Raw genomic sequence first — 105,955 nt, 5'->3', positions numbered from 1 at the left:
AACTTCTAACCACAACCCTACTTACGTACATAAATCAACTAAAATAAAAATAAACTAAAATAAAATAAATTATAAGGTACTCTAGAGAGAGCTTTAATTCCGTGGGTATGTCTAATCATCAGTTTAAAAAATATCTCCCGTGTTTGCCAAATCGTGTTCTTTTCTTCTTCCCCAATAGGTACCATTACATTCCCAAAACATATCTCCAGTAATTGGATGCTTCTTTTTAATGAACCAATTAGGAACATACTTCTCTTTGGTCTCTTCTCTTCTTTTTCTGGCTTGTCTTTGTTTAACTTCAACACGATGTTTTTCGTCAGCAGCACGGTCATACAATCCATCTTCCATATCTCTTTGATCCGGTCTTAATCTTGTATCTGTAGGTGCAAGCCACTTCTTCAAATTATCATCAATACCATTCAATGTAAGAGCAAAAGCAGTCAAATTGAAAGGAACTTTTGGTCGAGGAGCAACTTGCCAGACTAAAAATTTCCCTCCAGAATATGGATCATTATTGGTGTTTGTACTAGCACCAGACTTGATAGCTGGATCATCCAACAATGACATTCTTCGTTCAGAAGCACGACCTTCAGTATGATGATCTTGGGTAATTCTCTTTGCAAAAATCTTTGAATTCCAATGTCCACCCATAGCCCATTTGGCAACCCCATTCTTATCCAATGCATGACCAGATAACTGATAAGCTGAAGATGCTCTCCAACCACGTTGTTTCATATCAACAATGATGGTATCACCTGTGGTGTGGTTCTCAACAATCATTTTACCATAGTTGTCAACAGTTGGATTACCAAGCATAATACCAACGACAGCAGTATTAACCTTCTTCCAACTGTACAATTCTTCATGCACCAATTCTCCCTTCTTGTTCACAACTCCATTATCTGGTCTAAGAACACAAAACATCTTACCCAAATGTTTAAAGTCAAATGATCTACCATAGAATTTGGAGTCAACAGCATTTTCACCATAGTAATCCCATTTTGCCGATTCAGCACGACAAGCACTTATAGGAGGATGATGACTGACTTGTTCAACAAGAATTCTATAATTGCCATCTGGTCTTGCATACTCAAATGTTTCTCCCAATAATGGATTGAATGGCTTAGCAATTCTGTCAATAGTGGAAGAATATTCAGTAGCTGCAAATGTGGCAACATAAATCATACGCAATGTGGAGTCATCGTATTGACAAGCAATATTCAACAAATTGTTGTATTCGATATCTTCAGTTAATCTTTGCAACAACGAAGTCGGTTCGTTAAATGAAACAGGTAATGTCATCTTGGTCATATCTTTACCAATCATCGATTTCAAAATTCCCCACAAACCAACTTTTGGTCTATTATCTTCATCCAAGGCCAATCTCTTTCTTGGTGGGTTTTCGTACCCAAGGAATGAACCTTCTTTAATAAGTAATTGATTTGCTTCACGTTGAGCAGGATTAAGTCCATCATCTTCAGGAAGAGCTTCTTCTTCTTCTTCTTTTGATTCATCAACTACTACTGTTTCCTTTGGTTCTCCTTCATCCACGGCTGTTTCTTGATCAGTAGCAGTATCCAATGGACCTATCTCTTCTGTTTCTTTGATTGTTGCTTCCTTTTCTTCTGGTTCGTTGGTAGCTTCTCGGTTCACTTCTTCATGAGCGGCTCCTAAGGCAGCTGCTATTCCACCAATTCCTGCTGCGCCAGCAACTTTAGTTGCTGATAAAACCTCGTCATTGGTAGCAGTCTTATTACCCAAACCTTCTTCTTGCTCGGTCGGAAGTTCACCACTTGGAATTATCTCTTGACCTTGGGAAACAATTTGTGTTGGTTGCTCTTCTAATTCAGTTTCTGCTTCCTCTTCTTCTTCAAATTCATCTGCATCAAAGAATTCATCGTCATCGTCAGACTCTTCTCCTAAAAATTGTTCAATAACATCTTCAGGAAGAGCACCAGGAATTTGAGGGAATTCTTCAACTTCCTTTAATCCGTTGTTGTGATTCTTGGCATCAATCAACTTTTCGTCAATCTCTTCAACTTGCTTATCATCTGGTTGTTGAGCTAACTCATCTTCAGGTGAAAGTCTTGTACCTGTTTCCTCCTCATGAAGTGTCATTCTTTGAGAAGGAACTGGTGACATTGTACCTCCAGTTTTATTTCCGGTACTGCCGACAGTAGAAAAATATTTTTTCAATTGCTTTCTTTGATCTTTCAATTGCGCCAATCTTGATTCTCTCTCAGTAATTTGATTTTCCAACTCACGTATGGAATTCTCCCATAACGCATTCACTTCCAATTGTCTATCCAAATTTTTCTTTAATTTGTCGTATCTAATATCAACGCTGGTGTTATACTTAAGAACTAATTCATGGATCGCCTTGATAGTGTTGCCTCCAACAACACAAACTTCGGCGTCTTTTGATCCAGCATCTTCTGAAGAGGAGCTGGCCTCTCTGAATTTCTCAAATAATTCCAATAATGATGACAATTCAACTTGTAATGCCCTTCTGGTGGTGGCAATCTGATCATCCAATTGACTAAGGTCAATACTGGATTCTGCATCACTCTCATAATCACCAGCATCATAATCTTCTAGCTCCAAGTCAAAGTTTTCATGATCTGGATCTTGGTCTTGGTCTTGATATCCAGAATGTTGTTCTTCCCCACTGAATCTATTTCTAGTGGATGGAACAGGCAGTTGTGGGTGTGGAGTTTCAATTCCAGTCAATGTAGATCCTTCATTAATTTCTTTCAAACTACTCTTGAAAGTAGAAGATCTCGATAAATCACTTACCGGTTCGTCAAAAGATTCGGTTGATGACTGACTAGCTGAGCGCTTGTGCTTCTTTCTACCGGGTATTCTAAGGTGACGTTTTTTCTTTTCCACCACAACAGCATCATTTTCATCCTGCAAATCAGCTGAACCATTATTGACGGGGCTCAATGGGGAGGACGTAGATGCCATTGTTGTTTGTGTTGGTGCAGCTGGTAGTTGACCAGTCTTCACAGCAGCAGCACGGTTTCTTTTCTTGATATTGTCCATCGAATAGTTATGGCATTCTGCAATGTCCACACCCATCTATTTGTTTCAATCGGATGGTTTTGCTTTAAGATGCCATCTTAAGCCATTCTTACTCATAAATTTCAAACTTTAATTTTTTCCGATGAATCCAATGCAAAGTTGGCATATCTAAGATTTAAAGGACCCACGGCATGAATTATTTCGTATCGATCTTGATTTGTATAGGTACGATTAGATCCCAATTTGGTCAAGCATAAAATATCTTAAATTTATAACCAGAAGGCAAAATTTGGTCCATTTGCCGCAAATATACTTTGTCGTCAGCCGCAATTTCCAGGTCTTTATAGCATTGTTAGTGGAAGCAACTGGATCCATGATTGTTTGATCTTTAGAAGCGGTTTTAATCAATTTTCTCAATGGATCATTCTTTGAATTGACCAAATCAATAGGTAATCTTCCATGTTTATCACGTTTGAATGGATCACCACCATGTTTCAAGATCCAATCCCACATAGCAAGATCGTCTTTCTTGATAAATTCATGCAACACAGTGTTGCCAGTCAGTGGTTCTGCTCCATTGATGTCTAATAATTCAGAGGCTCTTGGATTTAAAATTAATAATTTTTCTAAATTGTCAAAATCTCTATTGCTAAAATACTGTCGTAAATCTGTGGCAGCTTTTTCAACAAATTTTGCTCTTTCAAATTGCATCAACTGGGCAATGTTTGCATCTTTACAAACTTCCACGGGTTGTTTCTTGTCCAAATTGACAATTGTATCATTAATATTTGACAAAGAAAGCAAGTATTTAACCACATCCAATCTTGATGAAGAGGCAGCCAAATGTAATGGGGTATTTCCTTGAGTGTCCTGGGCATTGATATCCAATGAAAACTTGTCGGCATTATTAACGAGATATTGAATGGTTGACAATGATGCAACTTGAACGGCATAATGTAAAACTGTTTGTTTCAATTGGGTAATGTCTTGTGTTTGTAATGTAGCTTTGCAAGAAGATAATTCATCGATAATGGAATCAATCTTGTCGGTATCACCACCTCGCAAGGCGTCGAGTAGTTTCAATTTTAATAATGACGCACTCAACTGTGGAGATTCTGTCATGGTATCGTTAGACTAAATAGGAATGATCAAATGTGTTCTATCTCTAATGAAATTAATGATAATAATAATCTAGTGAATAAGTCCAAAGTTAGATTTATCTGTATATAAATTGAATGGATACGACAAAAGCAAGCAAGCAAGCAAGAAAGTAAAAAAAAAAAAAATTGCCAACTAAAATTGCGGTTTTATATAAATTTGGAATTACTGTTGATGTTGACAACCAACCAACGAAAAGACGAAAATCCTGCACACAGGAAAGAAAGATAGAGAAATAATATCTCTCTCTCGTAGCAATCCACCGCCACCCTACCGCCACTACCCCCACTGCCACTGCCACTGCCACTGTCACTACCACTACCACCACCGCACCCACTGACTCAAAGTGTACTCCACTTCTACTCCCCTCCCTCCCCCTGTCCCGCCGTCGTTGAAAAATTCCTCTAATTTGTTATAATACGTAAACGACAATTCATAGTCTTTTAGGATCAACTTGTAGTTCACACAACATTCCATTACATATCACCACTTGTACAGTCATTACCTACTATTGTTAGATTGGTATCATTCTATTTCTCCTTCGTTTATACTGATTGCAGCATGTGGCTGTTTTTTTGTTGTTTTTTTTTTGCAGTCCCTCTTCGGTATCAACGTGTCGTTACTCGTTTAATTGTCCCACAATCCGAGGAATCATTTTATTTCAATTTCTAATTTCTAATTTTAACATTTGGTCTGATCTGACCTGATCTGGTCGTCGTCATAGAAACGGCAGTAGTTGCTCAATAATGGCTTTTATTTATTTATTTATTTCTTTCTTTCTTTTTTGAAATTACATCGATAACGCTTGGTTCAAGGTGGTATCAACATTAGAGAATATGCACATCACATAATATTATCCTCTAATTCAATCACTGTGTTTTATCGAATGGTCTTTTGACCACTTCATCATCTTCTTCTTCCCATAAAATCAGTTAAATTCAACACTGCCTTTATTTTTGGTATTGGTTTTGTTTATACGGTGAACCTGTCATCGTAAACATTTCAATAGTTACACAAACCACTTGTCCCTCTCGTGTATATCATCTCTCTATATATATACGACAGTCGACTATTTAGCAATATCTTTAGTTTTTTGCCACTTGTTTTCTAAGAATAATTGCAATATACATTAGAACGAATAATAAATAAATAAATAAATAAATAAATAAATAAATTGATGAAAATAAATAACACATATATACACGAACTTTATTAGTGTTCATCTACCAAAAATTACTTTGGTTAAATAATCCAGGATCTGGTTTTTTGCTCTGTTCTTCTTCGTCATTAACTCCTACATGAAAATCAACATGGTTATAGAAAATACCATCATCCATGCTACTACCATCTTGTTTTGTTTCCAAAAATGGAAGCAACCCTAAGGACCCATCAGTCACAAACTCATTCATCAACATTTGACGATTCAAGTTAACTTTAAATGGATCAAAACTAAGTAATTCCTCTAATGATTCAGTATCTTCCATGAAATTAGTCGAGGTCTCTAGATCATTTGACCCATTATTCGAAGTGCTGCTTCGTGATGAATCATGTTGCATCGGCGTAGTTTGTCTTGGAAACTGTTGAGGAAATGGTGATTGTTGTTGACCCGATACAAACAGTCTATCATTACTATTGCTTGTATCAACACTATTATTGGCACTTCTAATTCTTGACAATCCGATATTATTGTTACTACTAGTTCCATTTGGTACTCTTTTAACAGCTGTTTTCGTAATTGGTATTTGTTGTTGTTGTTGTTGTTGTTGTTGTTGCTGTTGCTGTTGTGGGGGTGATTGCAGCAGTGGTAAACTAGATACCTTCTTCCTTCCATTATTCCCCATAAGATTGGCTTTACTTATGTTTACACCAAGGATACTTAAAATTGTCACCTCAAGAAGCTTCACTGCTCTCCTGTTAATCCCACCTGGCACTTCGTACTTACAATCCGTATTCAAATTATTTACAGTATCTAATAACAACTGTTTCAGATTTATAAATAAAGGTCCTCCTTTTATGTAGTCTAATGTCCCCTTTGCAACCAACAATGCCAATAATGATTGTTCACGAACTATGTGGATAGGAATAGGCAAAACATTAGATGATGTCGTAGCAGACAAGCACTTTAAAACCTCTAATATTTGTATCGATGACTGTTGTACTAAACTAATGCTCGAAACTATTGTAGCCACGTCTCCTTCGCCTTTAAAGAGCTGCTCTTTTTGAGACAAACCAACATTATGATGATTACCATACTTTGATAATATAGGTAAATAGATCAATATTTTGGCATGGTAGTATAAGAATATCAAAGTCAATTGTTGTTTACTATAACTCCTGCCATTATTTCCTTCAATACTTTTCGGATCCTTCAAGGATAACCCATTGATATCAATTTCAAATTTCAATTCAGGTGGTAATTCTCGTCTCCAACAATCCAACATCCTATCTCTGTGTAAGGCTTTCTTCTGGATATTGTTATTATCAAATCTTGAGTAAATTGAATCTACAATATTTGCTAAAACCTTGGAATACAACATGACGCTTAAAGCCAATTTTGAAACTTTACCCACAATTGACAACTTTGTATTGTTGACAATCAAAATATTGACATTATCGTCGATATTCCCATTATCATTGTCATTCTTCCCTGAGAATGGCATAGCACACTCAATTTCGTAATCCTTGAGTAATCTAGGAATACCCAAGTTCAATGCCCGAATAAACGTCGAGACAATAAATACACCAAAAACAAAATACGTCTTTCACCTTGCATGAAATTCTGAACATCTATATCACCAGCATTATTACCACTTTAAACCAAGAACTGCAGCTGGACATCTATGCAATCTCAATTGTTGGGCATGGCTAATACTCTTCCTCTTAGTTCGTAACAACTAACAATATCACCAGTGACTAACATATGCATGCCACGAAAGAATCTGCAAGGTCTGAATCGAACAGTATGTGTGATTAAACAATTTGGTCTGATAAACTCGTGGAATTAAATAATCATAGTGTTTCATCAAGGCAATAAACTTTGGTGGTGTTTGCGGACTTAAAGATCGTAAATAATTCTTCTTACTTGCAAGAAATGCTAAACTCAAAATCAAAATCATAATGGCTCCAAATTTTTCAATCAGTTCATATGACGATTCTCCTTCAAAATCACTATAATGACCTTGCTCTAAAATATGATTCAATTTCATATAATTCTTCAAGAATGAATTCTTGTCCAAAATTGGTAAAGCATTTCCCCATTCTTGAAAATAAACTGTAATGAGTTGGTCCATATCCAATCTAGATACTGGGAGATTTATCAACTCTTTTAAAAATACAATTGCCTCTGGTTCTGACAATTTAGTAATATCGTATCGATTCATTATCATCTTGTTCAATGTTTCTTCAAGTTCAGCAGGAAATGGAGACTCCATATTTGCATTTGTATTCTCTTTCAATGATGCCAAAGAATTAGCTGTAAGAATTGCTGGTTTTGAATCATATCCATATGCCTGACAAATACGTGCGAGTAATGTTGGAGTACATAATGTTTCTTCCGTGCTTCGTGGTATTGACATTGCAACTAAAGATGTGAGCATACTTTGTTTATTGCTCTCTTTTTCTAACTTCTGTTGTTGTTGTTGGAATAGTTTAGTCTTTTGCATTTGTGCAATTGCAGTAGCTGCTGCAAATGCTCCAGGCGCTGGACTCTGTTCTCTATTGGTTGAATTGGAAGACGCGAAATGTGACAGTTTTTTGTGACGGTGTTGTGAATTATATTCTTCAATACTAAGCAAACTATCATTATCATCGTTGTCGTCATTATAAGCATTATCCTCATCGTCACTCAACTTTAGTGACCCAGCAATGGACACTGGTACGTCTACCACGCTTCCAGCAACACCTCGGACATTATTAGATCCATACATTGAACCTGCGATCGAAACAGGTCTTTCGTGAACTGCATGCGGGTTTGAACATCCACAAGGACAGCTATCATCATCACCATTATGAACATGCAGATGAATACTATTCTGAATATCCAAAAGACTCAAGTTGGATGCCGTTATCTTGTTCAAATTTGTCAGTGTATCTTTATCTTTCTCCGTGTTTTTGTCTTCAGATAACGCTGAATTGTTGAGCATTACAAGCTGTTCATCTCTCATATCTAGTAATCCCACTAACTTCTTATTCTCTGCCTCTAATTGTCTAACACGTTCTTCTAGAGTCTCTGTATATGCCTTTGGGTATGATTTTCTTGTTAACCTGTCTGAAACAATACACTCTAAACCGACAGATTGACAAGTAGAACAAGGGTTCTTCCCATCACATTTGGTTTTTTTAGCTCGGCATCTATCACATGCTTGTGCTACTCTTTCGATTTTAGAGCCAGGAACTTTGATTGTTCTAGTATTTACTGTACCGTTTGTCGGATTCTTAGTGGTTGCTTTGGATTTCTTCTTTGACGGAGGAGATGGCGTGCTGAATGGCATGTTAAGACTCTCTTGATTCTGCATCATCAATAGTAAAACAATAAAAGAATGAACGAAGAAGAGGTAGAATGTAGTTGTGTCTGTGTTCTCTTTATTATGGTTTGAGATCTGGAGATTAGAACTTTTTTTTTTTCTTTCTGTTTGACTTCTGTGAGTGTGAGTGTCAGTGTCAGTGTCAGTGTGCGTGTGAGTAATTAATTAATTAGCGTCTCAGCATTTTCTCGTTTTAATTTTTTCCTCCGCCTGGGGGGAGAGCAGAAGGAGAAGAAGAAGGAGAAAATCACCTGAACCGGAGGATTGACTCATTTCAATTAATTAACACCACAAAGATAAATTATCCATGGGGTTGATTAATTCTATTTTATTTTTCACACGATGATTCACAAAGCACAATTTCATGTGGTTATTATCCAGTGGTTAAGCAGACAAAACTGACACTAAGTTAACCACGGACTTTCAAAGCAAGTATTAATAGATCAATATTTCCTATATTTCCCATCCAATTAGCTCCCGATATTGTGTAAATTTGTTCAAAGTGAAAAATTTCCTGCCACTATAGTGAACTATTCACAGAGATAGACTGTAGAATTAGAGCAAACTCCCTCCAAACATAATAAATAGATTCTCACACTTGAAGTTCTCTTCCAATACGGCACAGAGATACAAAGTTACAAATCACGGATAAATAATAACTGTATACTAGAATATATGATAAACTAAAACTCAAAACATGCTAAACTAATCTTTTATGTATTCTCTCTCTCTCTCTCTCTCTTCTTTTTTTAATCGATATACCCACCTTCTTTTGCAAGGGAATAGAAGATACTGTCTTTATTCTTCAACAAAGCCTCTGGTGAATCAAACTCAGCAACTCTTCCGTTGTCCAACACCAAAATCTTGTCACTGTCCATAATGGTATCAATTCTATGTGCAATGGTCAAAATGGTCTTGTCCTTGAACTCGCTTCGGATAGTCTCCTGGATGATCTTATCGGTCTGGAAATCCACCGCAGCGGTGGCTTCATCCAACACCAAGATCTTGCTTGTTTCATTCAACAATGCCCGTGGCCAAACACAACAACTGCTTTTGTCCAGACGACAAGTTCGACCCACCTTCTTCGATCTGTGCATCCAACCCCACTTTCTTTGGCAACTCGTCTTGGTTCTTGCTCTTCTTCTTCTCTTGCTCCAGGGGCTCGGTTTCCATCTTGGCAACGTGTTCCTTCAAGTGTGCCAACTCCAACACCTTCCACAACTTGTCATCACTGTACTCCCCAAATGGGTCCAAGTTCTCTCTGACAGATGCTCTAAACGTGTGTGCCTCTTGTGGGATAATGGTCAAATGGTGTCTAAGATCATACAATCCAATTTCACTAGTGTTGACCCCATCAATCTCAATGTGCCCTCCCGTGGCTTCGATTATTCTGAACAACGACAACGTCAATGATGACTTCCCAGCTCCGGTTCTGCCAACAATACCAACCTTCTCCTTAGACGCAATCGTCAACTCGATTTCTTTCAAAACCGGATCCAAGTGTTCACGATAGGCAGTACTGTACTTCTTGAACTTCACAACACCTTCTGCGGGCCATGATGCCTCTGGTCGCTTGTCTTCAATAACCATTGGTGCTTCAGACGGCAAGTCACAATACTCGATTATTCTTTCAATAGCAACACCACCCGATTGCATCTCGGCCCAGATTCTCACAAGGGAATTCAAAATATACGTAATACTCATGGAATATGTCATGACAAAACCCAAAATACTTGGAAGAATCGGATGCTTGCCACCTAAAGTAACCACTGCCAACAACGCAGTGAAAAACATGATACTGGATGAAATGGACTGCAACCTCATGGACAACCATCTGTTACAGTTTTGCTGCACCACACCAATCAAAGTCTTCTCGTCGATGAATTTCTTACTCTTGTGAACAAAACGTTCTCGCTGGTGAAACGCCTTGATGGTGTCAACCCCGTTGATGGACTCTTGGATGGTAGCCAACACCGGCGACTTTGCAATTGACTCCAATCTCTTCAACTCTCTGGTGGTTGGAACAAAACGGACCCTGAAGTAGTTGTAGACGAAAAGCAAAGCAACAATGATCAAAAACATTGGAGGCAAAAACGTCAAAATAACACCAAATGTAACTATACCATTGAGCAACGTGGTCACAAACGAAATAATCGTCCATGGGAGATTCATATCTATCTTCCCGATATCCTCGGTGAACCTGTTCAAGATACGCCCAATTGGCGTGGTATCAAAGAATGACATAGGTGATCTCAACACCGATTCAGCCATCTTGTTGTGGAAGTAAGCTGCTCCTTTCACAATACAGTAACTCCAGATAACAAGAGCACCCAAGTATGTCAAGAACCCGGAGAAAACACCAAGCCCTGCATATGTACCCAAGAACAATACAGGTTGCACAGTGTCATTGTGTTCACTGTTAAGCTGCGACCAATAACTCAACAAATACTTCTCGGCGGCTGACACCAAAACAACCGTCAATGTGGCGGCAATGTAGAACGAAAAGTACTTGTAGTCACATGCAACAATGTACTGCTTGAAAATATCCCATGGAACAGTCCCCTTTCTCGACACTTCCTCTTCTTGTCTGGTCTTTCGTGGCTCCCCGTTGGAGTCTTCGTCATCTTCATAGTTGTGGCCATAGGAGACGACACTAGCACGACGCAACACAGCACCTTCCACAACTCCTCTATTCTCTTCTCCCACGTATTCAACAATTTCATCAACCAAATCCCCAGTTTCCTTCACATCAACGGAGGACTCTTCTTCATTCTGAGTAGATGGCTTAGCATTACTAGACGGCACATCAGTAGTGGATGACCCTTCTTCTGTGGAAGAACTGTCGTCCTTCTTTCTTCCATATTCTTTGATCAACGTGGCTAAATCACCGTCACGACTCATCACAGCATCAAAGTCACCATGTTCCACTATCGAACCTCCGGACAATAAGTAGATGTCGCTGGCTTCGTGCAACACCGGCACCGAGTTTGTCGCCAAGATTCTGCACCTGTCACCAATGACACCCTCATTGCTCAACACTTTCCTGATGATGTTCTTCCCCACATGTGCATCAACAGCGGAAAGAATGTCATCCAAAAGATAGATATCAGCTCTGGCATAGACACTTCTGGCCAACGAAATACGTGCCTTTTGGCCCCCAGAAAGTGAAATACCCTTTTCCCCGACAACAGTCTTGTCGCCATCTGGAAGGTTCTTGAAATCAGACACCAACTCACATGCATCCACCGTTCTCCTGTAGAACTCAGGGTCGTACTTGTGTCCAAACAAAATATTCTCCTTGACAGTACCGTTCAAGATCCATGGGTTTTGTGGACAATAGGCAATGGATCCGAATGTCTCCACGCTTGGTGATGATCCGTTAGCTGCATTGTCTGAATATGAACCAACCTTAATAGGAACATCCCCCAAAATAGCTTTGATCAAAGTGGATTTACCGCTGCCGACTTTACCAACAACACAGGTCAACTTGCTCTTTTGCGCAAGGAAATTGATATCTTTCAATGCAACATTGCTTGATGGAGTGTCTTGAACTTCGCTTTCTTCATCTTTATACTCGGTTTTCTTCTCGTCGGACCAGATGAAAGTAGCATCTTTGACCATCACAGAATAAGAGGAATTGGCATTTGGCTCTGCTTCCCTCTTAACGTGTCCATGTTGATCGTCATCAAGCTCGTCTAAGGTCAAAAAATCACCAATTCTAGATAACGAAGTCGAAACCTCAATAAATTCAACGATAAAGCCTGGAATCAACAACATTGGTTCGGATAACAAGTCGAACAATGCCAAGGCTGGGAAAACAATATCAGGAGTCAATGGAGTCTTGTAGAAAATAGCAAATGCAGCATAAGTAGCACAACTGATAAAAAATGGAATACATGACCACAAGAACTGCGCCAATGCACTTACCACACCGATCTTCTTGATATTGTTCAATTCCCTGTCATTTCTAATATGGCCCAAACGTGCAAGCATCGGTTTTTCCCAGGAATAGAACTTGATACTTTTAGCCGAATTCAAAATTTCTGTAACAAAACTAGTTCTCTCATCCTTATCCTTCATAAGTTGAATATAATTCTTGGACATCGATGTGTTGACTAATGTGGCAATTGGTGCAACAATCACTGCTGTCACAACACCAGCCCATGTAGCATTTTCAAATAATTTGTATAAGGAAACCAAACAAACGGCTAACTTCAATGGTGATGCCAAATATTCTCCAAGTTGCCAACAAAACCAATAGATAATATCAATGTCCATTGTGATGTGGTTTATAATATCACCAGTAGGTTTGTTCTTTCTAGATTGTGGAGATAATCTCAATGCCTTCTCGTAGATCATAGTCGTCAACGAACTTTGGATCTCGTACCCAAGATCAAACTGAGTCTTGTACGCTTGATTGAAGGTAATGAAATTCGAAATGGAAGTGAGAAACATCACAGATGCCCAGAAGTAACCAATGATTATAGGAGGCTTTTCTTCACTATAGAAGTAAGATGTGAAGAATTGAATAAACTTTCGCAAAAGGAATGGCTGTGCAAAACTCAACCCTGTACCAACAATCGCTAAGGTGATGCTGACAACAAACTTGTCGGTGAATGCACTGGCAATAGAACGGAACATGTTTGGTTTTGGTTCCACCTTCTTTCTGGTGACAAAACCCCAGATCGTGGATAACCAGCCGGCTTTCTTGCTTTTCTTTAATTCGTGCTCCCAAGCACGGCTAACTTTTGCTTTGGTGTCATCACAAGTGATATCGCCCAAGATATCTGGCAAGTCGGACAACTTTACATCGTCTGTCGCATATATCTTATCAATAAGCGGCTGGAGGTAGTAGAACGTGAAGTACGAAAACAAATTGACAGTGTCCAAAAACTTCTCATTGGTAATCTCAAACCCTGGTTTGAAAAAGCCAACCTCGAGGATAAAAATGGCCAAGCTGTTGACAAGCCCTACTATTTCAATGAGGTACGCAGGTCCTGAGTTGGCATAGATCTTGTGCTTTGAATAAGAATCTTGGATAAATACCCCAAATGAGAAAACCGTGTTGATAAGCCAATACAATAACAACGACGCAATTGCAACTGGTGATCTTCTGAACTCGACCAATTCGACGACAAATGCTAACAGGACTGTGGCCAAACTACCAATGAAATACGAGTTCTTATTGAGTTGATATAACGATGCACATAAGACTATTTGGACCAAAACCAAAAATGTTTTGAATGTTTGCAACCCAGGAGTGGAAGTATAGATACGCGGGGATGTCTTTTTGGCAAAGACCAATCGGTAAAGCTGAATGAACATGAAAAGGGCAAAGAAACCGTTGATTATCTGTCCCACGAATTCAACAAACTGGGGGTTCAACGCATTACCATGAGGGGAATAAAGTGGGTTTGGAATACTTGACTTTCTGGACTCTGTTATAACCAAGTTGTGGTCACTGTCGAAGCCTAAGAAATCAAAGGCATGAAGTAATGACTGTGGTTTAAATGAGGACAATTGAATGGGGACAAACCCCAAGATAAAGTCATCATCTATGGATTCATTCATAGTTTAATTACCAAGTCTAGTGGAATTAAAATATGATGGAATATATATATATATATGTATATGTAGAAACAATCTATGAGACTGAAAATAAATTATACAAAGATATATATATATAAAAGGTAAATCAAAAGGGAATATTATAGGTTACTTATATTTCTTGAAAATTGCTGGCCATGAGAAAATAACAGTGAAAAATTTCAGACACAAAAAGAGAAAGGGGAAATAAAAAAATTTTCTTTCTATTTTTCACTCTTCTCATAATTAAATTAAACTAAAATAAATAAGAGAATGGAACAATGGCAATGATTTTGCGATAAAGTGTAAACTGATAACGAGATAATACAAACTAAACTACAAAGACCAAAATTGGCACAAGTTTCAACTATTAGGCTTTGGAATTTTGCTCCCCGCCTGCCTGGCTGGCTGGCTGATACCCCAGGACATACAATACTCTATTCGTATTTAATATCTGTCTGTTTTTGTCTTCTAGCTTTGTTTTCATTGGATTTTGAATACTTGTCCCAGTAATTAGGGAGTATTAGGTCCAGACATTTCTTCACCATACTTCTTCATAGGTAATTCTCCCTTTACTTGATAGTTGTTATTCGTGCCGTTTGATGCCGTGCGATCTTCCAAACAAAAAAGAAAAAACAACAACATGAGGAAAGGGGCGGTTGTAGAATAGCGTTCTTGTTAAGCCTTGACTACTTCTCCATTTGTTTGTTTTGCTCAATTATTACTCATTGACACTATTTTCGGTGGCTATCGCCGCTAAATCCGTTTCGGTTATGACTCTTAATTGAAAAAGATAAACATGCACGGGGATAATCACTGGGTGTTTTGACGATATTCTATACTAATTGAATTCATCAACGTACTTTTAAATGAAGGAGTTATGAATGATTGGAATGTAAAGTAGGGTAGATAAGTCAACTATTGTCAGAAATTCATTGTATTCATCAGAAAGTGAACGTTCTTGAATTGAAAAGGAGACTTTTGGGAACATCTAGAGAGCAGCAAACTTGATTTATCTTTTTGATGACTACTAGGAACCTCTTCATATTGTTATTTGAAAGAGCCCGTCTTGTTCAATGTAGCTTTTATGTAGTCTTTGAATCGGTTTGCCCTACAATCGTAGTTTCATAGTAGGTTCGGTCATTCTATCGCTATCTTTTCAATTTTTTAATGTACATAATAGGATGTTTTATCATTTGTAAGTTTATACACCTTTTGATGTTTACATTACTCATATCTTGTGGTATTATTATTAAGAATTTGTTAAATTTGTGGAGTAAAAATGCCATGTTCACTTTTACTAAAACATGTTCAATGATAATCACATGTTTTGTTGCTTTAGAACAATGAAATAGTTAATTCTCTCTCAATGCATGATTTAAAATACTTATAATTAGAAGCAGTCTATATGTTCTCAAAACAAAGTCTAGAATAATCCAATCAAAGTCACTGGTGTGAAGTAGTAAACCATTATCACTTATTTGCCGGACCACACGACCTGGTTCTCTTGACGCAAATGGAAGGAGCAAAAGAGAAAAATTGCGATTTGTGAGTACAGTACAATTGTTACGACTAGTGGATTAAACCATTGGAAGATCGATTACTAATTTCCTGTGAATGCCTGCTACTACTATCCTCGCACTTATTTAGATACATTGCATGATAGTTAATCAGAAGCTTATTATATGAAGATTGGTTTGTGTATCTTATCTTCTTTTAGTGTTCCAGTTAGATACGTATCTGTTGTTGATTAATTCAATTAGCCGATCATTGCAGTATCTTTTTATGAATGTTTTCATTGCAAGCATCGAGACAAGAGAATACGCATGAAGTAGATTGAGGCCATGGCTTATTAGTAGTGCACCGCACTTGTCAAACTAGTTTGTTATATACTGTGTTTGTGCAATGAATATCCTGAAGGTTATAGATAAATAATCGAAATGGTCAGCAAATGAGGAGAATATTTCTAATTGTTTTCACATTGAAATTGAGATCATAGACAGGTCATGATACGTTCAGAATAGGTATATCAGCATGACTAGATCAAGTATATCTCCCATTATAGTATTTAAGAAAAACTACACCAATGCAACCATCTATCACCAGTCGGGAGTACTAGGTCACATTGTAAATGCTAATTATCAGGTTAAATATGGCAAGATTATAAATTGCAAACGGAATGGGGGATTTTATTAACATCCGAATGACAATGGAAAAGGATATTCGATACAGAGATAGGACACCTAGGGGAATCAAAAATTATATGACAATGATTTATACCAGAGAGCTTTTTAGCTCAAAGTTTACTACCCTATTTTAATTATAGATGATTCTGAAGGTCATGTATCAACAAATTTTCACAGTCGAAAAGGCAGGACTGCAGTTGAATCTCAATTACATAAATCATAGACAATGTAATGACTTGAAGTGACACCCATGAAAAGTAGTGATCTATTGAACAAGCAGGAGTTTTTGAACTTGTTCAATATTCTTTCCCAATTCGAGATGCGTTTAGACAAGTGTCTCTACGTCGCATTTGGACAAATATTTAGAAAACTGCTTGAGCAAGTGACTCTAATCAAAAGTGAACTTGAATTTTTCATGTGGGCATCAGGAGCATTCAAAACTGAACCTAGAGAATAATATTTTACTTGTTGATGGAAGAGGGGATATTGGTATCAAACAAATATGCATAAATGTGATATTTCCTTCAGATTGGGAAGAAATAGAGAACAAGAGTCAATGATATTGAAGCACCGCAACAATGACAAGGAGAAATTACAAAAACAGTACCAAAAGTTGGAGAAGTCACCCCATTTAATTAATATTGAAGTTTAAACTATATTTTAAGCTACATGAGAAATTTAAGCTTTTACGAAACTGAATTTTCCAAGTTGCAATTTTCACACCATTCGTACATTAAAGTTCAAAGCAAGGAATTGGGTTGTTACTGTTTATATCGTTATGCTTTACATCATTTGAAGTGAATAACTTCAAGTAGAAAGTACATATTTTGCAACTATCTTCCTTATTTGAAAATCTTGTTAGCAAATGCAGAGTCAGTATTGATATTATTTACACAATTAGAACAACCCATTTCACTTTAGAAGTTTCAATTACTATTGTTCTTAATCCATAAATACATCACTATATTGAATAAAGTTCACTACTATGGATTCTGGGCTCTGGTGATCTTTCTACAACGACAGGAGTGTGCAATTAGATGGAATTGAGATTAGAATTGAGCAACAATATTGAACTAGAGCATTGAATGAAGTTAAACAGAATTGCATATTCTTATGATTAAATTTCACAGAATGTAGAATTACAAGTGCAATATAAACCTCAAAAAACTAAATAGTCAAACAGATGGACGGTTAAGATGATGATTTATGCTGCTGGAAGCATGTTTTCGTGGTCATTTTTGGAATACAATGTTGCCTAATATTCAGTTAGTATGTGGTATATTGAAACTGAAGCCACTTGCAACCTGTCCTTCCCTGAGAATACTATTTGCGCCCCTTTCAGACAGGGGTCTATTTAGCTTCAGAGGGTTCAAAATCGTTCTGCGTTCTATCTTGATTACAGACCGGATCTCAGTTTCGGTTTGCCCATGGAATCACGTGGTGATTGGTTTTGTGTCATTTCTAACTAAGCTTTTCTTTTGGTATGCCCCATACATTATTCTTTGGTATGCCAACGTCTTGTTTGGTATGCTTCTTGGGGAGCTTTATGTTATGCTCGGGTGGAGTTTTATGTTATGTTCGGCCGAAATTAGTTTGTTATTCTCGGCTCAATGTTTATTTGATATGCCCGGCTCCATGTTTATTTGATATGCTCGGGTAAAACTAATTTGATATGCTCGGGTGAGTATATTTTTGTTATGCCTGGTGGTCCCTATTTGTTATGCTCCGGTGAGTTTATATTGTTATGCTCGGCCGAAACTAATTTGATATGCCTCTTGGAACGTTGTTTGTTATGCTCGGCTGAATGTTATTTGTTATGCTTCTTCCAACATTTTATGGTATGCCCACTGAACCCTGTATGTTATGCTGGGCTGGATCATATATGATATGCCCGGTGATTGTATCTAGAGTTTTGTGATTCACCGACCCTGAATGCATCATCTTGTTGCAAGCTTTCCTAAAGCTCAATCATCAAGGGACCTGAGGCATGACCGGAACTATGTGTTGAAGGTCGGAAGTGCTTAGCATGTGTGGAAGCCAATGTTTGACAGAGGTGTCCACTTGATATCCTGGTAGTTGCTAAATCATTGTAGGAGTACCGCTCCTCAATCTGACTGACCAGGCAGTCATATTTGTAGGATAAGATCATGATTTCAAGGTGTCCATTTCCCTTTAATTATCAATGCATTATCAAGTCATCCACGGCTTCAATTGATGGATAGTAGGATAATAGATTGACTATAGCCAACATGTAGACTAATAGATAGAATACCAGGACTAAAGCGTGAAATAAAGACAAATATTCCACACATTAAATATGCCATTGGTGTACTTTATTAGCTGTATTTCAAGATCCACAACCTATAATACTAATGGAGTTGTCAGAACCTGTGATAGCAACAGTTGTAGCAGCTACACAAACTGTAGCAACGGCTCTGTGATTAGTAGTAGGCATAATAATTACCAAATCTATTTCTGTATAAGTTTACATGCAATACCATATGACAAAGCAGACATATATACAGCTATCCATTGTATGATTCTATTGTGTCTGCTTCCCTTTTGATAATCCACGTTCTACTATACTTCTAACTCACATGCAACGTACAATGCCAGTACTTCTTCATACATTATATCAAGCTTTACTTCATTATATTGGTGGTAACGGTACAACTAACGCTTTTAAACGCATCATATACCACAGAGATCACTATCAGTGTCATCTCATGGTCTTTGCAAGTAATTTGGGTATTGTCATTGTTGGTGTCTATTCGACTGTGAAATGTCGTTTGCACTCTTTGTCGCAAGTTCAATGCTGCGTGTCGCATCTACCGTGTCGCATAAATCATGTCGCATCAGTCATGTCGGATGTACCATGTCGCGTATCTTGTGTCGCATCTATCGTGTCGCATCAACCATGTCGCATCAACCATGTCGCTGTTACCTACGACATGTGTACACATGCGACACATATGACAGGCGACATTTTAAGGTTTATCCGGTGTAAGACATTTTTGACAGAAAAAAGTTTGACACTCAAGTAATGTCGGATCACACATTTTAGCTACCACGCGACATTGTGGAAAAGGAAAAGGAAAAGTAAAAGCGGAGATATCAGAAAGTCGCACGACAGTCGCTCTTTTTCCGTGTCGCAAAATTCTACAACTAATTGTACGTGTGGAAACTATTGCCAAACACAGCAAAGACATTTGTATAGGCATATGGAGACTGAATAAGACTTAGAATGCTGTTATTCAAATATGAGAGGTATTACGTAGAATACCGGAACACTGCTGACCCGGAAGTGGGAAAGTATCGGGTCATATTGTTGGAAAGGGTCTTACATATAGATCACAAAGCCTGGTTTCCCCTTCAAGATGCAGCATATTATTAAAGAAGAATAACATAAAAGCGCTCAACTAATGGGATAACAAAAAAAGAGTGGAGGCAGCTGCATAACAAAATGATCTTTGTGTTCTATCATATCAAACTCCTGGCATAGCAAAGTTATTTTTGTTATGCTGATTATTTCGATATGCTAGCTATTTTGATATGCTGATTATTTGATATGTTGACTAGTTTGATATGCTGACTAGTTTGATATGGAACTTTTATGTTATGTCATTAGTTTGTTATACTAACTATTTGATATGCTGATTATTTGATATGTTGACTAGTTTGATATGCTGATTATTTTGATACACTGACTATTTCGATATGCTAGCTATTTTGATATGTTGTTAATTTGTTATGTCGTTTATTTGTTATTCTCGTATTTTGATATGCTGATTTATTGTTATGATGATTTATTGTTATGTCAATTATTTGATATGGCATTTATTTGATATGGCACTTATTTGATATGGCATTTATTTGATATGGCACTTATTTGTTATGATATATATTTGATATGTGTTTTATTTGTTATGCTCGATATTTGTTATGCTTGTTGTTCATTTTTTTTGTTATGCTGCGAAACACTTTGATATGCACTAGTAAATTTATTTGTTATCCAGCTAGTTGACGTGTTTTCTGGTATGCTAGTTCTATTTATGGTATGATCGTATCTCATGCTGTTTCTATACTCTATTCCTCACTTCAGTTCGTGTTATATGAACATAATTTACATGTACACTAACTTGAAATCCAAACTGATGGGAAATTTTGATGGTGTTTTGCTGCAAATTTATACAGAAAATGCACAACAAATAGAAAACACATATATCTAGTGATCACAATGTAACATATATCAAAATGAACACGCACACATCCCAAAATACACGTTTTCACCTTGATTTCACGCTGTTTCCAGGCATCTGTGATCCTGTACTGTTAGCAGTAGACAACTCTGTGGTGCTACCAAAAGACAAATTCACCACATCGCACGACCACCGTGGAATTTCCTCTAAATGAACCAATTACAGATTAGCACCTGGTTACAGGTGTTGGTGGACAAAAGCAGACACAATGGACGTGTGTGTCTCTATTATGGTGTTGTAAGATGTTGTGTGTTGTCTAGTTGGAGTACTCACATGTGTGTTAGTGTCAATTGCAACACACAAGATCCTCTTAGTGGAGACCAACAATAGCAAATGCCAGCTCAGCAATTCGAAGTAGCTATTTATACTGCATCATTTTCCTTCACCAATCTCTTGTTTGAAATCAAATTCTGGGTAGTTTCTTGTGGTAGTTTCCTACACTTTTTTAGGTAATTTGCTCCTGTATTTTCGGCTGTTGCAAATGTTTTTTCTAAGGGTGTGGGATTGAAACACAGACACAGACGCAGGTATCAAACACAAAAAGGGGGTGAACCGACCATACATAAGGGAGTATTCTGAACACGTTAATAATGGAATTGAACAAGATAGGACAGTTTTCAATGACGTCTGGATGACTTTAATGTTGATTTTTCTTACATTTTCGGGTCGATTTGGGTAGTTTGGAACGGTGATTCTGGTGACTTGTTTTTGTAATCTTAGTGCTGGTTGTAAAAAATTTGACAGCAAGTCTAGCTGGGTTATGGTAATTGTAGATGAAGTAGATCTATGCATTTCTTGTCTGTGCTTGTGAACAATTAGCTTTTTTAAAGATAACGGATACAATCTGTAAATCGTTTTCTATTAATTTGCAGCAACAGAAGTATAAGTTGCATTCCTCATTGTGTCGAGTAATTGCTCTTCTAGGATATATTGTAGTTAATTCTCTGGTGGAAAACTTCATGATATCGCCAGAAAGTGGTAACTTCACTGCGATGCAAAAAGTGGCAACTCACTATGTTTCAAAAATCTGCAACCTTCACTATGCTTCCAGAAATGGAAAACTTCTCGATGTTGAAAAATTTGGAAACTTCAACTACATTTTCAATCAGCTTTGCTGTAAACTCAGAGCCGCTTTCGGGCGTAAGAGATAAAATTTCGCGGTGGCTAGTGCGACCTTTTTTCCCCATCACAAGCATCTTGTTACTACATTTTGATGTGGGAGAATCCTTGTTGCGAGGGGTTGGGCGGATAGTTGAATCCAGTCCACCCATTATTGCAAGTCAATAGAGCAATTGGGATGATATTCCCAATATTATAGGCGCTACTAAATCTTAATGTAAGTGCAGTCCATGGGTGAACTGAAACAGAAATGGCAATACGGTGAGCAAATTTAGAACGTCAATGCGGTAATGGGAATCAATTTTAACTACATTCTGAATGGGTATAGGGCAACTTTGGGTACCGTTCTATAGCAACATAGCCATGAAGTGTAGGCGAGAGTTTAAGTGAATCTGTGTGTACAAGACATTTATTATAGGTGTCTACGCAATTAATTTCTGGGTATAATACACCGACGCAAATACAATACATCTTGCTGAAACCTATAGAACAATACTGATTCTCCTTAGGTATGATACATATCACTTTCAGATGTTGATCAATTCTGGGTGCCTCATTCGTTCCTAATCGCGTTGATTACAATCATTATCTAATGGTACTAGCGGCCGGTGATTCATGTAGAACAGTACATTGCCTGACCTATTTCTAGCACATCTTTGTCGTGTTGGGGATACTTCTGTGTGAACATTTCATACTTCATTCTCTTACAGTTATAACCATCAATATCTTTGTACCAAGTAATATCAGCGGCAACAATTTGAAACCATAGTACTTTACTCGGCAATAGTGACCCTAGGGTAAAACTGTTTTCTTCAGGGAACAATTTCATCTTTTAAATGGAATGTCTGGGACAATGAACCTGTAGGAATTAGCAAAAGCTTCGCTTTAAAATTAAGGTGGATGACTAAAACTTTGGTCTACTCAGTCCATCACTTCTAATTCAAGCACTTGGTGAATATTCCTCTACATCAAATGGCCTCTGCATCACCTTTACTTAAGGTTAATCAAATTATGTCAAAATTGAATATGGTAGAAATTTATATCAAGGTCATATGCATTGAAACACAAAGGATTGAAGAACCAATGTAGGTCGGATAACTTCTTAGTCTATTCCTATTATGAGCAGTTGACTATATGTGCAACATAGATTATGAATGGTAAACTAGACTGCACATTTTCGTAGTACAGAAGACTTTAAGGAGAGTAGCTGATAGTAGAATACTAAGTTGAGAAGATTAAGGACTATTGCTACTAATTGTCCAGAGGCAGTTCTTCAATGCCTTAAAACGGTAGCAAGAGTAGCGGCTTACGCCCACTAGGAATAACTGACATACATTGATTAGAGACTTCATTGCCAGTCCACTCTATTCAGTAGCCCTTGTCTGACTATTTAGAAGTTGAAGCTACAAATATGAATAGACTAACGGCAGTAATGAGTAAGATATTGGTCGGATAAGCAGTAGAGATTAACCATAATTCATTCATGACTCAATAAGTAATTCCATTAGAACTGGTCGCCCTCGTGCTTAGTAGTCAAACTAACTAATAAAGATCCTAAATAGTGCTCACAAATTTGGAAATGAATGCTGATCACGAAGCATTACTGGTCACATTATCATTTCTGAAAGACCCCAATAATCATAGAATATTTAAGAGATCTTGCATTCGGCGGTTCAACTGAAGTTGATTAATACCATCGTGATTGACATTTGTCACGGATCAATACATGTCTAAATTGCTCTTTTAATAATAAATACAATCATACTGATTAGTACTCTAAGTTCAAGAAAATGGGCGTACATATTGTGCTGGTAACAGGTGTCTAGGTCCTCAGAACTTTAGCAGTAAGTGCTGCGAAACTGATAGAAATTCGGCCATTAAGTTGAGGGTGAATGCGCACGAAGCTTGGCCAAACCAACCTGAGAAAGATGAATAAGGTCATTCATTTTGTTCTGTTTGTGTTTCTGAGTTGCACTTTTGCAACGCGAGACGCATATATTTTGGCGGAGCAACTAATACTCGAGCGGTGATACTCCTCAGATTTTCGTGCTGGAGTTACATTTTTTCGCCGTACTTACAATCTGAGAAGCGCTCTTACTAGTCGGACTTTTTTCAAAACTTTTATTTATCATCTACAAATAAGGGTTTCAGCTCTCTGATCACACTCTGCAGAGTAGCCTGGACATATGGGTTTCTACATAAGTGCAGTACTATGAATCAACGTTATCAATACACAATCAGACCATTGTTACAATGAAGTCAGGAAATGAATTGGAACCAGCTAGACTTGCTGTCAAATTGTTTTACAACCAGCACTAAGATTACAAAAAGGAGTCATCAGAATCACCATTCCAATCTACCCAAATCGGCCTGAAATTGTGAGAAAAGTCACCGTTAATACCATCCAGACATCACTGAAAACCGTCCTATCTTGTTCAATACCATTATTAATGTGATCAGAAAACACCAATATGTATGGTCGGTTCACCCCCTTTTTGTGTTTGATACCTGCGTCTGTGTCTGTGTTTCAATCCCACACCCTTAGAAAAAACATTTGCAACAGCCGAAAATACAGGAGCAAATTACCTAAAAAAGTGTAGGAAACTACCACAAGAAACTACCCAGAATTTGATTTCAAACAAGAGATTGGTGAAGGAAAATGATGCAGTATAAATAGCTCCTTCCAATTGCTGAGCTGGCATTTGCTATTGTTGGTCTCCACTAAGAGGATCTTGTGTGTTGCAATTGACACTAACACACATGTGAGTACTCCAACTAGACAGCACACAACATTTTACAACACCATAATAGAGACACACACGTCCATTGTGTCTGCTTTTGTCCACCAACACCTGTAACCAGGTGCTAATCTGTAATTGGTTCATTTAGAGGAAATTCCGCGGTGGTCGTGCGATGTGGTGAATTTGTCTTTTGGTAGCACCACCGAGTTGTCTACTGCTAGGAGTACAGGATTACAGATGTCTGGAAACAGCGTGAAATGATAATGGAAACGTCTACGTTGAGCTTAGTGTGAGTTAATTTTGCTACGTGTTACATTGTAGTTACTAGATATGTGTGTGTTCTATTTGTTGTGCATTTTCTGTATAAATTTGCAGCAAAACACCATCAAAATTTCCCATCAGTTTGTGTTTTGAAAGTTTGTGCATTTGTAAATTACGTTCATATAACACGAACTGAAGTGAGGAATAGAGTATAGAAACAGCATGAGATACGATCATACCATAAATAGAACTAGCATACCAGAAAACACGTCAACTAGCTGGATAACAAATAAATTTACTAGTGCATATCAAAGTGTTTCGCAGCATAACAAAAAAAATGAACAACAAGCATAACAAATATCGAGCATAACAAATAAAACACATATCAAATATATATCATAACAAATAAGTGCCATATCAAATAAATGCCATATCAAATAAGTGCCATATCAAATAAGTGCCATATCAAATAAATGCCATATCAAATAATTGACATAACAATAAATCATCATAACAATAAATCAGCATATCAAAATACGAGAATAACAAATAAACGACATAACAAATTAACAACATATCAAAATAGCTAGCATATCGAAATAGTCAGTGTATCAAAATAATCAGCATATCAAACTAGTCAACATATCAAATAATCAGCATATCAAATAGTTAGTATAACAAACTAATGACATAACATAAAAGTTCCATATCAAACTAGTCAGCATATCAAACTAGTCAACATATCAAATAATCAGCATATCAAAATAGCTAGCATATCGAAATAATCAGCATAACAAAAATAACTTTGCTATGCCAGGAGTTTGATATGATAGAACACAAAGATCATTTTGTTATGCAGCTGCCTCCACTCTTTTTTTGTTATCCCATTAGTTGAGCGCTTTTATGTTATTCTTCTTTAATAATATGCTGCATCTTGAAGGGGAAACCAGGCTTTGTGATCTATATGTAAGACCCTTTCCAACAATATGACCCGATACTTTCCCACTTCCGGGTCAGCAGTGTTCCGGTATTCTACGTAATACCTCTCATATTTGAATAACAGCATTCTAAGTCTTATTCAGTCTCCATATGCCTATACAAATGTCTTTGCTGTGTTTGGCAATAGTTTCCACACGTACAATTAGTTGTAGAATTTTGCGACACGGAAAAAGAGCGACTGTCGTGCGACTTTCTGATATCTCCGCTTTTACTTTTCCTTTTCCTTTTCCACAATGTCGCGTGGTAGCTAAAATGTGTGATCCGACATTACTTGAGTGTCAAACTTTTTCTGTTAAAAATGTCTGATACCGGATAAACCTTAAAATGTCGCCTGTTATATGTGTCGCATGGATAAACATGTCGTAGATACCAGCGACATGGTTGATGCGACATGGTTGATGCGACACGCAGCATTGAACTTGCGACAAAGGGTGCAAACGACATTTCATAGTCGAATAGACACCAACAATGACAATACCCAAGTTACTTGCAAAGACCATGAGATGACACTGATAGTGATCTCTGTGGTATATGATGCGTTTAAAAGCGTTAGTTGTACCGTTACCACCAATATAATGAAGTAAAGCTTGATATAATGTATGAAGAAGTACTGGCATTGTACGTTGCATGTGAGTTAGAAGTATAGTAGAACGTGGATTATCAAAAGGGAAGCAGACACAATAGAATCATACAATGGATAGCTGTATATATGTCTGCTTTGTCATATGGTATTGCATGTAAACTTATACAGAAATAGATTTGGTAATTATTATGCCTACTACTAATCACAGAGCCGTTGCTACAGTTTGTGTAGCTGCTACAACTGTTGCTATCACAGGTTCTGACAACTCCATTAGTATTATAGGTTGTGGATCTTGAAATACAGCTAATAAAGTACACCAATGGCATATTTAATGTGTGGAATATTTGTCTTTATTTCACGCTTTAGTCCTGGTATTCTATCTATTAGTCTACATGTTGGCTATAGTCAATCTATTATCCTACTATCCATCAATTGAAGCCGTGGATGACTTGATAATGCATTGATAATTAAAGGGAAATGGACACCTTGAATTCATGATCTTATCCTATAAATATGACTGCCTGTTCACTCAGATCGAGGAGCTATACTCCTATAATGATTTAGCAACTACCAGGATATCAAGTGGACACCTCTGTCAAACATTGGCTTCCACACATGCTAAGCACTTCCGACCTTCAACACATAGTTCCGGTCATACCCCAAGTCCCTTGATGATTGAACTTTAGGAAAGCTTGCAACAAGATGACGCATTCAGGGTCGGTGAATCACAAAACTCTAGATACAATCACCGGGCATATCATATATGATCCAGCCCAGCATAACATACAGGGTTCAGTGGGCATACCATAAAATGTTGGAAGAAGCATAACAAATAACATTCAGCCGAGCATAACAAACAACGTTCCAAGAGGCATATCAAATTAGTTTCGGCCGAGCATAACAATATAAACTCACCGGAGCATAACAAATAGGGACCACCAGGCATAACAAAAATATACTCACCCGAGCATATCAAATTAGTTTTACCCGAGCATATCAAATAAACATGGAGCCGGGCATATCAAATAAACATTGAGCCGAGAATAACAAACTAATTTCGGCCGAACATAACATAAAACTCCACCCGAGCATAACATAAAGCTCCCCAAGAAGCATACCAAACAAGACGTTGGCATACCAAAGAATAATGTATGGGGCATACCAAAAGAAAAGCTTAGTTAGAAATGACACAAAACCAATCACCACGTGATTCCATGGGCAAACCGAAACTGAGATCCGGTCTGTAATCAAGATAGAACGCAGAACGATTTTGAACCCTCTGAAGCTGAATAGACCCCTGTCTGAAAGGGGCGCAAATAGTATTCTCAGGGAAGGACAGGTTGCAAGTGGCTTCAGTTTCAATATACCACATACTAACTGAATATCAGGCAATGTTCATTTCCGTCAATGGATGAGTTCTCAAGCAACATATCTAAGGCATAAGCACAGATGGCTTTGCATATTTTGAATAGATAAAAGAAGTTTCTGCACTCCCTAGTCAAATGTGGTAGTTATATCACGAAATGGTACTCCCAGTTTCTAAATGCTACATTCTTCCTGCCCCCATTGTATGATCCAAGCCATTGAAAAGTTTCTTCTTTGGTATCGAATGAGCTCCGGAAGCGTTTTAGTGTAGATACTGTATTGATAACACTATTCAATTGATGTTTGGTAATTGAAAAATAACTAGGTATCATCTAACAATAAATGCATGAAAGGTATATATTGAACAATTTACAAACACTACTTAAATAAGCCGCTCATTATGTTTGCTAGCATATTATTACCTTGCGCATTACCAATATTAAGGCCGAAATACAATCTTCCTAAGTATTCTACAGGTGCAAGAAGTTCATATTGCTTTAAGACAGTGTGGTATTGGTCGTACAATTTGCGGAATTTTTGAGCATTCGTAGCATGGTCTTTCTCTAATGTCAATACCAACAATTGCAAAAAATTCATCAATGGATACGTGTTATAATAATTGAATTCCAGTTGCAGGGAAATCGCGCTGCTATAGCTGGCAACAAAGAGCTGTTGTGACTCTTGGACAAATTTAATGTTCTGCAAATAGGCATAGTTGATAATAGCACGAGCCAAGAAGACACCTGGATCTACTTCTGGGTTAGCTTTGGAACACAGAACTAGGTAATCAACATACAATGGGACACTGCGGAATGTACCTAAAACCAAATGAATCTCAGCTACAGCAAAAACTTTGCTCTTTTCCTCGACGGTTTGTGCCTGCTTCACAGCTGTCTCGTCTGGCACACCCTTGTTGTTGCCATTACCATTGTTCAGTCCATCCAGCAACCATTGTAACAACTTCGAACCAAACAAGTGATGCAAATCAGGATCACCAAACTTACTACATTCTGAAGATTGCTTGGACCAACTGATACACACTTTGGACAAGTCTACCAAACTGGGGTCATCGTTAGGAATGCCAGAAACCAAATCAATGAGCCTGTTCTTGGCATCTCTGTCGCTGACCTCGACACCCTCTTCAGTATAAATCTGAACCAAATAGGTAATCAAATCAGATGCAGATGCGTACTCCTTGTTATTTACAAGAATTGTAGCTCCTTGGTACAACAAGTCTTTTGCTTCACTAAATTGTTTTGCTTTTACATATCTGTTCGTGATAGTACGCAACGTCTGATGTGCTTCATAAAATGACCCATTGTCAATTCTGCTTTGAAATCTCTGTATTGTTTTTGCAAGCTTGTCACTCATGGTATCTTTGAAAGTTGATAATTGAATATGTTGACGTTGGCTTATTGTTTTTTTTTTTTAAATTTTCTTTCGCTTTTTCTTTTTTTTTTTTTTTTTGAGCGTGCTGTTACAACTTGATGAACAAAATAAAAGGGAATGAAAATAAAATGATTGATCTACAAAACCCACATGCCTTGAGCACATCAAACTCATGAAAAGAACAAAGTTACCACTTGAAGCCACGAGATCAAAGAAGATTAAATTGGAATCTGTTGACGAAAATGCCACTCGCACTGTTAAAGCGCATATAAAGATTGAAATTGAGGGAAACCCGACAACGAACGAAATGCCTCCAAACATTTTCAAGAAAGCTGATCCCGGAGATGTTAATAGTGGCCCAAAAGGCTGGGTACAAATATACAATGAAGTTGTTTCAATGAGAAGTAAGTTTTTGGGCCCAGTTGACTTTCAAGGATGCGAGAGAATGCCGAATACTATAAATCCAGGTGTACAGACAAGGAACCCCAGGATATATCGATTCCAGTTGCTTATATCGTTGATGCTATCATCTCAAACCAAGGATGAGGTTAATTATGAGGCAATGAAAAGTTTGCATGAAGGGCTACTTAAATCGCATCCAGAGGGCTTGTGTATCGAGAGTCTACTGAAGCTAAGCGCGGCAGAAATAGATTCGTATATTAATAAAGTTGGATTCCACAACAGAAAGTCGCAATATATTAAGAAAACATGTGATATTTTATTGTCTCAGCACGGAGGCGATGTACCTAAGACAATATCAGAGATAGTTAAATTGCCTGGATTAGGACCAAAAATGGGATATTTGTTTTTGCAGAACGGCTGGGGCATCAATGATGGCATCGGAGTTGATGTTCATTTACACAGGCTAGCACAGATGTGGGGATGGGTGTCTCCGAAGGCAAATACCCCAGAGAAAGCAAGGATAGAGCTAGAGAAATGGTTACCGAAAGAGTATTGGGGCCAAATCAACCCATTGTTGGTAGGTTTTGGACAAGTTGTTTGTGTACCACGTTCCCCAAACTGTGACGTATGCACTTTAGGAAGAAAAGGTATATGCAAAAGTGCGAATAAGAAGCTATTAAAAGATTCAACAGTGAGCGATGAACGAAAACAAAAGTTGATGAAACAGAGGGCGGATCTCACAAAGTTGATCAACGAAGTTATATAGCGAGTCATGTATGTATTAGAGAGATATTCTGAAAAGCTCTAATAATAAATAAAACATAATGCCTTCTCATATATTCTTATTGATATACCCACCTTCTTTTGCAAGGGAATAGAAGATACTGTCTTTATTCTTCAACAAAGCCTCTGGTGAATCAAACTCAGCAACTCTTCCGTTGTCCAACACCAAAATCTTGTCACTGTCCATAATGGTATCAATTCTATGTGCAATGGTCAAAATGGTCTTGTCCTTGAACTCGCTTCGGATAGTCTCCTGGATGATCTTATCGGTCTGGAAATCCACCGCAGCGGTGGCTTCATCCAACACCAAGATCTTGCTTGTTTCATTCAACAATGCCCTGGCCAAACACAACAACTGCTTTTGTCCAGACGACAAGTTCGACCCACCTTCTTCGATCTGTGCATCCAACCCCACTTTCTTTGGCAACTCGTCTTGGTTCTTGCTCTTCTTCTTCTCTTGCTCCAGGGGCTCGGTTTCCATCTTGGCAACGTGTTCCTTCAAGTGTGCCAACTCCAACACCTTCCACAACTTGTCATCACTGTACTCCCCAAATGGGTCCAAGTTCTCTCTGACAGATGCTCTAAACGTGTGTGCCTCTTGTGGGATAATGGTCAAATGGTGTCTAAGATCATACAATCCAATTTCACTAGTGTTGACCCCATCAATCTCAATGTGCCCTCCCGTGGCTTCGATTATTCTGAACAACGACAACGTCAATGATGACTTCCCAGCTCCGGTTCTGCCAACAATACCAACCTTCTCCTTAGACGCAATCGTCAACTCGATTTCTTTCAAAACCGGATCCAAGTGTTCACGGTAGGCAGTACTGTACTTCTTGAACTTCACAACACCTTCTGCGGGCCATGATGCCTCTGGTCGCTTGTCTTCAATAACCATTGGTGCTTCAGACGGCAAGTCACAATACTCGATTATTCTTTCAATAGCAACACCACCCGATTGCATCTCGGCCCAGATTCTCACAAGGGAATTCAAAATATACGTAATACTCATGGAATATGTCATGACAAAACCCAAAATACTTGGAAGAATCGGATGCTTGCCACCTAAAGTAACCACTGCCAACAACGCAGTGAAAAACATGATACTGGATGAAATGGACTGCAACCTCATGGACAACCATCTGTTACAGTTTTGCTGCACCACACCAATCAAAGTCTTCTCGTCGATGAATTTCTTACTCTTGTGAACAAAACGTTCTCGCTGGTGAAACGCCTTGATGGTGTCAACCCCGTTGATGGACTCTTGGATGGTAGCCAACACCGGCGACTTTGCAATTGACTCCAATCTCTTCAACTCTCTGGTGGTTGGAACAAAACGGACCCTGAAGTAGTTGTAGACGAAAAGCAAAGCAACAATGATCAAAAACATTGGAGGCAAAAACGTCAAAATAACACCAAATGTAACTATACCATTGAGCAACGTGGTCACAAACGAAATAATCGTCCATGGGAGATTCATATCTATCTTCCCGATATCCTCGGTGAACCTGTTCAAGATACGCCCAATTGGCGTGGTATCAAAGAATGACATAGGTGATCTCAACACCGATTCAGCCATCTTGTTGTGGAAGTAAGCTGCTCCTTTCACAATACAGTAACTCCAGATAACAAGAGCACCCAAGTATGTCAAGAACCCGGAGAAAACACCAAGCCCTGCATATGTACCCAAGAACAATACAGGTTGCACAGTGTCATTGTGTTCACTGTTAAGCTGCGACCAATAACTCAACAAATACTTCTCGGCGGCTGACACCAAAACAACCGTCAATGTGGCGGCAATGTAGAACGAAAAGTACTTGTAGTCACATGCAACAATGTACTGCTTGAAAATATCCCATGGAACAGTCCCCTTTCTCGACACTTCCTCTTCTTGTCTGGTCTTTCGTGGCTCCCCGTTGGAGTCTTCGTCATCTTCATAGTTGTGGCCATAGGAGACGACACTAGCACGACGCAACACAGCACCTTCCACAACTCCTCTATTCTCTTCTCCCACGTATTCAACAATTTCATCAACCAAATCCCCAGTTTCCTTCACATCAACGGAGGACTCTTCTTCATTCTGAGTAGATGGCTTAGCATTACTAGACGGCACATCAGTAGTGGATGACCCTTCTTCTGTGGAAGAACTGTCGTCCTTCTTTCTTCCATATTCTTTGATCAACGTGGCTAAATCACCGTCACGACTCATCACAGCATCAAAGTCACCATGTTCCACTATCGAACCTCCGGACAATAAGTAGATGTCGCTGGCTTCGTGCAACACCGGCACCGAGTTTGTCGCCAAGATTCTGCACCTGTCACCAATGACACCCTCATTGCTCAACACTTTCCTGATGATGTTCTTCCCCACATGTGCATCAACAGCGGAAAGAATGTCATCCAAAAGATAGATATCAGCTCTGGCATAGACACTTCTGGCCAACGAAATACGTGCCTTTTGGCCCCCAGAAAGTGAAATACCCTTTTCCCCGACAACTGTCTTGTCGCCATCTGGAAGGTTCTTGAAATCAGACACCAACTCACATGCATCCACCGTTCTCCTGTAGAACTCAGAGTCGTACTTGTGTCCAAACAAAATATTCTCCTTGACAGTACCGTTCAAGATCCATGGGTTTTGTGGACAATAGGCAATGGATCCGAATGTCTCCACGCTTGGTGATGATCCGTTAGCTGCATTGTCTGAATATGAACCAACCTTAATAGGAACATCCCCCAAAATAGCTTTGATCAAAGTGGATTTACCGCTGCCGACTTTACCAACAACACAGGTCAACTTGCTCTTTTGCGCAAGGAAATTGATATCTTTCAATGCAACATTGCTTGATGGAGTGTCTTGAACTTCGCTTTCTTCATCTTTATACTCGGTTTTCTTCTCGTCGGACCAGATGAAAGTAGCATCCTTGACAATCACAGAATAAGAGGAATTGGCATTTGGCTCTGTGTCTCGTTTAACATATCCATGTTGATCGTCATCAAGCTCGTCTAAGGTCAACAAATCACCAATTCTAGATAATGACGTAGAGGCCTCGATAAATTGTACAATAAATCGTGGAATCAACAACATTGGTTCGGATAACAAGTCAAACAATACCAAAGCTGGGAAGACGATATCAGGAGTCAATGGAGTCTTGTAGAAAATAGCAAATGCAGCATAAGTAGCACAACTGATAAAAAATGGAATACATGACCACAAGAACTGCGCCAATGCACTTACCACACCGATCTTCTTGATATTGTTCAATTCCCTGTCATTTCTAATATGGCCCAAGCGTGCAAGCATCGGTTTCTCCCAGGAATAAAACTTGATACTTTTAGCTGAATTCAAAATCTCTGTAACAAAACTAGTTCTCTCATCCTTATCCTTCATAAGTTGAATATAATTCTTCCACATTGATGAGTTTACCAACGTCACCAAAGGAGCAATAATAATCGCTGTCACGACACCAGCCCATGTAGCATGTTCAAATAATTTGTATAAGGAAACCAAACAAACGGCTAACTTCAATGGTGATGCCAAATATTCTCCAAGCTGCCAACAAAACCAAAAGATAATATCAATGTCCATCGTGATGTGGTTGATAATATCACCCGTAGGTTTGTTCTTTCTAGATTGTGGAGATAATTTCAATGCCTTCTCGTAGATTATAGTCGTCAATGAACTTTGGATCTCGTACCCAAGATCAAACTGAGTCTTGAACGCTTGGTTGAATGTAATGAAATTCGCAATGGAAGTGAGAAACATCACAGATGCCCAGAAGTAACCAATGATTATAGGAGGCTTTTCTTCACTATAGAAGTAAGATGTGAAGAATTGAATAAACTTTCGCAAAAGGAATGGCTGTGCAAAACTCAACCCTGTACCAACAATCGCTAAGGTGATGCTGACAACAAACTTGTCGGTGAATGCACTGGCAATAGAACGGAACATGTTTGGTTTTGGTTCCACCTTCTTTCTGGTGACAAAACCCCAGATCGTGGATAACCAGCCGGCTTTCTTGCTTTTCTTTAATTCGTGCTCCCAAGCACGGCTAACTTTTGCTTTGGTGTCATCACAAGTGATATCGCCCAAGATATCTGGCAAGTCGGACAACTTTACATCGTCTGTCGCATATATCTTATCAATAAGCGGCTGGAGGTAGTAGAACGTGAAGTACGAAAACAAATTGACAGTGTCCAAAAACTTCTCATTGGTAATCTCAAACCCTGGTTTGAAAAAGCCAACCTCGAGGATAAAAATGGCCAAGCTGTTGACAAGCCCTACTATTTCAATGAGGTACGCAGGTCCTGAGTTGGCATAGATCTTGTGCTTTGAATAAGAATCTTGGATAAATACCCCAAATGAGAAAACCGTGTTGATAAGCCAATACAATAACAACGACGCAATTGCAACTGGTGATCTTCTGAACTCGACCAATTCGACGACAAATGCTAACAGGACTGTGGCCAAACTACCAATGAAATACGAGCTCTTATTGAGTTCATATAGCGATGCACATAAGACTATTTGGACCAAAACCAAAAATGTTTTGAATGTTTGCAACCCAGGAGTGGAAGTATAGATACGCGGGGATGTCTTTTTGGCAAAGACCAATCGGTAAAGCTGAATGAACATGAAAAGGGCAAAGAAACCGTTGATTATCTGTCCCACGAATTCAACAAACTGGGGGTTCAACGCATTACCATGAGGGGAATAAAGTGGGCTTGGAATACTTGACTTTCTGGACTCTGCTATAACCAAGTTGTGGTCACTGTCGAAGCCTAAGAAATCAAAGGCATGAAGTAATGACTGTGGTTTAAATGAGGACAATTGAATGGGGACAAACCCCAAGATAAAGTCATCATCTATGGATTCATTCATAGTTTAATTACCAAGTGTAGTGGAATTAAAATATGATACATTGAGCTACTAGAAATAGCATACTTGACAAAATAGAAGGAATATTCTTTTTATACAAATTTAAAATTCAAAGAAAATAGAGAACAAACGAAAAATTAGTACTCATTTACGAACTTCCCCCCTTGAAAAAATCTGCACACAACTACCCCGAATATCGCAGATTCAACTATAATGGTTCTGGATTGCCAATTATACTAAAAAAAGTTTCTTCAACAGGTCCATTGACGGGTTTAATGAACAGATAAGTCAATGATTACTTTAAATATGTAATTATTTTTAATGTATATCTCCACACATCAGCTCTATCCTTCTGTTTATTTTTTTATTCATTTTTTGATGTTCATATCAAGTCGTAGTAGTGTAGAATATTCAAAAGTTTTTCTTCTCGACCAAACTGTACCAGCAAACTTAGCCATACTTTTACTTGTGTATTTCTTGTAGCTCTAGTTATTACAGCCAGATACTGGTAAAAAAATAGGCGACTGAAAATATTGACGATTTGTAATATACACATCTAATTTGTTGATGACATTTGCGTGTCCGTATTTAATATTGAAATTTTTACTAAATTTTGCGTACAAATGTTATAAAAAATTCAAAAAGTTGATGGTGCCAACTGTAGACAGTTAACCTAATGTACAATTACATCAACCATGACACCTTCTTAAACTAGATTCAGAAAAATATTGTCATGTCTAAACATGGTACTTTTTTGGCACTCTGGTGAACATTCTCGTTGAGACGTATTCATTTTCATGCGGTTTGAAGAAATTATGTAAGGGGAATATAATTAATGCAGTATATCCCACTTTACAGAGAAAAACAACGCAATCTATAGATGTTTGGCAAAGGTAAGGCTAAATTTGATAGTTTTATTTGTTGTAGTATAAGTTTAGTTGCTTTTTAATACTAGATAATTTGCAGTGAAACAGAACCATGTCAAACTTCGATTCCCGTATCCCCTGACTGGCCCCGTAATTCTTGATTATTACAAAGTTGGATAAATAGTTATTTATATAAATTATTGTTCCACTATTGCTCAACCAAGTTGAAACTTGGAATACCGGGTAGTTGGTTGTTTGGTCTACTTTAATCAACTTAAGATTTGGGAAGAATTCTGGCCCTGCAAAATGGTACATATCACTTAAAATTAAAAATACTTGATTTAGATTCAACATATCCAACTCTAAATACTCCATTGATTCACGATTCATATAAAGTAGCTGACTTAGGACTTGATATACGTGTATGATTGATGGATTTAGTTTTAATGAAGTTCGAAAGTTGACGGAAACCAAAGTGTTGACAACTCGTAAGCTGGGTAGTGAATGTGTTAACAATTGAAATTTCAATACTTTTAGAGAAAATCTAGGAATGTCAAGACACTTTAGCTTCAGGTAAAATTGAACATTCCGGATTACCACTACTTTCAAGTAAATCAAAGTGACAGGAAAGTATTTTAGGTATTGAACCAAAAAGTTGATTGATTTTACCTTTATAGTGAGCTGGCTCAAGCTTTGAAATCTATCTAGATTCGTCAATGTTTCATTAATTGCTTTCCTGTTCAACAAAGTCGGAATAATTGTTATGTACAACATTTGTAATTTAGGACAAATTCTTTCATTCAGAAGTAAATAAGAAAGCTTTGACAATGGAATGGATAATGACTTATCTTTATAAACTCCAAAGTTTAAACGAAGGGGCTGTAGGGTGAATAGCATGAAATTGTAGGTGTAGTAAACATATTTGCACGTGTACAACATTGGTAGTATCAGTCGTAATTCAAAATCATTTGACTTGAATGTTTCGTACATTATTCTTGCCAAGACGGGAAAAGGTAGCAATAAAACTGAGGAAGTATCCTTCTTCAAAGGTATGATATTCAATTCACTCATTGTAGTTACGAGATTTATAATTGGCAGTTATATACTCAACTTAGAATTGCAAAAAAAAAAAAAATAAAATCAAAATAGAAAAAAAAGAGATCAACTTAGAACAAAAACGAAGTAACCATCAAAGCGCAAGTGGAGGATATATGCTATTATTGAAACTAGACTGACCACCACGATCGGAGACATTGCAGAATAAAGCCTGAAATATAAATGGAACCTAATGTTATTGGAACTTTCTGAAGCAAAGTAACTGCAGATCATTTGATACCATAAAATAGGGGTTCTCATAATTTATGTTTAGATGTGAATAAAAGACATTGATTACATAATACTACAGTTGAAGGAGAAAGAGAAAAAGAAACCGAAAAGGATAGAATCGGAAAAAAAAGAGAAGCGAGAGAAAAATAAGCAATGGAACCCAAAATCCTCCGGGGATTCACTGTAAAGAAAAAAAAAAAAAGGCCCAGACAAAAAACCTCCAATCAAATCAACCACAATCACCAGCAGCCATGAAATCAGCAATCAGATTATTGAAATACGTCCAATCAATTAAGTTTGTTGGAGGACCACACCCAGTTCCAAGTATGTCTTAATTTTTTTATGGAATTCGTAATAATGAGTGACTCAATTATACTAACTTGATATTGTACTAGAACCACACAGTGCCGGCCCACATCCAATGGCACCAAACGGATTGAGACCTAGTGGAAGTGCCTCGAATATCAAATTTCATAACAGTAATCCATTGGAACCTCAGAACGGAGAAGCTTTCTCCAGAAGCGAGTTGTCCGCCAGATTCAGATATAAACCATTAAAAGAAGAAGAAATCGAACAAGTTGCTAGTGGTGGTGCTGAACTCGTCTTTTAGGGTCTTTTGTGAGCAATCCAATGGAATGGAAAGAGGAAACAATATCTGGATTGTCCACACACAATCAAGAGAACCAAGCGATTATCCAGTTTCTTTCTGTATCACGCAGGTCTGTATGTAGTTAGGATATTTTCATTATTTATTCAGATGTCAAATATTGTCTTTATGGTCATTTAATGTAGAGTGTCGCTAAAACTAAGCTTCCTCCCCTCCTCTTGAAAGAAACTTTGATTAATTAAAAATTAAAGTTCCCACAAGGAACATAAATTGAACTATATTCCCACTTACAATTTCATCTAAATGAAAGGGATTACACTTGTACTTCATCAAATCATGTTATCCACTAAGTACTATTCCAGTGACTCGTAATAATGTGTCTATGCAGTTGATGAGACCTCGCAAAATTGCCTTAAGAAACCAGGCGGCAGCTCAAAACTGAGAAAAAAAAAGATGTCTAAAAAAAAAAAAAAAAAAAAAAACAAATTACATCTCCTGTTGGAACTGAAGTTGAAACAGACTATCAACTTATTCTTTTTTCTTTTCACGGAAGGACACCACTATTGTCAGCCATAGGTTAGATGAATAACGATAACATCGATCATAGTAATCCCATCAACAGAGGGAAGAGTCCACTAGATAACCTTGTTCATATTGCAAGCAATATGTCTCACGATTTCAACCAAAGTATTCAATTGCAGAACCAATCACCATCACCGATTCCACTGAACCAACGTCAATTCTCAAACTCAAATTCTCCGTCTACTCCAGCATCGTTTTCAGGAGCAACAACTTCGACCCAGAAATCTTCAAAAGTGAAGCGAATGGCATGTGTGGAATGTAGGCAACAAAAATCGCGATGCGATGCATATGAGAAACAGCCTAATCCGTGTAGTAGATGTGCCAAGAAGGGATTAAAATGTGATATTAAGTCTGACTATAAGAGAACTTATAAGAGAGCTCGTATTGCTCAAATTGAAAAAGAGTTTCAAGAACTAAAAAGAAGTCTCACAAATACTCAAGCAGCTGAGTTACTAGCCAAATTTCCATCATTAACTTCTTCAAAACCCCAACCAGCCGATCCGTCGTCTAACACAACAGAATTAAATGTTACAAGAGGTTTGGAACACACAGGTGTTAGTAGCAATTTAGATAGAACTCCGAATCCACCCTCTGCCAACCAGCTTCAACTTCACGAACACGCAAAAACGAACAACAACAACAACAACAACAATAGCAATCGTGATCTATTTCCAAAGCAACCACAACTTCCACAATTTCCACAACCTCAACAACAAACCCAACCATCTCCTTACCAGGCGTATTCGTATAACTCTTCGGAAACCAACCCTTCAATCCCAAATACTCCATCCATTTCGAGACCAGCATATCCTTATAGCAATGCGTCCAAGCAACAAGCAAGTCGAAGCAAAGTATCGATACTGGAAGAATTGTTAATATGTGAAGAAAAATCGATAGACAGCATCACACTCTCGCCAGAAACCATTCGAAGTCTTTATTTGGAATACGTGGACAGATATCATCCAATTATGCCAGTAGTTGATATATCAAAGGGACCGGAGCGTATTTTTAAATTGTGTCCTCCATTGTTCTGGGTGATAATGTTCGTGTCATTGAGACGTTTTGAAGGGGACTCTTCCAACACATTGCTTCTTGAACTATCCCCAATTGTGAAGGGAATATTAGCGGAAATTATGATTTCACCTATAACGAGATACAATCCGACAGAAGAGGATGAACCAATCTTGAATGTAAGTTCCGTGTACTCAGCTCAAGCGTTTCTATTGTATTCCTATTGGCCTCCAATCACATCGTCATTAAGTGCCGACTCTTCATACAACACTGTGGCTACAGCATTTTTCCAAGCAATCAGAATTGGTTTACATTCTCCAACGACGACAGGTTTTACTAGCGATAGAGGTACGGATCAAAAAACACCGCAGCAGCTAGCAATGATCCACGAGCAAGTCAAAACGTGGATAGTCTGTAATATAGCCTCACAAACTATTGCAACCGCGTTTGGATTCCCTGCCTGTACACAATTTGATTCGTCTATTTGGTTTTACAGCCAGCCAGGAAGCAATGTAACTATTCCTCGCAACTTATTATTTCTGATGGAAATAGCCCATTTCGAGGACCAAATGTCTAGGTCTTTAAATTCAAATCCTTCTGATCCATGTGGGTTAATAGATGCAAGTGAAAGACTCCCGCTTTTAAAATTATTGGGAAAACGATTAGACTCCTTGGAAATGACGTTGAAGAATGAAATGGTTGCTGAGAATGATCGAGATTTTAGAGTGTTTGAAATATTGTCTACTCGTGTGCATTTGCTTAGTTATTTTTTTATGGATTCATCCCGAATTGCGCCATTTGAGTTGCAAAGGGGATTGATAAAATTGTACAATGCCGCCATTGCTCTAGTAGACCACACAAGAGATTGTCAACTAAGAGATAAGAAGTTTGTGAAATATTTACCAGGTGTTTACTTGCTAAACCTATGGCAAGCAGGGTGCATCATTGGGAAGTTGATTCATTCTACGCTTAAGAAGTACATCGATGTTGGATCTGGGAAACAAAGCTATGAATCAGTTATAAATCTCACATTTAAGGCGTCGATATTAAAACATGACATGGCATATAGATCTAGTGGAATAACGAGGAATATGTGGCAACTTTTCCGAACACTTGATGCTAAGAAACAGAATCCCTTAAGTATTGAAATCAGAAATAGAATGTCTGCATCTGTCTTCTTTGATTGTCTAAATTTGTTACGTGATAAAGTTGGTATTACGAAGTTGAGCATGAAGACAGACCAAAGTATCACAGCAGAAGCGGGCCAGCAAGATGATGACGAAGAGGATGAGGTTGAAGAAGAGGAAGATGACGACAGAGATTCTGACAAACAGGCGATAGATGATAGTCCTGGTAATAATGAGAAGAGCAATGGCTCTCATGGGGAAGATGTGGAATCGAGTAATATAAGTCTGAAAACAACCCCTGGAAGCACAAATTCCAGTAGGATCCGTAAAGCCAGATCATTATCAAATAATGCTGATGCAGAATCCAAAGCTAGAAGAATAATCAGAACAATTCCATTGGATCCAGAACCAATTGCTATCGGCAGTTCCAAGAGAAGTTCTATATTTAAGGTCGTTAATTCGTCCGCTGATTCATCCCCAAGAGATGTGCCAGGTGGTTCGCTGAGTAGCATTGCGACCGCAACAACATTGGACAAATCTAATTTGGGATCAATGCATCCGATGGCCGGATCGCCTTCGTCACAATTACGCGACATGCAACAACAGAAATTTGCCCATGGTATTGTTCACGAACAGGCGTCACAAGTGGGGTCTATTCAATCTATAAATACTGCAGCCGAAACAAATTTACAGCAACAACAGCAACCGCAGCAACAACAAGCAAACGTCATTTTTAACGATTCACCTGTTCAAATAGGTTTAGAAAACTTGGATATGGAAAACCTTGACAACGATGTTCTTTGGAAAGACGTTGGAGATCTTATGAATGATTTTGGTTTTCATGCCTTTTAGTTGTGAGTGGATGTGCCTTCGTAGAATTGTATATTATATAGGTCGTGTGAATAGGTTTCAAAAATTTTTTTTTTTCTGTCTTCTTCTGTTTAGTGAAAAATTTTTTTTTCTATTGAATTTTTTTTTGTTCTCTCTGTGAATCATCATATACAAAGTAGTTGATATACACTAGACCATTAGATTAACATGTCATACGACGATATAGAAAACGCTGTCCCAGATATCGTCATTGGGAGCACCATAGAAGAACCAGAAGAAGTAGAAGAATATCAAGGTGAAAGTGATCTTGAATTACATGAACAAGACTACGAGGAAGCATCCCATGAAGAAGAACAAACAACCAAAGGCAAAAAGACCGTTGCATTTGCTGGCTTAGATGAAGACGAAGAAAACGCAGAAGAAATAGCCAGAAGAGAATTTGAAGAAGGTGGTGGTTTGCCAGAACAACCAGAAAACCCGGACTTTAGTCAAATGACTCCATTGTCTCCAGAAATTATTAACAGACAAGCTACTATTAATATTGGTACCATTGGTCATGTCGCCCACGGTAAGTCAACTGTGGTTAGAGCCATCTCTGGTGTCCAAACTGTTCGTTTCAAGGATGAATTGGAAAGAAATATTACCATCAAGTTAGGTTATGCCAACGCCAAGATCTACAAGTGTGACAATCCAGAGTGTCCTGAACCAGACTGTTACAGATCTTTCAAATCAGACAAAGAAATCAGACCTAAATGTCAACGTCCAGGCTGTACTGGTCGTTACCAATTGTTGAGACACGTTTCTTTTGTTGATTGTCCAGGGCACGATATTTTGATGAGTACTATGTTGTCTGGTGCCGCCGTTATGGACGCCGCCTTATTATTGATTGCTGGTAACGAAAGTTGTCCACAACCACAAACTTCAGAACATTTAGCTGCTATTGAAATTATGAAATTGAAACATGTCATTATTTTGCAAAACAAGGTCGATTTGATGAGAGAAGAATCTGCCTTGGAACATGAGAAATCCATTCTTCAATTCATCAGAGGTACTATTGCAGACAATGCTCCTATTGTCCCAATTTCTGCCCAATTGAAATACAACATCGATGCCGTTAACCAATTTATTGTCAATTATATCCCAGTTCCATTGAGAGACTTTTCCGCTTCCCCAAGATTGATTGTCATCAGATCTTTTGATGTCAACAAGCCAGGTTCCGATGTCGAAGACTTGAAAGGGGGTGTCGCCGGTGGTTCTATCTTGAATGGTGTCTTCAGAATCGGTGACGAAATTGAAATAAGACCAGGTATTGTCACTAAGGATGACCAAGGTAAGATCCAATGTAAACCAATTTTCTCCAATGTCGTATCCTTATTTGCTGAACACAATGACTTGAAATTCGCAGTTCCAGGTGGTTTAATTGGTGTGGGTACAAAAGTTGACCCAACTTTGTGTAGGGCTGATAGATTGGTTGGTCAAGTTGTTGGTGCCAAAGGAAATTTGCCATCTATTTACACTGATATTGAAATAAACTATTTCCTTTTGAGACGATTATTAGGGGTTAAAACCGAAGGACAAAAACAAGGTGCCAAGGTTCGTAAGTTGGAACAATCTGAAGTTTTGATGGTTAACATTGGTTCCACTGCTACTGGTGCTAGAGTTGTTGCCGTCAAGGCAGATATGGCTCGTTTACAATTGACTACTCCTGCCTGTACAGAGATTAACGAAAAGATTGCATTGTCTAGACGTATCGATAAACATTGGCGTTTGATTGGTTGGGCTACTATTAAGAAAGGTACAGCATTAGAACCTGTTGCCTAATCTTTTCTTCCTGCCCTCCAAGAATAAGCTAGAAGAACAAAGGAAAAGAGGCGGCTTATTATAAGTCAACCTCTTGTTGTCTGTTCCAAAATACACTGAGTGGTTTGAAACGAAAAAAAATAGTAAAAAAGAACACATGTAACATAATAAGATTTTTTTTTTTACTAATCTGTACCAGTAGTTGTTCCAATATATAGTACGTAATTAGTTGAATGAATTATACAAGATACAATTATAAATATAGTATTTAATTTTCTTCTAAAGATGTAAAATTCGAGGTTGCAGTTAAATTTTGGTTGTTTGACAAAGTTCCCAAAAACTTTGGAATGGAGTCCACCTCCATTAATCGATATACTTGAAGACGAACTTGAGACAACAAAGCAGCTATTTCTTTTAAATTTGTTTCTGCAGTCAGATGAGTATCCATATCTAGATCCACATTATCTTGTTGATTATTGACAATTGGGGTGATCACAGGGGAATTGTCGTCTTCGGTTGGAGTATCCAAATATTTTATAGACTCATCATCTCTTTCTGCACCCCCTTTAGGATTGTGAACTATCATCACCTGGGTAATTTTGGATCTTAGCTTGAAGTCGATATTGACAATGAGAGGCGACTCATCACTCAAATAGGTATTAAAGATCTGGTATGCAATGGAGATACAGGAGGCTACTAAATTTCTCATATGATTTTCAACACTGGAGTTTCTGATTGCCACCTTTTCCACTGAGGAGTTTTCAACCAATAAATTCAATTTCTTCCAAAGGCAATATTTCTTCTCAAACTGCATTAAATGGTTATATGCCTCCAAGTTTTCAATACAATATTCCTTGTTTAAATGTTTCCTAAATTGGAATCTCATTCCTGGATCATTAAGCACATCTTCTAAAGTCAACTTGGCATTATCTAAATTGGTGGCTTTATTTCTAGCATGAACCAACCTGTCTGGTAAATTCCTGTGCTTATTACCCGAATTATATTTCTCCCATTGTGATATTGAAAGGCCAAGTCTTGTTAGTTTGTAGTGCTTTTCTCTTGCAAATACGTTGTCACCGGAAGCAAGAACTTCTACAATCAAACCAGATTTCAAAAGCAAAGCAGCGATTTCGTAAGCATGCTTAGGATTCAAGATATCGGTACAATCCAAAATCCATTGACAAATTGCTTTCCCACTAATGCAATAGTCAGCAGTGATTGTTTTCCCAGATTTGTCTGTAAATTCTTTTTCCCGCAATAATCTAACACCAACGGACGACACATAGTATTGAATATGGGCTTCAGACTCGGGGTTTGTAAAATATCTATGATAGAATGAAGATATCACAACTGGTTCATTGTCTGAAGATTTCTCATCTATCTCGTTCTGCTTTTTCGAGGCTTCACTCTGGTAGTTTGCAAAACTGAAACCGCCTTGTGCCCACTTTTGCTTGTCACCCAATTGCTTAGAAAGATTTTTATTGAAACTTCCGTATTTATCCTTACTAATCAAACTTGTTTCTGGAAGAGGGTCGGGCTTGTTGGAAGCTGTCCAAATATTTGGTTTTGGCCCCATAAGCAAGTTGAATAACAAATGAAGAAAGTATTCAGAATACAATATTTTATCCGTAGATAAATCTCTTTCAAACTTGAACAACGACATGGTATTGAAATCTATTGCCGTTAAAATTTCAGGATAATCATCAGTAGCCATTCCCAATCGTTCACAAAAATCTTGCACTATTGCAAGTCCCTTTGGAGTCGGTTGTAGACTGACATTTGCCTTTGGATTGCTTCGAGTTCGGTCAGCTGGAGAATGCAAGAATTTAGCTTTGTAGAACTGTGATATCAAAGACTTGCTCATTTCTGGCTTGAAACTATACGATATTCTCGTTATTGTAGAAGACAACTCTATTGTCAATTTCAAGTCTTTCATAGATTCAATTGCAGAATCTATACTAAACGTATACGGATATTTCTTTGTCAAAATGCCATTGAACTTCAGTAAGGGTGATAAAAGGGAAACCACATTAGTGACATTTCGTTTCAAATTCAATGAAATGATAAGCAAAGAGAAAATATCTTTAAGATCTTTTTCAAAAACCCGGCCACTTTTGGTGCGATTGAATTTATGGTGTGTTGCTTCATGTAAAACAAAAGATGATGTAGATAACGGCTCGAGTTTTTCAGAAGATGATTGAGAAGATGAATCAGATGATCTGGTAGTCAAAGCTGTGGTGGCAACATAATCTATTTGTTCATCAACTGAAAATCCTCCTTCTTCCAAACTTTTTCTAGTATCTGTTTCTGTTTCTGCTGCTGTTGTTGTGATTGAAGATGTAGACATTATTATTAATTTCTATTGTCAAGTAATGATGCAGGATACCTAAAAGGTTAGATGAAAGTGTCAACAATAAAACAATAAAAAGACGAAGAAAAAAAGGACTCCATCAAAGATTCCGCCAAATAGTCGTTTTAGATATATATATATATATCATGGTAGGAAGTTAGTAATTCATTTTGGCTTTTTTTTTTCTAATTTATTATCTTTGCATGTTTCAACGTTGTTAGAACTTTGCTTATGAATATCATGTTAAAAAACGTTTCAAAATGCTCAATTGAGTAAACTGCGCGTGAAGTATTTTTTTTTTTTTTTCAAATTATTTACTGTGTTGCATTTCTCCAAACCTAAGCCAGTAATGTAGGTTATTTTTATATTTTATATGATAACCATACAAACTTGCTATTAAATAATGTGGATTGTTTCAAATATAGTACTACATTATGAGCAAATGCAACATAAAATATAGGTGCTTTACTTTATACCCTGAAATGTGCAAATGTCATTGATTTGGAATACATCAACACAGTGAAGAGTTTCTTATTCTATAACGTAATTTATATAACTGGAAAGGTATATATACAGTGGCATTTACCCTCTAGACGTATAAAACCATACATATATAAAACCAGGAACTTGTTTACTGAAAGTACATTGAATCTATTGAATGAGACAGCATCTTCATAATCTAATTAGCTTTCAAATGATAAATATTATTTTCTAAATACAATAATACCTATGAATGTATGAATATATTTGACTAATAACACTCACGAGTGGCAATATTCTGTAGGATTATCTTGAACTTCGTTTTAGGTAGATGTGAAATATTATTGACGACCCAGAGTCGTGCAAGAATCAAAACCTTAAGATAATTTTTTTTTTCTTCCTTCTTTCATTTTTGGTTTTTATTTTCTGTGGTTTTGATTTGTTTTGAAACACAGCTTTCTGTTGGAATTGATTTACATCTATTGTGAAGCAATGTCATTGCATACATCTCCTGAATCAGAAAATGAAAGTCCTATCAAAAAGAGAAAATTGAATTCGACAGAGTCACAGGCAACAATTAGTGGTGCTCCACAAGACGAAGACGAAGACCAAGGGGGAAGGGAACAGACTCCAGAAAGGATTTCTTTGAACAAGCAAAATTTGACAAGTGATCACACGATCTTAAAACCTAGTATACAAGACATAAATGTTGTGAAAAAAGAAGTGCTTAAACAGCTCAATGGACATTTTGTTAACCTAGCAGATGCACATTCTTTATTAGACAAGTACCAGGAAGTTTATACAATTTTTGAACGTACTATTAAAGATAGAGAGAGTCATTCTGTAATCTTAGTTGGTCCCAGATCTACTGGGAAAACATCTATTGTTAAATATGCACTAGCAAAGCTCAATCTGCAATTCAAGAACGAGTTTATTGCAATTAATTTAAACTCCTCAGTATATACAGATGACAATTACGCGTTGAGAGAAATTGCAAGACAATTGGACATAAAGGTAAAGGAAGACGATGAAGATGAAACCACCGATGCACAAGAAGGCCAAGAAGAAACAGAAGAAAGTGACAACAGAAAGAACGATGCAACAGTCTCTTCCGATACTGCTGCTGATGACAACGCCTTTTCACGTTTTGAGAAGAAATCTATCAATGAAACATTTGCCAACATTCTAAGTGTGTTGAATAGTGAACACGAAGGTGACGTGACCAAGATGCCGTTAATTTTTGTGATTGATGAGTTTGAGAAGTTTACAACCAGTACTAGGCAAACTCTTTTGTATAATTTGTTGGATTTGTCTCAGAATAGTGATACCCCAATATGTGTGATTGGTATAACCACAAAGATGACGACCAAAGAATCCTTGGAAAAGAGAGTAAACAGTCGATTCTCACAACGAGTAATCAGTATCCTCCAGGAAACTACATTGGATGGCTTCTGGAACAATGCCAAGAATGGACTTCTATTGAATAGTGCTGTCTGTAAAAGGTTGCAAGACCCTCGTTTTGGCGAACAGTGGAATTCGCATGTGGAAAACTTATATTCAAAGGAAGATAGCTTGCTAAAGAGGTTGGTAACTCGAAACTTCTATACCATTAAAGATTATAAGAGTTTTAACAATATTTGCAAGTTTCCCGTATCGATGTTGTCTCTCGACCAGCCTTTTTTAGTAGAAGAGAATTTCAAAGTCAATAGTATGAATCATGAAGAGATTCAAAATCAAATGGGTTCTTTATCAGACTTGGAAATGCTTTTGGTCATTGCTGCTGCTAGGTGGATAGAAAAGTTTGAAATACAGACCATCAACTTTAATTTAGCATACAAGGAATACCAAGACATGGTCAAAGAATACAACGTGGGCCAAGCATCAGTATCACTGGAGAACAGGACCACAAGTAATATTAGAGTCAATCAAAAGGTATGGTCCCAAAAGGTATTACTCAATAGCTGGGGTTCATTGTACAAGATTGGTGTGCTTTTGGACCCAAGAAATGATTCCGCAGAGAATAGAAACAAGACTTATAGTTACAATATCAACAAGAATTTGATTATAGAGGAGAACCAAATGCTTCTACTAGACATTACCCTTGATGAATTGAGCAGTTTCATTGATGACAAACATAATTTCAAGAAGTTTGTCAGATTATAATTTAAGTAGATACACATTATATATATATAGGTTAGTTACCCTAATATTAGCAATTGTCGGATGTTACAATCACTAGCAAAAAGTCCTCATATTTTTATTTTTTGCTTTTTCCGGAGATTATCACGTACCGAAAGAGTCGTAGGCGAGAGTTTGATGACAAATTTTGAATACTTACATTCTTTTTCTTCGTCTTTCTCTTGTTTAACCCCAGCATCCCGTATCGAATCCAACTGTTCATTGTGTTAAACATGTCTAACCAAGAAAACTTACCAGAATCAGTTCTCAATTTGCTTAATTCGAGTAGATTTATTCATTTAGCAACGTGTTTGGATAATAAACCTCATGTCTCGTTGATGAATTACACATTCTTCCACAAGGGCGACGACAACATTATAATCATTTCCACTCCAAGAAACACAACAAAGTATAAAAACATGGTTTCCAATCCAAATGTTTCTATTTTAATTCATGATTGGATTTCAGTTAAAGGGAATGCAGATACACTGCAAGACGAATCGTTGTCGCGCCGCAGAAGCAATTCCCTTTTTGAATTGCTTGCTAATTTCAATAAGAATGAATTGAGTAGAGTGTCTGTGATGCTTGATGGTCAAGCCAGAATCCTTGATGGGACCAAAGACTGTGCCAATTTTGATTTTTACAAATCTTTGCATTTAAACAACCCAAAGATTGACCATAACCAAGTCAAAAACTATATTGAATGTGATGATAATGCATTGATAGTAATCGATGTCACTGGGTGTAAAGTCACCGATACCGACAACAATGTTGAACAATACTAATGTCGAAGAGAAGTAATTGGTATAATGAATATACGTAGTCTATTCTGAAATTCTAATAAATGTCTATTTTCTGCACATATTGCAATATGTTGAACTAAATGGTTCACAGTGGTTGTCACATCATGATATTACTCATTATTTGCCTCTGATACTTCTTAAAGGTGTTGATCCGTGAATGGCTTTCATTTTTGTGTTACGAAGTGTTTGAAGATCCACCAATGCTCAGGAAATGCGATGGATACTGGAAAAAAAAAACGATAAAAAAAAAATGAAACTCATATAACGACGATACAATCCCGATTCAACAAATCAATGTCAAAGAAGAAAATCATTACAGGATCTATGGATCAGAAAATCTATAATTTGATTCATGATTTGCTTGAAGAGCAGACAGAAGAGAATAAGAATGCTTTAGAAGATCCAGAAAATGCTGATCCGTTTTCATACATAGCATCCTCCAATAGCCTAACCATTTCACAAGTATTGGCTTACGTACAGATGAAAGACTTTCAGTTAAAGAGAATGAAGAGAAATAATCTTGAAAAATCGATTGCCAACAGTTTGAGACTAATACGTCAAGATGAGGCAGAAGAACTTGGTAAAATTGGCCCTGGAAGCGATGGTGGTTCAAATTTGGAAAATGATATTGACGAAGAAGACAATGATGAAGGTCGTCTTATGGATGTTAAAGACCTGAATGAATTAAATAAATCAGTTGTAGCCTTATGGAACTTGGAAGATAATCAGACGGTGGATAGCAAGGATGGCGACGATCATCAAATGGAAGATTCCACTATTGGCACCAAAAGAAAAGTCAAAGATAATTCCAAGTCTCAATTGAAAAAACAAAAAAGGAAAATCGACCATACTCCTCCAACTGCAGACCTTTCCTCTCTTGGTGGTGTTGAGACCATTACCACACAATTACTTGAGATTATTGGGTTGCCTATACTTCATCCTGAAATCTATACTAGCACCGGTGTGGAACCACCAAGGGGTGTACTTTTGTACGGTCCACCAGGGTGTGGGAAGACCACCCTTGCCAACGCATTAGCCGGTGAATTGAAAGTTCCATTCTTCAACATTTCTGCTCCATCCATTGTCTCAGGAATGTCGGGAGAGTCTGAAAAGAAGTTGCGTGATTTGTTTGAGGAGGCTAAATCCGTGGCTCCTTGTCTTATTTTCATGGACGAAATAGATGCTATTACACCAAAGAGAGATGGTGGTGCACAGAGGGAAATGGAAAGAAGAATTGTAGCACAACTATTAACCTTGATGGATGAGTTGACTTTGGAAAAAACAGGCGGTAAACCTGTTGTTGTAATCGGGGCCACAAATAGACCTGATTCTTTAGACTCTGCTCTTCGACGTGCGGGAAGATTTGATAGAGAAATATGTTTAACTGTTCCTAACGAAGAGCAAAGAATTTCAATTCTCAAGGCAATGACAAAGAACATCAAACTCGAGAGTGGTGAGAATTTTGATTATAGAGAATTATCCAAGTTGACTCCTGGATATGTTGGGGCCGATCTTAAAAGTTTGGTGACTGCTGCGGGGATCACAGCTATCAAGAGAATTTTTGAAACAATGAGTGAAGCACAAGAAGAATCCTCAGTTCAGAAAGATGATTCCATGGACATTGACGTTACACATTCCGAATCAAATAAAGAACTCATTTTGCAAAACTTTGATAAGAAGTCCGAAGTTGAGAAGTTATCTACCATCAAGAAGTTTTTAATGAAGCATCCAGACCCATTAAGTCAGCAACAATTGGATCCATTGGCGATCACATACGAAGACTTTGTCAATGCTCTTCCAACAGTACAACCTAGTGCCAAGAGAGAAGGTTTTGCAACAGTTCCAGACGTCACATGGCAAAATGTCGGGGCACTTTCAAGCATCAGAATGGAGTTGCATATGTGTATTGTCCAACCAATCAAGAAACCAGAGATTTATTTGAAAGTGGGTATTGCTGCACCTGCTGGTGTCTTGATGTGGGGTCCTCCTGGATGTGGTAAAACTTTGCTTGCAAAAGCTGTTGCCAATGAATCAAGAGCAAACTTTATTTCTATTAAAGGTCCAGAGCTCTTAAACAAATATGTTGGTGAATCAGAAAGAGCCGTGCGACAAGTTTTCCAAAGAGCCCGAGCATCTACTCCATGTATTATATTCTTTGATGAATTGGATGCCTTGGTACCGCGAAGAGACAATTCAATGTCCGAGTCAAGCTCCAGAGTGGTGAATACGTTGTTGACTGAATTGGATGGGTTGAATGACAGAAAGGGTGTGTTTGTAATTGGTGCCACCAATAGACCCGATATGATTGATCCGGCAATGTTAAGACCAGGGAGATTGGACAAAACCTTGTATATTGAGTTGCCTTCACCAGAAGAAAGATTAGAAATCTTGAAGACCATTGTGAGATCAAACAATAGTCCTTTGCATTCAGATGTTCTGCTTGTATCTGTTTCACAAGATCCAAGATGTAGAAACTTTTCTGGGGCTGATTTGTCCTCATTGGTTAAAGAGGCTGGTGTTTCTGCGTTGAAGAAGAAGTTTTTCACCAACCAAAAGATTCAAGACTTGGACAAGTCAGGGTTTTATCAAGAGTCATCCGACGAAGACAAAATATTCATTACTGCTGAAGATTTTGACTATGCACTTTCTTCAATCAGACCAAGTGTGAGCGATAGAGATCGTGTACGTTATGAAAAGTTGAACAGGAAATTGGGTTGGAATATAATTCCTGAAAAGGAGAATGAAGAGAAAGAACCACAAATTGCAAGTTGATTTTCATTATAGAGCCAGTGTGTGCGTGATATCACCAGATATAGTTTAAACAGTTCAATCTATAAACAAGAAGGATTACCACATCTATTGATACTCTTAGATTTCAGATGAACTGGTAATAAATATCTTCATAAATGTACGAATTTCTGTTATTTCACATATATTAACTATTTACAAGAATGTACGAAATTAATAACCACTTCCATCTAGTACAATAAGCCACTGAGTATTTAGTAGCTGACCAATGAATAGTACAATCCTTATTTCTTGCTTTCGTACTCTAATTTCAACTTCTTCAATTCTTCATCACTGATTGGTGGGATTGGGATATCACTGAAATCATCTTCACCAATCTTGGTAAAAGCATACCAGTAAACTGCAAGAGGTATACTACCAACAACAAATAAACCAATAGTATTTCTCCAGAAAAATGGTGCTCTGACTCTGTACAAAGCAGGGGTGATTTGATGTGTTCTTGGGTCTCTGTAACGATCGTGACCTTTTCTATAAAAATAAAAATTCTGTTAGTAAATTATACTAAGGTTATCAAACTGATTCAAGAATTCTAACATACGGTGCTCCAATAACTTTACCCATAATAGCTTGATGTGGTGAATAGATGAATGAGTTACGACGTATGATTTTTCCTACTTTTTTTTCTCTCTCTCTCTCTCAATTATTCTTGTTTTGTAAATGGACTTTGAACTAACAAGGTAGTGTACGAAGTTCAAAATGTTTCTTTCTGAAAAGATTATAGGGAATGCAAATCATGAAGACTTCTAGGTGTTGCATTCATCTTAGGTATGTATGTAAATTGAAATTCAGATTTGTTAATGATATTTCTACATGAATTGCACTATTCTTGAGAATCAAAACAGAAATCGAAGTGCTGGTAAAAAAAAAGGAGAACATAATCACATTGTTTTCCTGTTCGCGGTATAGTTTGAACCATACGGCTCATAGTCCTTAACTAGATGCACGAATTGTGAGCTGCAAATTCCTGCTTTAGTTACTTCTATGGTGTGAATGTACTAGAAAGAAGGAACCATTATCCACTTGAGCTATTATCTCAATTAAATAAAGAAATCTAGCCGCTACTTTTAATGAAGGTTTCTGTACCGTGAGAGATGTGAAATTTCTTTTTTCCCCGTTTTGTGTGAATTTTCATTAATTGTTTATGAACCACGTAAAGACAATTAAAAAAAATTTTCTTTTTCAAATGGATTTGTTTTTTTTTTTTAATATTTATATGTTTAATACATTTTCAAGAAGAATTGTTACAACTTATAGACGTTCATTTATATCACAATTTGCTAACATGTCTTCCTCCTCATCTTCAAACTCCACCAGACCAATTGTTATTTCTGGACCATCAGGTACCGGTAAATCCACATTATTAAAGAAGTTATTTGCTGAATACCCAGGCAGATTTGGATTCTCTGTTTCCAACACCACCAGAAAACCAAGACCAGGTGAAGTTGATGGTAAAGATTACAACTTCAGCAGTGTTGAAGAATTCAAACAATTAATCGAAGAAGAAAAATTCATTGAATGGGCCCAATTCTCTGGTAACTATTACGGTACCACTGTCAAGGCTGTCAAAGATGTTGCTGAACAAGGTAGAACCTGTTTATTAGACATTGATATGCAAGGGGTCAAATCCGTTAAGAAAACTGACTTGAATGCCAGATACCTTTTTATTAGTCCACCATCTATTGAAGAATTGAGAACCAGATTGACTGGCAGAGGTACTGAAACTGACGAAAGTTTGGAAAAGAGAATTGCTGCTGCTTCAGCAGAAATGGAATATGCTGAAACTGGTGCTCATGATCAAATCATTGTCAATGATGATTTGGAAAAAGCTTACGTCGAATTCAAAAAGTTTATCCTTGAGCAAGAATAATTTTAAACACAGTAGAAGCTTTGTACCTAGATATTTAGACATTGTTGAAATTTGAAAATAATAGATATTGTAGTAATATTGAAAAGGAAACAGGGGGAGATGTCACAGAAATATTTCTCTGAGTTTATTGCTTGATTGTGATATCTCTTACTCACTCACAAGACGCACTACACGTGATTTCCAAATATCGGGAAATTGAAAAACCAACCGAAAAAAAAAAAAACAAATCATGAACTGCTTTTTCTTTTTCCTTTCTTCTATTACTTGCTTCTCCTGATAACACATATAAATATTCCACCATTACAAACCAAAAATGTCCGGACTTCCATCATCAGTAGCATTTGGAGAAGAAGAGTATGTATTATTTTTCAATTTTAGAGACTATTGGAATAGAAACCACTGTTTTACCGCGACATGTATTTGTGACTGCGGGGTTTGAATTTCAACCATTGTAATTGTTCATAAGACTAACGCCACAGTAGAGAGCCTGATCTTCTTGATAAGATGTGGGAAAAATCAAAGCAACAGCCGTTAGTACCAATAGGTTCGTTATTGACGGCTGGTGCTGTTTTTTTAGCAGCCAGATCTATGAAGCGTGGTGAGAAAGTCAAGACACAAATCTACTTTCGTTATCGTATAGGTTTCCAATTGGCAACATTGGCTGCCTTGGTTTTGGGAGGGATGTATTATGGTACTGAAACAAAAGAGTATAAACAATCTCGTGAAGAAAAATTGAGAGAAAAGGCCAAACAAAGAGAAAAATTATGGATTGAAGAACTTGAAAGAAGAGATGCCATTATCCAAGCTAGAAAACAAAGATTAGAGGAAAGTAAGAAAGAATTACGTGAATTAGCCAAACAAGGTTTTGAAGAAGAACAAAATTCCCAGCAGAGTCAAGAAAAGAATTAATAGAGTAGTTTATCCACTCTTATATGTGTACATAGTGTAATTCATTCAACTTTTGGAAAGGAAATGAAATGAAATATATATATTAAAAGAAGTCACATTTAACTCACGGAGTTCTCATTTTCTGGGGTCTCGAGTACAATATTACCTAGATCTACGTAGTAATCATATTGGGAAGTTTTTTCATCTTCAGAATCAGGTTTTTGTTCATCTCTTATTACAACAATAACATCTTCATGAATAGATTTTAAAAATTTACTCAATTCCAAGTTTGCTTTCTGACCCAATTCATTCAATATTACTACGTCATATTCTTCTGAAACTTTTTCCTCTGATATATCATTAATGTTTTCTTGTAAAATTGTTGTATCCTTGATTTCCATCTTTTCCAGATTTTGATTTATACATAATATTTTTTCTTTATTAAAACCAATAACCAATTCTTCCAAAGTTAGTTTCTTTTCCGTTTTTGTCAAATCAGGAGAAGTTACTCGGGAAAGCGGTGGTGTTGGAGAATGTAATCTTGAACTTGGGGAAGATGATGGTAGTTTTGCAGATGTTTGCTGTAAGGAAATCTGCTCATCTTGACGTGGTAAACCATGAACTAAAAATGGAGATGGGGGAAGTTTGTTGAATGTTTTTTTATAAAACTTTTCTGGATCATATTTGGCACGTTCTTCTCTTGACATATATGGAAATGAAGGGATATACCGCCTTTGGTCTTGCTCTATTTGGCTTTGAATCATGGCTAGTCTTTCAATAGCTGGCATTTTTGGTGTAGCGCTGGTATGTATTGGTGAATATTTATAAGAACAGGAATCAACCCTTGATTTTGAAAATAGTTTACTGCTATCTATCGTGAGAAAGAAAAGAAAGTTCAATGGTTATAGAGAAGACAGAGGATGTTTCAAACTTTGTGTAGTCTATTTAATATTTCATCATTTTTCAAATTGTATCAACGCACGTGACTTTGGATTTGCTGATCTTTTCTTTTTTCCACTTGCTGCAGCAATTCGGGGTTCACGCAAATTATTTATCTTGTGCACTATTGAGATACTATTGGAAAATAATAAATAAAAAAAAAACCTACTCTTACATTATATCTATTAATAATAAAAGTAAAAATCATATTGAATATAACTCATGATTAAATAATTTGGTGTTTGTTTGTCTTATCAGCCTTGCTTTTTTCTTTTTCCTTCTATATATTTCTTTCATGCTTTTATCCTTTGTGTGTAACTATTCATCAGCATTATGAAGATTGTATAACTTTATGTAATCGTCATCCAAATCTCTCATCATCTCGATTACACCACGATTACCCACATGATCTGTATTACTAGCAGAAACTGGTTTGGTTTCACTATAAAGTGCAGTAACAGATGATGTAATCTTAACTGAACCTTCCCATGAAACAAGATCACTAAGAGCTAACAACAAAAAGGAAGAAAAATCAGAATACCATCTATGATTCCATACCAACAATTTGATTATACTTTCCAAAATCTTTTCATTCAATTGATTCATCATCTTGGTATAACTATGAATGAAAGCTGAACTTTGGTTGGTGGAGTTCTTTGTTAATAACTTGGAACGTTCCATAACATAGTATCTCAACAATTCCAATTGAGATTTAGCAGAAAACCTACCACTCAAGGCATTGGCAAAGGCAACAGACCCTTCTTTGAAATGTTTCAATCTAAAAGCAATTGACCCCAAGATTTCCCATTCCAATGTAGTCTTCTTGTATTCCATTTGTTGGGCTTGGAAGTGTAATGATTCAGCTTGCCACATGGTATAGACGCGCAAATCTTCATACAACAACATAAACAAATTGTCCAACCATCTTTCACATAATCTCTTTTTTCTGAATTCATCATCATATGAAGCTACATCAGCAGTACTGCTTCCTTTACCTGGTGATTTTATTCCGACGGTGGAAGAGGCATCAACCTCGCTACCACCTTCAGTACCATTTGCTGTACTTGTTGATGTGGTGGAGTTTTTTCTTGAGTGGAATCCATTAGAAGAAGATTGTCTATCCTTACGGTATTCTTCTTCCATCACAAAAACCTTGGCACGGTACTTCAATAAAACTTCCCATCCGGTCTTGACAACAATTTCAGTTAATAAATCATAAGCTTTTGCAAAAGTAGACTTTAAATTAGCCGCCGGTAAACTAGCAAGTGAAGGATCCAAATTTCTTTGTTCAAATCCAACATCATTACTTTGAACATTAGATACTTCATCCAAAGTCACATCCATTGGTGATGGCAAGTGCAAATCATCATTTGATCTGATTGGTACGACTCTTTTCAAATGGTATTTTTCCTTGTGTGAATTCATTGGACAGGAATTCAATGTCAACAAGGCATTTTCGAAATCACCCAATTTGGTGTATACTTTAACCAAAATAGCCCAAGTTTTGAAATCGGAAGGTGATGATTTTACCGCTTGTTTTGCCAATTCAAGTGCAAGATCTGGTTTCTTTTTATCTAAACAAAATTCAGATTGTAAAACCAACAAGTCGGAGTCTCTTTTGTTTTCCAGAATACCTTGGTTCATTGTCTTTACGGCTCCAATTTCATCTTGTTTCAACAATTGCAATCTAGCAATCAAAGATATGACGCCAGTTTCTACCTTGTGCAATCTTTGTAAAATTTCAATCCCACGATCATAACTTTGGGTTAACTGGATAATTTTAATAAAACCATCAACCAAATAGTTATTAATGGTAGTAGGTTGAGGAATCTCAACACTACATCCCAATTTCCCACCTTCAAAGAATAATTCTTCAAAGCTATTCAAAAAGTTATTCAATAGTTCCTTGGAGGCAATTCCATTATTAAAAGGATTAATTTTTCTAACTTCTACTAATCCACCAACTTTATTGACATCGTCACCATCTTCACTTTCCAAAACAGAACGAACAATTGATGTAAGAAAAGTTTCCATCCACAACTTTTCCAATTCATCGGTACTTAATTTCTCATGAATCAACTTACCTTCTTGATTAATAACTTGCACGTCAAATTTACCAGGAATATGGACAGTAACACGCATGTCAACTTTAGAAAAAGCATTAAAACTACAATAAGTCAATTCAGGAACTTTCCAGTGTTTCTTTTCGCCAAACCAATATTGCAGTTTATTGGTCATTAAATTAGCAATATTCTGTAGATGTGCTGCAATAGAAGCAGTATTGGAGGTATCAACACCGGTGAAATATAAAAAAGTTCCAATTTCATTTTCACGTTTAGCATTAGCTGAATATTTATGAATATTACATAAATCAGGTGGACCTAATTCAATAAATTGAGGTAATCTGGCGGTTCTTTCAATTAAACAAGATCCCGGGTATTCTTCTTTAACTTCTGGAATTGACGCCAATGTTGGAGGTAGCATTGTTGGAAATGTGATATCGAGATCAAAATATAACGTTAATGAAAGGCGAACGAAAAATAGTTGATTCGTTGTTGTTATTTTTTTTTTCGGTTTCGTTTTCACTTTCGTTTTCGACCTTTTTTTTTCTTCTTCTTTCGTTCACTGTGTGCATTATCTTCGTATTTTTTTAAACACAGCCCGTTGAACCATGACCGACATGTAATTGTTTGAATGGGTACTGATTTCTGACTTATTCTTTTTTTTTGTCTTTAACGAACAAGATGTTGGATAAATACAATGTATACTGTATATCTACATAGTTAAGTATACGACTAATGTACAATATTTACTATTGTCTTGTTGATTATTACTTTGTTTTCAATTTCTTCTTTTGTTGTGATGGTTGCTGATTCGGATCATCTTCATCTGGTTCATCATAAATACTATCCCAATCTTTGGCAGTTAAGCAGTATTTTTCAGGAGGTAAGTTTAATCCCCATCTCGGTATAACTGGAGGTAATGGTTTACTATTTCTTTCTTGGGCCAATTCTAGTAATAATTCTTTTGGAGGAACTGGTTTGAATTGATAATTACTTCTAGCAGCAATAGCCAACCTTATATCATCTGTATTAACCGTACTATTAGTATTAGTATTCAAATTTGTATTGGTATTGACTGGTTTCGAATGATCATTATATACCAAAGCATCTTTCAATACCGACTTCGTGTATCTATGGGCAAAATCCATCAACTGTAATGGTACATGATCCTGATAATTATGAACTGCATGTGTAGCAAATATTAAATGAAGAAGTCGGACATCTCTTGGTATGATCTTTTCTTTCTTTTCCTGTGTCACTTGACTGGACTGCGTTTGATTATTCGTAGTATTGTTGTTTACTGTAGAAGGGGTGACAGTATTGGCAGTGGAAGGTTTCTGACTTTCACTTTCACGTTTCTGTTCTCCACTTGTCATTGATGTATTACGATTATTCTCCGATGCCTCAACACTCATACTTGTTGTTGTCGTTGAAATTGATGTTTTGCCGTGGATTAGTTTTTGTTCTCGCTCAAGTAGATGGCTCAGAAAAATCCACTTTTAGTCTTTGTAGTCCTTTAAACGCATTAAAAGTTTTTTTTTTTTTGGATTGTCGTGCACACACACTATGTAACTAATCTTACTTCTGGCGTCGGTTTCAATCTCACCAGATGATAATGCAATCTTTTTTGAAAATGTGGAAAACCATGATAATCTTTTCTTTTACAATTGGCTAAGAATGTCGGAATTGACAAGTTTAGAAGAGAAAGTTATTGAACAACCAGATAATATAATTATTCCTCCTCCTTCAGATGATACAAAATATCATCGTATTCAACCATTTTTACATTTAAGTGGCAAGATTCCATATGTTACAAATCGTGCTCTACTTATATTAAACCAGAAAATTAACATTGACTTGATTTCAATTTGGGAGCAATGTGAACTTGTTGTTTGTGCTGATGGTGGAACCAATAGATTATATGATTATTTCACTGATGAACAATCAAGAATGAAATGTCTTCCTCATTATATTGTGGGTGATTTTGATTCTCTTCGCCCAGAAGTTCAAGCATATTATGAGTCTCGAGGATGTATTGTAATTCCACAATCATCTCAATATAGTAATGATTTTATGAAATGCATATATTGTATTCAATTACATTATCAGTTGAAAAACACCACTTGGTATGAGATGCTTGATACAGTGAATGGTTTGGAAGAATTGTGGAATTCTATTCCTCATTGTAGTGCTGACATAACCTTGTATGTTCTAAATGCCATTGGGGGAAGACTTGATCAAACCATTCAATCAATAAATCAAATGTATATCTTGAACAAATCAGATGCAAACTTGACGTTGTACTTCATAACTGAAAGTGATGTTATATTCTTGCTAAAGAAAGGTCAAAATTATGTCACATATGAAAACAGATCCTTGTTTTGCGATTCTGGAATCCCAAATTGTGGTCTTTTACCTTTAGGAAATGGTTCTGTGGTGTTGAATTCGTTTGGATTGAAATATGATGTTAGAGAATGGACAACACAGATGGTGGGGAAAGTCAGCTCAAGTAATGGTATATGTGGAGAAAATGGATTTATAGTAGAATGTTCTGAAGATATAGTAATGAACATTGAAGTAACTAAGTAGGGTATATCTATGAATTCGATTCTATGGTGTTTTTTTTTCTTTTTTTCGCAATCATGGAGAATAAAAAAGACTGTATAAAACACTACCAGTGAGGAAGAAAAAAATTTTCGACCAAACAAAAGAAGCACGAAAAAAAAAGAGAGGTGAAAAAAAAAACGAATAACCTGGACAAGTTGATTTAATATAGCCCATTATCCAAACCAAAAATACATTCCTTCCCATATGTTTAGATCGTTGGTTAAACTTGTCCCTAAGTTTAATAATGGTGGGGCATTAGTATTGTCCAGATTTGCTTCATCTACCCCTACATCTACTTTTCCAATCAGTCATTCACTCATGGCTAGATCATCAATAATAGGAAACACTACATCACCAATAGTCCAACAATTGTACATGAATAAACTTGTAAATTTCCAACCAACACAACCAAAAGAATATAATTTAGATACTATTGATGAAGATGATGATAGTAATACCATGCATGCATTGTCAGTTTTAAGAAAAAGAAGATTAAAGATGAAAAAACATAAATATAAGAAGAGAAGAAAGGCTCAAAGAGCTTTAAGAAAGAGATTGGGTAAATAGAGGTTAATGTGATGTCTCTTTGATTTGTTTTATATATAGATATATAAATAATGGAATTTAAATTTCCAAAATCTGTACATATTTTTTATTTGGTCGTCTTTTATACAATGAATGGCATGAAATTTAGTATTTATAATCGTTATGTTGTAGATGTGGGTCTGCTTTGTAATAGTAGATGAGTAATCAACCAATGACTAATTATACTGGTGACTAATCTGGTCGATATCGATATCAGTTTCATGAAGATAATAGACATAAAAAGAGAGAGAGAGAAAAAAAAATTCAAGGAACATAAACCCATCACATCTCTTATTATACAATCATCCATAAACCATGTCTACTATTACATTTGTTACTGGTAATGCAAATAAATTAAAGGAAGTTATTCAAATTTTATCCAATTCTCAAGATATCACTTCTAGTGAATCAAATAAAGTTGGTAAATTCAACATTACCAATAAATCAATTGATCTTGATGAAGTTCAAGGTACTATTGAAGAAGTGACTATTCATAAAGCTAAAGCTGCTGCTGAAGCTATAAATGGACCGGTTTTAGTTGAAGATACATGTCTTGGATTTAAGGCATATAATTATTTGCCTGGTCCTTATATTAAATGGTTTCTTCAATCTGTTGGTTTAGATGGATTGGTTAAAATGTTGCAAGGTTTTGAAGATAAACTGGCTCGTGCAATTTGTACTTTTGGATATTGTGAAGGTCCAGGTAAAGAAGTTAAAATTTTCCAAGGTATTACTGAAGGTAAAATTGTTCCAAGTAGAGGTCCAACTAATTTTGGTTGGGATTCTGTTTTTGAACCTGTTGGATTTGAACAAACTTATGCTGAAATGGACAAAAGTGTCAAGAATACCATCAGTCATAGATTTAGAGCATTAGATAAAGTTAGAGACTTTTTATTATCCCAATAAATTATAGAGTGTATATATATATATATATAAGTATAATGAAATATTAAATCTACAGATGCAAATGGACACTTTTCTGTCTAAGTAAATATCTCTTTGATCTTACCCAAGAAACCTTGTTTCTTTTTGGCTTTTTTATCTGGCTGTGAAGTCACAGTGTATAAATTAGGAACATCTTCATTAGGCAGTTCGGTAGATCTACTTCTAGAGATCATGTTGCCAAAACCACCTCTTCCAACACTAAATGATCTATTCGACGTCACAGCATAGAGATCATCTTTTGGGGACGATGGAGCACCATCCACATCTTGTAATTTTCTTGTTAATTCAGGATCTTTATTATCCACCATGTTACCATACCCACCTCTACCTGTGGATACTTTTGCTGTATGTAAATATGGGGTATTTGAGCCCTGAGGAGCTAATTTTGGAGATGGTAATTGATCTGAGGCTTGGATGTTACCAGCACCTCCTCTACCTGTAGAATAATAAACCTTTTTACTGTTGTGTGATGTTACTTTCTGAAGACCATTGCTGTCTTGCAGTTGTTGTGGGGTTGGAGAATTTCTTGATTTGGTTGGTTGTATGATATTATTCTCTGAAGTTTTGTTCTTATTGGAGTGGATGTTCCCAGCACCTCCTCTACCAGTTGCAAATGTCATATCGAATGATGAATAGTATAATAAAGGAAAGAAAAAGAATTATTGGTGAATAAAGTAAAAATAAATAAAATGGGAATGAAGAAAGAAAAAAATATAAAACTGTGGGACTGAAATTGTTTTTATTACGGCAAAACAAAACAATAAAAAAAGAAATGACTTTTTTTTTTCTTGTGCGGAAGTACACTATCGATGTGGAATGGAATGCAGACGAAGAAAGATGGGCAAATGGACGAATGGGTGAGTAATTAAGATAACTGGAGAAATCTATCGACAAAGAAATTGTAATAATTGAAAAAGTTATGTTTCAAATTGTTGATAATACAAAACAAAAACAAAAACAAAAAAAGAAGAAGAAGAAGAAAAACAGGCAACTTCGTGTGTTTTATAAAAACCCATTATGTTGTCTTTTTTTTAACAATTCGTCACTAGGTGGGAGTAACGGCTAATGAATAATGGAGTTGGTAGCAATCAGATGACCGCACACATTTGTCTATTGTATCTCTATAGGAAATTTCCTTATCAGTTTGAGAGCAATAAAAAAAAAAAAATAAAAGACAAAAAAAGCTACCCAGCAAATAAATATTGCGACGCATGGTCCAGAAAATAGTAGGAGTTGCCACGAGAGATAATTTGTACTTAATCAGCAACCAATTAAATCTCAACCACAGATCTAAACAAATCCCAGATAAGATAAAAATAAAAATCCAACTCCAACTCCAATATCTCAATCAATACTCAGATCTTTGACCAGCCGTGAATAATAAAACACGAGAATATATCCTTTGTTACTTAACTGTAAATGTTTATTTATTTACTTGTTTATATAAGATCTTATATTATATTATGTAATCACACACGGGCACACCAGTGTTGCTGCTAAAAATTTTTTTCTTTTTTATTTTTTTTATTTTCATTTTCATTTTCTCATTGGATTACCTAAGATTTACAACCAAATCAAGTAAAAGAAAATCTGTAGGATTAGATGTTGGATGTTAGATATTAGAACTATGGTTATTATTGTTGTTGATGATATTGATATTACTAGTGTTAATGCTACTCTGATAGTATTCTTCTTCTTCTTTATCAAAAGAATGTAAATTACAATCACTTTGTTCATCATCTCCATCATTTGAACTTTCTTCAATTTTATCTAAATCCAAAACATCATCATCATTATTATTATTATTGTTATGAGTGTTGGTATTATTGTTATTACCATCTTCCATGATGAAATTCTCTTGACTATGAATACGACTTTGATTCTTCTTATTGTTATTATTATGATATTTTAAATGAAAAAACAGATTTGAATTCAGATGAAGAATTCGATTACGATAATATGACTCCTGATTAACCAACTTTTTTTTCTCATTACTATTACTATTATTATGATTATTATTATTGTCAGGATATTCACTAATTATATAAAGCAATGCTCCTGCAACTTGATCATCTTTAACAAATACATCATCTAATGTACTTACATTATCATCATGGTGATTATAATGATTATGATGATTATAATTTTGATGACTATGATTATGACTATGACTATATTGATTAAATCGTGATGTAGTAGGAGTTAAAATGTTGTCATTATTAACTTCTGGTTTTCGTTTCCCACGTTTTTTATTCAATAAAAGCCTTCTTCTTGATGAATTAATCAAATTTGAATTTTCATGGGTATATATAGTTTGAGTGACATTATTATTGGTATTCTCTGGAATTAAACTAGAAGATATTTGTATTGAAGGTTGTGGTTGTTGTTGTGGTGGTGGTGGTGGTGATGATGACAATACATCGAAACCAGTTCCATTATAAACCATTCCAGGAGTGGTTGTTGTAGTGGTTGCTTTTTGAGGTTTTTCTGATCTAACCAACCAATAAGTACGTACATGTTTCACCTTTTTCTTTACAAAATTTAATACTGTATTTATACAATGTTTTGTAGTTGAAGAAGCCATAGTAGATGTAGCTGTGGCGGTACCTGTCCCTGTTGAAGCACATGTACTAGCAAGGTTAGTTCTATATGATGAAGACGTTGGCGGAAGTATTGTAGCAGTAGAAATAGGTTGATGTAGTGATGATGAACCAGGAAAATTTGTGGGTAGTGATTGTGGTGGTGGTAGCAATGGAGTTTGAGAAGCATTAATAAAAGGAATTTCTAGATTTGATAACTGACTATTTATACTGGTAACTTCTTGAATTGTAACTTCTTCATCATTATCATTAATTCGAGAAATTTTCTTCATATTTCTTCCTCCTCCTCCTTTTCCACCACCATATAAAGTATCTTTGGTTAGCATTTGTCGTTCTAAACTTTGACGAATCTTTAAATGTATTTGATTATGTTGTTGTTCTTCTTCTTCCTCATCTACTTCGTGATATTTATCTTCATCATCATAATCGACATTGTAATCATCATCTTCTTCTTCTTCCTCTTCAATCAGAACATGATCACTTGTATAATCTAAAGAAGCATACAATTTTTGAACCAGTTTTCGTCCTGTGGTGTTTTTAGTACTTGATGCCGTTCTAATTGATCCATTAGGAACACCATTGGGATTAATCATAGTCCCACTAGTACCTACACTATTATTTTGAAAAATTGTATTAATATGAGGTTGAAAAGAAGCATCATCAGAAATTATATTCAAATAAAAATTATCTTCAATACCAAGACTAGAAGATACAATTGATAAATTATCATTTGTCCTTTGAATCACCGTACTTGAAGTTGAACTATTATTATTTGTATTTGGTTGTTGATTTTGATGATGTGCAACTGGAAGTGGATGTTGTTGATGATGAAACCTATGATGTTGTTGATGGTGATTATTATGATATTGCTGCTGCTGCTGTTGTTGCTGCTGTTGTGAGTAATATGGATTAGCTTCTCTATTATTAGTATCCCTAAGATGATTTCTCCTTGAACTCCTTGTACGAGAATTTAGAATAGTACCACGGTGAGAAAATTCAAATTCATTGAAATTTATAAATGGAAACAATTCATCGTGATCGTTATTTCCTTTTAATGAAGAAGCTGAAGATGATGAAAATAATTGTACATTTGAATCGTGTTTAATCAGTGGATTTAATGATACTCTGGATGGTTCTGAAACATACGGCTGTTGTCTAGATATTACTGACTTTTGTCGTTGTACTTGTGAATTTCTTGTTGATGATGGTGGTGGTGGAGGTGGTGATAGTGGTGGCGATGTTGAAATTAAAGGTTTGATTTCTGTATTTTCATTCAGTTGTATTCGTTCTTGATTTATCAATCTTTGAATGATTTTATTGACTTTAGGCATATAAATTAACACTAAGTTTGAATGATTCTTTTAATTGAATTCAAATTGAAGAAAAAAAGAAAACCAGATGATACATTCTTTGAGAATGGTAAATCATACATTAACAAAAAAAGAAGAAGAAGGGAGAAAAAGAGAAGAGGTTGAATTCCATAGTATAAGTTTCAAGGAAAGAGCTTGATTTAAATTGAAATAGTTTAAGGATTTCGTTATGCTGATGATAACTAGAGTTGTGGTGTCAAATTTATTTTTGTTGATATTCTTTTGATATGCTGCGAACAGGAAAAAGAAAAAGGGCATAGTTAAAGATCTGGACCTATAGATTTTCAGTTTTTTTTTGCAACCAAAAATGGAGTGTCTAGTAAACAACAATAATAATTCACATTGGAAAGACCGGGAAATTAACCAATAGAAGAAACTCCATATTGTTTTTATTCAATAATAATCTCTTCACGGACCATTCGGTAGTAGTTTTCTTCTGTATACATATATCCTATCCGAGAACTCCATGAATTTCGCACATGTAAATTTTTCTGAAAAGTTTGTTTCAGAAGTTGCTTTTTTTTTGCCTTGAGTTGTGCACACCATTAAACCTCGAGAATTCCGGATTAACTAATGATCCGGAAATACCTTGCTGTTCCTGTATCTTGCCCCACCTACCATCCTGTCAATTATAGTAAACCTAAAAACAAATTAAACCCAGTGGGAGGAGGAGGAGGAGTAGAAGGAGGGCGGGGTCATTCGATTGTAAAGAAGACGAATTCGGTAGAGTATACAACGGGTAAACTACCTTCTTTCTCAATCGTGATCTCTTGCATTTAAAAATAGAACAAAGTGTAGATAAATAATCGAAACCACAATGAGTTTTATTTCCGCTCACTCCTCCAAAGTACACGATTATCTCGACGTCAGGTTGCTTTTTTATTTCTCTCCTAATTTGACGAGTCGTGTGAGGAAAATGACTCAATAAATGTATGCAAAAATATAAACCTCGCTATGATTTATATTGCATCTTGCTCTCATTAATCATGTATGAATGAACAAGCCAAGTCAAGTCAAGTCATGTAAATGCCATATATTCTTACATTTTATACTATCTCGTGAAGCTAGACTAATTTCTTTTCTTGTTGTTATTTACTGATATCCAATTTTTTTTTTGCAGACTCGTGAACACCCGGGAAACGCGTTGTTTCAATAGATGGTTCTAGAGTTTCTATTCTTACATTATTATCCTTGTCCTTCATTCTTTCTTTCCTTCCTTCCCCCTTATTTTTCTGTGACACGAAAGAAGAAGCAATAGAATTCTCTTTTTTTTTTTTTTTTTTACACGAGTCTATTTCAAATTTCTCTTCTGGTGGGTTTTTGTGTATTGCGTACTTTTTGACACGAAGAATTGAATTTTTTTTTTTCTTTTTTTGCTGGCTATGCTATCTTTTACCTTTTGTGTGATGGTGCCGCCTTATGCACGTTTTTTTCTACACCCCTTGTATTTAAGTGATGGTGCAGATGTACACTACCCACCCACCCACACACACACACACAAGCGTGTACCTGGTGTTAGATTACTTTTCGTTATCGAGTGAGCAAAAAAAAAGAAAAATTAAGGAAAGTATAATTATAGAAACTGGATTATTCTTCGAGGCTATTTTGTATTAAAACGTTAAAAGGGCAATTAGAAAGACGTAAGTTGAAGGGGAATTATGTGGGGGGGAATAAGGGAAGAGTGGGAATACAATGTGTACTACGAAGAGTATGAATAAATGGATGCAAATTTACGTTCGCTCAGCCTCTATATTGTAAGAAAAGAGATATATCTTGATTTTAAAGCGTAATCTTGTTACGAGTGTATATGTGAATCGGTTAGTAGTAATGGTGACATAATCTTTGGAGTTCTAGTAAAACAACGATTATAAGAATTTTCAAACTTAAGAATCAGGAGGAGCTAGAAATTACGTTGGTTGTAGCCCTTCTTCTCCTTCTTGTCCCTCTTTCTACGGCGAGAAACAAAATTGAAAATATTTTCATTGAAATTTGGTTGATTAATGCAATTAATAAATCTATTTTAGGGAATATCTTATTATTGTAAAGGGCTGATTAAAGAGGACAAAGTGTAAGTAGAGAGAGAGAGTTAGACCTAGCGATGGTGCAAAAAAAAAAAAAATCAATGTAAAAACAATTAGTACCATCAATCAAGGTGCAAATTTTTAAATTTTTGAAGTTACACACTTTATCTCGCCTCGTTGTGCAACTCATCAATTGAAAATCTTTCTAGTTTTTAATGAAACAAGGTTATTTTTAGAAACATTGGATCAATAAGATCCACAAAAAATTATTTTTGATGTGGTATTTATCATAGGGCGGGTTTTCTAAAGCGCATGAATCAGCATGATAATATCAAACATCATGATAATTTCATAAACCGTCCAAAAAGGTCTATTACCGGGATTTCATTCAGTATATATTAATCATTCATCATTCGTTAATGATCCTTTGTGATCTCTCAATTCATTCACACGTTCTTGGCTGTTAGTTGGCTTAGATGAAATGAAACGGGATTTCATGAAAAAAAAAGAAAGAAACAGGTTTTTTTTTTGTTCTTGCTCTAATAATTTTTTTTTCTGGGTGAATACCATCTTTCGACGTAATTTCCCATACCCACGCGGAGGATTCCATGAACACCGAAAGACACAGAGTCAAACAGGTGGGATACTGTCACACAAACATAGAGTTTATTTATCCAATTACCATTCTTAAAGTAGAAATGTTGTGTAATAGCCCTTTGCTTTTTCTTTAATTTATCGTCGTGCCCCTTTTTATTTTTATCTCTTTTGTTCACATTGCTTTTTCTTTTTTTTTACTCATCTATTATTATTTGGTTTAATTTCATCATTGGAACATATCCACACGTTTACAAGATTCAATCGTCAGGTTCAATAATAATAATAATAATAATAATAATAATAATGATAATAGTGATGATAATAATAATAATAATGATAATAGTGATGATAATAATAATAATAAATACGTAAAAGAAAAGGAGTGGAACACAGTCAAAGGACACTACCATTCTTATCTATTATTGAAAAAAAAAGAGTTTCTCTCCTTTTCATTTGAATTACGCTTTTTTCTTAACCATACAAAGTGTCCCTTTATCTTTCTCTCATCAAGGCAAAGAATGTTACACGATGCGTCCCTATGCTGTGTTTGTTTACATACGCAGACGTGAATCAATCAAATGTAAATAAACAATCAATCAATCAGTCAATAAGAGTGGATTTTTTGTTTTTTTTTAAAGAAAAATGCCTAGACGACCATAATATCCCCAATTCATGAGAATGATAATGGGGGAAATTAAACAAACAAACAAAAAAACAAAAGGCTCATTGAAAGTATTGTCGTGTACGTATGGTAGCATTCCTAGGCGTGTGTGCATCCTTCCTCCGCCCAAAAATAAAAAACCCACGATGCAAAAAATGGCAAGAAAATAATAATAATAATATTAAGAATAATAGTCAAAATTCCTCTTTTTCTAATTCTTACTCTTAGTCTTAGTCTTAGTCTTACTTTTTACTTTTTAGTCTCTGTAATGTATTGTATCTGACCACCACCACCTCCACTCATTAAGGCGGAATAATTATTTTAGTCATTGACTGGAGTGGAGGAGGAGGGCAAGCGGGTAGTGTACAGGTTTCGAAAAAAAAAATAGGGCGAAGCTCTGGAAAATTTCACACCACAAAAATTACCGTGGTTCAGTAATAAAAAAAGAAACAAGAAATTTTTATATGACTGCAATAATAATAAAAAAAGCAAAAAAGAAAAATCTGGACTTCCTCATAGTTAAGGAAAGATAGTGCGATACTAAGAGAGATATCTTAGAGCAATGATAATTGGTTAAACAAAAAAAAGAAGATACATCCCTTACATCTTATATTGCTTTTTCCGAATCTGTCTCTTTGATAATTAAGGAGATGGTCGTGATAGTTAATGATGATGAAGAAGTTGCCATTTCTTTTCTTTGTTTATTTCACACAATTATTCACCTCGTGTGATTTCTTTCTCTCTGTCTCTCTCTCCCTCCACCCAAGCTCATCTTATCTGTTTCTTATTTTTGTTTTGGGCTTGATTAACGTTAACCTTCTTGTTCTTTTTTTTTTTTTTTATTTACTCCGTAACAAATGTAATTGTCTTTTTTTCTTTTTATACAGGGGGTGAAATAAATTGTAACCTTTACACAAAACCCAAGAATACTTGGGAAGTTTCTTTTTTTTTGTTTGGAAAAATTCTAAATTAGGTAACAATTTTGTCCAAATTGGGTAAATTTCGTCCTGCACACACTAACCAAAGTGTGGTGCCAGGGGGCGTGCCATGACTAATATACATTTTTTGCCATTGTTGTTTTCGATAAAGCAATAGGAGAAAAAAAAAAAAAAAGAAATTTTCATTTTTTTCCAGGAACTGCATGCAGGAATCTAAATTAGTAAAATGAGAACGTGAAGTAAAAAAAAAAAAAATTTTTTTCCTTTACTTGAGTATCGCCTTTAAACAATTTTCAGAAATATAAAAAGGGTTGAACATTTCCAGATTCTGAAGATTTTTGTTTTTTCATATTTCCTTTTTCTTTTCTTTTCTTCTTTTTTTATTCAAGGATAATTTTAATTATTATAGAACACTTTATTCCATATCATCAAATATTCTAACAATGCAATTCACCAAAGTTATCGCTTCATTAGCCTTAGTTGCTTCTATCAACGCTAAATTTGCCAACACCACCACCAACGGTACTGTCACCAACGGTACTTCTGCTGGTAACGCTTCTAACGGTACCACCACCACCACTGCTGGTAGCGGTGCTTCTTTGAACTCCGTCACTGGTTTGGCTGCTTTGGCCGCTGTCGGTGCTGCTTTATTATACTAGATATAATGGATATTTAATTTTTTAACTTAACTTTTATTTTCTTTAAAAAAAAAAGGATGTTTGATTTTTGAATTTTTTTTGTATTATACAGTTTAATAAAGTAATTTTAATTTTCAGTTTCAGTTTCAGTTTGATGAAAGAATAGCAAAATTAAAATAAGAGGGAAATTTTACTTTTTAAGGTCTTTTGGTTATCCAAATAGTTATATAGATTATAATTTTTTAATATTAATATTATTTTTTTTGTTCATATTTTATACACTCACATATATATTTGTATATGAATAATCCAATTATAATGTAGAATCAAATTCTTCTTTGGGGTTGAAGATATCTTGCAACTTTTTACATATCTCGTCAGCAGAATTTGGGAGATTTTTAATTGGTTCATCTCGAGGATTATTGTTAGGTGATGTGTGTTCCTGATTTACTTGTTTAATCATGGAATTGATAATCTCATGACATTTAAATTTAATCAAAGTTAATTCATTATTCTTATTAATCATCAATTCAATTAAATGATTATAATTAACTAACAATTTATAAAATTCTTGAGGATTATCAAATTCTTTAAGTGATACAGGTGGTGTACTAGATATTTTGGCCATGGAAATATTCTCAAATTCTAATAATTTAGATAACCTGTGCAACTGTTGTGTTATCATGGTTACATTTATACCATTATCATTAAGGTGAATACCTCGTCTTTGTTGTAATAATTCATCATGGTCTTCCTCCTCGGAACTATCACCTCGTTCTTCACAAGTATGAAATTTAGAATATTCCTTCAACATGCTATTTTTTCCATACCCAACCACACTCTAAAGAAAAATAATATATATATAGATATAGATAGATATTCCACTCATTTATATATATATATATATATATATATTATACTCGACTATATCAAACATAACAAAATAATAATATACACCTTAAAATACATCAGGTAATCGTTCAATAACATAAGAATGTCCACCAACACTTAAAATAGGAATACCAGGGACTTTTCTAATTCTTCTTTTTAAATCAGCATCATTAGTGGCAACAATATAACATTTATGTTGCATAACTCTATGAACCAAACAATCATCTGCATAAGTACCTTTATGACTACAACTTAATCTTTGAATTCTTGGATCTTTAGCTAATTTTAATGCTATTCTATACCTACTTCCTAATTTTTCCAATTCTGCTAATACACAATCAGTTATTATTGGAATACATTTTGCCATTAAACAATCCATTAATCCTCTAATTATATCTATTTTCTTTTGAATTGAAAAATTTATAAAATTCGTATCAATTAATACTTGATATGGTGGTTTAATAGCTTCATTATATTTAAAAAATAATGCTGATGATACTTGTGGTACTGATCTTGCTAATTCTGGATCATCTTTATTATTTGAGTTCTTGTTGTTGTTGGAGGATGAGGATGAGGATGTTTGTAGACGTTGATCTTTTTTAGTATTGATTACACGTTTGACAGCAGCAAACTTTCTTGTTTTCTTTGCTTTACCCATGATGTATATATATTTCCTTTGGTTGTAAGATAATGAAGATGGTGATGATAATTATTATTATTGTTGTTGTAGTAGAAAGGAAGAAAAAAGCGATGAGTTACTTCTCAGTTAACAAAAAAAAAAGAAAATTTAGAAAAAATTTAGGTTGCCATTTTTTTTTTCTTTCTTCTAGTATGTGTTGCGAACTTTGCCAATTTAGAACAAAACTGGGCTGTCTGGGAATTACAAGTGTAAAGAAACAATAAATGATAAATGTATTAAACTAAGAAATATACAATTTTAATAACTAACTATTCATAAGAGGAGGTGGAGGACAAGGAGAAGGAGAAGGAGAAGGAGAACTATTCCTCATGTTTTGTTGGGTTTGGTATAAATCAATTGGTAGTCAAATGTACTCTTGTCAACTTCTCTACGTTTCCAACTTAATATTCGTTTATCAGCAAAATCAATTTCAAATATTCTCAACTTACGAACATAATTGTTATCTAATCTAGTGATTCCCGAATCACCAGTGATACTATTATAACATAACCATATTGAATTATCTTTCAGTTCACTTATTAAACATGCATCATTTTCATGTTCATGACCAACCCCTATCACATTATATCCACAATTTATTATATCATCATGGAATTTAACATTTGTCTTATCATCCAATCTATGCTTCTCATTATATGAACCAATAATCTTGAATTTACCCTTTGGTCTAAATTGTGGAATTGGATAATGGAAAAACAACAACTTGTAATCGTTGCTCATTTCTTTGTTGATACGATACAAGAAATTAATCTGAGAATCATCCAACAAATGACCTTCGGAATCCAACACAGTAATACTGGCCGATTGTTTGTCATTCTTGATTTGGAAATTATAATTAGTAACACCATGTAAACTATTATCTTGAGGTAAGGTATTTAAACAATTTGGTAAAGTAGACAAGAATGAAATCACGGAAAGTTTAGTTTCAGTATCTTGAATTTCATCCCCAAATGTATAAATAAAATTGATATTATTTGCCAAAATTGGTTGTAAAGATTTCAATAGTATTGATTTAAAATCGATTGATCTATGAATATCAATCAAATCCCCAGTAATAACTATCAAATCTGGTTTCTCTCGATTGATTGAATCCTCAATGAATTTCAAAGTTTTCAAATCAGAAGTACATTTTTCATCATCAACATTATCTTTATCTTTATCAGCAATGACAGTTTCACATCTTCCTAAATCTTGACCAAAATGTAAATCAGATAATTGCATCACTTTATAACGAGGATTAGAGGTATCAATCAATTGTGAATTCTTGACATTATTCAAATATTTACTAGTTTCCTGCAATTTTGCTTGTTGTTCCAAACTCATCATATTCATCGATAATATAGTATGAATGGTGTCTTTATTGGATAAATGCAAAGTGCTATGATATGGTCGGGAATCTATTAAATCATTATTTCCAAACAACACGTCAATAGATCGTAGTATAGGTAAATCACTGGCAATTGGTTGCTGGGTATTGGAGATGACAATTTTTTTATATAAAGTCAATTGATTATCGATTTTGATTTCTTCATAACTATCATCCACTTTAGTGGTTGAAATGTCAGTGATGATTTTAGTTGCTTCATCTAATGATTGATATCTAACAATCAAATAATAATCATTTTTAATTTTGGAATTATGATAATAATTCAAGTTTGGAAACAATTGAATGTAACTCTTTGGGATGTTACATTTACGATATAAATTACATTTTAACACACTGAAATCAGTAATGACACGAATGGATTTGGGATTCGACGCGATGAATTTGTTATTTTGTAATTGTTGAGTTTGAAATAATGATAAATCGGGAGATATTGGATCATTTGGTGTTAAAAGTTGAAACAATACCGTCATGGTAATGCAACTAATTATAAAGACGATTAGTTTGGTGTAATGTTTATTGATCATCTTTAAGTTATTAAGAATTGAGATACCTGATCCATTCAGTTTATTATTCATGATCTCTTGGATGGGGAGGGGACACGGCAAGGACTATAGAATGATGGTTCTTTGGGTGTGGTTTGGGAAGACCTTTGGAGTCCTGTGTATAATACTGTTTCTAATGCAAAACAATCTTTCTTTTTTTTTTTCCTTCTTTGTTCCTTATATATATTTATCTCTCTCTCTGTGTATATCCAATATCACGAGATTTATCTATCAATATGATATATTAAAGTAGATGAAGATAGATGAAAATAAAGGAAAACACACACACACACACACACTTTCCTTAGTTATCTTTTCTAAATCAAAGGATTGAGAAATCAAAATAATGAAGATGGAAAGACAATAATAAAAAAAAAAAGATTCGTTAATAGAAAAGAATTAAACAATTTTTCTTTTTTAAACTATTTAACGTGAGTGTGTTGATTAAGGCGGGATTATTGGTGTTTTTTATAAAATTTATATATTGGGATCAAAAATGACAAAAATGACAAAAAAAAAAAAAAAGAAAAAGCCTACATGGAAGAAATGTTTCAATGTATATTTTTTTTAAAGAAAAAAAATTTGCTTATTATTATTATGATTACTATTATTATTATTATAAGAATGGGTGTGTAGTAGCAATAGTTTGTAGTAATTGTTGTTGTAGTATTAGTAGTAATTAATCGTTGTATTAGATTAAGTAGTATTAATACGTTATACAGAAAATTTTAGCCCCAAAATAAAAAAAAATAGAATTTTTTTGTGTGCATGTTTTTTTTTTTTTTTGTTTTGGTTTATTAAGAAAAAAAAAAAAAATGTTTGTCAAAGTACACGACCATATTTTGTCAATTCTTGTTTAATTTTTTTTTTTTTTGGTTGATTATTTCCTCTTTGGTTTTCTCTATCATTCCCTTTCGGTTGATGGAATTGCTTTTTTTGCATTTTGCATTTTGCATTTTGCATTCTGCATTTTTTTTTCTTTCTTAAATACACGTCTTGTCATCATCGTCTAGTTAAAGCTTTGGTCTAGACCTGGTGTTGAAGACTACTAGCATTATACAATACCTTGGTATTTGTTCTTTTTAATTTAGGGTTTACAATTTTATGGATTGTTTAATTTAGTTATTATTTTTTTTATTTTGGGGAGGGCAGCCACGATCTATAAATGGAATTCTATTAATAGCTATGTGGAGGTAAAAAGCCCCCGATAAGAACAATAGAAATGGATATACAAAAAGAACGAATAATTTTAATTGTTTTTGATTTTTCAATAACGAACCACGCCCTGATATTTGATATATTTTATCACACAAGAATACATAAACGAAGAAAACCTTCCCTTGATCAACTGCTTTCTATTTGTTACATTTAAAGATGAGGGACAAAGTAAATGACTTTATGGTGTGTATATTCAATTAAAGATCAACGGTTCTTGTTAAATTGTATTCCACTATCATGCTTTACATTGCCTGCCCCGCCTGGTTCGCTGTAAAGTACATTCAAAGTTTTAAGGCTTCTTACTTTTTCATAGCAGGGTGTTGTTGTTGATGATGCATCTTCGCCTAGATCTCTAATTTTTTTAACATTGCCGTGGTATTTTACTGCTGTCGCTCTTAGCTCTCTTCTCTTCTCTTCTCTTCTCCTTCTGAAACGGGAATGTAAGATGCAAAATAGTGAACGGTTTTAGTTAAGTAATGGTTCACCCAAATTCAGTAATCATGTTGAGATACAATCAAACAATGCTTTTCTCTTTATTGTTTCTTTTTTTACTCCTTTTTGCAATCCACCATTAACGCAAAATAGAAGGACTTTTTGCTCTGAATTACTTACGTGAATGTCACAAAATTACTTTTAAAAGTTTTTCATTCTCCTCTCTCTCTATCTATCTAAAGTTTGGTTTCGCTTGTTTTGCCGTACAACGTATTTACGGGTATTTCTATAGTTGATGCTGTGATTTATTAGTAAATTTAGATGTTGATAAACACGATAATAAAGAACCTGATTGTTGCTCTTATTGCTATAGAGTCAGTTCTAAACATCCAATGAACTGTTCGTAAATTGAATTCAGGGCTAATAACAAATATCAATGAAGTTACGAATGTAACTGTTCTACAAGATCAAATAGGTGGTTATCAACTGGAGGCGCAGTTAATTCTCACAATTTATCCGGAACATCTTTGTGGATTTGTTCAATTAGTAGATTTTTGGAATATTGTATTAATTTTACTTTGAAAAATTTACCAATTTGGAATGAATTCAACAATGAAAATACACCCCAGTGGTAAAGTATCTCCTTGAAAATACTACATCATTTAATTGAATTTCCGAATTATATATCTAAAACTATACTTACAATGGAACATCATTTAAACTCCAAAACTAATGACGTTGACAATCTTGAAAATTATCTAGTCCATCACATCATGTAAATCCCAATAACAAAGTGCAACATATCCATTTAAAAATAATATCATCTAAATAAATAAGAAAATATATCTAGTTAGATAGATAGAAAATAAAAGAAAAGAGACACATTCAAACCCGTTCTCAAGTGATCCCGGATTTAAAATCTAATACACTCAATGATCAATTATAAACAAATCAAATCCTGTCGTTATATGCATCAACTATTTTTATGAATTAATCAGATGTTTTTTTTTTCTTGCTTCTTCTACTACTATTTGGTGCTGCATTAATTGATACGACGAGGGTGTCCCGGATTTTAAATCTTTTCTAGCGAAAACATGGGGGGGGGGGGGAGAGAGAACTTTGCACTGATTTGACTGATTTAGTCGAACTAGATTGTAATATAGACAACACTTGATTAATTGGCCCCACTTGACTCAGACCCACCTTGCATAAGACTAGAAATTTATACTACATTTGAGAATAAGAAAAACCATGTGCATTATGGACTAAATTATTGGAGTAAAAATCCCCCCAAAGTTTGAAAAAATCTCAATAGATATTTTTCTCCACAGTCTCGGTACGAAATGTGTGTGGGAGAGTTTTATTTGAAAATATAATCACAAACTATCATATATTGTAATTTTTCCTAAAGTTGCTTTTGATTGTTTCTATTATTATTGTAAGTTAGTTAATTGTATCATCCCCGCCAATTACATGAATGCGAATATGTAGCATTTTAATTTTCCCACAACGAACAATAAGAGGTACTAGGATCAATCAATAATAATTGAAAATTAAAAATAATTTGCCAAATAAAAAAAAAAAAATGATCAATTCCAATCACTCGGCGCTTAGCATAAAAACATGAGCAGAAAGACAGCTACATCTATCATAATAGTACAAGAAATTTTACAAACAGGCACACAAACAAACATTTACTCGTGATTGATTGGTTGTAATTCAATTTCTAATCAGTCATCTATTCAAGACTCTGGTAGATATCGCTCTTTTTAGCGCGAGTGAGTGAGCGTGGGAGTGTCATTAATGTTCTCTCTTCCTCTCTCACACACTTGCATGCCTTTAATATTTTTCTCGTCTTATATAATTATTGTGATTCGTTTGTTTGTTTGCTTTTTCTCTCTCTCCTTATTCTGTCCCAAATTAACAAAAAAAAGAACAATAATACAAAACGAAAATCAGAGAGTTTCATTACAACGACGACCAGAGAGAAAATCCAAGGCAAACAGAAAAATCCAAACCAAACAAAAAAAAAAAAAAATCGACCAACCAGACAACAGTTTTAAATAATCTATTAAAGCATTACTTATTTCAATTAGTATTATGGTTAACCCACCTCAACCGAGACAAATGCCTAAATCACCACGTATTACATCGTCGTCAGGCCCAACCCCAGTTCCATTGGGTTCTCCGCGCAGTTCACATCCACAATTGCATCATCAATCTTCAACCGCATCCAATATTTCAACCACTTCAACTACATCGACGAGTTCAACTATAGGAGGTGGAGCAGGTGGCAGTGTTAGTAGTGGCACTGGAGGTCCTACTTCATCTCCACCAGCAACCTATCTCCATCATCATCCTTCTCGTAAACCATCAATTGTTGAAATGTTGAGTTCTCCACCACCTTTGCCAACAGATCCTTTGGACTCAATCCATAATTTCAGTTTATCAAGACACGCTTCTACCAGTTCAAACAAATCATTTACTCAATCAGGATCAAATGTTATAGCGCCACCTCAACTCAGTGGTGCAGCAAATGTCGGTTTAGATTGGAGTGAAATTCCATTGACTGAATTGACCGAATCCAATAAATTGATTAGCATCCATAGCTCTCTTTCTGTACAAGCTGCTTTTGAAACGTTACTTGACAACAACTTAACTAGTGTTCCTGTATCTATTTCCAAGAATGATCCGACTGATTTAACCAATTGTTTGACATTTGATTATAGTGATTTAAACACTTATCTTTTGTTAATCATGAATAAAGTGAATTATGCCGATTTGAATGTTGAAGAGATCGGAGATGCCAAATCGAGTGCCCAAGAAAAACACGATGTTGTTATCCAAAACATTAATAAGGCGAAAAGAGGTGAAGAAGTTCCTGTTGAGTTTATCATCAAGTTGCATCCAAAGAATCCATTCATCAAGTTTAATGAAACCGACACTTTGTTTTCTGTGATGGAAACTTTAGGAAATGGAGTTCATAGAATTGCTATTGCTAATGAAGAAGGAAACAAGATCACCGGTATCTTATCTCAAAGAAGATTGATTAGATACATGTGGGAAAATGCCAGAAGATTCCCTTCATTGGACTTTTATTTGACATCTACTTTACAGGACTTGAAGATTGGATCTACAAATCCAATCACCATTTATGAAGATCAATTGTTGATTGATGCATTGCACAAGATGTTTACCGAAAGAGTTTCCTCATTGGCTGTGATTGATAGATCAAGAACATTGATTGGAAATATTTCCATTGTTGATGTCAAGAATGTCACCAGCTCCAAAAATTCACATTTATTGTTCAAATCAGTATTGAATTTCATTAGTTACAACTTATCACAAAAGGGAATTGAAGAAGGACAAGATCAATTCCCAATTTTCCATGTTAATTACCAAACTTCTTTGGGTAGAGTAATTGCCAAGTTGGTCGCTACCAAATCACATAGATTATGGATAGTTGATTCATCTCGTCAACCAAGTTCAGTTAGTAGTGCTAGTGGTCCTACAAATGGAGTAAATGTGGGTTATGGTAACCCTGCTGATGCTAATGTGACAGACAAGGCTGAAATTGCCGATAGAAACATTGATGTTGCACAACAACTGCCTGTTACTCCAACTCCTTCTACCATTGCCGCTGCCGCTGCCGCAGCAGCTTCTGCTACTGCCCCAACACAACCAGAGCCAACCTATCAAACAGGTACTGGTAAATTAGTTGGAGTTGTTACATTAACTGATATCTTGGGGTTATTTGCTACTTCTAAAGGAAGAAAAACTGATCCACTTGCAGCCAGAAATCAGAGAAGAAGAAGTTCCACCTCCACAACCAGATCATCGATTGAAAGTGCATTGAGTGCTGAAGGTATCATTCCTGGTGGATCCAATAATGGACGTCGTGGAAGTGTTGATGCTTCGAGCGATGTTTTTAGAAAATCAGTTAGTAAATCATAATAGGAAGAGTCCATTGAATCATTATAGGAATAGTATATTATACTTTTTTTTTTCTTTTTCTTTTTCTTTTTTATTTTGTTCATATTATTTATCAGCTTCTTTATTATTATCATTATTACTAGTACATACATACATGTAATTTACCGATTTACTTTCGGATACTTTGTAAGATTTTGATTTTTTTCGGGTTTTTGCTACCGCATAAACTATAGGACAAAACGTGTACGTATTTCCAGCATACAATTTAAATTTTTGTATCGTGGGCAATGTACACGACGTTAACTTTTGCGATGGATCAATGTTATGTAATCAGACAAAAAAAAAAAATTAAGGGGAGACTGAAAAATAAAATAAGAAAGATAAGGAGATGAATGGGGGAGGAAGGAGGGAGGGGGGTAGAATAAGAGAGACTTACTAGGGATATATCTATCAACTTCTCTTTGATTTATTCAATGATGTTGGACCAATGAGTCCCCAACACCGTGTTTGTTTCATCAATTGGTGTTTTTGTGAATATGTAAATGCTTCAATTAATTATTTGCTGGATGAATTGAATTTGTGATGAGGACAAACCAAAAAAAAGAGAGAGCAGAGAAGAGAAGAGAAGAGAAGAGGAGTGGCAACAAAAAAAAAAAAAAAAAAAAAAAGAATTGCCCATGCAAGATGGCAATGAAATTGGTCAATTACAGGGGGGAGGAAGAGGAAGAGGAAGACAACCAAAAGAAAGATCAAATTGACTAAATGTTGAACAGACCAAAAAAAAAGAACAACAAATAGATAAATTACAACATATTAATCTTTTGATATGTTGTTGAATATTCTAGTAAATCTAATGATCTCAATAGTGGTTATCATTCACTCTCTTCGTCCTCCTCTCTCCCCTCCTCCTCTTGCAGTATATTAAAAGCAATAAAAAAAAAAAAAAAAAGAAAATCTGCCAACACACACAAAAAAAACTTACATAGTCGTGTACCAGTGTCAATATTTCACCAGCGCAGAGAAAAGAAGATGAACAGAAAAATTTTCTCTTTGGTTTTGTCTTTGGTTTTGTATTAATCTCATTGAAAAATTTTTTCTCTCTCTCTCTCTCTCTCTCTCACTCACACACTCACTCGCATTTCGTTTGGGTTACAGCAGAAGTCAGACAGAAAAAAAAAATCGTATATAACTCTCATCAAATGCCCTAGAGAAAAATTTTTCTTCTATCCTTTTTTTTTTCTTCTTCTTCTTCTTTTCCTTTTTTCTTTTAGAAGATCTTTTTGAATTCATCAAAGATATATATTTAATCAATCATGGGTAAAGAAAAAACTCACGTTAACGTCGTTGTTATTGGTCACGTCGATTCTGGTAAATCTACTACCACCGGTCACTTGATTTACAAGTGTGGTGGTATTGACAAGAGAACCATTGAAAAATTCGAAAAAGAAGCCGCTGAATTGGGTAAAGGTTCTTTCAAATACGCTTGGGTCTTGGATAAATTGAAGGCTGAAAGAGAAAGAGGTATCACCATTGATATCGCTTTGTGGAAATTCGAAACTCCAAAATACCACGTTACCGTTATTGATGCTCCAGGTCACAGAGATTTCATCAAGAACATGATTACTGGTACTTCCCAAGCTGATTGTGCTATTTTGATTATTGCTGGTGGTACTGGTGAATTCGAAGCTGGTATTTCTAAAGATGGTCAAACCAGAGAACACGCTTTGTTGGCTTACACCTTGGGTGTCAAACAATTGATTGTTGCTGTCAACAAGATGGACTCTGTTAAATGGGACAAGAACAGATTTGAAGAAATCATCAAGGAAACCTCTAACTTCGTCAAGAAGGTTGGTTACAACCCTAAGGCTGTTCCATTCGTTCCAATCTCTGGTTGGAATGGTGACAACATGATTGAAGCTTCTACCAACTGTCCATGGTACAAGGGTTGGGAAAAAGAAACCAAGGCTGGTAAGGTTACCGGTAAGACTTTGTTGGAAGCCATTGATGCTATTGAACCACCTTCAAGACCAACTGACAAGCCATTGAGATTGCCATTGCAAGATGTTTACAAGATTGGTGGTATTGGTACTGTGCCAGTCGGTAGAGTTGAAACTGGTGTCATCAAAGCCGGTATGGTTGTTACTTTTGCCCCAGCTGGTGTTACCACTGAAGTCAAATCCGTCGAAATGCACCACGAACAATTGGCTGAAGGTGTCCCAGGTGACAATGTTGGTTTCAACGTTAAGAACGTTTCTGTTAAAGAAATTAGAAGAGGTAACGTTTGTGGTGACTCCAAGAACGATCCACCAAAGGGTTGTGACTCTTTCAACGCTCAAGTTATTGTCTTGAACCACCCAGGTCAAATCTCTGCTGGTTACTCTCCAGTCTTGGATTGTCACACTGCTCATATTGCTTGTAAATTCGACACCTTGGTTGAAAAGATTGACAGAAGAACTGGTAAGAAATTGGAAGAAAATCCAAAATTCGTCAAATCCGGTGATGCTGCTATTGTCAAGATGGTTCCAACCAAACCAATGTGTGTTGAAGCTTTCACTGACTACCCACCATTAGGTAGATTCGCTGTCAGAGATATGAGACAAACCGTTGCTGTTGGTGTCATCAAATCTGTTGAAAAATCCGACAAAGCTGGTAAAGTTACCAAAGCTGCCCAAAAAGCTGCTAAAAAATAAGCTGATTAATGAATAATTAATAAGTATTGTTTTTTTTGTTTTTAATATATATATATCTTGAAATTAGTATAAAAAAAATCTTTTTTTTTTCTTTTTTATTTATTTTATCAATAGTTTATATATATATATATATAAACTTGTAAGAGATTAGGTATATCTAACAGTGATACTACTAATAGTGCTTAATATCTTTGTTAAACAAGAAAATAAAATAAACTTATATCAGTACAGCTTGAAATCCTTTACCACTAACTACACCCATCCAATCACCTTGATTTTGTCTCCAACAAACATTATTAATTTCTAAATCTTCCGTATAAGCCAAAACAGGAGTATCAATAATCATGCCTGAATGACCATTATTACTACCATTCGTATTACCATTACTAGTTGTAGTTCCACCACCTGAGCCAGTAGTAGTAGTAGTAGTAGTAGTAGTAGTAGTATCAGTGGTATTGACAACACTATTACTATTTGGTAAATTATTAATATCCCATACTAAAGCTTGACAATCATCACCACCAGTTAATAAATAATTCGAAGTAGGATGCCATTTAATCAGATTAATCAGAGAATGATTTATACCACCTAATGAACCATCAATTGTTACTACTGGTAAACCAGGCATTCTCATATCAATAATTATAACTTGATTTGAATTAATACCAACAGTAGCTAAATGATGTTGATCAATATTTGAAGTAGATAATGTTAATAAAGCTTTTGAATTAAATGTAGAAGAATTTGGATTTCCAAGAGTTGATGAATTTGAAGAAGAAATTGGAATTGGAGGTGGTTCATAAATAATTGTTGAATGTTCTAATGATCTTAAATCAAATACTCTCATTGATCCATCATTACCAACGGATGCAAATACATTAGTTGATTTATGCATGAATTTAACATCAAAAACTTCAGAATCATGTGCAATTAATTGAGTCTTGACAGTTGCAGTATCTGTCATATCATCATTAGAACCACCATTATTAGTACCACCACTAGAAGTGGCAGTGATAGTATTTCCAGTTGTTCTTGGATGAGAACGATGTAAATCCCAAACAGTACATGTGGTATCAACACTTGAAGTGATCAAAATATTTGGATCAGTTTTATTCCAATCAAATGATGTAACTGGTGGATAAGTATTGATATCATCAACATTTTTGCTATTACCTGAACTGGAAGAGGTGGTACTATTTGATGAAGTTGTTGATGCAGCAGTATTATTAGCTAAAGTATGAGTTTGTTGTAGAGTGAATGAATCACCTCCATTATCAACAACTTTATATAATCTTAATACTTCACTTGAAGCTGCTAGTCTTTCACTTGTTGATGATCCATATTGTAACATCAGAGGATCCCATTGTAAATGAGTAACTGGATAGTCTAGATTAACATCACAAACTTTTTGAAAATAATAACCTTCACCAGAACTTAAATCATCATCTTCATAATATCCACCAGCATTATTATTATTATTATTATTATTATTATTATTACTATTACTGTTGTTATTATACATTAAAGTGGTACTACCTCCAGGACTGGCAAGATTATCAATATTATATTCATTTTCAAATTTATTCCCGTGAACAATTTCCAATTTATTCGTAAACCCTTCTTTATAAGAACCCAAAGCAATACAATCCAACTGACTATTATTCAAATAAACCCAATCACTAGCATAAAGAGGGAACTGACTAAAATAATATGAATTACGTTCCAATGGAGTTGTTGGTACAGAAACTACAGGGGAAGCAGAATGAGATATAGGACTTAAATTTCTACCAGGAATTGTTGATTGTCCAGATAATCCAAGGGAAGGAGTTTGTTGATTAACAAGCAGTTGCTGTTGTTGTATATGTTGTTGATGAGGTTGTTGTTGAGCCAGTTGTTGATAAATATTAACTTTTTGTGATCCATATAATGAAGATTGATATGTATTTGTATTAGGATTATTTGATAATGAAGCAGAAGCACTGAGGTTATTATTGGTCATGATTGTTCCATGAAATGCGGGTGATGGGTAAGTTGGTTGACCAGTTGTTATTGAACTTCTTTTAGAACTGTTATTATACCAATCCATGAAAGTATTTAATTCCAAATGAAACAAACAAAAAACAAAAATACAGAGATTCTTTTTTTTTAAAAAAAAGTAGAACAATAAAGATTTGAAATTGTAAAACTAGTTTCCTATTGGGATTTATGTTTTCAAGTTTTTTTTTTTTCTTCTCCTTCTATCGACTTTTATTTTTCAACAAAAAAAAAAAAAAAATTATGAGTATTATTTAATGAAGGATTAAAATTGAGGTACAATGCAAAGCAATGATTAATTATACAAGAAATAACAATTCTACAACTGGTATTAGTATATACCACATGACTATGATTTGATTTGATCTCTACTATACTGTGTACCAACATGCATTTTCATATTGAAACCAATTGGTTAGAATCATTGAAAAAATTATTGAATGAGGGGAGGGGGGAAATTACAGTAATCAAAATAGATATCCCAAATATGCAGGAAATTCTGATTATAGATGTTGTGAATCAAATACCAATATGATTCATCCAGATGATACTTATTATAAGGTAGTAGTCTATATCCTACAGTATATATAGACAGAGATCACAATTAACTTAATAAGATGATTGAATTCCAAGTAGAATAGTATTTATATGATTCTATTGTATACACTTGGTGATAAGGGGTCTGACTTCTTTCTTGGTAGAGTGATTACTCCTCCAAAGAAGTGAAGAATCATCTGACCTATAAGAAAAAAAAACATTATTGGCGAGTTATCTTCCTCTCTCACTACTCAATGATGAGTTCCCCGTTTCGTGTAAATCAACAAACGCTAATAAATGAACTTATTTACTGAAGTGGTGCATAGTAAATACAACTTAAATGAGACGAGAGCAACACCCCATCAATTTTAACTGACCTATACTACCAGTATATGAAATAGAATAAAACAAGATCTTGAATAATTATAAATCAGAATTGGTTATTTATTATTCTCAATATATATCAGGATAAAATAGGCTATATTTAGGTTGAAAAACATTTGTATTTTGGTTAATGGCACGTACTGAAAATTTAGAACTAGAATTATAATAAATTGTCTCCTATTGAATTGCTATAACTATCAGCACTTTTAAAATACCTTATAATAAATTATACTTCTACAATATCCTTATATTAAATCTACTATAGATTATATTCCTTATTAAAATATCTGAAATAATTACAAATTTCGTCTTTTGTATGCGGAAAAGAGATTCAAGTCATTTTTGAGGGATTTTTCGTGCGTGAACCAATTTAAAAATCACGGGAATAATGCAATCGAGTTCCTGATGAACCCCTTTGGAAACACTATATGGTTTAAAAACTGGAAATTGAATATAATAATGGTATGAAAGAAATACCAACAATATGAATATTTTAATTAATGTAGTTTCACCTAGGTCAGACACATATTTATTGAGTTATTTAAAGAAGTTGTAATTCCCGATAAAAAAAAGATACTTTGATTTTTGAAGAGTAAGGTTTGATAGATAACTCCACCAGTTTTCATTGTAGTGGCTCAAAAGTTAGTGTGACAGTATTAAACAGCGATTAAAATAATGTACTGTTGTTCAAACGACGAGAATCGAGCTAGAATCAATAGATCTAGCAAAACATGGACAACTTCATGAAATTACTTTTGTTTTAAATATAAGCAAATTAATCTTTTGTCGTCGCATTTTTGGAAATTCTCTAAAAATTACTGAGGTTTCTAATTTTCCACCTTTTGGCAACTTTTGGGCAACCTTATAATGTTGCCACTTTTTAGCAACTTAATAAGGTTTTCAGCAATCTAAAAAGAATGCTACGATTTCTCACTTTTGGTTATTTCAAAAAGACTCCCTCAACTTTATTAATTCACCTTTTTTTCCAAAATTTCGCAACAACATCAATTGACTGCTACTAGCTTTGATATTATTTTTGTTATTTGAAAGCACTAGAAAAGTAGCAAAAACAACAATATCGACAAATAATATATTGGAATAATATGAATACTTGGATAGGCTATCATTATATATGAAATAGGGACAAATATACATCAGCGGCAATTAATGAAACTATACTGTATCGGTATAAAAATCCAGTCTATACTTCATTTTCCAAAGGAGGTGAACTTGAATTAGATTTGAGCGAAAAAAATTTATCATTTAAATAAACTATCAGTAGTCGATGGCTTGAAATGAATCAGCATTACAAATACTTACCAATTGAGATCGGTTATTAGTTATGCTCAACCTATTCTCGAAGTGCAAGTGGTGCGAATTTGTAAATTTAGGTCCTTGGTTCATACCGAAAAATCTGAAAAAGAAAAAAAATTCAAATATCAAATGAAATGAAACATATAATGTAAAAATCAGTTTGTAATCCATCATTGCCACTATTAATACTTACCAGAGACATACATTATGTTATTCTTCTATTATATCATCGAATTAAATGCATAGAACCCATAATGGATCATGTTTCCTACAAATTTAACTAAAAACGTGCTATTGGTCACTTTTTGTATGGGGAAAAGAGATTCACGTCAAATTTTGAATTTTTTCGTGCGAGAACCATTTTGAAAATTACGGAAATAAACAACTTGGGTTCCTGATCAACACCTTTGGAAACACCAGATAACCTAAAAATAAGAAATAGAATATAATAATGGTATAGACATGATGCTATTCACATTATTATTCAAATGAATACAATTTGAGATGTATTAATACAGTGATTGCTGACTTATTCAACAAAATGATAATTCCCGATAAAAAAAAAGATACTTTCAAATTCCAAGAGTAAGATTGATACATAACTCCTCCAATATTTATTCAATTGATTCAGAATTAATTGAGATAGCATAATTTATCACTGCAAATTATATGCAGTTTTCAAAATTGCAAAAATCCGGCTAGAAGAGATAAATGTTACAAATCGTGGAACATTTGCATGTCGCACTGTGACGACCATAGAAAACAGAGGTCAAAATGCTACTTTTGTCTGAAGCATCCAAATATTCCTCAAATTTGGAACATTGAAATCTATGCTGCATTGGATGGAACATTTGGACATTATAATACAGAGAACAACCATTGGGATATAGAAATACGCACTACTTAGGACATTAAAAATCCGTGAATTAATGAACGGAAAATTTGAATACACAGATATATATGGCTCAACCATTGGAATATGCCAATATTCACCAAATCAGAAACATAAAATCTATGATTTAATTGATGGAATATTTGAATATATGAGTTAACGCCATCAAATACATGAATATAATCATCTATCATCTGTCTCTTTTTACTCATCATTGTGTCAAATAGGCTAATTTGATTGATTTTTATTACATTAAAATAGATGATTTTGATTGATTTCTATTAAATTCAGATGAATTAGAAGATATATATTTGAAAAAGGAACTATTCAAGAGTGTCTAAAATACTTCTAATTTTTTCTGTATATCATATTAAGGAAAAAAGATCTATTCTCGCTACATAACACTCACTACATTTTGTATGGGGAAAAGAGATTCACATCAATTTTAACAACTTTTTCGTGTCTGAACCAAAATTAAAACTACGGGAATAAATCAATCGAGTTGCTGATGCACCCCTTAGGAAACACCAGATACCCTAAAAATTAGAAATATAAAATAAGAATAGGATGAAAAGATTACTATTTATATTAGTATTCTAATGAATTTAATTTCAGCTAGGTCAGACACATATTTACTGAGTTATTTTGGGAAATCATAATACCCGATAAAAAAAGATACTTTGATTTTTGAAGAGTAAGGTTTACATCTAACTCCACCAATTGTTAGTCAATTTACCCAGGAGTGCGTGTGGTATTAATAAATAGTGATACAAATAATATGATATTGCCAAAATGACGAGAATCGAGCTAGAATTGATAGATCTAGAGAAACATGTGCAACTTTATGAAATATCTTTAGTCTGCAAAATAAGAAAATTAATTTCCTGTCGTCGCATTTTTGGAAATTTCCATAAAATTAATGAAGTTTCTTATTTTCCACGTTTTGGCAACCTTTGGGCAACCTTATGACGTTGCCACCTTTCAGCAACATAATGAGGTTTTCAACAAACTAAAAGGAACATTGCGGTTTCTCACTTTAGGTTATTTTTCAAAGTCTTCCGCAACTTTATAAATACACCTATTTTTCCAAAATCTTGCAACAACATCAATTGACTGGTAACAGCTTTCATCATATTTTTGTTAGACAATAATATTGATAAGCAATATAGTGGATTACTATGAATGCTCTTATAGACTATCTTTATTTATAAAATAGTAACAAATATACATCAGCGGCAATTAATGAAACTATACTGTATGGTAATAAAAATCCAGTATGTACTTCATTCTCCAAAGGGGTGGACTGTAGGTAGATTTGGAAGAAAAAATTTACCTTTTGAATAAAGTATTAGTAGTAGATGGTTTGAAATGAATCAGCATTACAAATATTTGCATATTTAAATTGGCTATTAGTTATGTTCAGCCTATTCTCGACATGCAAGTGGGGAAACTTCTTGAATTTAGGTCCATGGTTTGTACGAAAGAATCTGAAGAAAAAAAAAGAATTCAAATATCAGAAAGAATGAAATATATAATCTATAATTTGGCTTCTGTTCCATTTCTACCACTTTTAATACTTACCAGGACAATCTATTATGTAATTCTTTTTATTATATAAACGTGTTGAACGCATAATACCTAAAATGAAACATGTTTCCTTCAAATACAACTGAAAACATTCGATTTATTACATTTTGTATGGGAAATAAAGATTCAAGTCATTTTTGGTATTTTTTCGTGTGTGAACCGATTTAAATATCACGGGAATAAGTCAATCGAATCCCTGATCAACCCCTTTGGGAATACTATATGGTCTAAAACCTGGAAATTGAATATAAAGATAGTATATTAGTGATAATATTTATATGAATATTTCAATGAATACAATTTGAACTGTATTAATACAGTGATTGTTGACTTAATTAGAAAAATTATAATTCCCGATAAAAAAAAGATTGTTTGATTTTTGAAGAGTAAGATTTACGTCTAACTACACCAATATTTATCCAATTGATCCAGAATGAACTTATATAGCATAGTTTATCACAGCAAATCATATGCCGTTTTCAGAGTTGCTAAAATCCCACTTGAAGAGACAAATGTTGCAAATCGTGGAACATTTGGATGGCGCACTGTAATGACCATAGAAAACAGAAATATAAATGCCACTTTTTTCTAGAACATTCAAATATTCCTCAAATTTGGAACATACAAATCTATGCATCTATGGAACGAACATTTACATCAATGGATATATGGACGGAACATTTCTATATACGGATATATGGAGGGAAAATTTCTACATATAGATGCGCACCAAATCAGGAACATACAAATCAATGGTTTAATGTATGGAAAATTGTGACACACAGATATAGGGCGCAATCACTGGAACATATGCATGTATAACAAAAAGTGACATTCAAAAATATGGTTTCAAGGATGGATTATTTGAATATACATATGGTTTCACTTTTGGAATATAGATTTATAAGTTACCGCCATCAAATTGATGAATATAATCCACTGTTCTGTGTCTTTCCTTATTCAGAATCTTGTCAAATTGATTATCTTGATTGATTCCCGTTATATTCAAATAGATTAGAAGATATATGTCAAAATGAAATTGTTCAAGAGTGTCTAAAGTGATTCATTTTTTCTGTATCATTACAAGAATATGAACTATGCTTTCAGCATACCAAATCTACTAACCAGATTCACTCAATAGAAGAGTTTAATCTGATCATAATTTTAAAAAGATAATCTTCATTTGATTAATTACTTTAGAAGATTCATATTCATAGTGGATATCATCATTATTCACTTCTATTTAATCTAACTTATCAAAACTATAACAGTTATTACTTTTTGTATGGTGAAATAAGATTCAAAGCAATTTTCGTGTCTGAATCAAAATCAAAATTACGGAAATAATCCACTTGAGATCATAGTGAATTCATTTGGAAACACTATATACACCAATATTGGGACTTATCATTATGTAAGTATCTCAATGTGATGTTAGACATATGATTATTATAATAATACAATTTTCAGCTATATCAATAGCACAATTATTGATAAATTTATACAAATCATAATTCACGATAAAAAGAGGTGTTCTGATTTCGCCAAAGCAAATTTCGGGTATAATTGGTGCTATATCATTAGGAGAGGCATTTCAATGAATTTATACTGACATTAATTTACCATATTTTTCAAACGATTGTAGTTTCAGGGATCGTTTCCCTCAACAACACGTTGAAACTACAATAAGACCCGAATTTGACCAAATCATCGTATTTGACCAAAACTAGAATTTATAATTCAGTAATGTACAGTACAAGTTGAACAATGAAATAAATCATACTCCATCTGTTGTACTTCACTTAAGTGGAATTTTCTAGAATGTAAGCAGTAAATATAGACACAAATTTCATCCTCCATTACATGCTTCAAGTTTTCTACTTTTCATAGTTTGAAACAAACATGGAAAGGAATTATCTACTATTTTCAAAAGTTTCTGTTACTTCATTCAATTTCTAAACTTTAATCGTTGTCACTATTTGTAATATTTGTTTGTATTTAGTACTATTTCTGTCAAGTTATTACCCCATTCACCGAGCATTCTAATTTAGTTTCCAACTGACTCATAATCTAACTACATGACACGTGATATGATATCTGTCCATGATTATAATAATAAATTGTCTAGCATTTTGAAAGTAATTTTTATGGTCATAGATAGATACGGAAACTTTGAATTTGCAGTAAAATTGTTGTATGGAAAAAAAAAAAAATGCAACCTTTTGTGACAAACAATTTGCAACCAGTAGAATTCTTCTAATAAATACCATTCAATGATCTACAAATCAGAAATATATATATAAATAATGGGTAGATTTCACCTTCAAGCTCTGGTATTTTTTTTATTTCACCATCATCAAACAAAAACAAATTAACAATAGCTGCTCAAAAAACTAATGACAACGCAAGTACTAAATCTCAATAAACTAATCTATTTTCTTATATTCTATATATTTATGATACACCGTGCCAATGATGTGTCTTTTCTCACTCTCTCTCTCTCTCTCACAGCTCTGCAACAAGGTTGCCATATAATGTGGGGATACCAAATGATACACGTCACAATTATTAGTAGGTATCCAGAAATTACATCGGGGAGTGAACAAGGGTAATAAGAGCCTACACCACCTTTGAGTATTCAAAAACAAAAAAAATTCTTTCTATTAAAAATAAAATACTAATATACAGATGTGATTTTACAAATATGTGAAGTTGATTAATTTTCAGCAGCTACTTCTTCAACTGATGGACAAGTACAAATCAAGTTCAAGTCTCCATAAGTATCATTCAAACGACTAACAGTTGGCCAGCATTTATTGTGTTTCAAGAATGGTAATGGATAAGCAGCTTGTTCTCTAGTATAACCTCTAGATTCCCAATCTTGAGAACTAACAACATCTTCTAATGAATGAGGAGCATTTTTTAAAACTTGACCTAATGATTCACCATTTTTATAAGCATCAATTTCTTTTCTAATAGAAATTAAAGATTCAATAAATCTATCCAATTCAGCCAAATTTTCAGATTCAGTTGGTTCAATCATCAAAGTACCAGCAACTGGGAAAGACATGGTTGGGGCATGGAATCCATAATCTTGTAATCTTTTAGCAACATCAATTGCTTCAATGCCAATTTTTTGGAATTCACGTAAATCAAGAATAAATTCATGAGCACAATGTTTAATACCTGAATCAGATGATGCTTTACGATCAACAAATAAAATACTATAATATGGTTCCAATTGTGATAAAATATAGTTAGCATTCAACATAGCAATGGCAGAAACATATGGTAAAGCTTGAGAACCCAACATTTTAATATATGAATAAGAAACTGGAATAACAGAAGCACTACCAAATGGAGCAGAATTAACAGCTTTAATTGATTCAGAAGTAGAATGAGGAGTTTTAACAAAATGATGCAGTGGTAAGAATGGTTTTAAATGTTCTTTAACACAAACTGGTGCTTGACCTGGACCACCACCACCATGACTCAAAGCAAAAGTTTTATGAATATTCAAATGACAAACATCAGCACCTAAATCACCTGGAGAAGTTAAACCAACTTGAGCATTCATATTGGCACCATCAAGATAAACTAAACCACCATGTTCATGAACAATATCAATAGCTCTCTTGACACCTGGTTCAAATAAACCATAAGTAGATGGATAAGTAATCATAATAGAACACAAGTTAGCAGCATGTTTTTCAGCTTTAGCTTGTAAATCTTCTAAATCAATAGAACCATTAGACAAACATTTAACTGGAACAACTTTCAAACCAGACATAGCAGCAGAAGCTGGATTAGTACCATGAGCACTAACTGGAATTAAACAAATATTTCTTTGTTCATATTCACCACGAGATTTATGATATTCTCTAATTAATGATAAACCAGTATATTCCCCTTGAGCACCAGAATTTGGCATAGAAGTAGTAGCATCAAAACCAGTAATATCATTCAAATCTTTTTCAAATTCACCAATTAATTCTTTATAACCTTGAGCTTGATCAATTGGAGCAAATGGATGAATAGAATTGAAACCTGGCATGGATAAAGTTTGCATTTCAACAGTAGCATTCAATTTCATAGTACATGAACCTAATGGAATCATACTATCAGCTAAAGATAAATCCATTTTTTGTAAAGAATGTAAATATCTCAACATGGCAGTTTCAGAATGATGAGTGTTGAAAACTTCATGAGGTAAAATTTCATCAGTTCTTAATAATTCTTGAGCAATAGTTGGTAATTCTTGTGGTGGAGTATAAGTTGATTCACCAGTGAATACATTGACCAAATTGATCAAATCTTGCTTTTGAGTGGTTTCATCCAATTGTAAAGAAACAGTAGAATCATCAACTTTAAACAAGTTAATATCATAATCATTCAAAGCTTTAGCCAAGATTTCATCAGCAGAAACACCACCATTCAATTTAACAGTCAAAGTATCAAACCATTTCTTATTGGCAATTTCATGTTTCTTGGAAATTTCATTGGCTAATAAAGTAGTCAATCCATAAACTCTATTGGCAATATCTTTCAAACCTTGTGGACCATGATAGACAGCATAATTAGCAGAAATGTTAGCCAACAATGCTTGTGCAGTACAGATATTAGAAGTAGCTTTTTCTCTTTTAATATGTTGTTCTCTAGTTTGTAAAGCTAAACGTAAAGCTGGTTTGCCTAATCTATCTTTAGAAATACCAACAATTCTTCCTGGGATTTTTCTTGCATATTTAGATGAAGTTGCGAAAAATGCAGCATGTGGACCACCATAACCAAATGGAACACCAAATCTTTGAGAAGTACCCAATGCAATATCAGCACCAAATTCACTTGGTGGTTTAAGAACAGTCAATGCTAATAAATCAGTGGCCATGGCTAAAAGACCTTTATTGGCATGTAAAATTTGGGCAATTTCAGAATAATCAGTAATTTCACCATTAGTATCTGGATATTGAACCAAAGCACCAGAAACATCATCAATAATTTTGGTCAATTCTTCAATACCTTCTTTAGTAGATAATGGCAATTCAACAAGTTCAACACCAATGTTATTAGCTCTTGATCTCATAACATCAACGGTTTGTGGATGAAGATTAGTATCAATAACATACTTCTTTTTCTTGTTTTTAGTATTGTGGAAAGATAAAGCCATGGCTTCACCAGCAGCGGTACCTTCATCTAATAAAGAAGCATTAGCCATGTCCAAACCTGTAAGGGAAGTAATTAAAGTTTGGTAGTTCAACAAGGAATTTAATCTACCTTGAGAAATTTCTGGTTGATATGGTGTGTAAGAAGTATACCATTCTGGAGATTCAAGAAGATTTCTTTGAATAACAGGTGGTAAAATGGTACCGGCATAACCTTTACCAATGAAGGATTTTTTTATTTTATTTTTATTAGCTAATTTTTGTAAATGATCCAACATTTCAGATTCGGTAAAACCTTGTTCTGGTTGAATAGATAATTTTCTCTTAATTAAAACATGTTCAGGGACCACATTGGATAAAAATTCATCAATATCTTTATAACCTAAAGCAGATAACATATGTTCAACTTCTTTAGGATTTGGACCAATATGTCTTCTAGCAAAAACATCGAGATTATCCAATGATACTTTTGGTTTAATGACTTTGGCAAAATTTTGAGATGATGTATTTGCCTTAGTGGCCAATGATCTAATAGCTTGCTTAAGCAATGATCTCGAAGCCATTCTAATATTATGAAAAGGAGTGTGTGTTTAATGAGAATAAATTCAAAGAAGAAGAGAAAGAAGAAGATATATAAATTTTTTTTTAAACAAGATAGGAAACTTAACTATATTTATATACTTTTTTTGAAATATCTAACGGGTAATTTAAAGATAGACACAATGGAGGAAGAGCATTTCTAGTGATTTTTGACTTCTCATATGAAAAATTTCTGGAGATGCAATCCGATGATTCAAATAATACTTAGACGTGCACTATCTATGTGCGCGCGCGTACGATACGGCACTGAAAATAAAATAGTCAAATCAGAGTCAGAACACACTTCCATCTATCCACTGTCCTCGCATTTGCTCGCATTCTGATGAAGAGCAATCATCCCCCAGTATTTTTTGTTTTGATTCAAATCAAATCATGTAAATACGGTCTGGCTTATGAAGAGGGGGGGGGGGTAAGAAGGTTTTCGTTTGCCGCAAGGGTTTTTATCATCAATCAATGTATAACTTGTGTGGGTACACATGTGCATACTCTCCCGGGAGTTCATGCGGAGGAGTCAAAAAAAAGTATCAAACAGAGTAAGAAAAAAAGAAATAATGCGTAGTAAAGTGGGAAAAAAAATAAAACGGGTAACGATTTATATATCAGATGTTTGACTTCGTAGGAATAGATACCAAACCAATGGTTTCGGTTAGTTATCGCCCTCCCTCACTGGAACATCAGGTGGAGTATCAATGGTGTATAGGAGTAGTAATAGAGTGAAAAATAAGAAGCATTTTTCTCAAGCTCTTTGAGGAATATGTCATCACCATGAGGAACACCATGGAGCCTAATGATTGTACGGCCCAACACGAGGATCTTTCCTCATGATCAGACATACAACTTCATAGTTGGGAAGTGATGGCAAAATCTAATGAAACAAAATATTAGAATCGAGGAGTAGGTAGAGATATCGATGAGTGTATTTGTAAAAGAGTGGGAAAGTCATGGTCGTACCACATTCAGGCTATATCTTCAATGATATTCAGAGTTCTTTCTTTTCAATAATGCAACACTACTGATCTGTATGATACACATAACTGGTCTGATTTGACATATACAAGATTTTGCACCCCTCAACCCAATTTCCTTCATCTCCTCCCATGTCAATCCAATGCTGCAAATCCAAAAGTTCGCACGGAACCAAACCTCTTCCCACGAATTGGGAAGAGAGAAGAACGAAAAAAAAAAAAAAAAATAAAAAATCATCGCAAAAAAAAAAAAAAATTATTCTGAAAAAAAAAAATTGCAATTATACACTAACTCATCATCATCATCATCATCATTATTATCAAAACTTTCACCACATAATAACATATTCAAACAATGGTTAAGTCATATAATCGTTATGATCAAGAGAAATGTTTTGGTGTAATTACTTCACAATCTAACATTGTTTGGTTACCACCATCAGAAACTCAATCAAATACATCAGTAGGAAGAGCATTAACTTCAGGACTTGAAGAAATTTTAATTTGGGATATTAAAACTGGTGAAATTTTAAATAGATTTAGAGATGGATTAAATCCAGGATCTTCAAATGCATCAACTACTGTACCACCATCACCTATTAGTTATTTAACATATCATGAAATTAATAATATTATAGCTGCGGGATATAATGATGGATCAATTAAAATTTGGGATGTTAGTTCTGGATCAGTTATTATTAATTTCGAAGGTCACAAATCTCCAATTACTCAATTAAAATTTGATAAAAGTGGAACTAGATTAGTTTCTGGTTCAAATGATACTACTATTATTATGTGGGATTTAGTTGGTGAAGTTGGTTTATTTAAATTGAAAGGTCATAAAGGTCCAATTACAGGAATTGAATTCTTAAGTGAATCAATAACCAGTGAAGAAGAAGAAGAAGAAGAAGATTTGGATGCTATGGATGATTATTTAGTTAGTGTTTCTAAAGATGGGTTAATTAAATTATGGGAATTAAAATCTCAACAATGTATTGAAACTCATTTAGCTCATTCTAATGAATGTTGGTCAATGGCTATTAAAAAAACTAAAGATATGTTAATTACAAGTGGTAATAAAGATCAAGTTAAAATATGGAGTTTGGATCTTTCTCAACAAGATGGATCTAAAATTCAAGAACGTGGAAGTTTTGAAAAATCTAGTAAATCAAGAAGTAATGAAATTTCATTTAAATCATTGAAAACTTCATCATCATCTGAAATCATTCAATTATTTTCTATTCAAAATGCTGATAGAACCATTGAAATTTTTAGAATTAGATCAGATGATGAAATCAAACGTGGTATTACTAAAAGAACAAAAAGATTAAAAGATAAAGGGTTAGATGAAGAAGAAATCTTGGAATCTTTACAAAATTCCGAAATAAGTATGTTGGTTACGCCATTTACAACTATAAGAACTATGGCCAAGATCAAATCTGCTTGTTGGACTAATAATATTAAAAAAATGGATATTTTGGTTTCTTTAGCTAACAATAGTATTGAATATGATAATATTCCAGTACCAGAAAATCCAAAGAAAGCACAACCAACTGATTTATACTCAGTAAAGTTACATTCGATTGATTTATTAGGTCATAGAACTGATATTAGAGCCATGGATATTTCACCAGAAGATAATAAACTATTAGCTACTGCATCTAATGGAGAATTGAAAATTTGGAACACAAGGACGTATAATGTTATTCGTACTTTTACATTGGAAGGTGGTTATGCATTGTGTTGTAAATTTTTACCTGGGGGTGCATTAATTGCTGTTGGTTTTAAAAATGGTGATTTAGAATTGTATGATTTGGCTACTTCATCATTAGTTGATAAAGTTGAAAAAGCTCATAGTCTTGTTGGAGGTATGTCCGATGATGATAGTGCCGCTATTTGGTCTCTTGATATAACTCCAGATGGTAAAACATTAGTAACTGGTGGTAATGATAAATGTGTCAAGTTTTGGAATTTCAAAGTTGAACAAGATGTCATTCCAGGTACTAATACTACTGTTTCACAATTGAAATTTGTTCACACACAAACTTTAGATTTGAATGAAGATGTTCTTTGTGTTAAGATTTCCCCTGATGCTAAATATTTGGCAATTTCATTATTGAATAATAATGTTCAAGTTGTTTTCTTGGATACATTGAAATTATTCCTTACATTATATGGACATAAATTACCGGTATTATCAATTGATATATCATCTGATTCAAAACTTTTAATTACTTCTTCAGCTGATAAGAACATTAAAATCTGGGGGTTGGATTTCGGTGATTGTCATAAATCATTATTTGCTCATCAAGATTCCATTATGAATGTTAAATTCATTGGTGATAGTCATAATTTCTTTTCGAGTGGTAAAGATGGATTGATTAAATATTGGGATGGTGATAAATTTGAATGTATTCAGAAATTACCAGCACATCAAAGTGAAGTTTGGTGTATGGCCATCAGTGATAATGGATTATTTATGTGTTCCACATCCCATGATCACTCTATTAGATTATGGCTGGCTACAGATGATCAAGTTTTCATAGAAGAAGAAAAAGAAAAAGAATTGGATGAAATGTATGAGAATAAATTATTGGATCAAATTGATGGCAATGAAGATGATGCAAGAGCAACCAGAAACGAAGATGAGGATGGTGATGAAATGGTTGACGAATCCACTAAAGTCAGTAAACAAACGATGGAAACCTTGAAAGCTGGTGAAAAATTAATGGAAGCTTTAGATATTGGTATTGAAGAAATTGAATCTGAAAAGGAATATCAAGCATTGATTAAACAAGGTAAAGAAGCCATTAAACCTACACCAAATTCCATATTATTGGCTTTTGATATGACTGCTAGTCAATATGTTTTAAGTGTGTTGACAAAAATTAAAGCATCTCAATTAGATGACGCTTTGTTGGTATTGCCATTTTCATATTCATTGAAATTATTACAATTTATTGAAATTTGGACCAATAAGGAAAACATTTCTGGTAATATCGTTAGTATTTCCTTGATTTGTAAAGTTTTGTTTTTTGTTATCAGTGCCAATTCCAAAGAATTGATTAGTCAAAAGGATCCTCATTTGAAGAACCAATTGATGAAAGTTAAAGAACAATTAAGAAGCGAATTACTGAATACAACAAAACAATTGGGTGTTAATACTCAAGGTTTGAAATTTATAAAACAGCAATGGAAATTGCAACATGCTAGTGAATTTATTGATGATGAAGAAGAAGAACAAAGAAAACAAATTGAAGAAAAGAAATCAAACAAGAGAAGCCATGCTAATGTATAGAATCAGGATATAGATGTTGTTAAATAGTTTGATTTGAATATCATCGCATTAATGTTTTGTGCAATGTCGGCTCTCTCCCCGAAGTATGAAATCTTATTTGTATTCTGTGTATAGTGGCTTTGTTGGAGCTTTACGTTGTATTGCAGTATCTTCAATGTACCTTTGGTGATTGTTCAACGCAGACAACATCCGAAGAGATACTTTAGCCAAATGATATATATTGATAGACCCACGTCTCTGGGTCATGTCGTGGTACAGTACAGTTTGTTGCTACCTTTTTTCTGTTAGAGATCAATGAGTTTATTGTGTTCTGTTTTGTGTAATGTATGTATAATGGGTAAAAATACAGGGTGGGACAAAATTGTTTTGCATTTTTTTTTTTTGGCAGTTTTTACTCTCTTATGAATTAAACCAATTGAAGAAGAATTAGCCATTGGAATAGATCTAAGGTAGTGTTGTTTTGTATGAGACTTCAATATCAACAAGGTTTTCACCTTTCTTTGTCATTGTCAGATAATCATTGATCAATTAGCCAACGGTCGTAAATTTGTTATTGTTCCTGGTTTCTTTTTTTTTTTTTTTGGTTATTGCTGCAATCGGTATTTGCGGCTGATTCGTATAGAAAAAAAATTATTATGTTGTTGTTCTCGCCAAGAAGGCGACCCGTTAAACTATTTTCTGAGAATTTCAAGTTGGACTTTATAGATCTATTATAACATCGTTGAATAAATGGAAGGTATCAAAAGATATGACCAATGTTAGTTATGACAGTAATAGCATTGAAGAAGTATCTGGATGTGATGTAATAATTGTAAAGTGGGGCTATTATCTCACAAAGCCTTTCGTTTTTTTTCTGCTTTGACATATTTGTGATAAAGCACATATCTCTCTCTTACACACATAATCCTGGCAGTAGTTCTAATAGTTGTTGGATGTCAATTGAATGATCTCTACTTTGGTTGGTAGTGATGGATGTGAAACACCATTGTGTATTGTTTGTATTGGTGGCCATAATGAATTGAGTGAATGCCTGAAAGTATATAAAGTTGTATTGACAAAAAAAAAAGGCAACACAATGAAATTTACAACAATACCTTAATAGTCGAAAAGTCAATTGATAGGTGTATGCTTTTACTTTCACTGTAAGTTAAATCATAAATGAAATATTAAACCTCCTCAGATAACTCGTGTTTAGGTATTGAGAATCAAGGGTTGGTAAAGGGTTGGGGGCGGATTGATTTGTTCTCATTTTATTATTGTCAAAGGTGATCTGCATTATCATGCAGTATGTACTTGATGTTAAATTCCGTAAATCACAAATGAAATTTTCCTGACCTTTCAAAGAATACAAGTTATTCTTATTCGTATACTAGTACACACAGGAGTACCCATTATCATTGAATTTGACATGCTTATAGAGTTTGTTATAATTTATGAAAAGGTCAATTGGACAGCATGCCTTGCGAATATTTCAGCTTAAAAAAATGGGTTTATGATGGTATCGATGAATAGATTGTTATGGTATCACCATTGGGTGTTAAGAGTTACCATTGTCATACGTCAACAGTTATATTTCAAATTAGCGAAATTAATGAAAACCAGACAACAACAAGGGAGAGGTTGTCCCCTCTTTTTTTGCTTTTTGCTTTTTGTTGTTTTTCCTTTTAAACAATGTTGCTGATTTTTTTCAATACACATTGATTTACCTGAGCTGGCCATTGTGGGTTGAATGAGATGGATCATTTGGTGAGTGGGTGGTTATTATCTACAATCAAACAAGGTGATCTGAGGTTACTGTTGCTGCCTTGTTGTTGATAGGGGATTGTGATAATTGAAGATGAAATGGGTTTTCTGTTTTTAGTCTTTTGTTGTTTCTTTTTACGTTTTGTGATCGGTAATATTTTCTCTTCTTTTTTTCTTGCACACTCTCACTCTCACTCTCACTCTCACACATTAAAAATTAAATACAGTACACTAAACAGAAAAAATAAAAAATAAAAAAAAAAACACACCACATAGATTTCATTCATTCTTTTCATTCATTTTGCTTTTCCTTTAAATTCCATAAATTTTTACTATTCCTGTTTAATTTCAAGACAACACACTTGTGACAATCAATTAAGAGAATAGAAACCATTTCTCACACACACACACACACATATATACACACTATACACCCAGATCAATATCATTCTTATTAAAGTTGAACTAACATTTTTTTGATTTTCCGTTTTATTTTATCATTATTATTATTTGTTTTATTTCTGTGTTAATTGAATTGAATTGAATTTAATATTAGTTTTAGTTTTAGTTTTAGTCTTAATTTTAATTTCTGACTGATCACTTTAAAAAAAAAAGAGAGAGAAATTATTTTGGTTGTCTGTCTCTCTCTCTCTCTCTGTTAACAAAAGATCACTGTTACAATACATTATATATAAAAAAAAAAGTGAGGGAAAAAAAAAAACTCACACACACACACAGTGAGTGAAAGACAGGAAGGGGAAAAAAAAATTACTACTTTCTTTATTATTTGAAAAGGTTCTTTCTTTTTTTTTTATTATTAGATTAATAATTATTTATCAATCTTTGATTACTTTATTCATCAAGAGTTTTTCTTTTTCTTTTTAGGAAGTCATCAAATCATTGACAGAATGAACATACCTCCCAACCAGAATCCCCTTCAAATGGGCGGGACTTCTTCGTCATGGCAAGGAATGTATTCAGGCGAAGAAAGACAAAAAGTTGTTCAAATTATTATCAATACTTTAACTGAACTCAATGGCACAAACCCAAATTTCAACCAACAACGATTAGCTAAAATGGCCCTGGATTTTGAAAAGATTGTTTATGAAAAGTCTCCTTCTAAAGAGGATTATTTGCGTGCTATCAAAATAAAGGTTCATCAACTCCGACTTCAAAAACAACAGATGGCTGCTAATCAAGGCGGTCAATCCATCAATCCTCAACAACAACAACAGCAACAGCAACAGCAACAACAGGTACCACCACCTCAACAACAACAACAACAACAGGCCCAAAGAGGAAACAACAATATGAACCAAATGAATTCGCAAAACTTGCAGTTCTTGCAGCAACAGGCGCAAGCAAGAAGTCAATCACAAGCTCAAATCCAAGCACGTCAACAACAACTTCGTAACATGGTCAACCAACAACAACAAGCACAACAATCTCAACAACAACAACAACAAGTTCCACAACCTCAACAACAACAGCAGCAGCAACCACAACAACAACCTTCACAACAGCCACAGCCACAACAGAACCAGCAACCAGGTGGTGGTCAAGCTCCTCCTCCAACTCAAAACCAATTACCTCCACATTTGGTGAACTTGATGAGAACCTCACCCATTCCACCTCCTTTACTTAATAAAATGCCAAAGTTGCCAAATGGAGTGAACACATGGAATCAAATTTTTGATTTAATTAGGAAAGAAATTATACCTAGAGATATGGTGCCCGCTATTAGAGACATTCATGGAATGCATTTACAATTGTTTATGCGCCAACAACAACAAAAGATGAATATGCAAAGAAATATGAATGAGGGACCTGTCAATAATAATGATAATTCAGCAATGCAACTGAATTTGAATAATAATAACAATAGTAATAATAATATGATGGGTAATATGCCTCCAAACTTTAACAATTTGACTCCACAGCAAAGAGAACAAATTTTGAGACAAAGAAGACTTCAACAGCAGCAGATGCAACAACAAAAGCAAGCTAACCAGCCTCAGGTTCCTCAAACACAACCTCCACAACAAACTCAACAACCACAACCTCAGCAACAAGTCCAATCACAACAACAGGGGCCACAACAAATGCCTCAACCAATGGTACAACAAAATCAAAACCCTCAGATGGGTCAACTGCTGAATATGCAACAACAGAATATTCCTCCTAACCAGCAGAGACCACCACAATTCCAAGTCACAGCAGAGGATTATGCAAAGTATAACAATGATGCATTGTTGTTTTTATCAAAATTGCTGCAGCAAAAGCAATGGCCTGCACAAATTGATGAATCAATGAAAGAACAATTCATCAAGAAGTTTATCATTCATCAAAAGACCCAACAATGGAAACAGCAACAGATGCAGCAACAACAACAGAGAGGTAATACTAATAACCTTGGAATGAATACTGGTACATCTGCTGCTCCACCTCCACAAGCGCAACCACAATCTCAGTCACAGCCATCACAACAACAGCCGGTTGGACAGATGCCAATGCAACCACAGGTTAATTTACAGAACCAACAACAACAACAGACTCTGCAAAATGGCCCTCAAGCACAAGTTCAACAACCAATACCAGGCATGGTTCAAGGTCTGCCGGTTATGAGCAATATGGCTACTCCACTTATGAAGCCAAATACTCAGTTGAATGCTAATAATGTATCATCGCCATTGATGGGTCAAAGAATGAATATGAATAATGCCAATGCCAACGCCAACGCCAATGCGAATGCAGCTATGCCTCCTGCTGGTAATAACAATAACAACAATAACAACAACAGGGTAAGACCAGTCACAGCCCCAGCTAACATTAATATGTCGTCAATAATTCCACCTTTAACCGACGAAGTAAAGCTCAGATTAAGACAATTGATTGAAGAGGTTTCTAGAAACAATGTTGTTTTACGAGATGTGACAAATTTGCTTTCACCACAGGATAAAACTACTGTTAGAGAATCAATGAACCAAATTCAAGAGCAATATGGTAATGTCGATAGTGTGATTAGTTACTTTTACTTGCTTACAAAAAATGGTGATGGAACCAAACGTTTGATTCAGATGAAATATATGACAAAAAATATTTTGGATAATTTGCATAGAGGTATTTATTTAGCCGGTCCTGATTTGTTGGAGAAGGTTAAGAGTCAATATGCAAAGTATTTTGACTATGTTAGAGAACAAATCAATATGAGAAGACAACAAGCTCTTCAACAAGCAGCTGGGGGTGCACCACAGCAGCAACAATCACAACAGCAAGTGCCACCACCACAGCAACAATCGCAACCTCAACAAGGAATGCCTAGACTGCAACCACCTCAAGGTCAGCAACCAATGATGCAAGGTCAAGTCAGAAACCAACAGTTCATGAACCAAAATCCACAGATTGCAATGCAACAGCAACAGCAACAGCAACAGCAACAGCAACAGCCAATGATGGGACAACATGATCAAATGAATATGAAGAATTGGAGTCCTGTTCCTGGAGCTGGTCCAAACCAGATGAACATGAATTCGCAACAAGCTCCGCAGCAGCAACAGTTGCGTCAAGGAATCAATAGTAGTCCGTTGATGCCTCAACAACTAACACCAATGCAACAGCAACAACAATTACCACCGCAACCGCAACCGCCACAACCATCACAACAGCATCAACAAATGCCAGGTCCACCACAAATGCCTATGCAACCACAACCACAACCACCGATTGCAAAACCTACTACCGCAGCTGCACAGAAGACAGCTGCCAAGACAACAGCCAAGAAAGGTACTCAAGGAAGAAAGAAGAGCAAGGCTAATAATAGCGCACCAACACCTGCAGCTTTACCTGCCGCTACTCCTGGTACTTTGGCCAATGCAATCAAAACCCCGCATAGCATTCCTACACCACAAATCCCACCACAAAGTCATAGTAACAAAAACACACCATCAGCTCATTCACCTGCTTATCCTGTGAAGGCAACACCTTCGGGAACAACTCCTGGAACTGGTAGTTTTAGCAATGTCAATTCTAATAATGTATATCCTACACCAGAGATTGATGTTTTTGCCATGAGTTCGAACGACTCCAAGGTGGCTAAACGTCGTGAGTTGTTGAATACTGATCCAGAAAAGTTTTTCTATGCTTCATTGGCCAATTTGCTTGATTTGGATGAATCGGTTGTTGATAATGTCAAGGTTTCTCCAAGGATGTCTAATGGTAAACCAATTGCCAATTCTCCATTATCCCCAAAAATTAGTGGTGAGTGGACTAGTGAGGTTAAACCTATGGCAATCACAACTTCATTTAGACAAGTTGATGCTATTAAAGACTTGACAAATGATGATATCATATCTTCATGTGGAATGTTGGCAATTCAAGAGGTTGAAGAACCAAAACAATTGAAGAGAGAACGTGAACAAGAGGATGAATTAGATACATTGTTTAATGATAAAAAATTAAAGTTGACTGATGGCAATAATTTTGACAAGTTCCTATATGAACCATCATCATTTGATGAATGGAAAGATTTTGTTGTTTCTTTTATACAGTAGAGACAGATGGTATAATAGTTTATTATTATCATTCTTATTTGTTTTATTTATACCAATAATCATTTTGCAGACATAAACTTAGTTTTCTTTTAAGGGTTCATTTTTTTTGATTTTTAATTAATTGTAAATTGTGTTTATTTAAATTACTTTTTTTTATTACTATTATTATTACTATTATTATTACTATTATTATATTGTTTTATAATTTTATTCGCTTAATTTATTTCTATAATTGCTTAATACATATATCGTTAATTTTTATAATGGAAAAGATACAAAAAACACGTGTGTTTTACTTGGTGAATATTAAAAGTAAACCCACTGACATTACTAATGATATCCGATCAATCAGACCAT

General features: G+C 35.0%; 38 protein-coding genes across 38 annotated transcripts; 18 read left to right on the top strand and 20 right to left on the bottom strand. All coding sequences in view use genetic code 12, as the record gives it.

Moving 5' to 3' along the window:
• Nucleotides 1-123: 123 nt before the first annotated feature.
• Nucleotides 124-3,081, bottom strand: CTRG_03213 (OSBP family protein; the record flags this gene model as incomplete). The annotated part of the gene is made up of 1 exon (XM_002548870.1): nt 124-3,081. The coding sequence occupies one exon, from the start codon at nt 3,079-3,081 to the stop codon at nt 124-126; it is 2,958 nt and encodes a 985-aa protein (XP_002548916.1).
• A 174-nt stretch (nt 3,082-3,255) lies between these two features.
• On the bottom strand, nt 3,256-4,146 carry CTRG_03212 (ankyrin repeat domain-containing protein; the record flags this gene model as incomplete). The annotated part of the gene is made up of 1 exon (XM_002548869.1): nt 3,256-4,146. The coding sequence occupies one exon, from the start codon at nt 4,144-4,146 to the stop codon at nt 3,256-3,258; it is 891 nt and encodes a 296-aa protein (XP_002548915.1).
• A 1,259-nt stretch (nt 4,147-5,405) lies between these two features.
• On the bottom strand, nt 5,406-6,842 carry CTRG_03211 (fungal specific transcription factor domain-containing protein; the record flags this gene model as incomplete). Its single annotated transcript, XM_002548868.1, has 1 exon — nt 5,406-6,842. One exon carries the CDS (start codon nt 6,840-6,842, stop codon nt 5,406-5,408), a length of 1,437 nt encoding a protein of 478 aa, XP_002548914.1.
• A 243-nt stretch (nt 6,843-7,085) lies between these two features.
• On the bottom strand, nt 7,086-8,699 carry CTRG_03210 (uncharacterized protein; the record flags this gene model as incomplete). Its single annotated transcript, XM_002548867.1, has 1 exon — nt 7,086-8,699. The coding sequence occupies one exon, from the start codon at nt 8,697-8,699 to the stop codon at nt 7,086-7,088; it is 1,614 nt and encodes a 537-aa protein (XP_002548913.1).
• A 1,020-nt stretch (nt 8,700-9,719) lies between these two features.
• On the bottom strand, nt 9,720-14,276 carry CTRG_03209 (uncharacterized protein; the record flags this gene model as incomplete). The annotated part of the gene is made up of 1 exon (XM_002548866.1): nt 9,720-14,276. The coding sequence occupies one exon, from the start codon at nt 14,274-14,276 to the stop codon at nt 9,720-9,722; it is 4,557 nt and encodes a 1,518-aa protein (XP_002548912.1).
• A 3,407-nt stretch (nt 14,277-17,683) lies between these two features.
• On the top strand, nt 17,684-18,124 carry CTRG_03208 (uncharacterized protein; the record flags this gene model as incomplete). Its single annotated transcript, XM_002548865.1, has 1 exon — nt 17,684-18,124. The coding sequence occupies one exon, from the start codon at nt 17,684-17,686 to the stop codon at nt 18,122-18,124; it is 441 nt and encodes a 146-aa protein (XP_002548911.1).
• A 950-nt stretch (nt 18,125-19,074) lies between these two features.
• On the top strand, nt 19,075-19,521 carry CTRG_03207 (uncharacterized protein; the record flags this gene model as incomplete). The annotated part of the gene is made up of 1 exon (XM_002548864.1): nt 19,075-19,521. One exon carries the CDS (start codon nt 19,075-19,077, stop codon nt 19,519-19,521), a length of 447 nt encoding a protein of 148 aa, XP_002548910.1.
• An 8,661-nt stretch (nt 19,522-28,182) lies between these two features.
• On the bottom strand, nt 28,183-29,175 carry CTRG_03206 (uncharacterized protein; the record flags this gene model as incomplete). The annotated part of the gene is made up of 1 exon (XM_002548863.1): nt 28,183-29,175. The coding sequence occupies one exon, from the start codon at nt 29,173-29,175 to the stop codon at nt 28,183-28,185; it is 993 nt and encodes a 330-aa protein (XP_002548909.1).
• Nucleotides 29,176-29,365: 190 nt separating this feature from the next.
• On the top strand, nt 29,366-30,361 carry NTG1 (bifunctional N-glycosylase/AP lyase; the record flags this gene model as incomplete). Its single annotated transcript, XM_002548862.1, has 1 exon — nt 29,366-30,361. The coding sequence occupies one exon, from the start codon at nt 29,366-29,368 to the stop codon at nt 30,359-30,361; it is 996 nt and encodes a 331-aa protein (XP_002548908.1).
• Nucleotides 30,362-30,427: 66 nt separating this feature from the next.
• Nucleotides 30,428-35,257, bottom strand: CTRG_03204 (uncharacterized protein; the record flags this gene model as incomplete). The annotated part of the gene is made up of 1 exon (XM_002548861.1): nt 30,428-35,257. One exon carries the CDS (start codon nt 35,255-35,257, stop codon nt 30,428-30,430), a length of 4,830 nt encoding a protein of 1,609 aa, XP_002548907.1.
• Nucleotides 35,258-36,168: 911 nt separating this feature from the next.
• On the bottom strand, nt 36,169-37,191 carry CTRG_03203 (uncharacterized protein; the record flags this gene model as incomplete). The annotated part of the gene is made up of 1 exon (XM_002548860.1): nt 36,169-37,191. The coding sequence occupies one exon, from the start codon at nt 37,189-37,191 to the stop codon at nt 36,169-36,171; it is 1,023 nt and encodes a 340-aa protein (XP_002548906.1).
• A 1,443-nt stretch (nt 37,192-38,634) lies between these two features.
• Nucleotides 38,635-41,625, top strand: LEU3 (leucine-responsive transcriptional regulator; the record flags this gene model as incomplete). Its single annotated transcript, XM_002548859.1, has 1 exon — nt 38,635-41,625. One exon carries the CDS (start codon nt 38,635-38,637, stop codon nt 41,623-41,625), a length of 2,991 nt encoding a protein of 996 aa, XP_002548905.1.
• Nucleotides 41,626-41,811: 186 nt separating this feature from the next.
• On the top strand, nt 41,812-43,425 carry GCD11 (translation initiation factor eIF2 subunit gamma; the record flags this gene model as incomplete). The annotated part of the gene is made up of 1 exon (XM_002548858.1): nt 41,812-43,425. One exon carries the CDS (start codon nt 41,812-41,814, stop codon nt 43,423-43,425), a length of 1,614 nt encoding a protein of 537 aa, XP_002548904.1.
• Nucleotides 43,426-43,672: 247 nt separating this feature from the next.
• SST2 (GTPase-activating protein) lies at nt 43,673-45,751 on the bottom strand (the record flags this gene model as incomplete). Its single annotated transcript, XM_002548857.1, has 1 exon — nt 43,673-45,751. One exon carries the CDS (start codon nt 45,749-45,751, stop codon nt 43,673-43,675), a length of 2,079 nt encoding a protein of 692 aa, XP_002548903.1.
• Nucleotides 45,752-46,726: 975 nt separating this feature from the next.
• On the top strand, nt 46,727-48,397 carry ORC4 (origin recognition complex subunit 4; the record flags this gene model as incomplete). The annotated part of the gene is made up of 1 exon (XM_002548856.1): nt 46,727-48,397. One exon carries the CDS (start codon nt 46,727-46,729, stop codon nt 48,395-48,397), a length of 1,671 nt encoding a protein of 556 aa, XP_002548902.1.
• A 248-nt stretch (nt 48,398-48,645) lies between these two features.
• On the top strand, nt 48,646-49,197 carry CTRG_03198 (pyridoxal 5'-phosphate synthase; the record flags this gene model as incomplete). Its single annotated transcript, XM_002548855.1, has 1 exon — nt 48,646-49,197. One exon carries the CDS (start codon nt 48,646-48,648, stop codon nt 49,195-49,197), a length of 552 nt encoding a protein of 183 aa, XP_002548901.1.
• Nucleotides 49,198-49,509: 312 nt separating this feature from the next.
• On the top strand, nt 49,510-51,987 carry RIX7 (putative AAA family ATPase; the record flags this gene model as incomplete). Its single annotated transcript, XM_002548854.1, has 1 exon — nt 49,510-51,987. The coding sequence occupies one exon, from the start codon at nt 49,510-49,512 to the stop codon at nt 51,985-51,987; it is 2,478 nt and encodes an 825-aa protein (XP_002548900.1).
• Nucleotides 51,150-51,614, bottom strand: CTRG_03197 (uncharacterized protein; the record flags this gene model as incomplete). The annotated part of the gene is made up of 1 exon (XM_002548853.1): nt 51,150-51,614. The coding sequence occupies one exon, from the start codon at nt 51,612-51,614 to the stop codon at nt 51,150-51,152; it is 465 nt and encodes a 154-aa protein (XP_002548899.1).
• Nucleotides 51,988-53,164: 1,177 nt separating the features above from the next.
• GUK1 (guanylate kinase) lies at nt 53,165-53,890 on the top strand (the record flags this gene model as incomplete). Its single annotated transcript, XM_002548852.1, has 1 exon — nt 53,165-53,890. The coding sequence occupies one exon, from the start codon at nt 53,165-53,167 to the stop codon at nt 53,888-53,890; it is 726 nt and encodes a 241-aa protein (XP_002548898.1).
• A 313-nt stretch (nt 53,891-54,203) lies between these two features.
• On the top strand, nt 54,204-54,799 carry CTRG_03194 (uncharacterized protein; the record flags this gene model as incomplete). The annotated part of the gene is made up of 2 exons (XM_002548851.1): nt 54,204-54,244; nt 54,373-54,799. The coding sequence occupies 2 exons, from the start codon at nt 54,204-54,206 to the stop codon at nt 54,797-54,799; spliced, it is 468 nt and encodes a 155-aa protein (XP_002548897.1).
• A 98-nt stretch (nt 54,800-54,897) lies between these two features.
• CTRG_03193 (uncharacterized protein) lies at nt 54,898-55,566 on the bottom strand (the record flags this gene model as incomplete). The annotated part of the gene is made up of 1 exon (XM_002548850.1): nt 54,898-55,566. One exon carries the CDS (start codon nt 55,564-55,566, stop codon nt 54,898-54,900), a length of 669 nt encoding a protein of 222 aa, XP_002548896.1.
• Nucleotides 55,567-56,035: 469 nt separating this feature from the next.
• On the bottom strand, nt 56,036-58,201 carry BUD7 (exomer complex subunit; the record flags this gene model as incomplete). Its single annotated transcript, XM_002548849.1, has 1 exon — nt 56,036-58,201. One exon carries the CDS (start codon nt 58,199-58,201, stop codon nt 56,036-56,038), a length of 2,166 nt encoding a protein of 721 aa, XP_002548895.1.
• A 346-nt stretch (nt 58,202-58,547) lies between these two features.
• Nucleotides 58,548-59,195, bottom strand: CTRG_03191 (chromatin modification protein; the record flags this gene model as incomplete). Its single annotated transcript, XM_002548848.1, has 1 exon — nt 58,548-59,195. The coding sequence occupies one exon, from the start codon at nt 59,193-59,195 to the stop codon at nt 58,548-58,550; it is 648 nt and encodes a 215-aa protein (XP_002548894.1).
• A 262-nt stretch (nt 59,196-59,457) lies between these two features.
• Nucleotides 59,458-60,369, top strand: CTRG_03190 (thiamine diphosphokinase; the record flags this gene model as incomplete). The annotated part of the gene is made up of 1 exon (XM_002548847.1): nt 59,458-60,369. One exon carries the CDS (start codon nt 59,458-59,460, stop codon nt 60,367-60,369), a length of 912 nt encoding a protein of 303 aa, XP_002548893.1.
• Nucleotides 60,370-60,591: 222 nt separating this feature from the next.
• CTRG_03189 (mitochondrial 37S ribosomal protein mS38) lies at nt 60,592-60,954 on the top strand (the record flags this gene model as incomplete). The annotated part of the gene is made up of 1 exon (XM_002548846.1): nt 60,592-60,954. The coding sequence occupies one exon, from the start codon at nt 60,592-60,594 to the stop codon at nt 60,952-60,954; it is 363 nt and encodes a 120-aa protein (XP_002548892.1).
• A 333-nt stretch (nt 60,955-61,287) lies between these two features.
• On the top strand, nt 61,288-61,878 carry HAM1 (nucleoside triphosphate pyrophosphohydrolase; the record flags this gene model as incomplete). The annotated part of the gene is made up of 1 exon (XM_002548845.1): nt 61,288-61,878. One exon carries the CDS (start codon nt 61,288-61,290, stop codon nt 61,876-61,878), a length of 591 nt encoding a protein of 196 aa, XP_002548891.1.
• Nucleotides 61,879-61,955: 77 nt separating this feature from the next.
• On the bottom strand, nt 61,956-62,537 carry CTRG_03187 (uncharacterized protein; the record flags this gene model as incomplete). The annotated part of the gene is made up of 1 exon (XM_002548844.1): nt 61,956-62,537. The coding sequence occupies one exon, from the start codon at nt 62,535-62,537 to the stop codon at nt 61,956-61,958; it is 582 nt and encodes a 193-aa protein (XP_002548890.1).
• A 992-nt stretch (nt 62,538-63,529) lies between these two features.
• On the bottom strand, nt 63,530-65,848 carry CTRG_03186 (uncharacterized protein; the record flags this gene model as incomplete). Its single annotated transcript, XM_002548843.1, has 1 exon — nt 63,530-65,848. One exon carries the CDS (start codon nt 65,846-65,848, stop codon nt 63,530-63,532), a length of 2,319 nt encoding a protein of 772 aa, XP_002548889.1.
• A 4,699-nt stretch (nt 65,849-70,547) lies between these two features.
• On the top strand, nt 70,548-70,763 carry PGA56 (Pga56p; the record flags this gene model as incomplete). The annotated part of the gene is made up of 1 exon (XM_002548842.1): nt 70,548-70,763. The coding sequence occupies one exon, from the start codon at nt 70,548-70,550 to the stop codon at nt 70,761-70,763; it is 216 nt and encodes a 71-aa protein (XP_002548888.1).
• A 292-nt stretch (nt 70,764-71,055) lies between these two features.
• Nucleotides 71,056-71,556, bottom strand: CTRG_03184 (uncharacterized protein; the record flags this gene model as incomplete). Its single annotated transcript, XM_002548841.1, has 1 exon — nt 71,056-71,556. The coding sequence occupies one exon, from the start codon at nt 71,554-71,556 to the stop codon at nt 71,056-71,058; it is 501 nt and encodes a 166-aa protein (XP_002548887.1).
• Nucleotides 71,557-71,700: 144 nt separating this feature from the next.
• CTRG_03183 (rRNA-processing protein) lies at nt 71,701-72,291 on the bottom strand (the record flags this gene model as incomplete). Its single annotated transcript, XM_002548840.1, has 1 exon — nt 71,701-72,291. The coding sequence occupies one exon, from the start codon at nt 72,289-72,291 to the stop codon at nt 71,701-71,703; it is 591 nt and encodes a 196-aa protein (XP_002548886.1).
• Nucleotides 72,292-72,639: 348 nt separating this feature from the next.
• Nucleotides 72,640-74,295, bottom strand: CTRG_03182 (uncharacterized protein; the record flags this gene model as incomplete). The annotated part of the gene is made up of 1 exon (XM_002548839.1): nt 72,640-74,295. One exon carries the CDS (start codon nt 74,293-74,295, stop codon nt 72,640-72,642), a length of 1,656 nt encoding a protein of 551 aa, XP_002548885.1.
• A 3,717-nt stretch (nt 74,296-78,012) lies between these two features.
• Nucleotides 78,013-79,866, top strand: SDS24 (Sds24p; the record flags this gene model as incomplete). The annotated part of the gene is made up of 1 exon (XM_002548838.1): nt 78,013-79,866. One exon carries the CDS (start codon nt 78,013-78,015, stop codon nt 79,864-79,866), a length of 1,854 nt encoding a protein of 617 aa, XP_002548884.1.
• Nucleotides 79,867-81,158: 1,292 nt separating this feature from the next.
• On the top strand, nt 81,159-82,535 carry TEF2 (translation elongation factor EF-1 alpha; the record flags this gene model as incomplete). The annotated part of the gene is made up of 1 exon (XM_002548837.1): nt 81,159-82,535. The coding sequence occupies one exon, from the start codon at nt 81,159-81,161 to the stop codon at nt 82,533-82,535; it is 1,377 nt and encodes a 458-aa protein (XP_002548883.1).
• Nucleotides 82,536-82,752: 217 nt separating this feature from the next.
• CTRG_03179 (uncharacterized protein) lies at nt 82,753-84,621 on the bottom strand (the record flags this gene model as incomplete). Its single annotated transcript, XM_002548836.1, has 1 exon — nt 82,753-84,621. The coding sequence occupies one exon, from the start codon at nt 84,619-84,621 to the stop codon at nt 82,753-82,755; it is 1,869 nt and encodes a 622-aa protein (XP_002548882.1).
• Nucleotides 84,622-91,999: 7,378 nt separating this feature from the next.
• Nucleotides 92,000-95,005, bottom strand: GCV2 (glycine decarboxylase subunit P; the record flags this gene model as incomplete). The annotated part of the gene is made up of 1 exon (XM_002548835.1): nt 92,000-95,005. One exon carries the CDS (start codon nt 95,003-95,005, stop codon nt 92,000-92,002), a length of 3,006 nt encoding a protein of 1,001 aa, XP_002548881.1.
• Nucleotides 95,006-96,362: 1,357 nt separating this feature from the next.
• On the top strand, nt 96,363-99,305 carry DIP2 (snoRNA-binding rRNA-processing protein; the record flags this gene model as incomplete). Its single annotated transcript, XM_002548834.1, has 1 exon — nt 96,363-99,305. The coding sequence occupies one exon, from the start codon at nt 96,363-96,365 to the stop codon at nt 99,303-99,305; it is 2,943 nt and encodes a 980-aa protein (XP_002548880.1).
• Nucleotides 99,306-101,956: 2,651 nt separating this feature from the next.
• Nucleotides 101,957-105,598, top strand: MED15 (Med15p; the record flags this gene model as incomplete). Its single annotated transcript, XM_002548833.1, has 1 exon — nt 101,957-105,598. One exon carries the CDS (start codon nt 101,957-101,959, stop codon nt 105,596-105,598), a length of 3,642 nt encoding a protein of 1,213 aa, XP_002548879.1.
• Between the last annotated feature and the right edge of the window lie 357 nt (nt 105,599-105,955).

This window comes from Candida tropicalis (genome assembly GCF_000006335.3).
Source record: "Candida tropicalis MYA-3404 genomic scaffold supercont3.4, whole genome shotgun sequence".
NCBI classification, from domain to species: domain Eukaryota; kingdom Fungi; phylum Ascomycota; class Pichiomycetes; order Serinales; family Debaryomycetaceae; genus Candida; species Candida tropicalis.
This window is presented reverse-complemented; position numbering and strand designations above follow the sequence as displayed.